The sequence below is a fragment of the Neofelis nebulosa genome, chromosome 13 (genome assembly GCF_028018385.1).
Source record: "Neofelis nebulosa isolate mNeoNeb1 chromosome 13, mNeoNeb1.pri, whole genome shotgun sequence".
In the NCBI taxonomy this organism is placed as follows: Eukaryota; Metazoa; Chordata; class Mammalia; order Carnivora; family Felidae; genus Neofelis; species Neofelis nebulosa.
In genome coordinates this window covers 51985604-52127684 of record NC_080794.1, presented here as the reverse complement: position 1 = coordinate 52127684, position 142081 = coordinate 51985604, and the positions used below count along the sequence as shown (strand labels likewise).

At 46.8% G+C, this 142081-nt stretch overlaps 4 protein-coding genes and 1 pseudogene across 4 annotated transcripts; 1 reads left to right on the top strand and 4 right to left on the bottom strand.

Annotated features, from left to right (window-relative positions):
- Positions 1 to 6219: 6219 nt before the first annotated feature.
- On the top strand, positions 6220 to 34014 carry OGDHL (oxoglutarate dehydrogenase L). Its single transcript, XM_058697007.1, has 24 exons — positions 6220 to 6334; positions 8616 to 8687; positions 9750 to 9954; positions 12259 to 12417; positions 17322 to 17424; positions 17818 to 17933; positions 18081 to 18235; positions 19049 to 19195; positions 21020 to 21110; positions 22174 to 22353; positions 22592 to 22720; positions 24274 to 24453; positions 24755 to 24907; positions 25447 to 25549; positions 26066 to 26194; positions 27164 to 27314; positions 27809 to 27936; positions 28562 to 28740; positions 30497 to 30568; positions 30656 to 30781; positions 30885 to 30957; positions 32317 to 32480; positions 32656 to 32810; positions 33266 to 34014. Exons 3-24 carry the CDS (start codon positions 9751 to 9753, stop codon positions 33387 to 33389), a joined length of 3021 nt encoding a protein of 1006 aa, XP_058552990.1. The 5' UTR covers positions 6220 to 6334; positions 8616 to 8687; position 9750; the 3' UTR covers positions 33390 to 34014.
- Positions 34015 to 66305: 32291 nt separating this feature from the next.
- On the bottom strand, positions 66306 to 76476 carry C13H10orf53 (chromosome 13 C10orf53 homolog). The gene is made up of 3 exons (XM_058696058.1): positions 76364 to 76476; positions 67263 to 67382; positions 66306 to 66573 (listed from the first exon to the last, which is right to left on the bottom strand). Exons 1-3 carry the CDS (start codon positions 76458 to 76460, stop codon positions 66509 to 66511), a joined length of 282 nt encoding a protein of 93 aa, XP_058552041.1. The 5' UTR covers positions 76461 to 76476; the 3' UTR covers positions 66306 to 66508.
- A 12120-nt stretch (positions 76477 to 88596) lies between these two features.
- Positions 88597 to 88953, bottom strand: LOC131492429 (mitochondrial import inner membrane translocase subunit TIM14-like; annotated as a pseudogene).
- A 3240-nt stretch (positions 88954 to 92193) lies between these two features.
- Positions 92194 to 136728, bottom strand: CHAT (choline O-acetyltransferase). The gene is made up of 15 exons (XM_058697006.1): positions 136573 to 136728; positions 134362 to 134464; positions 131289 to 131480; positions 130383 to 130501; positions 128933 to 128986; positions 127253 to 127433; positions 125095 to 125272; positions 109726 to 109895; positions 107585 to 107685; positions 106599 to 106727; positions 103881 to 104003; positions 100788 to 100929; positions 100583 to 100645; positions 97296 to 97433; positions 92194 to 95536 (listed from the first exon to the last, which is right to left on the bottom strand). The coding sequence occupies exons 2-15, from the start codon at positions 134425 to 134427 to the stop codon at positions 95267 to 95269; spliced, it is 1926 nt and encodes a 641-aa protein (XP_058552989.1). The 5' UTR covers positions 134428 to 134464; positions 136573 to 136728; the 3' UTR covers positions 92194 to 95266.
- Positions 136729 to 138285: 1557 nt separating this feature from the next.
- SLC18A3 (solute carrier family 18 member A3) lies at positions 138286 to 140920 on the bottom strand. Its single transcript, XM_058697005.1, has one exon. The coding sequence runs from the start codon at positions 140218 to 140220 to the stop codon at positions 138676 to 138678; it is 1545 nt and encodes a 514-aa protein (XP_058552988.1). The 5' UTR covers positions 140221 to 140920; the 3' UTR covers positions 138286 to 138675.
- Positions 140921 to 142081: the final 1161 nt, after the last annotated feature.

Here is a 142081-nt window from a genome sequence, read left to right as displayed (position 1 = left end):
TCCTGGTTGTGATATCGTATTATAAGTTTGCAAGATGTTACCACTGGGGGAAACTGGGTAAAGAGTACACAGAATCTCTGTATTATTATTCCTTACAACTAAAAGTATCTCAAAAAAAGAAGTTTAAGTTTTAAAATGTCCCCTACCCATATCTCTGATTTTAATAAATTTGCTTTAAGACAACCATATGCATAATTAAGCTTAATTTGAACATATCTTGAAATTGAAGGCTGATCGACTGTTTCTGAGCTATTCGGACCTGAGTTATTGAAGCTTTCTTTTATGCATAGGTCACCACCCCCAAACACTAAAAGGAGAGAGTTTGTTGAAGGGGGAGGTTGGACTCCTTTGGGGCCGAGGCTTGTCCAGGGAAGTCCTTGATAGCCTGGTGCCTCCTGGGTTGTGCCCTCTTTAGGGGAGAGTGTGGAGCTTGTGAAAAGGCAGACTGGCTCGTGAAAAGAGCCAGGATGAAGAAGCAGGAAGCCAGGTTATGGCCAGGCACCTGGCTATGTTCTGTGATCCTGTGCAAATATCAGAACCTCAGTGGGTTCTCAGCTGCCAGGTCCGTTAAATGGGTGTTGGGACTAGAAGTGGAAGTCTCAGAGTTCTACTCTGATATGTCTTCATCGATACACAGAGCATCACTCTGCCTCCACCTATGGGGTTGTTTACAAGTGACCTCTGTATATGGCAGTTTCCTCATCTCTTCAATGTAAAGATTAATTGAGATGACATCTAATCCAACTCTGGTGGGAGCAGTAATCACAGTGGTAACAAAGCAAACAGTGTGAGGTCTGTCCAGAGGCCACAGAGAATGGTTAATGTTGAAATTAAAAGAAAATTGTACTGTATTTTATTAAAATAAAATTTTAAAAAGTATATTATTATATACTTAAAGCCATTAAGATCGCGTTTATAAGTAATTAATAACATGGGAAATGCTAAAGTTATCCTAAGTAAGTGAAGTATTATGTCAATTGTTTTGTATAAAAGATACATTTTTAAAAGTGAGGATAAAATCTGCCCAGGAACACTGGCCTCTTGCTGATGACCTGTCCTTTTGATATGTCTCTTCAAAATAATAATATAGAGAGATGGGAGAGGAAAAGAACAAACTAAATGTACACATAAACTGTAGGCAGACTTTAGTAGGGAGCTAACAGAGAGGGTAAAATGAGCCATCCCTATCCTGCCTGAGGATATAGGAGGAGCCCTGCCCCAGGAGAAGCTGGAATTGAGGGAAAACCCTGGAGTTCTGAGTGGTTCTTAAATCAAGGAGTGGGAGCCTCCAACAACAGCACTGTATTTATTTTTCTCAGGCATCATAACAAAGTACCACAGACTGAGGGTTTAAACGATTTATTTAAAATACATTTATTTAGGGGCACCTGGATGGCTCAGTCTGTTAAGCGTCTGACTTTGGCTCAGGTCATGATCTCATGGTTTGTGAGTTTGAACCCTGCTTTGGGCTCTGTGCTAACAGCTCAGAGCCTGGAGCCTGCTTCACATTCTGTCTCTGTCTCTCTCTCTGCCCCTCCCCTGCTTGCACCCTGTGTCTCTTTCTCTCCCTCAAATATAAATAAACATTAAAATAAAGAAAATAAATTTATTTATTTTCTAACAGTTCTGGAAACCAGAAATTCAAGATCAAGTTGTCACCAGGGTTGGTTTCTTCTGAGGCTTCTCTCCTTGTCTTGCAGATGGCTGGCTGCCTTATTCCTCTGTTTCACATGATGTTAACTGTGTGTGAAGATGTCTGTGTCCAAATGCTCTCTTCTTATATGGACACCAGTCGTATTGGATTAGAGCCCACCCTAAAGACCTCAATTTAACTTGATTACCTCTTTAATGACCTTATCTCCAAATAAGATTATATCCTGAGGTACTGGGGGTTAGGAGATCAGAGTATGAATGAATTTTGGGGGGACAAAATTCACCCCATGACAAGCATAAATTACCATATGGCTAAAGCATCTGTAAACAAAGTTAAAAGACAGAGGACACAGTGACAGAGGAAGAGAAAGAAATATTTGTAACATTTACAACACAAAAAAAATTCTTATTCAGAATATACATACAGAGTTTATGTGAATCAATTAAAAAGTGTAAGCACTCCAATGGAAAAATGGACAAAGAACATGAACAGGAAATTCACAGGAAAGGAATACAAAATCATCAACATACAGGAAGATTTTCAACTTCACTTATCAGTTTTATGCAAACTAAAACAAAGTGAAGTTTTTTTCAACTATCAGATTGGCACAAATTAAATTAAAAACACTGATAATAAGAAGTCTTGGCAACATGTAAGGAAGTAGGAACTCTCAAATGCTAATGGGAAACATAAATAGGCATGGTGTTACAGAAGGCAGTACCTATTAAAATGTAGAACATGCATATCTTTTAGCCCAGTGTTAAACTTCTAGGAATCAATGTTACCAAAAAAGATGCACACACGCTAAGGGATTTATGTAAGAGGGCTTTTATTTCTGTGAGTGTCAAAAACAATGTAAATGTCCATTCAATGGGAGAGAAGTTAAATACAATCATTATACATCCCCTTCAATGAACACAATATACCCATTAAAGTGAATGAGATGGTCTTACACATCCTGAGATTAAAACAAAGATCATCAAGACAAGGGAAAAAAAAGGAGTAAATTGCAGAACTATACTCTCATGTATCCATTTAATGTTTTTGTAAGTGTGTATTTTTAAAGTAAAAGTAGTACACAGGCAATTTTGTAAAAATGTTTACCGAAATGTGGCCATGCATCAAAGCTTCTCAGTCTTCTGAGACTGGCAGCTATCCTCACGGGAGCCTTGATTGCCCCCAAATGTTTGCTTTAATCAGTGTAATTAGCAGAACATCAATTAGGCTGGAAGACCTAGCAGCCCTGACTTCTTCCACAGCAGTGCCTTCTGTTCTGGCTGCCCTGCTCAGCCCCTTTGGTGACTTAGCTTCCCTCCATAGTGCGGTTCTCTCTCCCTCCATTGCTGTCTGTTTTCCTCATGAACTCTCAAGATCACTATGGACAAATGGGAGGCTCTGGAGCCCTTTGATTTGCTAGGGCTTTGCTCCTGACTGTTGTTCCAAGTCACATTCTTCTTTTTTAAATGGCTCATTGGTGGCTCCAGCTTGTAAACTTTTCTGTTATGCTCCCCAAACTGTATCTCTTCCCGTTTCTCAGTTTACTGAGAATTTCCATTCCCCCCACCAACTCATTAAAGCCAGAAACCTGTGAGTTATCATTGTCCCCATCACTCATGCTTCGTTAACCCTTAGATCCTACAGAGCTGATTCCTAAATGTCTCTCAAATCTGTATCCCTTTCTCTATTTCTACTGCCAGTGCTTCTCACCTGGATATATTTTCACTCCGACCTTTTACCACTCTATCCTCCCTCCATTTGGTAGAGAAAGCTCTGTAAAAATCAAATCTGACCATGTCCTTCACAGCTTAAAATGTTGCTTGTGTCCCATGGCCTACTGGATGGAATCCAAACCCCTTGAAATGGTGTTGAAGGTCCAGTCCTATTCGCCTAGACCACCAGTTCCAGCATACATGCAGGCACTTCCCATTCCCCTAGCCCTTCATACAACTCTGCCTTTTAATAGGTACTTTTCTGTTAAAGGTCATCAGTACACATGTGTTGATTTTTCCTCCACAGCACCCACTCCTACTTCTTGTTGTACCAGCATCCCAAGAACTATCTGCTTTGCTTCTCAACCCACGTGTGTTTCAGATGAGTGAGTCCAGGCCTCCATCCCCCACTTCAGGACAAGCCAGATCTTTTAGCTTCCCTGTTCCTGGAATTTGAGTTTTGAACATCATAACAGGCTTGATGAGATAGTCCATTTCTGGCTCAGCCCTACTTCCTGAGACTAATTCCTCAGTTTCCCTTTGAATCTATGAGTTGACAATCTTCCTATCAACTCCTTTTTGACATAAGCCCCCTAAGTAATTTTCTAATGCTTTTAATCAAATAAATTTCAGTGAACCCTGCCTTTCTGCAGCAAACTTACTTATCCTTCAGGATCCAAATTAAGTGTCCATTTACTCATTCATTTATTCACCCAACAAATATTTACTCAAAACATACTATAAGTTGGGCATTATGCTAAATGCTGGGGATATAATCGTAAATTGAACATGTATGGTCTTTGACCATACGGACCTTAAAATATCTCCAAATAAGGGTGCTTGGGTAGCTCAGTCAGTTAAACATCTGACTCTTGGTTTCAGCTCAGGTCATGATCTCACGGATTGTGAGTTCGAGCCGCACATTGGGCTCTGTGCTGACAGCAGGGAGCCTGCTTGGGATTTCTCTCTGTCCCTCCCCAGCTCTCTCTCTCTCTTTCTCCAAAATGAAATAAATAAAAATAATAAAAATATCTCCAAATAAACAACTTTTGGGGGATTTCAGGTATAGACTGTAGAGTTAATCATATTCCTCCATTTATGGCATCTTATCAGGGTTGTCATGGGCAATCAGTTAATTACCTCAGATCTACATCCCACAACAGGAAATTATATTCATTTATTAATAAGTATTTGTGTTCTTGTGAAAAGTATAGCATAGTTTTGTGAGTGTGTGCTTTTAATTAACACAGAGTATTACATCACATATTTTTGTAATTTTCCAATTTTCTTCATTAAGCATGATGGCATGCCTATATGATTGAGGTGACATAATGGGCCTTAGAAGCAAATGTAAGAATTTTTACTTTTCCTTCTAGTAAAATGGGAGGTCATTTGAAGGTTTTGAGCAGAGAGCAACATGATTTTAACTGATGTTTTACAAGAAAATCCTGCTGTGTTGAGACTGAAATTCAGGGATGCAAGTGTGGAAGCAAGGAGGCCAGTTCAGGGGCTTTGGCAATAATCTATGGGAGATTTGATGGTGGTGTGAACCACCTACATGACAAACTCCTGTGTATAAACAAGAACAAAACCCAAGAGAAATACAACAGGAAACCCTCAAAACTAACAGACAATGTGAAATTCAAATCAATGATAATCAGAGAAATGCAGATGAAAACAACTATATGACATTGAATCTGTTATTCCAGAAAAAATTGTAAAGCTGCGTATTGCCAAGTGTTGGCTGGGACAGAAGGACTTAAAAGTCCTCTTGCACTGTTAATGAGAATATAGAATTGAACACCAATGTGACACTGCTGAGTTGTTAAGTATACACATACCCATGACCAAGCAATTCAACTTCTGAGAGAAACTTTCATACAGGTTCAAAAGAGAATATGTAGGAAGATGTTCATTGCAGCATTGTTTGTGGCAACAGGGAGTTGAAGGCCATCTAGGTCTCTATCACTGGGTCAATGAAAGGGTAAAATGTGTATCAGGTTTTGTGATAAGCACTTTATATGCATTATCTCATCTTTTCTTCAAAACAACCCTAAGACAGTGGTACTTTTTATTTTTAAGTTTTATTTATTTATTTTGAGAGAGAGAGAGAGAGAGAGAGAGAGAGAGAGAGAGAGAAAGAGAGAGAGCGCTTGTGAGCACAAGCACGAGTGGGGAGGGGCAGAGAGAGAGGGAGAGAGAATCCCAAGCAGACTTCTCGCTGTCAGCGCAGAGCTCTACTGGGGGCTCCATCTCACAAACCGTGAGGTCATGACCTGAGTGGAAACCAAGAGGTGGAGGCTCAACTGACTGAGCTCCCCAAGCTCCCCAAGACAATGTTATATATTTTTTAATTTTTTAAATGTTTATTTATTTTTGGGAGAGAGAGAGAGAGTGAGCGAGCTGGGAAGGGGCAGAGAGGGAGACATAGAATCCGAAGTAGGCTCCAGGCTCGGAGCTGCCAGTACAGAGCCGGACATGGGGCTCGAACTCAGAAACTGCGAGATCATGACCTGAGCCAAAGTCGGACACTTAACCGAGAGCATGCAGCTTTACAGGAGATAAAAGGGAAACTATCCTCCCATGCACACAAACGGCTGCCTATTTTCTGGTACATTTTCCTTAGTGTTCGTTCAAGGCCACTGGGATTCAGGGACTCAACAGCGTACCAGGTACCCCAGCCATCCGGAGTCGTCTGACCCCCGTGGTCTTCCGGATCTTCGCTTTTCCGGGCCCCGGAGGCTTTGGGTTGGCCTGGGCCGTCAGCACCGCGGACAGCGCCACGGGTGCAGGGGCGGGGCGTACACAGTGACGCCACGACGCGCGGAGTCTCGGGGCGCGCGCTCCCGAGCGGCAGGCGCCACAGCGTCACGTGACCCAGGTAATTGGCTGGGCTAGCAGCTCACCCTCTGCGCGCAGCCCCTGACTTGCAGCTTCCAGGACTGCGCTGCCGCGCGGACCCGACGGCCCGGTGAGCGCGGCTGCCTCGCCACTCCGGGTCCCTGCGCCTCCTCTTCTCCTGCCGTCTTGGGGGGCGGCCCCTCTGCTCCCCTGTCCCGGGGCGCCGCTGCACTGGGTCCTGAGCCAGGCCCCGTCGGGGGTGGTGGGAGAGGGAGTGAGCGTGACCTTGGCTCCGCCCTTATCTGGCCAAGGCCTCTCCAAGGACCCCCAGCCCTTCGCGCACGTTCGACCCTGTGAATGCAGTGTTTTGCGTGAAGGAGCGACTTGCTAACGGTGGGGTTTCAGGCATCAGCGTGGGTTCTTCAGCTCAAAGACTGCATACTGTCCATGCTGCCTTTCGTGGCCTTGTGGGGGGAGGGAGGCGGTGTAAGCTGCTGCTCGTCACCCTCAACAGGCCAGGCTTTGGAGGGCTGCCGAGCTGGGGATGGGGAGGGTCCAGCGTTAGGTGCCTGGCGGGACACACCAGGCAGTTTCCAAGTCTGAGGACCTCGTGGGGGCAGGGCCCTTACAGAAAGCTTTAACCAGGGTCTCTGCTTACAGATGAGGAAACTGAGACCGTGAGAGAGGCCGGGAGGGGAGTGAGGTCGCAGTCAGCCTGGGAAGTGCTTCTCCGTACCCAGAGAGATGTTGGGGGAGACGGGAAGGTTCAGCGGGGTACAATGGGCATAAACCGGACCTTAAGGGCCCTATTCTGAACCCCCTCCACCATGGGCCCAAGCCCGCCCTTGCGTCCCCTTCCCTGCGACTCCTCCCCACACATACCACAGCCTCTTGGAACAGGTCCTGACTACCTTTGTACTTTTATAACCTCTGGGCTTTAGCTCAGGCCCTTTGTCTCTGCCAGTGAAATAAGCACACCCCTCCCTGCCCTGCCTCCTACCTTGGAGTCTGCCTTCTCTCGGGTTCAGCAAACTAGGGAAAAGCCCACCCAGTTCTTAGAATGTGGGGCCAGAGTAGGCCTGCAGCATTGCCAGTCCAGCCTCCATTGCTGCCTGGCTTCAAGGTCTTGGGGAGGGCCCTTCCCCTCTTTGGATCTCTGTTAACTCATCTTAACAATGGACATACTGCAGGAGGAGTCCTCACCAGCACAACCCAGACAGGGCCTTGCATGTGGGAGGCTTCCTGGACAGCATGTGTGCAGTTGTTATGGTTGTGGCGTTGGGGGTGGGGATGGTACTGACCTTGTCCCTAGAGAAGAGACCCCCAAGAGTTGCCCCGAGCAACCTACCTGTTATTAGTCCACTGGGGACTGGGCTGGGCAGAGGGTCCACAGCATGCCTGACTGACTCTTTGCTGTCGCCTTCGCCTGTGTGGACAGGACCTGGTAGGGTTGGCTGGGGCTCTGGCTCCAGATACTGAGGTTGGTTCTGTCTCTAGCCCTCCAGGGTTCCTGGGTCCTCAAGCCCTGCTGGGATGGGGGCAGGGGTAGCCAGCTGGCTGCCTTCCTACCAGGCCAGGTGAAGGTCATAGCAGTGTCCAGCAGCCACTCCAGACCATTCAGTGTTTGTGAAACACGGTATTCCTGTACTAGGCCACGCTGGACACAGCCAGTCTTTGTCACTGCCACCCTGAGCCATCCCATTCCCCTGTGAGGGTGGGGGTGGGTGCTGGCAGAGAGAGCACTTCTGGCTGTTGCTATTGGAAAGGGCATGTCATTCTGAGAAATCTGGGTTTACATCCTGACTCTCTAGTGAGGAGGGTACAAGTTCTGGAACCATACTGAGCCCCATCACTCACCAGTTTCTCTTTTATAATGTGGGGCTAATCTAAGTGCCCACCACATGAGATTGCTGAGAGGGTTAAATAAGCACAGTGCCTACCCCAGAGTCAGTGCTCACAGTCTGTGTGCTTTTATTTTTATTCCCACAATGGATGGTCTTGGTGTCTGGTTTCCTTTGCCTTAGAATGGGGATGATAGAGCTTCTTGGCTTGTTTAGATTCTTCTGATGTTCTAGGCCAGTATGTCCTATGTCTCTCCATCATTGCCCAGAGCCGTATGGGCAGGGTCAGCCCTGTATTTGCCTAGGGACAGTCAGTAGTAGAGCAGGGGTTGGGACCCTGGCACTCTGATCCCAGAGCCCATGCCTTGAACCCCAACCCAGCACCTGGAGAGGTGCTGTTCTAGGGAGATCTAGCCCCTAATGGCCCTTGCTCTGGAACCTGGACTCATCAGCTGGTGGGGGTGGGCATGTGGGAAGCTTGGGGCACTTGGAGCTCAGGTTCCAGCTGGACCCACCCCCTTCCTCCCTTCACTGGACTATATTTTTGCTTTTTAATTTTCCTCTGTTTAGAGTTCCTGCTGGTTGCCCTGAGGAGCCTACTTTCCCTCGCTGGAGAAGACCACCCTCTTCTCTTTACCGCAAGTGAGTTTGGAGGGAGAGAGGGAGGAAGCAGGATGGAAGGGCTTATAGAAGGGCCAGCCAGAAAATTCTGGAGACTTGGTTGAGCTGATGGGTGGGGGTAGGGTGGGGGAATCCTGTCTAGGGGCATTGGCTCAGGACCAGATAGGACCTGGGAGTCAGTTTTGCCCCAGAAGGCATGTTTTCTGGGACTGAGCTGTGCAAGGGGAAGCAGGCTCCTGCTTGTGTGGCCTCTGGTGGGGTGACTCTGGTGTTGTACCCCACTTACAGGCTGGGATTCTCTGGGCAGAAGCGTGTTGATGAGGATTCAGGGGAAGCTGTTCTGTGTCCAGGCAGTACCAGGCTGGAGCAGAGGAGGGGCCTCTGCTCACACTGGTGGAGATGGGGGTAGGGGAACGGAGGTCCTACTTTACAAATCCTGTGTATGGGGAGGTGGCCTTAGTGGACACTGCCAAGCTCCCATATTGCCTGGAGAGGGAGCCCCAGGGCTTGCCACTGTGACCGCTTCTGGTCACAGGGACCAGAGACCCAGCAGTGCCATGGGCCCCCTGAGATGGTGTAGCTCAGTCAGCCCCCCTTTCTTCAGGCTTTTTCCCGAGCAGCCATGGTACACCCAGCCCATAAAGGACTCCCCTGCTCGAGTTCCAGGGTGGCCAACTGCGTGGCTCGCTCCTTCTTGGGTGTACTGCCTGCACATGCCCTGTGACCCACACAGTGGGCTCTAGGACCTTGGCTGAGTGCTCCCTTTGGTAGGACCCTGGTGATAGTTGCTACATCAGGCTTAGGGGGATAGCAGAGAGGGAATGTGGGCTGGGTGGGTGGGCTCAGCAAGACTGGGGCTCAGAATGCTGAATAGCTGGTGAAGTTAATTGAGCTGTGACCTACCACTAGGCAGTGAATCCGGGACTCCTGGCAGACTGTTCCATTTTCTCCTCTGTCTCATCAATGCCTAGCTCAGGGCCCCCTGCCCAGTAGAACCAAAAATACCAGATGAGTGAATGGTGGCTGCCAGAGCCTTTGTTCTGGTCCTGTGGTTTTTCCCTCTCCCTCATTGCCTGTGTCCAGAATGAGTCAGCTGAGGCTGCTGCCGTCCCGGCTTGGGGCACAGGCCTCGAGGCTCCTGGCCCCACATGATATCCAGATGTTCAGCCAGCGCAGCAGGTCGTCTGGGCCACCGGCCCCCTTCCCAAGCAGCAAACGTGGAGGCAGCTCCAGTTACATGGAGGAGATGTACTTCGCCTGGTTGGAAAACCCCCAGAGTGTCCACAAGGTCAGCACCCCCTCTCCGCCCGCTGTGGAGGGGGGAAGCTCCTGGAGCTGGGCTGTGGAGGGCGGTGACGAGAAGCAGCTTGCCTGCTGTCTGATCTTGGACAGGTTTCTTTGCCTCCATCGTCCCGGTTTATAAAAGCCTTGCCCTTGGTGTTGGGTGAGGAGGGTCTGTTGCTTTCCTGTTTCAGAACCAGCCAGTAGGTGGTAGTCTGGCCTGAGAAGCCCTGAGCCTGTCCTGCTCAGCTGCACCTGGTCTGAGATATGCCCCTGCCCCCTGGTCATGCTGTGCTGTTTCCAAGTGGCTCTTTGTTATGTAGTTAGGGGCCCAAGTGTTTATATATGCACTGAGCTGACAAAATAAATACCTGCTGATGGTAAGAAAAAATAAATAAATAAAAAATCAGATGACAGGGCAAAAAGGGAGAAGTGAAGCTGCTCTTCTCTTGACTCATTTTCTTCAGAGGAAAGTGATCACATGATTCAAAAACCAAAAGTGTGAAGTTACGCAGTTAAAAGGCTCCCTCCCCACCCATCCTATGTCTGCTCAGCTCCCATCTGTCTGTCCCCCAGTTTATTCTTAGTTTCTTCTGTATCCTTTCAGAGAGTTTCTTTAGGTAATTTTTTTGCGAGTATAACTCAATTTCCCTCCCTTCACACAAAAGCAACACGTAACATCCGCGGCTTTTCTCCAGCCTTCTTCTCTTAGCACACAACTCCAAGATTTTCCATGTCACTGCATCAAGAGCCTCATTGTTGTTTTTCCCAGCTGTGTAGTATTCCATTGTATGGATGTGCCACGCCTGTCCCCACTGACAGATATCTGGCTCATTTCCAGTCCCTGGCTGTCACGACCAGTGCTCCCACGCATCATTTCATATATTTGTCATCTTGTACATTGCAGCTCTCTGTAGGATAAATTCCCCCAAGTGGAATCATTGGGTCACAGAGGATCTGTGTATATAATTCTGATGGGCCTTGCCAAATTGCTTTCCAGAGGGCTTGTGCCACTTGTTCTTTTGAAGAAGGGTGCGAAGAAAACACTTGTGTTCTAGAACATGGAGGTGCTTAGGCATATGCATATCTGCTTTTGGCTTCTACATGAATAGTACACTTTTTTTTAAATATATACATTTTTTAAGTTTATTTATTTAGAGAGAGTACAAGTGCTAGCAAGAGGGGCAGAGAGAGAGAGCGAGAGAGAATCCCAAGTAGGCTCTGCTCTGTCAACGCAGAGCCCAATATGGGGCTCAAACTCATGAGCCACCATGAGATCATCACCTGAGCCAAAATCAAGAGCCGGATGCTTAACTGACTGAGCCACCCAGGTGGCCTCTGCTTGGTTCACTTTATAGTTACATATCTTGGTGATATTCTACCTGTTCCACAATAATAAATGCACCTTATTTTTTTTAAGACTGCATTATCTTCCATAATCTAAATGTACCATCATCTATCTAACCTGTGTCCTATTGGTCACCACTTAGATTTTTTTAAGGTCTTATTTTTATTTATTTTCATTTTTAAGTAATCTCTGTACCGAACGTGGGGCTCAGATTTACAACCCCAAGATCAAGAGTCACATGCTTCACCGACTGAGCCAGCCAGGTGCCCCTAGATTGTTTTTTACATTGTCATTTTTTAAAAAAATGTTTATTTATTTTTGAGACAATGCAAGAGACAGAGTGCAAGCAGCAGAGGGGCAGACAGAGGGAGACACAGAATCTGAAGCAGGCTTCAGGCTCTGAGCTGTCAGCACAGAGCCTGATGCAGGGCTTGAACCCACAGACCGTGAGATCATGACCTGAGCTGAAGTCAGACGCTTAGCCAACTGAACCACCCAGGCGCCCCTACATTGTCATTTTTATGAACAATCCTGTAGGGAACATCCTTGTATGTATATCTAGGCACTCCTGTATAAATACATTTCTAGCAGTGGAAATGCTGGTTCAAAAGATACATTCATTGAAAATATTGAGAGGGCCTGCCTGCCTAATTGCCCTCCTGCCAACCCACAATGTGTGAAGGCATGTTTCCCCCAGGGCTAGAAGCCCCTTTCACACCTGAAGCCCCTGAGTCACAAGTTAGAGCCTTCCCCCAATAGCCTTCCAAGCTGGGGACTGAAGAGATCCAGGCTTTAGGTTGGAGGGTCCTGGGCTGGTTGCAAGGGGTTTTCTCGGCAGGGTTCTGGGAAGGCCCAAAGAGCTATGGTGGTGAAAGAACACCCAGCACCCACTGGGGACCCCAGCCAGGACCACCCCCCACTCCTCCTGGACCCTGACCTGGCTGTTTTCTTGCCTCTTCCCAGTCCTGGGACAGCTTCTTCCGGAAAGCCAGTGAGGAAGCCACCTGTGACCCAGCTCAGTCACGGTTCCCTGAGAGCAGGCCATCAGTCTCGAGCCGGACCAAGACCAGCAAGCTGGTGGAGGACCACCTAGCTGTGCAGTCCCTGATCCGGGCCTACCAGGTAAGTGACTGGGAGGGCCCAGGTTTCGAGGCTGGATTGGCTTCTGGGATATGGCCAGGTGCTGACGGAAAGGGGACTGGCTCAGCTCCAGAGTCACCTTCCCCAGAGATTCCTTCTCTGAGTCCTCTGTTCGGTGGCTCTCACTCCTCTGGTTACTCGCTGTCCGTTACTGTTTATGTCATTAACCACCCCCTGGTATTTTTTGTGCATACTGGTATTTTGTTTGTTGGTGGTCTTTCTTAATGGAGTGCGGTCTCAGAAACCACTATGCCCCAAGCTTCCAGAGGAGTACTTAGTAAGTAATCAGTTTCAGTAAATGTTGAATGAAAGTTGAGTAGATCGACCCTTGTTAATAATGTCTGTTTTCTCTTCTTTAAAAAAATTTTTTTAAATATTTACTTACATAAATAAACATTATGTATGAGAGAGAGCAAGAGTGCATAAGCAGGGGAGGGACAGAGAGAGAGAGGGAGACACAGAATCTGAAGCAGGCTCTGAGCTGTCAGTGCAAAGCCTGACGTGGGACTCAAACTCAAGAACTGTGAGATCATGACCTGAGCCAAAGTTGGATGCTTAACCGACTGAGCCACCCAGGTGCCCCTTCTGTTTTCTCTTCTTGACTGAGCATTCCAACAGGACTGAGACTGATATACAGCAGGTACCTAATTAGGGTTTACGGAATGAATGGATGGATAGTTCAGTAAGCAGCACTTCCTCTATCAGCTGCTCTGTTCTGGAGACTTAGGCTCTTCCCTGCTGGGTCCCCAGCGCCCCTGCTCTGACAAAGCATCTTGATGACGTTCCATATTCTTGGTCTTGACTGAACAGGACTAATTGGAGGGCTGCTCTGGGTGTTCCTTCCATAACAAGTGTAATCATTTGGGATCTCTCTGGGAATCTGGCAGAAAGTGTTTCATGAGAGAAACATGTCAGGCAGACATGCTGAAGGAAGGGCAAGGGCGTCCCGGGGCCCTTGGCAGAGACTCCGTGGGAAGGAGCAGCAAGCCACCGCAGGAGCCGGGGGAGGAGGAGGCCTTAGCAAATGGAAAAGGTGCCTTGCCTCTGAATGAGGCGCTCTGTGGGGTGGCAGCTGCACTTCCTGTGCACCAGTTATGCTGGGAGGGAAGCGGGAGGTGAGCAGGCCTGAGGACCCATGGATTGTGGGCCACCTGCAAGCAAACAGTAATAATTGTTCTTCTTGACTGGCCGAAAGAGCCAGAAAATGATCTAGCCGTTAACTTTGAAAACCAAGAGGAAAGAATGTGAAACTCCACATAACATACAAGATAACATTGGTGCTGCTCAAGGGCCTTATTCTCCAACCACCGTTCCCAGCTCTTCAGCTGCTCTGTGTTCTTCAGCCGAGACTAAGCACTGGAGTCCTTCCAGCGGAGTAGTGTCTGGATCCAGGCATGTTACTGTGTATTTGTAGGGTAAAAATCTGCCAAAGGTTATGCCTGATGTGAGCAAGTTCCCACTGGGTGGGCTGCAGCTCCTCACAGCCCTGGAGGAGGCAGAGTTCTTGTTTGGCTCATCTACCACCACAGTACTGAAAAATCCTCAGACTTATTATTAAGGACATTTTCGAACATAAAAGAGGTAGAAGAATTGTGTCGCAAACCCCACACCCATAAATACAGGGCCAGTCTTGATTCCTCTGTTAACCACCTCTGGCCCTCACCTGTTGGCCCTTGATGATTTTGAAGCAAATCCTGGACATACCATTTCATTCACCAGACATTTTAGGATGGATTTCTGTAGGTAAGGCTCTTGAAAAACGTACCATGATAGCACTGTCACACCTAAAAATGTTAACAATCACCCTTGATGTCATCAGTTATGCAGTTGGTATTCATGTTTGCCTGTTTGTCTACAGATTCCTCTCTGTTTTTGTGTTTGCCATTTTATTTATTTGTTTATTTATTTATTTATTTATTTATTTATTTATTTATTATGTGGAACAAACCAGGTTGTTTGTGCTGTAGAGTTTTCCTGAGTCTGGATTGTGCTGATTGCATCCCCATGGTGTCACTTCATCTGTCCCTTTGTCCCATGTAATTTCTATAAATTGGTAATTAGATCTAGAAGCTTTATCCAATATAGATTTAATTTTTTTGTTTCAAAATCAGCTTCCTGGTGGTGATGGGTACTTCATCAGTCAGCAGCTTTGGGTGATTATTTCCTGGACACATTAATTCATTAGGAGTGGTAAAAATGGTGATGATATTCTAATTCTGCTTTTGTTTCTTTGTTTATTATCTGAAGTACTTCTATCAGGAGAAACTTACCTTTGTCAGCTCCACTTCTCCTGAGGTGCAAATTGTATGGGAAAGGCAAGATCAATGCTTGATTTCCAAAAGTATGACATGGTTCCTTAGTGTACTCCAAAGGTGGCCAATGAAGGTTTTTCTTATTATTTAGTATGATATGAATGCGTGAATTTAAACCTATTTGATGAATTATTTATTTATTTATTTAATTTTAATGTTCATTTATTTCTGAGAGAGAGACAGCATGAGTGAGGGAAGGGCAGAGAGAGAGGGAGACACAGCATCTGAAGTAGGCTCCAGCCTCTGAGCTGTCAGCACAGAGCCCAATGCAGGGCTTGAACCCATGAACCGTGAGATCATGACCTGAGCAAAGGTTGGATGCTTAACTGACTGAGCCACCCAGGTGCCCCTATTTGATGAGTTTTAATCTGTTATAGATACCATCCTTCTCATTGTCAAAATATGTCCTTATTCCCTGCCCCAGCAGTGTTTGAGGACCCCTTTCTTATCTGATATGACAAGACGCTCTGAGCTTATCTTGTACATTTCTGTCTAGCCCTGGACCAGCCAGTTCTTCACGGAGTGCTGGGAGGGTCACTGCTATGGTCTGGTCATGACTTCTGGGACTTTTCAGCGGTTAGAGCCAGGAAATATGTGTTGTTTTTTTTAAGATTTTTTTTAAAGTTTATTTATTTATTTTGAGAGAGAAAGAGAGGAGAGAGAGAATCCCAAACAGGTTTTGCACTGTCAGCATGGTGCCCAACAAGGCTCAAACCCACAAACTGTGAGATCATGACCTGAGCTGGAGTCAAGAGTCGGATGCTTAACAGATTGAATCACCCAGGTGCCCCTAACAGACAACACATTTATGGGTTTATACTGATGTTTTCAGATACTCCAAATGCAGGACTTAAGGTTTGTTCTTGACCTCATCAATCTTACATCAGTGTCTTCTTTTAAAGATGCCAGAAATAGAGGCGCCTGGGTGGCTCAGTCGGTTAAGCGGCCGACTTCAGCTCAGGTCATGATCTCATGGTCCATGAGTTCGAGCCCCACGTCGGGCTCTGTGCTGACAGCTCAGAGCCTGGAGCCTGTTTCAGATTCTGTGTCTCCCTCTCTCTGACCCTACCCCATTCATGCTCTGTCTCTCTCTGTCTCAAAAATAAATAAACGTGGGGAGCCTGGGTGGCTCAGTCGGTTAAGCGTCTGACTTCGGCTCAGGTCATGATCTCACGGTTCGTGAGTTCAGGCCCCGTGTCGGGCTCTGTGCTGATGGCTGGGAGCCTGGAGCCTGTTTCGGATTCTGTGTCTTCCTCTCTCTCTGACCCTCCCCGTTTATGCTCTGTCTCTCTCTGTCTCAAAAATAAACATTAAAAAAATAAAAATAAATAAACGTTAAAAAAATTAAAAAAAAAAAATAAAGATGCCAGAAATAGAGGTCTGAAAGACATCAATACAACGACTATTTGATTTTCCCATAGCCTGCACACTATGGTTTTAAAATATAATTCTACTGCTGCCACTATTGATTGGTACTAGAAATGAATTTATAACATTTTTTTCCTGGAGTTCTGTTTGTCTGTTGGGGACATTCTGTTAGTCAGTTGTGTAGTTACGCCACCAATGGATGCATGAATCCATTGGTTTTGTTTTACTTTAATTTTTGAAACTTCATTTTGGGGGCGCCTGGGTGGCTCAGTCGGTTAAGCGTCCGACTTCAGCTCAGGTCATGATCTCGCGGTTCGTGAATTCAAGCCCCGCGTCGGGCTCTGTGCTGACAGCTCAGAGCCTGGAGCCTGTTTCAGATTCTGTGTCTCCCTCTCTCTCTCTGACCCTCCCCCATTCATGCTCTGTCTCTCTCTGTCTCAAAAATAAATAAACGTTAAAAAAAAATTTAAAAAAATAAATAAAACTTCATTTTGTTTTATAGCGATATAAACTATTTACAAGATTCCAAAATCAAATTTTCAAAGCCAAATGTATCCTTAAAAGTCTAGTTTCCAGCCCTGGCATTCTACTCTATTCCTTTTACCAGAGATCATGGTTTTTCTTACTTTATGGTTTTCTTGTTTTATGATGCATTTTTCTAATGCCTATGTTCATTTGTATATATACAAATACATGCAAATGCATATATTTACTTGAATCTTCTCTTTCTTAGATAACGGGTAGTTTGCCACACGTACTTTTCTATAATTTTTTTTTTTTGCTTAACAGTATTTTGGGGAGGCTACTTCCTAGTAGCAGATAGGGATTTTTTTTTTATTACTCTTAACAGCTCTGTAGTACTCCCTGTGGGGATTTCCCATATCCACACGCCAGTCTTCTATTGATGGACATTTGGAAGCTTCTAGAATTTTGCGATTACTAATAGTAGTACTGTAGTGAACACTTTTGTGTATGCATGCTGTCTTATTTTTGAAAGTGGCATGATGTACTTTTAAGCCGAGTGGAGCTCCTGCCCACCTTAGTGGTCATGGCGAAGGCAGCGTGCAGTGCCTGGGTGCTGGAGACATGTGGAAAGTTGAAATTCTGAAGTGGGAAATGAGGGGCCAGGGCCCAGAACTTTGCTTTTGGTGAGGGTGTGTCCATCTGGGTCCCAGCCTGGCCCTGACCTTTTTCCCCTTCTCCCAGATTCGAGGCCACCATGTGGCCCAGCTGGACCCCCTGGGCATTCTGGATGCAGACCTGGACTCCTTTGTGCCCTCGGACTTAATCACAACCATCGATAAACTGGGTGAGAGTTCGTATTGCTCTGGCAGTGCTGGGGCCGGCTGGTGGTGCCTGTGGCCCTGTGAGGGGCTCTGAGATAGCTTGCCTCCAGGGCCTGGGGTCCAGCAATCAGCCCCAGAAGCTTTCTTCTGACCTTTGCCTGGCTGCCTCATATGATCTTCCCTCATCCCTAGCCCGTGCACTATGTGCAGCAAGCTTGTGTCCCAGCCTACCTTTGTGGTACAGGCTGGGTTCTTTTACCCCTGTGCACCCTGCAGACAGAGTCCTTGAGCTTTAGGCTGGAACTGGTGGGAGAGTGCTGGGGCACTGTTGGAAGGTCTGGGGATATGGCTGGGCCCCACCTGGCCTGATCCCTCTCTCCTCCCCTCTGCTGCCTGGGCTGTGTGTATCTCCTCAGCGTTCTATGACCTGCGGGAGGCTGACCTAGATAAGGAGTTCCAGCTGCCCACGACCACCTTCATCGGGGGATCTGAGCATACCCTCTCTCTGCGGGAGATCATTCGGCGCCTGGAGGTGAGCACATACAAGTGTGTCAGGCACACCTGCTGGCTGTCTCTGGAGTGTGCTAGAGGGAGGGAGGATGCTGCCTTTTGTATTGCAGGTGCTGGGACCGTTGCCCCTCTTCCTGGCTCCTTGTGGAGTCCCCACCTATTCCCCCAGAGCACCTACTGCCAGCACATTGGCCTGGAATTCATGTTCATCAATGACGTGGAGCAGTGCCAGTGGATCCGGCAGAAGTTTGAGACCCCTGGTGTGATGCAGTTTTCCAGTGAGGAGAAGCGGACCCTGCTGGCCCGGCTGGTGCGCTCCATGAGGTCAGGCCCCCGGCACCACGCAGGGTGGCTGCAGTGGTTGGAGGGTCTGCTGCAGGGCCATATGAGATGTCCCGGCCCCTGGCTGAGAAACTAGGATAACTGGTAGGGGAAGTCAGGACTGGATGGGCCTCACCCCTGGCCCAGGGGAGGTCCACAGAAGCATCAGGGGCCAGGTGGCAGGGATGGGGTCCAGGAGAACATGACAGCAGGGGCAGAAGTGGCAGAAAGTGACTGCGGGAGTTTGGGCAGAAAGGTGTCCCTACATGGAGTGAGTGTAGCAGTGCTTCCTTGCAGGTGGGGCACCACCTGGCTGTGCCCACTGGCTGTCCGAAGCTGGGTCCAGGGCTGGCAGGGGCCTAGAAGAGAGTGGGGCTCAGCTGCTGGGTGCAGAGTGGATCTGTGGTGGTGAGGTACAGGATGGAATTTGAGCTGAGTGCTGAGGAGGTCTTTGTGTCATGGAAAGGGTGGAGTGTGTGTGTGTGTGCGTGTGTGTGTGTGTGTGCGTGTGCATGTGTGCATGCACAGGACTATGGGCTGGGAGCAGGGGGAGATGGGTTATTGGAACAGTCTGACTGGAAGGGGGAGGGAGGTGACGGTTGGGGATGCGTGCAAGCAGAGGTCTTTATTTAGGTTGGGGGGATTCCCAGTCTCCTTCTGGCCTATGCTCCTGGTTGGTGGATTTTGATGGCAGGTCCTGACTGCAGAGGAAGGTGATGTTGCTGCTCCCTCTGCCCCGGGCATCCAGCTGTGGCCCTCATCAACAGCCTCTGTGACCTCCAGCCTCTCCATCCTTTCCCTTCTCTCCCCAAGCAGGTTTGAAGACTTCCTGGCCCGGAAATGGTCCTCGGAGAAGCGATTTGGCCTGGAGGGCTGTGAGGTCATGATTCCTGCCCTCAAGACCATCATAGACAAATCCAGTGAGATGGGGATCGAGAATGTCATCCTGGGGATGCCACACAGGTGGGCCCCCTTCCTGCTCCTCCACAGCCCATCTCTTCTCCAGGCCCAGCAGAATGAGATGGAAGGGAGGGGATGAAAATCAGAGCAGGGGTTTTGGGGGAACCTGAGGCAGGATGGCCTAGAAAGTTCTCAGAGTCGCTGGGCCCCAGGGCCTGCTCAGCACAGAGTCGGGCACTTGGCCAAAGCCACATGGAGGCAGGGACTAACCAGGTTTGCTCAGACTCAGTTTTTCTCTCCCCACGTTGCCGCTGTCCCCCAGAGGGTCAGGATTTCAGAAAAGGGGTGTCATACCTCTGGAGGTTCCTGTGGACAAGGAGATGTGGAGGGTTATGTCCCAGGGAAGTGAGGGCAGGGCCTGGGCAGATGGCCTTGGATTGGCACCCTCTGGAGGGGGATCTCTGGAGGTGAGCTGAGGGCTTTTTCTCCTGGCTGCAAGCTGACTGCATGTTTCCTTGAGACCTTGATAGACTTGGAAGGCTGGCCTGGCAGCTGGGAGGTTACCTCCGAGCCAGAGCCTGTGGACTAGTGAGGAATACAGCCTGGGGACAGAGACCACGGTGACCAGGGGTTCTGTGGAATGTAGCATGAGAGGACATGCAGAACAGTCTCAGGGGCAAAGCCCTAGCATTTCCTGCGACCGTCTCCACCTGCTTGTGGGTGGGCCAGTCCTGGGCCGTACTAGCACGGGGGGTGGCTAGGTGTCCAGATGCAGTGTGAGAGAGTCTCCCTCCTGTGGGCTGGCTGCCAGGAGCCTGGGGTTTGTCTGTGATGGCTCCTTGCTCTGAGGGGCCCAGAAATGCCCAGTGTCTCATCAGAGGGTCAGGAAGAGCTGGCTCAGTGGTCTGAGGTCTCCCACACATGGCTCTAGTGGAACTCTTGGGGAGGATGGCACTGAGCAGCCAAGGGCAGATGTGGGACTGTAGGGTGGTGCTGGGGGAGGCTCCTGGCCTGAGGAGCGCCCTGGGAGCCAAAGGACTGTTCTATGCCAAGCTTCCATAGTGGGAGTTAAGCGGACTCTGAGGCTGCAGGGCTTGTCCAAGAGGGGCTGAGGGTTGTTCATTCAGCTCCTGTGGCCTCACAGCCCTGACCCACAGAACAGGAGAGAGGCCCACCTGGAAGATGGCCCTTCTGTGAGGCCAGAGGTCTGGCCAGGGTGTGTGCAGGCCTGGGGCTGATGTCTGCTGGTGGGCTATGGGGGGTGAGTTCTGAGGCCTCCCCAATGTCCCGATCAACCTGGTGCCCACCCCTGAATTAAACCGCTGCCTGATGGGAAGTCCAGGCTGCACTAAAGAGTCCCTGGTCTCTGGCTGCTTTCCTGTCCCCACCACCCTTAGACCTCAGCTTTCCTGAACAGGTCCCCTGATAACTCCTGCCCTTAGGATCAGTCCAGTCCCCTCATCCCTGTCCTGCATCAAGACACTGCTGGCTGGGCTGCGAGTCATGTACGAGCAGCTGTGGGTAGCAGATTGGGGCTGAGGTGCTGGGTTAGGCTCAGCTTTTGGCTGGAGGACAGTGGGGTGGAGGTGCTGGGGGATGGTGCATGTGCATCCTGCCATGAGGCTGAGTGGCTCCTGCTTGAGGACCTCCAGAGTCTTGAGTCGTACAGGGGTGTCTAGGGGAGCTGGCCCACCAGAGCCACTCATGTGCCCTTGTAGATTGAGACAGGATGAGAGGGCCGGGCCTCCCTTGGGCTGTACTGGGAGGGCTCCCCTGACCACCATGCTGGGCTCTGGTAGGCCCAGGTGGGCAGGAGTGGGGGGATGCTGGGGCCTGTCGCAGGAGGTGGCCTCTGCAAGATGAAAGTCTTACCACTTCTGGCTGCAGGGGCAGGCTGAATGTGCTGGCCAATGTGATCCGCAAGGACCTGGAGCAGATTTTCTGCCAGTTTGACCCCAAGCTGGAGGCAGCAGATGAGGTAGGTGTCAAGCCCTGGTCCCAGATATCTGGGAGGTAGATTCGGGAGGGGCTGGACCAGAAGCATCCAGGCTCAAACAGATCTGTAGATGGATGGATATGCGGAAGAATGGGGAGAGAATGGGTATGTTGTTGTGAGGCCACCAAGGTGAGTGCTATGATCTCTGAAACTTGGGAGAGTCCTCAGGTAATCTGGACCAACCTCCTTGTTTTTCAGCCAGGGAAACTGAGGCCCAGACACAGAGAGTACACATCGGGGGAAAGCATAGGGAGGGAGAGAGATAGGATCCTAAGCAGGCCCCACGTCATCAGTGCAGAGCCTGGACTCGGGGATCAAAGTCATGAACCGTGAGATCATGACCTGAGTCGAAACCAAGAGTTGGATGCTTAACCGACTAAGCCAACCAGGCGCCCCTGCTCATTTTTCTGTGGGATTTTGGGCTTTGTCTTACTGGTTTGTAAAAGTGCTTTATATATTGAGGGTGTTAGCCTTTGCCTGCATTTGTCTTATAGTTACTTTTCTCAGCTTGATTTTTTTCCCCCTAATACTGCATGGATTTGCTTCCTTCATGGCAGATTTATTAAATTTTAGCTGCCTTATTTTTTATGGCTTCTGAGGTTTGTATGTTGTTTTTGAAGGGTCTTGAAACATGTAGGTTTTTCTCTGCTGTACTGTAGGCTCATCTGTCGTGTGTACATTGTTGGTTGCTTTGGTGCAAGGAGTTAGGTAGGGGTCCAGCTCCAGTATTTGCCACCGGTCTCAACACCCCCTTCATTTCTCTGCTTGCACTGTCATTAATGCTGAGGACAGTAGTTGATCATGTGAGGGCTTCTGATGAGGGGCCTTGGCTGGCCTCTGAGGCCTGGGGGAACCTGCCTACCTTTCACAAAGAGGGGCAGTATGTGGGGTGGGAGGGCAGGACGAGGGTGTAGGTCAGGAATAGCAGTCTTCCCAGGGAGCAGAATCCAGGGAGTGTCCCAGCCCCGCTGTGGGCTTGCATGTCCACGTGTCTGCCTGTGCGGCTGAGAGGGGTGGGTTCATCACGGCCCACCTCAACTTTCAGGGCTCCGGAGACGTCAAGTATCACCTCGGCATGTACCATGAGAGAATCAACCGGGTCACCAACAGAAATATCACTTTGTCCCTTGTGGCCAACCCCTCCCACCTGGAAGCTGTGGACCCTGTGGTGCAGGGAAAAACGAAGGCAGAACAGTTCTACCGAGGGGATGCCCAGGGCAAGAAGGTGAACTCGCCTGGGTCCTAAGGAGTAGGCTCTGAGGGGCTGGGCTCTGAGGAATGGGCTCTGAGGGCTGGGCTCAGGAATGGGCTCCGGGGGGCCAGGCTCTGAGGAATGGCCTTTGAGGGCCGGGCTCTGAGTGAGTAATGGTCCCTGAGGAACAGGCCCTGGATCTTTGCAGTATGGTGCACAGAGATGGGCTGCACAGGCTTGGGCTCCTCTTGGCTCACATCCTGCCCTGCAGGTCATGTCCATCCTGGTTCACGGGGACGCTGCCTTCGCTGGCCAAGGCGTGGTGTATGAGACCTTCCACCTGAGTGACCTGCCCTCTTACACCACCAATGGTACTGTGCACATTGTCGTCAACAACCAGGTGAGTGCCTGGGCTGCCTGCCAGACCTCGTCAGTGTCCCCCATTCCTGAAATTCAGGTAGCACTTTGGGGGAAGTGTGCGGTGATCCTGGTTTTAATCCCGCTGCTCTGCCACTCCCCAATGTATGACTTCAGGCAGACCAGCCTGGTCTGTGAAATTGGTGTGTCTGTATGTATACATATACATATACATATACATATACATATACATATACACATACACATACACATACACATACACATACACATATACGTACACATATACATATACACATATACATGTGTGTGCACATATACATATGCACATGTATACACATACACATATAGACACACATATACACACATGTATACATATACATACACATATACATATATACACACATACACATATACATATGTATATGTATACGATACACATATACATATATACATACACATATACACATATACATGTACGTGCACATATACATATGCACATGTATACAATACACACATACACACATATACATACATATATACATATACATACACATATACATACACATATACATATATACACACATACACATACACATATACATATGCACATGTATACGATACACATATACATATATACACACATATACATACACATACACATACACATATACATATACATAAATACACATGCACCATGGAGAACGTTGTAAGGACAGGTGTACAGGTGTAACTGGCACAGAGGCTGGACATGAAACTAGATGCTGCTTTTAGCTCTATGGGAACCAGTCTTAGAACACAGCTGTCACAGGCCTTTGCTCTTCAGGCAGCTGTGCTTACTAATAGCTCTTCTGAGCCTATAAAGCGCTGAGTTAATTGCCTTATTTGCATTAAGTCATTTAATCTTCACAGAATAACCCTGTGAGGTGGTAGTTAATGAACCCTTTTCGTAGATGAGGAGACTGAGGCTTTGGGAATTTAAGTACCTTGCTCAGAATTGCACACATAGCAACTGATGGGACTGGCAGTTACCCACGCCTGCATTCTTACTACCTCTGTGTAAAATGCAGGAAAAAAAAAAGGCATGATTTCCCTGGTGTTGCTGCCATCCCTGTTGGGCCTGCTGCTATGCCTGATTTAGGGGCCATTTACTCTTAAAAAAATTTTTTTTTAATGTTTATTTTTGAGAGAGAGAGAGAGAGACAGAGAGAGAGAGAGACAGAGAGAGACAGCATGAGTGGGGAAGGGGCAGAGAGAGAGGGCGACACAGAATCCGAAGCAGGCTCCAGGCTCTGAACTGTCAGCACAGAGCCCGATGCAGGGCCTGAACCCACCAACCATGATATCATGACCTGAGCTGAAGTCAGACGCTTAACTGATTGAACCACCCAGGTGCCCCAGGGCCATTGACTCTCAGCCCTTCATGTGCCATGTATCTCCTGGTCACACCTAATGGACCTCAAGGCAAAGACAACTCCTGTTTCCTTGACCCACCGGTCTCCCAGGCAGTTTCCTTGACCCACTGCCTGTCTAGCTCTAAGAATACAGAGGTGCTGTCATTTCCTCCTGCTTCTGCAGATCGGCTTCACCACAGACCCCCGCATGGCCCGCTCATCACCATACCCCACCGATGTGGCTCGTGTGGTTAACGCGCCTATCTTCCACGTGAACGCAGATGACCCAGAGGCCGTGATATATGTGTGCAGTGTGGCAGCTGAGTGGAGGAACACCTTCAATAAAGATGTTGTGGTGGACTTGGTGGGTTTGGGGCTGTGAGCATGGTGGGGAGTATATAACCTGTCCCTGCTGTGCCACGTGGGCCACGTCTGCCATATCTTTGGCAGTGAGGGCTGGGAGTGCTTCTCGGGTGGAAGGTTTAGTGCCCCCAAGAACAGTCTGTACAAAGGCCAGGAGGTGGGGCATTCGGTGATAGGTGGTAGTGGGGGGCTTTCAGGGGCCTCGAAGGGTGTACCCTGCCAGCTGTGCCCCAGTTGTGCAGTGACTAGGCCTGCATTGCCTGGGGACACGGACTGAGCCCCTCCCCATGCTGTCCTTGCAGGTCTGTTACCGCCGGCGTGGCCACAATGAGATGGATGAGCCCATGTTCACGCAGCCGCTCATGTACAAGCAGATCCACAGACAGGTGCCTGTGCTGAAGAAGTACGCGGACAAGCTCATTGCTGAGGGCACCGTCACCCTGCAAGAGTTCGAGGTGGGCAGGCTAGCATCATGGACACCTGGGATAAGCCTCCAGTAGAGCCGGGACCCTGGGGTAGTTGGTGATGTTGGCAATGATTTAAAGAAGTAGCCAATATGGCCTTTGTCCCTAACATCCCCTAGCTGTCAAGGACAGAGAACCAAAGACATTTACAGCCTGGTGGGGCATAGGGAATGCTGCCATGTGGGGGAAGCTCAGCCTCAGGCAGGAGTCCAGAAGACTTCCTATAGGAGGCAGGCCTGAACTGTTTGTCCTCACAGTTATCTGTGGATGCATTGGTCCTCGCGCCTTGAGGGAGCTCTGAGAGGAAGCACTGTGACTCTTTTCTGAGCCGCCTCCAAGTCCCTTGCTAAGCAGGAGGGATCCCCCTTAATTCTGAGACTTTGGCCTCTGGCCACAGGGTCCCTGCAGGCCAGCAGACAGACAGTTGTAGAATGTAGTGAGGAGGACCAGGGTTTACGAGTCTGGGTTGATCCAGCCTCTGGCTGTCTGGGCCATCAATACCTCAATCCCCACATTCCCCCTGATTTCAGGAAGAAATTGCCAAATACGACCGGATCTGTGAGGAGGCGTATGGCAGGTCCAAGGATAAAAAGATTCTGCATATAAAGCACTGGCTGGACTCCCCCTGGCCCGGTGAGCGAGTGGTGTGTGGCTGAGAGTGATTCGCCAGGGCCTGGGACCAAGGTTGCAGTGGGCCCTGGTAAGGGCAGTCACTGCCCAGCCCAGAGGCTGCGGGCTCCATCCGTGAGACTTCTGAGGCTGTGGGGGGCTGATTCCTGCAGGTGGGGATGGGCCTGGATACAGGAGAGATGGCATGTGTAACCAGCTATTCTCTGGAAAGGGAGGGCTGAACCAAAGCTGGTGGACGTTAGAGTGGAGAGAGCCTGGGGGAGGGGTGCTCAGAGGGCCTCCGTGGGATAGAGCTGGATGGCTGTGACCCTGGGCCCAGGGAGTGGTCCCCACAGGGGCCCAGGGGAAGATAGGAACTGAGCTGCGGCTGTGAGCTGTTGCAGGTCCCGAGGGTGGGTCAGGGTTTGAGTGCAGGTGGGGTTAAGGAAGATGTGGGCCCCTGCGTCCTGGGGAGGCACGCTGACCAGGGGATCTGAGGCCCGATCACCACCCAGAAGTACTCAGACTCCGCTCTCTCAGGCTTCTTCAATGTGGATGGGGAGCCCAAGAGCATGACGTGCCCGGCCACAGGCATTCCCGAGGACGTGCTGACCCACATTGGTGAAGTGGCCAGCTCCGTGCCCCTGAAGGACTTTAAGATCCACACAGGTGAGGTTGCTGTGCAGGATGGTGCTCAGGGGTCGGGGAGGGGTGGCCGTGTCCCCACTTGGTTGTTGGCACGTCGGCTGAGCTCTTGGAACCTCTTCTGCACTCTTGTGAGGTGTCCATGATAATAGTTGCTCTTAGGGTGGGCAGATGTAGAAGCCACGCTCCCTGCTGGATGCCAGTGACCAAGGCTTACGTCGGGCACCTTGGATTTTCCCAGTACCTTTGCTGGGGGTGTCTGCGGTCAAACAGAAGGAGAGCAGGGGAGCAGGGGCTTCCGTGGAGTGGGTAGTTGGACCTGGAATGTCAGGGGTGGGCAGGGGGGTGGGCAGGAGTGCTGGGCCTGCTGCTGACCTAGATGGATGAGACAGGGCGACCCTGCCACTCCTGGGTGAGCCTAGCTGTACCTCCTGGCTGTGGCCGTCCTGGTTGGGCAGCCTGGAAGGCCCCCAAGATGGTGTGGGGTGCCTGTATACCCTCGGACCAGCCTGTGGGAGTTCCAGGGAGATTCCTCCACAGTGTGCGTGGTAGCCCAGGCGTCTTGGGGTGCCCACTCTGTGCGCATGTCACATGGGTCCCATGTGGGTATGGGACCAACAGGAGCCCCGCTTGGGCTGGGTGCCTGGGCTCAGATCCAGACATCTCTATAGTGCTGTGATCATGCATAAGATAATTCCCTCTTCTGAGCCTCAGTCTCCTCATATGGAGAGCGGCAGGTGACCTGTGGTGAATGTTCCTCAGTGCATGCGGCATCTACATGTGACAGGTGCTCTCCTAGTGATGCCTGCTCCTTCCCGAAGGGAGGGAAGCTGGGGATGGCGCGCTCAGTCCTGCTCATGGAGTGGGTTTCCTGCGGCCTGCCAAGGCCCTGCTCTGTGGGAGGGATGTCCGTGGAGTACATACACACCTGGGCTGTCCCAGGTGGGGTCGCCAAGTCCCTGAATCCCTCAGGCCGGCTGCTTGTTCCCGCAGGCCTCTCTCGAATCCTGCGGGGCCGTGCAGATATGATCAAGAACCGGACAGTGGACTGGGCACTGGCAGAGTACATGGCCTTTGGCTCCCTGCTCAAGGAGGGTATCCACGTGCGGCTTAGTGGGCAGGATGTGGAGAGGGGCACGTTCAGGTGAGGGTGGGGAACATTCTCTGGGTCCTGGGCCCCATGGGCATTAGCCTTGTCCACATTGACCCCACGGGCTTTCTGGGAGCTCATCTGTGCTGCTCGGAGTCTCCCAGAGTCAGCCCAGGAGCTCCGGAGTGGAGTTGGCTCTTCCTTCTCTTCCTGGACCATGTCTGGGGAAGCCTTATCTGGCTGAGGTAGTCACAGGTAACCCCATCAGCATCCCCAGCCCCTGCTCTTGGGTCAAGCCATCAGAAGGTTGCTGGGCCACCTCTCTGACCCTGTGGGATTACCACTGGGAAGGGAGGCTACCTGGAGGAGAGACCAGATTGCTCTGGCTTCCCAGGATCTTCTTGGTGTGGCCATCCTATGGAATTCTGTCTGATTTCCTGGCACAGTGACAGAGGCTTGCCTGCCTCCTGTTACCTGGTCCACCTGCTGTGGGTGAACAGGTGGTAATCCACCTGCCCTCCATCCCTTCCCCATCTGTCTCTCTCTAGTCACCGGCACCACGTTCTCCATGACCAGGAAGTTGACCGGAGGACGTGTGTCCCCATGAACCACCTTTGGCCTGACCAGGCCCCCTACACTGTGTGCAACAGCTCCCTCTCAGAGTATGGAGTCCTGGGTGGGTCAGAACTCTGCCTGCAGGTCAGACGGGCCCTGAGATGCCTGGGGACCGGACAGGGTCTTGCACCCCAAGCTATCCTAGCTTTATTGTTTTGACCATGACCACCCCTGCACTGCACCCAACAGTTCTATCTCTAGAGCCCCTCTCCAGGCTCTGGGCTCCTGGGACTATGTCCCCTGTACTCTCTCTCCCTTGGCTTGACCTTTAGCTGGCCTGCTTCCTCCCTCACTGTCTCCTTCCAGAGGCAGAAACCCTGAAGAGACCAGCCCCCCACTCCCTCCCTTCCCCTCAACATCACTGCAAATATTTTGGGGGGTTCCTCTTGGCAGATGGCTCCTGCTGCCTCCCCAAGGTATCTTTGGACTCGGCTCCTTGTCTAGATAATGCTAAAGCTGGCCATAGGTGAGGTTGGAGCTGAGGGTGGGCATCTCTGGGCGTATTGTCATCTTCCAGGAAGGAAGATTCTGGCCTTTGGGCCCAAGGAGTCCCCTGGCTCTTGCTGGCCTGCTGGGAAGGATGGGTGGGGGCAGGGAGAGTGTATAAAGAAGAGCTGGGTTTGAATGGAGCTACTGCCACTTGATGGCAATGTGTGGCAGGCTCTGTGTCTGTGCCTTCTGTTTAGGCTTTGAGCTGGGCTATGCCATGGCAAGCCCCAATGCCCTGGTCCTCTGGGAGGCTCAGTTTGGTGACTTTCACAACACAGCCCAGTGCATCATCGACCAGTTCATCAGCACCGGCCAGGCCAAGTGGGTGCGGCACAACGGCATCGTACTGCTGCTGCCCCATGGCATGGAGGGCATGGTGAGGGCCATTGTGGTGGCTGGGGGCTGGGTGGGCTGTGGCACTCCTGGGAGAAGGTGGGTGGACCCTTGGCCTCCAGCCAGGTTGGGGGGTGTTTTTCTTCCGGGCCCCTGGAACACACAGGTCTGCTCAGGTTGGGGCCTGCGTAGGTCTGCGTTGCTGTTGTGCTGACATTGCTGTCACTAGCAGTAAAGTCGCTGATATGTCTGAGGGTTTGCTCTGGGCTGGGTGCTGTTTAAAACCCTCTCTGTGAGCTCTTCCAGTGCTTACAACAAATTAACGAACTAGGTACTGCTCCCGGTTTGCAGATGAGGGAAACTGAGGCACAGAGAAGTCGAGTGGCTTGCCCAAGGTCACACAGCTAGAAGCTGAGGTCTGAATGTCATGCTGTGCTGTCCTGCCAGTCCTGTGGTCTTCTCCTGAGTGACCAGTGTGTGTGCCGCCCACAGGGAAGAGGGAGGATGTGCAGGCCCGGGAGGGAGGGAAAGGGAGGAGCAGAGCCCTCAGCCTGACCAGCTGGGGGGATGGGAGGGCTGCACCGGCTCCAGGGAAGCCTCTGTGACCTCTGCCTGGCTCTGTGACCTGGGGCAGGGCCTTCCCCACCCTGGATGATTGGGCTACAGTGGATGTCCCTTGAGGGTCTGTTCAGCTTGGACTGGTCATCTAGTCAGGGACCGATCACTATTATCATCACCGAATGGCTGTTCAGAGCCAGGACTCCCTGTGCTGAGCATCTTTTTTTTTTTTTTTTTTTTTTGAGAGAGCGCACCCGCACACTGCATGAGTGGGGGAGGGGCAGAGAGAGGGAGACAGAGGATCCGAAGTGGGTTTTGCACTGACAGCAGAGAGCCTGCTGTAGGGCTGGAACTCACGTACTGTGAGATCATGACCTGAGCCTAAGTCAACAGTTGGCTGCTTAACCAACCGAGCCACCCAGGCACCCCTGTGCTGAGCATCTTGAGCACCGCGTGTAGTCCTGTGGGATTCTCACTACTGGACTGGGTGGTCAGTCCTGTGGCCCGTTTCACACTTGAAAGAAGTGGACTGGCCCTGCCCAAGGACATTTAGCTGGAGAGGCACAGGGTGGAGCTTGAGCCAGGCTGGGTGGGGAGGGTTGGGTGGCCTGCCTGTTGCCGTGGCGCCGGGTCCTTGGGGCTGTGGGGCAGGTCGCCCTCATCTCATGGGGAGCCACCTCCTGGAGGTCAGTGTGGTGTTGTCTTGCTGCTGCGATGGAGCGGAGCAGCCCATGTGGGCGAGAGCAGGAGCAGGAGTCAGGGTTCGAATGTGCCTCCTGTGGCTGAGTGACTGTGGGGTTGTTCCTTCATCTCTCTGCCACTCACCTTCATCTGCAAAGCGAGGAAACAAATGTCTACACCATGGGGCTGCTTTCAAGATTAGTGAGTGATGTGTATTTGGTCCATAGAGCTGTGCCTAGCACCCAGCAGGTACTCAGTAAATGGTAACTGCTGTAGGTCAGAACATTCAGGAAAAAGCATCTCACCTTGGCCTTTTTGCCTGTCCTTCCTGCCCTACACATTCACGTGTGCTGGCTCTAGCCAGACCCTCCTCTGAGAATGTCCTCTCTACTCTTCTTCCACATTTCTGGTACTTTACTGTGGTTTGGGCTCCAGAGAGAGAGGGCATCTCCTGCAAGAAGCCACCCAGACTTTCCCCTGAGCCCTGGGCCTTTGCAGGGCCAGGGGTCTGTCCTGTGTGACACTTAGGCCAGCCTGTGCCATGTAGCACTTGTTTTCAGGGCCCAGAACACTCCTCAGCAAGGCCTGAGAGGTTCCTGCAGATGAGCAACGATGACTCCGATGCCTACCCCGTGAGTAGTGCCCTCCCTCCTCCGGGGCAAGGCCAGGGCGCGGGGGCCACGGGCCGGCCACCTCCCAGCCATACCCCGGCCCCCCAGGTGTTCACCGAGGACTTCGAGGTGAGCCAGCTCTACGATTGCAACTGGATTGTTGTCAATTGCTCCACACCGGCCAACTACTTTCACGTGCTGCGCCGCCAGGTCCTGCTGCCCTTCCGCAAGCCGGTGAGCTGCCTGCCCTACTCACCGCCATAGCAGTGCCGGGCCCAGCTGTGGGAGCCCTGTCCAGGCAGGGCAGCTGGCAGCTGGGCACGTGTTTCCCTCTTAGCTGATCATCTTCACACCCAAGTCTCTGCTGAGGCACCCGGAGGCCAAGTCCAGCTTTGACCAAATGGTATCCGGTAAGTGTCCAAGTGTGTTGGGAGGTGGCTGATGGGGGGCCTGGTGGCCCATGGCCCTCTGCTCCCGGGACTCTTCCGTCCTCGCCTCCGTCCGTGCCTCTGCAGCAGCTCCTGGCTCATTCCTCACCGGTGGCCGGGTTGGGAGTTTAGCATGGTGGCCACCTGACATGGTCTGGCTTGGGTCACTTGGGCTGAGAAGCAGGGCCAGAGCAGGGCGCTGGGTGCTCCCCCAGCTACAAAGCAGGGCCCACCTGGCTGTGCTGGGGGAGCTGAGATGTGGGAGGCCTGGTGGAGGTCTGACCAGTACAGCAGGGCACGGAGTATCATTCAGTTATTCATTCAGTGTTCTTTCACTCATGAACCAAATAGATACTACTGGCCCTGGGGACCCAGTGCTCCTTCCAGGAGCTTTCAGGCTCCTTTACCCAGTAGTTGAGGGCCAGATAAAGCATCTGAAGGACCAGATGTTGGAATTGAGATGTGACCCAGGGGAGGATCAGGGAGGGGCAGATGTGGGGCCCTGACGCTTCGGAGAGCAGAGCCATCTTGGAACACAGTCCTGGGTAGTAGGGAGAATGGCAGGTGCTGGCCAGGAAGGGACTTGGCGGTGTGGACAGGTGTTTGTTTGTCACCTGTGTGTGTTGGGGCATCCCCTCTGGTGTGGGCAGGTGACTGAACCGGCAGTTCAGAGCTCTGGCCTTGGCACTGCGGACCTCCCAGGCTGAACACCCGGTGCTGGCTTTTCTCTGCTGAGGCCTGGCAGCCAGGTACCCTCTGGGCTTCAGTGTCCTCACTTGAGATTTGGGGACACTATAGTGTCTTCCTCAGAGGTTTTTGTAGCATTCTTGGCTTGGTGCCTGGCACGTGTGAGCCCAGGGAGGAAAAATGTACAGAACTTGGGAGATGGTGGCCTGGCTGCAGGCCTGAGGGAGGAAGGGAGAAATGTGCGCAGCCTCCCAGACAGCTCACCTTCTAGCTTGGTGAGCAGGTGGCTGGAGTGCATGCAGAAGGTAAGCGTGACTGGATGGGGAGCAGGTTGGGGGCAGATGTTGATGCTATCAGATGAGGACTTGATGTCACCTTCTCTGTCCTCTCCAAGGGCTCTCCCTGTCATACCTGCCCCTCCTTCTTGACTCCAGCCCATTTCTGTCCCTTTCCTGTGACATCTCAGGGTGTCATCTGTCCCCTGCTCTGTGGTTTGGCTCAAGAGGCCACAGATCCAAACCTGGGGGGTTAGTCTCAGTGGCCAGGGAGAGCATGGGGGTGGCTAGGGATGCGGGTCCTATTCTCGAGCTGTTCTGGCCAAGCTGATGCACCTGTGGGAGGTGATGTCCCTGCCATGCCCTGTTGGACCTCCAGGGGCCAGCTTCCAGCGGGTGATTCCTGAGGATGGGGCTGCGGCGCAGGCTCCTGAGCAGGTGCGGCGGCTCATCTTCTGCACTGGAAAGGTGTACTACGATCTGGTGAAGGAGCGGAGCAGCCAGGGCCTGGAGGAACAAGTGGCCATCACCCGCCTGGAGCAGGTGCACCCCATGCCCTCACCCAGTCGGAGTGGTAGACAAGGTCAAAGCACTGGCCCCCGGGCTTTGGGCAGCATGCCAGGCGGGGCCGGGACTAGGCCCCACGAGGGGAGCTGGGGCTGTGGGCACACCCCCCCCTTCTCCCGGCTGTACTCTGCTTTCTCCCTGCCTGCCCCAGATCTCTCCATTCCCCTTCGACCTGATCAAGCAAGAGGCAGAGAAGTACCCGGGCGCAGAGCTGGTGTGGTGCCAGGAGGAGCACAAGAACATGGGCTACTATGACTACATCAGCCCGCGCTTCATGACCATCCTGAGTCGGGCACGACCCATATGGTAACGAGGCTGGGGGTACGGGTGCCTGCCACCTACCCCTTGCCTCTGCTGAGCCCAAGGGACTCTGAGGGCCTGAGGCTTCGTCCTGGCTCTGCTCAGCCCATTTACTGTGTGAGCCAGAACTGGCCACTGCCCTTCTCTGGACCACATTGGAAATCAAGGGGAAGGTTCATAGTCCCTGCTGGCTTTATGGCTGTTGGGGACAGACCAGGGGCCCCATCAGTTCCACCTTACGGAGACTAAACCTTTGTCTTCGTTCTGCAGCCAGAACTGAACTAGAAGACTTGCTGCATATCTCAGAGCTCCTTTGATAATAGGCCAGTCACTTAGCCTCTTGGGACCTCAGGCTCTTCACCTCTATGGCAGGATGATGATCAGGATTAGACCCGATGCAGTCCTGGGGTAGTGGCCAGGCCAGTCCCAGACCTCCTTTTAACTTGTCTCTTCTCCCCCAGGTACGTTGGCCGTGACCCAGCGGCTGCACCAGCCACAGGGAACAGGAACACTCACCTGGTTTCTCTGAAGAAGTTTCTGGATACTGCCTTTAATCTCCAGGCCTTTGAGGGCAAGACATTTTAGAGCTGGCAAGGCCTGGCTGGGTATTGCTGTGGGACTGGCTAGTGAGGGGAGGGACGGGTGTGCTCCTGCCCAGGAGAGGGGCCGCCCAGAGCCCCAGGATAAAACAATACTCACATAAGTGATTAAGGCCAAAGGTAGGTGCTGCTGGCTTCAGTATTATGCTACCTTGGACCTTGGTGTTTGTTTATGTCAGAATCTGTTAGGACTGAGCAAGCCAGAGGGCTCTGATAGATGGGCTGTAGTTCGGGAGTGTTTCCCTGCTTGCCCTGGTCTTCCTGAAATTTTTGTGTGACTTCTCCGTCTCTGCTGTTCGTGTCTCTGCAGACAGCCACCCAGGAGCCCATGTCTTTGGCCCCTATCTCCCATCCTGGTAGATCTGGTTGCTGCTTACCCTGTCCTTGTTCATTTGTAGATTCAAGGAATGTTCTGTTTCGTGCTCTTAGAAATAAAGATTTCAGCAATAACAACCAGGTGAAGCAAAACCATGCCAGGTGATTTAAATGTGCTCTGTTTTATGGAGCGTGTCATAATGAGGTATGTCAGCTCCTGTGTGAAATACAGCCGCAGCTCAAGTGTACCAAAGCAGAAAACCAAATAACAGAGAAATAAAAAAGTGCTTAAGAGAGTTTTTCTGTTTTCATTTCATGTAAAACTGGGGAAGAGGCATATGGTTTAGAGAAGGTAGGGAATGGGGAGGGAGAACAAACTAAACATGTAGACGATGAAATATCTGCCTCCATTGGACAGATTTTCTTTGGAGCACTAGGCGATGTTTGCAAATCTGTTGGCATGTCCACTCTAGCTTTTGTTGGTTTTGCTTCCCCGCAGAGATGCTGGGAAAGGTGCAGGACGGGAGGGATGTTTTGCTTTCTGCAAAGCATTTATTCATTTATCCCTTCTTAGAGTACTTTCTCTGTGCTACACTCTGGGGCCTGGGTGAAAGTTATGTTGGAGGTAACTGTGGAGGGTTGTGGGAGTCAAGGAGGCCTCCCTGGAGGAGGTGGTATTTGAAGGAAGAAGAGTCCTAAAGGAGAACCAGGAGAGATGAACCTCTCATGGAGCAGACCTAGAAATACCACAGGGTTGGGGTGGGGTAGCCTAAAGGAACAATCAGCCTGAAGCTGGAGAACAGTCTGTTAAGTTCCATCAGCCTCAAATAGAGCTTATTGGGATATGCTTTGAACCACACCGCAGGAGCAGGAGCATTCTTTTCTTAATGTTTATTTTTGAGAAAGAGAGACAGAGCATGAGCAGGGGACAGGCAGAGAGAGAGGGAAACACAGAATCCGAAGCAGGCTCCAGGCTCTGAGCTGTCAGCACAGAGCCCGACACAGGGCTCGAACTCACAAACTGTGAGATCATGACCTGAGTCGAAGTCGGACGCTTAACCAACTGAGCCACCCAGGCATTCCCATACCACAGGAGCATTCTAAGTGACATAAAGTAAAAATAATTACAGCTGCCTGTATCATGTGTCTGTTGTGTCCTGGACCCGCTGCCGGGGTTTTGCATATGTTACTAAATACTGTTTAACCTTCATCTTGGCTTTGCATGCTGGGAATATGCCCATTTTATAGACGAAGAAATTGAGGTTCGCATGAAATTATTTGCCCAGGGTCACTTGCCAAGTGGACTTGGCCTCTGCCCATAAGACCGCATTGCTGCCCTTGGGAAATCAGCTCTTCCCATATCATGTGTTCCTGGCTCCGTGGAGACCCAGTGGTCTGGGCTCTCCCTGCAGTCGGGCTGTGGCCAGCAGGGATGCACCTGGGCTAGGCAGAGTGCCTTCATACTCAGGAGGCGGATGGTTGGGCTGTCCTGCCTAAAGCACACATTGCCCCTTCACTCTCAAGTGTAGAAAGGCTACACACAGGCTGGTGAAGACCAGCTGGTGAGATCACTGACCTGAGGAAAACCAACCTCATGAAACGGGTCTAAACTCCACAAACAAGAACTAATGCTGGGAAGTGAAATTGAGCTTACAAAACAAAGGCTTCAAATGAACTGAAATAACTTCCGGGGGGCAAGGAGGATATTGCTACTATGAAACAATAACAGACAATGACTATATAGATATTGAGAAAATACCAAATATTGCCCAAATAACCTCAATGGATGGCCTGAATAGCAGAACGGACACAGCTGCAATGCGAAATAATACATTTGGAGATGAGGCCAAGGAACGCTCCAAAAAATGCAAAACAGTGAACAAAGATGTATTTAAAAGAATGCTTTAAAGAGTAAGTATAGATCCTGCAGTTCTGACATACATGTAACAGGAGTCCCAGGAGGAGAAAGCATGAGGGGATCTTGTGGTGATGGAAATCTTCTTTTGACTGTACAATGTCAGAGTTGCGGTTGTGACATTTTACTGTAGTTTTTCAAGATGTTATCATTGGAGAAATTTGATCAAGGCTACACGGGATATATTTCTTACAACTGCATGCAGCTGGAGAATTATAAGAAATAAAGGGGTTTCGTTTAAAAATGAATTATTTGCTTCCAGTTATCAAGTTGGGAAAACTTGTATAATTTGGATACAGATCCTTTATCAGATATATGTTTTACGGATATCATCAGTCTATGGCTGGTAGTTTAATATTTTCTAATAGTTAAAGATTTTTATTTTCATGGAGTCCAATTTATCATTTTTAATGGTTTATAATATTTTTGTATTCTAGGTAAAAAATTGTTCCTTAACCTGATGTCACAAAGATTTTCTCCTAGACAGTTCATAGTTTTATGTATGTATGTACGTATGTATGTTTATTTGTTTTTGAGAGAGACAGAGAGTGTGAGGGGCTGAAAGAGAGGGAGACACAGAATCCAAAGCTGTCAGCACAGAGCCTGACACAGGGCTTGAACTCACAAACTGCAAGATCATGGCGTGCGCCAAAGTCAGACACTTAACCAACTAAGCCACTGAGGCGCCCCAAGTTCATAGTTTTAAATTTAAGTCTATAAACATACATTCTGAGTTGCTTTGCAGGTGGTATGAGGTAAGGGTCAAACTTTAGTATTTTCTATATAATACCCAACTGATCCTCAAACACCTTTAAAAAGACTATCCTTTATTCATTGAATTAACTTCACACCTTTGTGAAAGTATAGTTAATTATATAGCATCAAGAATATGAAAACGTAAAAAGACACACTATCAATGTATAAAAAATTACTGAGATAATTTAAAAAGATCTAACAAATGGAGAGTTATGCCATGTTCAGAGATGAAAAAAATTTAATATTGTTAAACACCAGTTCTCCCCAAATTGATCTATATTCATACAATCCCCATCTAAATTACATTAAGCTGTTTTGTAGAAATTGACAAGTTGATTCTAAAATTTATATGTAAATATTTAAGAACATAGAAGAACACTATATAGTTTCAAGATTTGTTATAAACTATAACAGAAGTCTGCTGGGATATTGAATGGAATTGTGTTGAATGTATATCTCAACTTTAGGAAAAAACCTTCCAATCAATGAATATGTTCTATATTTATGAATATATTCTGTATCTATGTTCCATTTATTTATATCTTTAAATTTTACTCAGCAGTGTTTTGTAGTTTTTCAGTGTACAGGTATATCACATATGTAATTAAGTTTATCTGTGAAATATTTTTAGCCATCATAAATGGTAGTAAAATTTTAAGTTTATACTCTTTCATTGTTTATATTTGAATGAAATTAATTTTTATATGATGTAATCATGCTTATTAGTTCTAATGGCTTTAAAAAAATTTTTTTTAACATTTATTTATTATTGAAAGACAGAGAGAGTCAGAGCGTGAGCAGGGGAGGGGTAGAGGGAGAGGGAGACACAGAATATGAAGCAGACTCCAGGCTCCGAGCTGTCAGCACAGAGCCTGACATGGGGCTTGCACTCACAAACTGCAAGATCATGACCTGAGCCGAAGTCGGACGCTTAATCGACTGAGCCACCCAGGCGCCCCTTTTAAAAAAATTTTTTTAACGTCTAATGGCTTTTTAAAAATAGATCTTGGATTTTCTACAAAAACAATCATATTATCTGCAAAGAAAGTCTTATGTCTTCCTTTGCAATCTTTATATATTTTATTTTTCTAGCCTTCCTGCACTGTCTAGGGCTTCCTGTAATATGTTGAATACAAGGTGTAAGAAGTTACCTTATTCCTGTTCTTAGAAGGAAAGCATTTAGTCTTTCATCATACAGCATGATGTTAACCAAAGTATTTTCTTGGGTCCCTTTAACAGGTTAGTAAAATTTCTTCTATTCTGGTTTGCTGAGAGTTTTTCTAAGGGATGGATGTAGGATTTTAGCAATTCTTCCCTCCATTTATTGACATCATATTTTTCTTTCTTAGTCTGTTAATATGGTAGATTGGCTTAAAATTTTTTTTTAATGTTTATTTATTTTTGAGAGAGACACACACAGTGAAAGTGGGGGAGGCACAGAGAGAGGGAGACACAGAATCTGAAGCAGGCTCCAGGCTCCAAACTGTCAGCACAGAGCCTGATGCGGGGCTCAAACCCACGAGATGTGAGATCGTGACCTGAGCCGAAGTTGGCCCCTTAACCAACTGAGCCACCCAGGCACCCCACATTGGCTTTTGAATATTAAGTCAACTTTGTATTCCTGGAATAAACTCATTGGTTTATGATGTGTTATCAATTTGCTTATTGATAGGCTTGATTTATTAAATTTTGGTTTAGGATTTTTGTTTCTGTGTTTTTGAGGGATATTGTTCTATAGTTTTCTTTCTTGTAGTGTCTTTGTCAGATTTTTATATCAGTGTTCCATCATCTATTTTCTGGAAGAGATTGTGTAGATATGGCATTTAATTCTTCTTTAAATGTTTTAGAATTAACCAGTGAAGCCACTTGGCTTGAACTTTCTTTTTGTGGAAAGGTTTTAAACTAGGAATTCAATTTCTTTAATAAATTTGGGGCTATTCACATTATCTGTTTTCTCTTGAGTGACTTTTGATAGTTTGTTATGGGCCGAATTGTGTTGCCCCAAAATTAAAATGTTTAAGTCCTAACCCTCAGTACTCTAGAATGTGACTGTATTTAGAGATCTGGCCCTTGATGTGGCAATTAAGTTAAAATGAGACATTAGGGTGGGCCCTACTCAAATATATGACAGGTGTCCTTATAAGAAGAGATTGTGACACATACAGAAGAAGAACATGTGAAGATACAGGCGGAAGATGGCCATCTACAGACCAAGGAGAGGCTTCAGAAGATACCAACCCTGTTGATGCTTTGAATTGGACTTCTAGCTTCCAGAATTTTAAGAAAATAAATTTATATTGTTTAAGGCATCCAGTCTTGGTACTTTGTTATGGCAATCCTAGCAAGTAATACAAGATCTTTCAAGGAATTTTGTCCACTTCACCAAGTTGTTGAATTTATTAGCATAGAATTGTTTATCAAAATGCAAAGAGATACCACCTCACATTCATTATAATGGGTACTATTTTTTTTAATTTTGTTTTTTATTTTTAAAAATTTATATCCAAATTAGTTAGCATAGAGTGAAACAATGATTTCAGGAGTAGATTCCTTAATGCCCCTTACCCATTTAGCCCATCCCCCCTCCCACAACCCCTCCAGTAACCCTCAGTTTGTTCTCCATATTTATGAATCTCTTCTGTTTTGTCCCCCTCCCTGTTTTTATATTATTTTTGTTTCCCTTCCTTTATGTTCATCTATTTTGTCTCTTAAAGTCCTCATATGAGTGAAGTCATATGATTTTTGTCATTCTCTGACTGACTAATTTCACTTAACATAATACCCTCCAGTACCATCCACGTAGTTGGAAATGGCAAGATTTCATTCTTTTTGATTGCCGAGTAATACTCCATTGTATAGATACACCACATCCTCTTCATCCATTCATCCATGATGGACATTTGGGCTCTTTCCATACTTTGGCTATTGTGCATAGTGCTGCTATAAACATGGGGGTGCACGTGTCCCTTCAAAACAGCACACCTGTATCCTGTGGATAAATACCTAGTAGTGCAATTGCTGGGTCACAGGGTAGTTCTATTTTTAGTTTTATGAGGAACCTCCATACTGTTTTCCAGAGTGACTGCACCAGCTTGCATTCCCACCAACAGTGCAAAAGAGATCCTCTTTCTCCTCATCCTCGCCAACATCTGTTGTTGCCTGAGTTGTTAATATTAGCCATTCTGACAGGTGTGAGGTGGTATCTCTTTGTGGTTTTGATCTGTATTTCCCTGATGATGAGTGATGTTGAGCATTCTTTCATGTGTCGGTTGGCCATCTGGATGTCTTCCTTGGAGAAGTGTCTATTCATGTCTTTTGCCCATTTCTTCACTGGATTATTTGTTTTTTGGGTGTTGAGTTTGATAAGTTCTTTATAGATTTTGGATACTAACCCTTTATCTGATATGTCATTTGAAAATATCTTTTCCCATTCTGTCGGTTGCCTTTTAGTTTTGCTGATTGTTTCCTTCGCTGTTCAGAAGGTTTTTATTTTGATGAGGTCCCAGTAGTTTATTTTTGCTTTTGTTTCCCTTGCCTCCAGAGACATGTTGAGTAAGAAGTTGCTGTGGCCATGATCAAAGAGGTTTTTCCCTGCTTTCTCCGTGAGGATTTTGATGGCTTCCTGTCTTACATTGAAGTCTTTCATCCATTTTGAGTTTATTTTTGTGTATGGTGTAAGAGAGTGGTCCAGGTTCATTCTTCTGCATGTTGCTGTCCAGATTTTCAAGCACCACTTGCTGAAGAGACTGTCTTTATTCCATTGGATATTCTTTCCTGCTTTGTCAAAGATTAGTTGGCCATATGTTTGTGGATCCATTGCTGGGTTCTCTATTCTGTTCCATTAATCTGAGTGTCTGTTGTTGTGCCAGTATCATACTGTCTTGATGATTACAGCTTTGTAGTATAGCTTGAAGTCTGGGATTGTGATGTTTCCTGCTTTGGTTTTCTTTTTCAAGATTTCTTTGGCTATTTGGGGTATTTTCTGGTTCCATACAAATTTTAGGATTTGTTGTAGCTCTGTGAAGAATGCTGGTATTACTTTGATAGGGATTGCATTGAATATGTAGATTGCTTTGGGTAATATTGACATTTTAACAGTATTTGTTCTTTCTATCCAGGAGCATGGAATCTTTTTCCATTTTTTTGTGTCTTCTTCAATTTTCTTTCATAAGCTTTCTATAGTTTTCAGTGTATAGATTTTTCACCTCTTTGGTTAGATTTATTCCTAGGTATTTTATGTTTTTTTGTGCCACTGTAAATGGGATCGATTCCTTGATTTCTCTTTCTGTCACTTCATTGTTGGGTGTATAGGAATGCAACCAATTACTGTGTATTGATTTTATATCCTGCAACTTTCCTGATTCATAAATCAGTTCTAGCAGTTTTTTGGTGGAATCTTTTGGGTTTTCTATATAGAGTATCATGTCATTTGCGAAGAGTGAAAATTTGACCTCCTCCTGGCCGATTTGGATGCCTTTTATTTCTTTGTATTGTCTGATTGCAGAGGCTAAGACTTTCAATACTATGTTGAATAACAGTGGTGAGAGTGGACATCTCTGTCTTGTTCCTGAGCTTAGGGGGAAAGCTCTCAGTTTTTCCCCATTGAGGATGATATTAGCGTTGGATCGTTCATATATGGCTTTTATGATCTTGAGGTATGCTCCTTGTATCCTTACTTTGAGGGTTTTCATCAAGAAAGGATGCTGTATTTTGTCAAATGCTTTCTCTGCATCTGTTGAGAGGACCCTATGGTTCTTCTCCTTTCTTTTATTGATATGATGAATCACGTTAATTGTTTTGCGGATATTGAACCAGCCCTGCATCCCAGGCATAAATCTCGCTTGGTCGTGGTGAATAATTTTTTTAATGTATTGTTGGATCTGGTTGGCTAATATCTTGTTAAGGATTTTTGCATCCATGTTTATCAGGGAACTTGGCCTATAGTTTTCCTTTTTAGTGTGGTCTTTGTCTGGTTTTGGAATCAAGGTAATGCTGGCTTCATAGAAAGAATTTGGAAGTTTTCCTTCCATTTCTATTTTTTGGAACAGTGTCAAGAGAACAGGTGTTAACTCTTCCTTAAATGTTTGGTATAATTCCCCTGGAAAGCCGTCTGGCCCTGGACTCTTGTGTTTTGGCAGATTTTTGATTACTAATTCGATTTCCTTACTGGTGATGGGTCTGTTCAAATTTTCTATTTCTTCCTGTTTCAGTTTTGGTAGTGTAGTGTTTCTAGGAATTTGTCCATTTCTTCCAGATTACCCATTTTATTGGCATATAATTGTTCATAATATTCTCTTATTATTGTTTTTGTTTCTGTTGCGTTGTGTTGGTGATCTCTCCTCTTTCATTCTTGATTTTATTTATTTGGGTCCTTTCCTTTTTCTTTTTGATCAAACTGGCTACTGGTTTATCAATTTTGTTAATTCTTTCAAAGAACCAGCTTCTGGTTTCACTGGTCTGTTCTACTGTTTTTTTGGTTTCGATAGCATTAATTTCTGCTCTAATCTTTATTATTTCTTGTCTTCTGCTGTTTTTGGGTTTTATTTGCTGTTCTTTTTCCAGCTCCTTAAGGCATAAGGTTAGGTTGTGTATCTGAGATCTTTCTTCCTTCTTTAGGAAGGCCTGGGTTGCTGTATACTTTCCTCTTATGACTGTCTTTGCTGCGTCCCAGAGGTTTTGGGCTGTGGTGTTATCGTTCTCATTGACTTCCATATACTTTTTCATTTCCTCTTTAACTATTTGGTTAGCCCATTCATTCTTTAGTAAGATGTTCTTCAGTCTCCAAGTATTTGTTACCTTTCCAAAATTTTTCTTCTGGTTGATTTTGAGTTTTATAGCGTTGTGGTCTGAAAATATGCACAGTATGATCTCGATTTTTTTGTACTTACTTAGGGCTGATTTGTGTCCCAGTATATGGTCTATTCTGGAGAATGTTCCATGTGCACTGGAGAATATGTATATTCTTCTGCTGTAGGATGAAATGTTCTGAATATATCTGTGAAGTCCATCTGGTTCAGTGTGTCATTCAAAGCCAATGTTTCCTTGTTGATTTTTTGATCAGATGATCTGTCCATTGCTGTGAGTGGGGTGTTGAAGTCTCCGACTATTATGGTATTATTATCGATGAGTTTCTTTATGTTTGTGAATAATTGATTTATATATTTGGGTGCTCTCACATTTGGAGCATAAATGTTTACAATTGTTAGGTCTTCTTGGTGGATAGACCCCTTAATCATGATATAATGCCCTTCTTCATCTCTTGTTACAGTCTTTATTTTAAAGTCTAGATTGTCTGATATAAGTATGGCTACTCAGGCTTTCTTTTGTCAACAATTAGCATGATAGGTGGTTCTTCATCCCCTTACTTACCATCTGAAGGTGTCTGTAGGTCTAAAGTGGGTCGCTTGTAAACAGCAAATAGATGGATCTTATTTTCTTATCCATTCTGTTACCCTGTGTCCTTTTATTGGAGCATTGAGTCCATTGACGTTTAGAGTGGGTACTGAAAGATATGAATTTATTGCCATTATGTTGCTTGTAGAGTTGGAGTTTCTGGTGGAGTTTTCTGGTCCTTATATATATACATATATATATATATTTTTTTCATCTTTTCTCCCCTCAGAAAGTCCCCCTTAAAATTTCTTGCAGGGCTGGTTTAGCGGTCACAAACTCCTTTAATTTTTGTTTGTCTGGGAAACTTTTTATCCATCCTTCTATTTTGAATAAATACAGCCTTGCTTGATAAAGAATTCTTGGCTGCATATTTTTCTGATTCAGCACACTGAACATATCCTGCCACTCCTTTCTGGCCTGCCAAGTTTCTGTGGATAGGTCTGCTGCAAACCTGATCTGTCTTCCCTTGTATGTTAGGGACTTTTTCCCCTTGCTGCTTTCATGATTCTCTCCTTGCCTGACTATTTTGTGAATTTGACTATGATATGCCTTGTTGATGGTCGGTTTTTGTTGAATCTAATAGGGGTCCACTATGCTTCCTGGATTTTGATGTCTGTGTCTTTCCCCAGGTTAGGAAAGTTTTCCGCTATGATTTGCTCACATAACCTTTCTACCCCTATTTCTCTTTCTTCCTCTTCTGGGACCCCTATGGTTCTGATGTTGTTCCTTTTTAATGAGTCACTGATTTCTCTAATTCTTAAATTGTGCTCTTTTGCCTTAATCTCCCTCTTTTTTTTTTTTTTTGCTTCATTATTCTCCATAAGTTTGTCCTCTATATCGCTGATTCTCTGTTCTGCCTCATCCATCCTTGCTGTTGCTGCATCCATCTGTGATTGCAGCTCAGTTATAGCATTTTTAATTTCATTCTGGATATTTTTGACTTCTTTTATCTCTGCAGAAAGGGATTCTAATCTATTTTCGACTCCAGCTAGTGTTCTTATTATCGTGATTCTAAATTCTGGTTCAGACCATTGCTTGTATCTATGTTTGTTAAATCCCTGGCTATCATTTCTTCCTGCTCTTTCTTTTGGGGTGAATTCTTTCATTTTGTCATTTTGAAGGGAAAAAAGGAATTAATGAGGTAGAAAAGTTAAAATTAAAAAAATTAAAATTAAAAAAATTAAAACTAAAAAATGTTAAAATTAAAAAATTAAAAACACAAACACACACAAAAATCGAATAAATGATGCTAGATTCTAGGTGTGTTTTGTCTGGGTGTTGAAAGTGGTTTGACAGATTAGAGAAAAAAGTGGGGGGGAGAAAAAAATAAAATCGTTTGAGAATTTGAAAAAATGAATACACTGAAGTAGACTAAAATGAGAAGATGGGGGTAAGATAGAATTTGATAAAATATACACAAAAGTAAAGAATAGAGTAGAAAAAAATTAAAAATAAAGATGAATTTTTCTTTTTCTGTATTTAAGAAAAAGAAAAGAAATGAAAAAGAAAAAAGATGAAAAAAGAAAAAAGAAATCATTTGAAAATTTGAAAAAGTGAACACACTGTAGTAGACTAAAATAAAATGATGGAGGTAAAATAGAACTTGAAAAAATTTACATAAAAGCAAAAAACATAGTAATAAAAATTAAATAAAAATACTTTTAATAGAAATTGAAAGTAAAAATGAAGTTTTTCTCTTCCTGCATCCAAGAAAAAGGAAAGAAAAAGAGAAAAAAAGAAAAAGAAGGAAAAAAAAGAAATTGTTTGAAAATTTGAAAAGGTGAATACCTTGAAGTAGACTAAAATAAAATGATGGAAGTAAAGTAGAACTTGAAAAAATTTACACAAAAGTAAGAAACATAGTAATAAAAATTAAAGAAAAATATATTTAATAAAAATTGAAAATAAAAATTAATTTTTCCTCTTTATGTATTCAAGAAAAAGAATTATAAAAGAGAAAAAGAAAAAAGAAAAAAAAGAAAGAAAATTGAATAGATGAACCTGCTAACAGATTGAAGTAGGACTGAAATTGCTTCGTTTTCCCCTAGAAGTCAGTCTACGTAGCTCGTTAGAGTCCATAAATTAAGCTGGCGGTGAGACATGTGTTCTTCAAGAGTGAAGTTGGCCCAGTTGGGCGGGGCTCAGTGTAACAGCTCCACTCCCCAGTAGGTGGCGCTGCTAGCCTACTGGGGTGGATTGTTGCGGGGCTCGTAGGTGTGTATGCACATGCGCGGGAGTGGCAAAAATGGCACCACCCAGCTACCCAGTCCATTCTTCCCATCAGCAATTGCGCACCCGTCCTCTGTCTTCAGCTCTCATCCACTCCCCGCTTTTTTACTCTTCATGACCAAGCCCCAGGCAGTACCTCTCTCCCGAGTTTTGTCTCAGATGCGGCTGTTTTCCCCGGCCCCTTACTTCCGAAGGACTGCGGCTTTGACCAGTTCTGCCCCTCTGCGGGAGGGTCTCACCGTGCAATGGCTGAATGAGCAATGGCCGAATATCGGCTGCACCGAGGAACGCCTGTGGGACCCTGCTGCTGCCGGTGCCCGGAGACTGCGGCCAGGTGCCAGCCCGTCCCAGAAAAAGTTCGCGAGACAGTGTAGCAGCAGCGTTTCAGGGATTATGGAAGATCACAACACACATCTGGCCCCAGGCTTCACCCTTAATGACCTTGCCCCAGCACCAGCAAATGTGGCTGCCTTCCGGGGTCTGCTGGGACCAGGTGGCTTCAACAGTCTCTACCACATGTCTTCCAGCAGTGGAACCGCTTTTCCCTGTGTGGCCCGAGAAGCTCCCGGACCCCACTCTGTTCCTGGGGATTCGCTCTTCCCACCAGAGCACCGCCAGGTATTGAGCCACGGAGTTGCTGCCTTTGCTCTCCCCTTGTTTACAGTCTTAATGGAATTTAAACCCTCTCCTTTCTCCTTTTTCCCTTTTTAGTTTAGTCCCTGCGGCTGTTTGCAGTTTTCCACTTTCTCTCCAGCTGCTTTTGGGGAGGGGTGCTTTTCCTGTATTCTCCTCTCCTCCCTAGTCTCCGTCCTCTCTCTGCCCACTTTCCCTACCTTTTGCAGCTTCTTGCTCCCCAAATTCACCTTTCTGCGCCGCGTACCTGCTGAATTCTGTGGTTCAGGTTGTGCAGATTGTTGTGTTAATCCTCCAATCAGGTTTTTAGGTGCGTAGAATGGTTTAGTGTTGGTCTGGCTGTATTTCATGGACACGAGACATATAAAAAACTTCCATGCTGTTCCGCCATCTTGGCTCCTTCCTCGTTATAATGGGTACTACTAAGAAAAGAAACAGGGTGCCTGGGTGACTCAGTGGGTGAAGCGTCTGACTTCGGCCCATGTCATGACCCTGCACTTTGTGGGTTCGAGCCCTGTGTTGGGCTGACAGCTCAGAGCGTGGAGCCTACTTTAGATTCTGTGTCTTCCTCTCTCTCTGCCCCTCCCCTGCTCACAGTCTGTCTCTCTGTCTCTCTCTTTCTCTCAGAAATAAACATAAAAAAAAGAAAGTAGCAAGTGTTGGCAGGGATGCGGGGAAATTAGAACATTGTGCACTTTGGTAGGAATGTGACAGGACCCCGAGTGTTCATTGGTGGATGGATGAATAAGAAAAATGTGGTATGTTGGAAGGATGGATTAAATAGGTGATGGGGATGAAGGAATGCACTTATGATGAGCACTGGGTGATGTGTAGAATTGTTGAATCACTATATTGTACACCTGAAACTAATATAGCACTATATGTTAACTAACTGGAATTAAAAAAGAAACTTGGAGCTCCTGAGTGGCTCAGTTGGGTAAGTGTCCAACCCGTGCTGTCAGAGTGGAGCCTGCTCTCTCCCTGTCTCTGCCCCTCCCCCCCCAAAATAAATAAACTTTAATTTTTTTTTTAACGTTTATTTATTTTTGAGACAGAGAGAGACAGAGCATGAACAGGGGAGGGGCAGAGAGAGAGGGAGACACAGAATCTGAAACAGGCTCTGGGCTCTGAGCCATCAGCCCAGAGTGTGACGTGGGGCTCGAACTCACGGACCGCGAGATCGTGACCTGAGCCGAAGTCGGCCACTTAACCGACTGAGCCACCCAGGCGCCCCCAAATAAATAAACTTTAAAAAGAGTCAAATTATTTTTAAAAATGTATATATATGTAATGGCATATTCAGCGTTAAAAAGGAAGGAAACTCTAACATACACAACAACATGGATGAACCTTGAGGACATCATGCTAAATGAAATAAGCAAGTCACCAAAAGGCAAGTACTGTATAATTTCACTTATATGAGATGCTTAGAGTAGCCCAAATCATAGAGACAGAGGTAAAATGGTGTTTACTAGGAGCTAGAGGGATGGGAAGTGGGAAGTTATTGTTTAATACATATAGAGGTTTTTCAAAAATATTTTTTCTTAAAAAATGTCTATTTTGAGAGACAGCATGAGCAGGGGAAGGACAGAGAGAGGAGAGAATTTTTTTTTAATGTTTATTTATTAGAGAGAGAGAGAGAGAGAGAGAGAGAGAGAGCACAAATGGGGGAGGGGCAGAGAAGAAGACACAAAATCCGAAGCAGGCTCCAGCCTCTGAGCTGTCAGCATAGAGCCTGATGGGGGCCTCGAACCCACAAACCATGAGATCATGACCCAAGCTGAAGTCAGACGCCCAGCCAACTGAGCCACTCAGGTGCTCTGAGGAGAGAGAGAACCTTAAGCAGGCTCCCCGCTCAGTGTAGAGATGGACACAGGGCTCTATCCCATGACCATGAGATCATGGCCTGAGCTGAAATCAAGAGTCGGATGCTTAACCAACTGACCCACACAGGCACCCCCAGTTTCAGTTTTATAAGATGAAAAGAGGGGCACCTGGCTGGCTTAGTTGGAGAATGTAACTCTTGTTCTTGGGATTGTGAGTTTCAGCCCATGTTGAGTATAGAGATTACTTTTTAGACAATCGTTAAATTTTTTTTAATGTTCATTTATTTTTGAGACACAGAGAGACAGAACATGAATGGGGGAGGGGCAGAGAGAGAAGGAGACACAGAACCTGAAGCAGGGTCCAGGCTCTGAGCTGTCACCACAGAGCCCGATGAGGGGCTCAAACTCATGGACTGTGAGATCATGACCTGAGCCGAAGTCGGATGCTCAACTGACTGAGCCACCCAGGCGCCCCTTTAAATAATCTTTTAAAAAGTAAGATGAAAAGAATTCTGATGATAGTGATGATAGGATGATAACGATTGTACAATATTATAAATGTATTCAAGTATGACTTAGCTGTAGACTTACAAATGATTAAGGTATATAGCTTTTATGTATTTTACCACAATTTAAAAAGTTGGAAGAAATGTTCACAGTATTCTTTTAATATTCTTTCTAGGTCTATAGACTCTGTTGTGTTTCTTCTTTCATTCCTGATTTTGGGAATATGTGTCTTTTTTCTTTTTTTTCTGGAAAGTCTGACTAGAATTGTCCAATTGAAAAAGTACTTTTCAAAAAACCTACTTAGAGTTTTATTGATTTTATTTTTTTTCATTTTCTGTCATTGATTTCTGCTTTTATTTTTTTTTAATTTTCTTTTTTTACATTTTATTTATTTTTGAGAGAGAGAGAGAGACAGAGCACAAGTGGAGGAGAGACAGAAAGAGGGAGACACAGAATCCGAAGCAGGCTCCAGGCTCTGAGCTGTCAGCACAGAGCCCAATGCAGGGCTTGAACCCATGAACCGTGAGATCATGACCTGAGCCGAAGTCAGTTGCTTAACCGACGGAGCCACCCAGGCGCCCCTCTGCTCTCATTTTTTATTTTCTTATTATTTTAATATTAATTTGCTCCTTTTTAAAAAGTTCCTTTAGGTACATGTTTAGATCACTGATTTTAGACCTTTATTGTTTCCTAATATAAATAACTAATGTTATGCATTTTCCTCTAAGCAATGCTTTAGTTGCATCCCACAAATTTTAATATATTATATTTTCATTTTGATTCAGTGAAAAATATTTTCTAATTCCTTTGTGTTTTTTTTATTTGACCATTGGTTAATTGGGAATTTATGGTTTAATTTCCAAATGTTGGGTTGTTTTTTTTTTATAATTTTCTGTTCTTGATATCTAGATTAGTTCTGTTTTGGTCAGAGAATATATCTGTATTATTTCAGTCCTTTTCAGATTTATTGAGGCTTGTTTCATGCCCAGAATATAGTTTATTTTGGTCATATTCCATAAAATTTGAAAAGAATGTTTATTCTGTTGTTGGGTAGACTCTTTCAGAAATACCAATTAGGACATGTTCGTTAATAATGTTAAGAGGTTTTTTTGTTTGTTTTGTTTTGTTTTTTTGTCAGTTAATGAATGAGTGTCAAAATATCCAAATACAATTGAGATTTAGTTTATTTTTCCTTTTAGCTCTATCAATTTATCCTTTATGTTTTAGAACTCTGTTATTAGATGCTTTCATATTTGGATTTCTTTTTTAATGAACTTATTCCTTTATCATCATAATATCTTTCCTTATTCTTGCTAATATTCCTTCTTATGAATTCTATTTTGGGTATTATTCATATAACTACTCTAGTTTTTTTCTCTGTGTTTGAATGTTATCTGTTTTCTCCATGTCCTATTCTTTGGTAATGCTAGAGGAATCCTAGGTCCAGACAAAAGTCAGTAATTAATTCTGTGTTCTTTGTCCAGCGTCCTCTTGAGATCCAGAACCTCAAACAAATCAATGCTCCAGGGAGTAGGCCAGAGTTTGTTTCAGGCTTATTTCCCAACCAGGGGATCCATATCTCAACACCTGACTTTAAGCACAGGGATTGGAGCCAGTCCCCCATGTCACATGGAATATTGTTAGTTGTCTTACTTGTAAAAAAAAAAAAAAAAAGCCAAGCTCCCCGATACCTAGCCTACTTTGGGCTCCAGTGCTCAGCAGACTTGTACCTTCTGTACTATCTATAGTGTTGCATTCCCATCTTGTTTTTGGACCCAAACATATATATCTTTTTTTGAGCTGACTATATCTTAGAGTGCTTCTCTTTTAAAGTTTTATCTGTCATTGTTATATATTAGAGTGCTGAAGTTGGAAGAATCTTGAAGGATGTCTTAGAGTTCTTTCCTTGTAAGCTACAGAACTTACCTCTGGAATTTGCACATAGGAAGACTTAAGATGGAGCTCGTGGGGTAGAAAGACATGGCCGGAATAGATATGCAGACTTGGGCAGCAGGAACTAATGGAGACCCGGGTCCACGTTGTTCCTAAGATGAATTCCTAGATTTCTAATCATGTGCAGTCATTTTTTCACTATCCTTGAGTCAATTCCAGAAAAGAATATCTGATTGGCATTTCTTGGACCATCCATATCTTTCTTGGAGTAATTTGTTTCACAGCCTATCCAAGACCATGTGCGATGAATAGAGAAGGAACTTCAAAAAAAACTGGACTGCGGTTTCCAGAAGGCAGGAATATAGATGTTGGGCAGCACAAACTAGAGATGCCCATTTTACTTACTCTGCCATGACGTAGGTGTGAGAACAATAACATCTGGTATTTATCAAGTACTTTCACGTACTTCCTGTGTGCCAGTCATTGTTGTTGGTCTTTTCCACCTAATAGCACCTCTAAATCGTCACTATACCCCATGAGGCATGTATAACTTTCATGCTACTGATGAAGATGTTGAGGGTCAGAGAGGTTGAGTAACTTTCCTAAGGTCACATAGCTCGGATTTGTATCCAGTTGGTTGGGTCTAGTGTTCTTATCCTGAGCACTGAGCCACACTGCCTCTGGACTCAACTGCCTCTTCGTATGGTTGACTGAGAATTAAGACAACGCAGGGTGGGGCGCCTGGGTGGCGCAGTCGGTTAAGCGTCCGACTTCAGCCAGGTCACGATCTCGCGGTCCGTGAGTTCGAGCCCCGCGTCAGGCTCTGGGCTGATGGCTCGGAGCCTGGAGCCTGTTTCCGACTCTGTGTCTCCCTCTCTCTCTGCCCCTCCCCCGTTCATGCTCTGTCTCTCTCTCTGTCCCAAAAATAAATAAAAAATGTTGAAAAAAAAAAATTAAAAAAAAAAAAAAAAAAAAAAAGACAACGCAGGGAGAATACCTAGTAGTGCTTGCTCAGTCTAGGGTGACTGTTCAGTGTCCAACCAAGTTGGTCAGTGTGGGTCCAATGGGGCTCACTGGGTTTCCTCCATATGTGAGGAGAGAGAGGATATGTGAGCTGCTTTTATTTTGAATCCCCAGGGCAAGTTTTGTAATAAGAGGGAATTCTCAAAATCAGAGGCTAGAGTTGAACTGTGTTACAAATTATCTGCCTCCCATGCTGTTTGTCACCTTTATTTCCAGCTGAGGTGCAAAATGAAAATACCCTGCAGTCACTTCCTTCTTAGAACCACTGGACCCAAAGGAAAGGCCAAGGAGTACAGATGCTGCTGCTTTATTGCAGAGGATATTCAAAATCAAACGTCATCTTTTCCTCATGGGAAAAGAATATGACCTTTGAATAAAAAGGACACTCAGGATAATAATAAGGAATAATAATTCCTAACATTTATTGATGGCTTAACAGTGTGCCAGGATCTAGGCTCAGCTCCTTATATTCTTTCATTTTTATCCTCATAATAGTCGCATCAGGGAGGTGTTATTACCACTCCCATTTTATTGATGAGAAAACTGAGGCTTGTGAGGTTGAGTAGATTTTTGTCTATATAAACCCTAAGAGGGGGCTTCACACCATCTCTGACTCTCCACCCCAAACTGTGCATATGGTATTGCGGACAAAGAAAAGAGCAATCTTTTCTTTTTTCTATGCCTCCAGTCCATAAAATGATACACATGCTTTTCTTTTCTTTTCTTTTCTTTTCTTTTCTTTTCTTTTCTTTTCTTTTCTTTTCTTTTCTTTTCTTTTCTTTTCTTTTCTTATTTTCTCTTCTTTCTTTCTTCTTTCTTTCTTTCTTTCTTTCTTTCTTTCTTTCTTTCTTTCTTTTTCTTTCTTTTCCTTCCTTCCTTCCTTCCTTCCTTCCTTCCTTCCTTCCTTCCTTCCTTCCTCCCTCTCTCTTCCTTCCTTCCTTCCTTCCTTCCTTCCTTCCTTCCTTCCTTCCTTCCTTCCTTCCTTCCTTCTTTCCTTCCTTCCTTCCTTCCTTCCTTCCTTCCTTCCTTCCCATGCTTCTATTTGACAAACCTTCAAAGCATTTTCTTAAACACGTGTGCCCAAGGTTGTCTTGTTCAGGAAAGGGATTGGGGCATGTTTTGTTTTGTTTTTTTGCCAAGGGAGATTTAATTTACACAGCAGCCACCTGGGGCCCAGTCAGAGCTGGGGAGATCTATAACCAAAGACCCCACTACCTCTTCCCTTGAAGACCAGTCCCCATAGACACTTAGATGGGGCTCCTTGGGTTGTGCAGAGAATGCTCCAGTCAAAAGGAGATTTGGAAATAATACTGTCCCCAAAGTTGGGGGAACTCTGTGGCCTGGAGATGGTTGGCAATAGGGGGTTTTGGGGGGCACCTTTTGCTGGGATCTTACAGCCTGTTGAAATGTACACTTTAAACAACAAATGCTCCATCCACGCTGTAAGTCTGCATGCCAGGGCAGGCATAACTCATGTTATGAGTCAACCTGTTTGGAAAATAGCAACAATTGCTGTGACAAACAGAATAACAAATTGAGAAATATGCAATTTTCCTAAACATATCAACGTTACAATCATTTTTCTCAGAAAAAACTCCACAACATATATTTCTCATATATGAGACATATATTTCATATATTACCTTTGCAAAACCCTAACGTGTTTGGACACCTTCACATCCAATGAAGCGGATCCTAATGCTCTCAGCCTCCTCCGTTGCCTATCTCCCTTATCCATCAGCACATGGCTTGTCCATGCCAGTTACTTAGCTTAATCTGGATTGCAAAGGCAGACTAGGTTTGAGTGCTGACTCTACCCCCAGCCAGCTTTGTGGCCAGGAACAAGTTGCCTCACTCCATGAAACGCTGTTTTAAAAGTCTGGATAGCATGGCTCGTTAGCTCACAGGTTGCTGAGAGCTCATTAACATACATGATGAGCATGGCATGGTTTCCTAACTCAAAACAGGTACCACAGTGAAGCCTCACAGCCTGTGGTCCACTTTTGCCTGGAACGGAGACAAGGAAGGAGTTTGCTGCCTGACAAAATAAGAAAATGTTTGCTTCTGTCAGGGCGGGGTGGGGGTGGGGCAGCTGGTAAGAATGCAGAGCTCCTCTTGGGGAGGGAGAGGAAGAGGAGGATATGCAGGCCAGGGGAGACAGAGAAGAGCTGTGGGGAGTACAGACAAGTGATGAAGACTTCTAAAGTCATTGGTGTTGGGTATGTGATAGAAGCCCTCCCCTCTCTCCTAGAGAAGCTTCTATAAATTCTACTTTGTACATGGTCACCTCTGGGTGAGTGAGTTTGTTTGGGGGTGCCCTAAGAGGAAGATAAGGTGAGTGACAAGTCGGCTATTGCATGGGTGGGAAGGTCAAGCCCCACGCTGGAATGGTGTGTGCCTGGAGCTGCAGGGAGCTGCCCCGGTTCATGTACGAGAGGTGTCCCAGGCCCCTCCCCAACCCCCCAGTTTCCATTAGCTGCTGTAGAAGTGGCTATTTAATTTTTCTGAGCATGCACTGTTGTGTTTGGTGGCTGATCGAGTGAAAACCATTTTGGTTCCAAGTGACAGGAAACCAAACTCACACTAGCCTAAGAAAAGCCAATCATTGTGGCCTTGGATGTGCTGTGCTCTGACTAGCTGGGCATAACATTTCAGCTGCCACAGGGCAAAGGGTGGCATCCCAGTTGGGCCGGATAGACCAAGAGTAGGGGATAGGTGGGTCCCTAAAACAACAGGGCTGTTACTACAGGAAGCTGGAAGGGAGGCAGCAGAAGTGAAAAGCCACTGTTCACCAAGGTCGCCAAACGAGAGAAGTTAAGTCTTCTCTGCTCCACAGTTTCAGAGATTTTCCAGCTCCCAAAAAACCTAGGGAGGCAGTTTTCTCCAGCAGGTCAACTGATCCCCAAAGGGAGATGATAAGTTGTCAGCAACAATTTGTACTAAGCACTTTTCTCCAAGGCAAGTGTTTGTTTTTTTAAATTTCTACAGAAAACCACTGAGATACTATTAGGTGCTTTGGAAACATTTTTCAAAAGAAGGAAAAATAGAGGTCTCTCCAAGGATGCCTTCCAAGAAGGCACACACTGTTTAAATGCCAGTGCGCTGCTTGGCTTTAGTGCCACTCCACTGCTTGCTTCAGAAAGGACAGGGATCAACAAGCAGTTTCGGATATTTTTCCATTGTGAATTGTGGTGTTTATCTCGTTGAATCCATTTCCCCAGTGATGCTGAATTCCTAATGAATATTTAAATGACTGGAACATTTTAAGGACAAGAATCAGTCAAGCCTTGGAGCCTGATCACCGGCTGCTCTGAGCCTCTTGGTGTTACTTAGGCTCTTGCTTAATTTCGGTGAACTTTGTAATTTGTTCCATAAACGTGGTTGATTTCATATGTGCACTTTGACTGGGTTATTGTTGTCATCCACTGTTGTTGAAGTAGACTCCCAAGAGGTCAGTTTTGGGAATATAACAAAAAAAGCTTGAGTTTCATTCCAGCAAATGGTGGGTGGAGGTGGAATGCTTGGGCCTGGGGTCCTATCTGTGAGTGCTCTGCTCCCAGGTGTGGCCACCACTCTCCTGTGTAAGAGAGCCTGGCCGAGTCCCTCACCTCAGTGCTGGGACTCAGTCTTCCCACCCAGGAAGAGAGAATGCTTACTGTGTAGGGCTGTGGAAGGGTCTTTTGAGGATTAGATGGGATCAGGTAGACAAGGGGGTCAGAGCCATATATAGCATGTAGCAGGGGCTCAATAATTAACAGTTGTCTGTAAAGGAGCTCACTTTTTGCCTTTCCTTATTTTTATTGTTTCCTAACAAAATAGCAAGTGCTTATTGTAAAAAATTCAAATAACACAGGAGTGTATAGAGTATGCCTTTCTCAGGTAAACCTGGTCAAGAGTCCTGACATATTTTTACTTGTGCAAATGTATGTACACACACTATACACACATGGCACAATTGTTCACGTGTATATGATGTGAACATCTTTACAAAACCAGCTCCTATAGGTGGATGTAGATAGAATCTCCTTCTTTCTAAAATTGTTCAAATAGTTTGGAGGGATGGGGCAACTGACTTTTTTTTTTAATTAAAAAAAATTTTTTTTAACATTTATTTATTTTTGAGACAGAGAGAGACAGAGCATGAACAGGGGAGGGTCAGAGAGAGGGAGACACAGAATCTGAAACAGGCTCCAGGCTCTGAGCTGTCAGCACAGAGCCCGACGCGGGGCTCGAACTCATGAATTGAGAGATCATGACCTGAGCTGAAGCTGGATGCTTAACCAACTGAACCACCCAGGCACCCCACTTTTGATAACAGTTTTATAGATGTATAATTCACATGTCATACAGTTCACCCATTTAAAGCATACAATTCAGTGGTTTTCAGTGTATACACCGACTTGTGTATAGCCATTACCACAGTCAATTACAGAATATTTTCATTATGTCAAAAAGAAACCCCACGCTCTATCACACCCTCAATCCTCCAGCCTGCAGCCCTATGTAACCACTAATATACTTTCTTTCTATTTCTCTATATTTGCCTACTTGGACATTTCATACGAATGGAATCATATAATATATGGTGTTTTATAATTGGCTTATTTCACTTAGCATAATGTTTTCAAAGTCCATCCATGTTGTAGCATGTATCAGCACTTCATTCCTTTTTATGGCTGAACAATATTCCATTATACAGATATACAAGATTTTTTTTTATCCACTTATCAGTTGATGGACATTTGAGTTATTTCCAGCTTCTGGCCATCATGCATAAATATGCTATGAACATTCACGTACCACTTTTTGTGTCAACATAGGTTTTCATTTCTCTTGGATATATATCTAGTAGTAATATTGCTGGGAAGTCTATGTTTTACTTTTTCAGGAACTGTCAGGTTTTTTTCCAAAGTGGCTGCACCACTTTACATTCCCACCAACGGTGTCTGAGAATTCTGATTTCTCTGTAGCCTCACCAACACTTGTTGACTTTTTGATAATAGCCGTCCTAATGGGTGAGAAGTGGTATCTCGCCGTGGTTTTGATTTGCATTTCCCTGATGACTAATGATGTTGAACATCTTTTCATGGGCTGTCAGCCGTTTGTAATATCTTCTTTGAAAAACCCTCTGCTCAGATTCTCTGCCCATTTAAAAATTGGAGTTTTTTTTTATTATTGAGTTGTAAGAATTCTTTATGTATTCTGGGTACAAATCCTTTAACAGATTTATGATTTAAAAATATGTTCTCCCATTCTGTAGGTCGTCTTTTCACTTTCTCGATGGTGTCCTTTGAAAGACAAAAGTATTTAATTTTGATGATGTCCAATTTATTTTTTTTCTTCAGTTGCTTGAGCTTTTGATGTCATGTCTAAGAAACCATTGCCATATCCAGAGTAGTGAAGATTTACCCTATGTTTTCTTCCAGGAGTTTTATAGCTTTGGCTCTAACATACAGACCTTTCATCTATTTTGAGTTAATTTTTGTATATGGTTTGAAGTTAGGATCAAATTTCATTCTTTTGCATGTGGTTATCCAGTGTCCCAGCACCATTTCTTAAGGGAACAGAATTTTGGATCTTTCTCCCTATACCGAATTCTGTCTTTAGTCCAAACACTCTTTCAGTTGTTTTTTTTTCCTTCCGGTTATTTCTTGGTTTTCATGCCTCCAATGACCCTCTGCTATGTTAGAATCTGGTTTCTCTGTTGATCTAAACCCAACTGCTTTATTTTTTTAAATGTTTTTTGAATAGGTAATATAATATATGCAAATTTAAATTTAAATACAAAGTTAATAGATAAAAACGCTGTATAGTGGAAAGGTCTCCCTTTCACTGCTGTCCCTCTGTTACCCCAGGCCTCCCAATGTAAAGGTAGTTACTTCCTTGTTCTTGCTATTTTATGCACACACACACACACACACACACACACACACACACACATATGCTTATACAAACTTTCTCTTTTCTTCACAAGTTGTAGTATAGCACATATACTCTTCTGAGTCATGTTTTTCATGATTTTTTTACTTAAACAGTCTGTGTTGGAGATTCTTCCATTACTGTACTCCAAAGATCTTTTCTAGGACACACAGGGCTCCATTGTATGAATGAACCATGGTTTATTGAATCAGTCCCTTGTTAGTGGACATGGGTCAGCTTGTTATTATAAGCCATCCTGCAAAGAATTTTTGTACATGTAGAAATTTGTATGTGGGAATGTATGTCTTTGGGATATGAGGAATCTATTAAATGAGGTGAAACATCTTTTCCTATGTTCAAGGACCCTTCATATTTCCTTTTCTGTGAATTGTCTCTTCATGTCCTTTGCCTCTTTACTGCTGGGTTTCTGGCCTTTTTCTCATGGATTTGTGGAAGCTCTCTGTAGATAAAAGATACAAGTTGAAAAGGCTTTTCCCTATATGCATTTTAACTTCAGTGTTATTTGCATTTTTAAAAAAAACACAAAATCATTTTTATTCTTATGGAGTTGAATTTATCCATTTGTTCTTCTACATCTTTGGGTTTTGAGTCATACTTAAGAAGTCCTTCTTGATTCCAAGCTTAAAAAATATTTCAAGTTTGTGATTTTATTTACTACATTTAAATATTTGATCCATCTGGAATTTATTCTAGGATAAGGCTAGATAGGAATCCAGCTTTCCTCCAGATGGCTACCCAATTGTCTGCAATAACAATTTTAGAAGAAACACTCTTCTCCACTGATTGGAAAAGCCCTTTATCATACCCTACATTGCTCTGTTTGTCAATTTCAGATTTCTATTTTTGACTACAGCTTTTTTATATTTCAATATAAACTTTATAATCAGTTTTTCTTGTTTCTAAAAAGGCCTGTTGGCATTTTAATTTAATTTAACATGACATTTATAGATTAACTTAGGGAGAGTTGATGTTTTATGATGAGCCTGCCTGTAGTGTCTAGGACAAGGAGGGAGGTATGAGGAGAGGGGCTTTTGAACTGCCTAGAAATGTTCCTGGATTTACAGCACAGCTTGTCACAAGGCCAGGCATGATAACCCTTCAGTGATGACTGAGCCCCCTTTAATGTGTTTAGCAGACATCCTGTGAATGTCTGCTTTGTGCCCATGTGCGGCTGAGGCCTCGAATTAGCTGTTCTTCCCATCTTAGTATTAAGATGTTTTAGTGCCCGCTACTGCTTGGCTAAACATCTCCATTTTCCTGTCCGTTTTGCAGCAAGGTTTGTCCATGTGAATGGAGGATCATGTGAGGCTTCTGAGAATTCTTAAAAGGAAGGGGAAAACCCTTTTTCTTGTCCCTTCCTCTGTCTGGCTGCCTGGAACACAAACCTGATGGCTGTGACTCAGAAGCCATTGTGGACCAGGAGACCCAATGCTAAGATGGTGGAGGTAGATGGAGTCAGGGTCTCTGGTGACTGAGGAGCGCCCACAGCCTGGACTACTATATTAGGGTTCTCCGGAGACACAGGACCAAGAGGAGATATATATGCATTTGTGTACATATATGGGAGAGAGAAATGTATTATCAGGAATTGGCTCATGTGATTATGGAGGCTGGGAAGTTCCACAATCTGCCACCTGCAAGCTGGAAACCCGGGAGAGCCAGTGGTGTAAGTTCTAGTTGAAGCGCAGCGGAAGACTGATGACCCATGTCAGAAAGAGTCAGGCAGAGAGTGTGAATTCTCCTTCACCCCTGCCTTTTGTCCTATTCAGGCCTTTACCAGGTTGGATGAGGTCCACCTATGTTGGGGAGAGCAGTCCAGTGTACTCAGTCAACAGATTCAAATGTTAATCTCAGCTAGAAACACCCTCCCAGGCACGCCCAAAATGACACGTAAGCAAATATCTGGGCACCTTGTATCCCAGCCAAGTTGACGCCTAAAATTAACCACCACAGCTTCCTGCTTCTAACTCCTTTCAACTGCTGTTACTTTGGGGTTTTCTCCAATGTGCCGCTGAACTTGATTCCATTCATCTTGAGCACACAGGCAAGAAAAGAGAGTCTTCATTGGGGGGCTCTTCTTGCAGAGGAGTGGGGAGACCAGCAGGCATCCTCAGGATAGAGCGCCACATGACAGGAAACACCCATGAGGTTGTACTGCTGCTATAGGGGGCAGGGAAGGCTCAGAGCAGGGCTTGATGGCTAAGTGGGACCTGAAGGCTAGGCAAGATTTTGTCAGCCGGAGAACACAGCCTGGGCATTCCAGAAGGAGAAAGAAGCACGAAAAAGGCAAAAACAAGAAAGGCGCGGTCTACGTTCAGGAACTGTGAGAAATTTGGGGTAACCAGATTGGGTGTGTATAGGCAAGGTCTAGGTCGGTGGTAGGGCTGAAAAAGCGTGAAAGACCATAATGAATCTGGGGCACAACTTGGGGTACAGTAATTACTGTAGTTCAGAAATACACTTTTAGGTTTAACATAAATGTTAATGGAGAGAGAAGCACTTTATAAAACATTTCTGGCTGGGGATACGCTCACATCAATGCGAGAGGTTCACTTGGCTGCAATTTCCCCGCCCCGCTGGGGACACAGCATACTACGTCGGTCTCCACAGAAGGTGTCTGCAGATTGAACAAGGCGCGAAGCCTGCTACAGCCTTTGGGAAGTGTGGCCTCTCCCTCACATCCTCCTCTGCCCTCAGAACCTCCTTGACTACCATGCTGGGCTGGAGCCTGCGTACTCCACCAAGTGAGGAGAACCTGGATTGATTTTTATCCAGAGTAAAAGACCTACTAACGTGAGTGTGGGGTTTTAATAAACAGATATACATAGAGAAGGGCAAGTAATTTTTATTTTTTATTTTATTTTTGTATTCATAACCCAAATGCTGCCTGCCTTTTTTTTGGTTCAAGGGTGCAATTAAACTATTAGCAACAAAAGGCCAAGTTTGCTCCAAAGTGTCTTTCTGTGTGGCTGAAGGACAAGTGCCCTTCAATGTGCCCTCTTCTCTAGACAGGAGTGATGGGGGATGCACCCCAGTGTTCTCCCCCACTGCTCTGGGCCTTTAATAGGCTTTTCTCCATATTCAGTCACCTCCAGAAGGTTCCAGGGCCACTGTCTTCTAAGGCCTCTGTTGCTGCTGTACACACCTTGGGGTTATATGCCCTTCCCCCTTAACCCTCCCCACAGCCCAAGAGTAGACACAGACTGAGAAGAAGAATGGATTCCTCTCCCTATACCACAGCTCAGATGTCAAGGGCTTGCTGATGGCTCTGGGGTAATTGGTCACACTTACAGAGTACTGGCCACAGGATGCTTCCCAGCCTAACCCCCAACCTGCTTCCATGCCCTGGAGACCAGCTTCTCTCACACCCCAGGAGTGTGAGACTAGCCCTGCTAGTCTCTTTGGACTCTGTGAGGCTGAGAAGGAAGGAAAATTCCACCTCACCTGCCTTCCTATTCTTGCCCAGCATGACTGAGGGAGGGAAGTTCCATTCCCCTCATGGGGGAGTCCTCACCTCTCCTTACAGGGATGTGGTCTCTCCCTAACACTCCAGTACCGCCTTTCTCAGAGTGCAGTTGGCTTATGTGCACTGGAATCAATGGACGCTTATGTTAAAATGCAGATCCTGGGTCCCATCGCAAACTCATTAATCAGAGCACAGGAGAGGATCAGAGACTACAACATCAGTGGATTCCTTGAAGGAGACAGAAAGTTTTGGTTCAAAATATTATATACTGGGGGCATGACTAACACAGGCTGGAGTGAGCTTCCCCTAACTTGATACTCCCATGCAAAGCAAAGGTTGGGGCTTACCATTCTTCTTTAGTCTTCTGGGTCTCCGTTCTTGACCTCTTTGGAACAGCCGCTCAAACAGGAACACTTACTTTCAAAGAGGTCCATCGTGATGCTGGCAAAAGTAGTCCAATACCTCACTTAGAGGAGTATTTCCCACGGTAAATGTGATCGGGGGCGTGCAGCTCTACCCACAACTGGGCCCCTTGTATGTGACCACAGAGTAAGAGGCCCAGCTTCTCAAATGTCTTCGTGTCACAGTCTTTGCTTTTCATTTGCGTAATCAAATAGTAGGGTCAAGTGGTTTCACTAGGACGGGAGGGCCGTGGGCCTCATCGTTTTTGGGGACAATTACAGCCAGACTGAAGGTGTAAATGGGAGAGTTTCAGGCAACCAGGAACAGATAGATGATCATCCTATTAATGGGCCAGATGTGGTAGTTTCTGTTTACTTTTTGGTTTTTGGTTGAGACTGTGTTTTTCAAAGAATTAAGCCCACACTTAAAAAACTTTTTTAAGTTAATTTATTTATTTTGAGAGAGCCAGAAACAGTGCAATTGGGGGAGGAGCAGAGAGAGAGAGGGAGAGAGAGATAGAGAGAGAGAGAGAGAGAGAGAGAGAATCCCAAGCAGGCTCCATGCTGCCAGGGCAGAGCCTGAGGTGGGGCTTGAACTCACAAACTGCGAGATCATGACCTGAGCCCAAATCAAAAGTCAGATGCTTAACCAACTGAGCCACCCAGGAGCCCTGAGTTCACACTTTAAAACCAAAAATTTTAAATAAAAATCTAGATTTCGACTCTTCTGGGCAAATTCAGAGCATTGATACCATGGGGCTTGCCTCCGCTGGCTTCATAGCAGCATGGCCCTGTAAGGCCATTCCAGCCCTTACTCCCCACGGTGTCCCTCACAAGGCCAGTGTCCAAGGTTGTCATTATGCTGTTAGCTGTCTTGTTTCTTTTTACCTGCCTAGTGCCACTTAGCCTGTGCTGTCCTCACTCTGTGGCCTCCAGGATGGCAGTGGGGGCTGGGGGGATGTGACCTCTGGCCCACATGGAGGTTAATTCAGGTCTCCCTTCCTTTCAGAACATCCACTTACAGCCAGGACGGGAGCATCTGGTCACACTGCTATCCAAATAACCACAAATAGGTCATGACCTCATAAGCCGTGAGTTCGAGCCCAGGCTCTGTGCTGACAGCGTAGAAGCTGTTTGGGATTTTCTCTCTCCCTTTCTCTGCCTTTTCCCCACTCACATGCTTGCTCTCTCTCTCTCTCTCTCTCTCTCTCTCTCTCCCTCTTTCTCTCTCAACATAAATAAACATTTTTTAAAAAACCCAACCAGCAAAGGAAACAACCAACAAAACTAAAAGGGAACCAACAGAATGGGAAAAGATATTTGCAAATGACATATCAGACAAAGGGCTAGTATCCAAAATCTATAAAGAGCTCACCAAACTCCACACCCGAAAAACAAATAACCCAGTAAATAAATGGGCAGAAAACATGAATAGACACTTCTCTAAAGAAGACATCCGGATGGCCAACAGGCACATGAAAAGATGTTCAACGTCGCTCCTCATCAGGGAAATACAAATCAAAACCACAATCAGATATCACCTCACACCAGTCAGAGTGGCCAAAATGAACAAATCAGGAGACTATAGATGCTGGAGAGGATGTGGAGAAATGGGAACCCTCTTGCACTGTTGGTGGGAATGCAAATTGGTGCACCCACTCTGGAAAACAATGTGGAGGTTCCTCAAAAAATTAAAAATAGACCTACCCTATGACCCAGCAATAGCACTGCTAGGAATTTACCCAAGGGATACAGGAGTACTGATGCATAGGGGCACTTGTACCCCAATGTTTATAGCAGCATTCTCAACAATAGCCAAATTATGGAAAGAGCCTAAATGTCCATCACCTGATGAATGGATAAAGAAATTGTCGTTTATATACACAATAGAGTACTACATGGCAATGAGAAAGAATGAAATATGGCCCTTTGTAGCAACATGGATGGAACTGGAGAGTGTGATGCTAAGTGAAATAAGCCATACAGAGAAAGACAGATACCATATGGTTTCACTCTTATGTGGATCCTGAGAAACTTAACAGAAACCCATGGGGGAGGGGAAGGAGAAAAAAAAAAGAGGTTAGAGTGGGAGAGAGCCAAAGCATAAGAGACTCTTAAAAACTGAGAACAAACTGAGGGTTGATGGGGGGTGGGAGGGAGGGGAGGGTGGGTAATGGGTATTGAGGAGGGCACCTTTTGGGATGAGCACTGGGTGTTGTATGGAAACCAATTTGACAATAAACTTCATATATTGAAAACAAAAACAAAAACAAAACAAAACAAACAAAAAACCCAACCAAATAACTACAAATAGACTCTTTCCCACAAAATGTTCAAACAATCTGGGAAGAAAATTTCTCTATGCTTCATGCCAGCCACCTGGGCTAGCATCTTCTTGTCTTTTACCTGGATTTGGCCAATGGTGTATTTCTCCTAAAAGCACAGCACCCACAGGTGAACATGTGAAACCTGAAATTTTCTCCCCTGTGGTGTCTGCAAAGCGCAGGGGGATTTGTGCATCAAGTCTCAGTATTACTTTGCCTGGGATATGTGTCCACACTAGCCTTTGCTAGCGAGGAAATACAGAGGCCTTTGGGGTCCCCCCTGCATATACCGACTGCTCAAATGTCCTAGCAGCTTACTTTGGAAACTAATTTTTAACACAGTTCTCTTATATATGGACTTTTCACATATTGTCTGTCGATGTTTTTAAGGGTGAAATTACCAAGAGGGCAAATATAGCCAGTGAGGCCCCCAGCAGCAAGCCCAGAGAGGCTCCTAAAAAACCTATTCTTTTTAAATTTTAAAACTAGAAGAAATAAACTTAGAGATTCCAAATTTCACTTAAAAACTAATAAGGTGGAGCTATGCTTCTAATTTTATTAAAAGATAGTAAAGATGTCTTTTACTAAAGAGAATTTCTTTACACATTTTCATGTTATACAATGAAATTGATTTGGCATCTTAATAAAGTTAAAATGTGAGTTAACTAAGTGGCATTTTAAAAGCATTAAAAGGCACCCGAATGTCTAGCTTGTTGAAGCACAGAGGGCTTTTGCCTTCAATCAGGAGCAAGCCATGTTTCCTGTTTCTTTGCAGGGAGACAGATGTTCAAGAAGACATAAGACAGAGGAAGATGGACACAGATCCTAGCACATTTCTTTAGACTGAAAAATGAACACATTTCCAAAGAGGAAGCTCTTCTTAATGACAGAGAAGGGCTAGGATATATGGGCAGATGACTTTTATATCAAATTCTTGATTTTATTTTTATTAAAAAATTTTAAAGTATATTTATTTATTTATTTATTTATTTATTTATTTATTTATTTATTTATTGAGAGAGAGAGAGAGAGAGAAAAGCATGGAGGGACAGGGAGAGAGGGAGAGAGAATCCCAATCAGGCTCCGCACTTTCAGTGCAGAGCCTGATGTGGGGCTCAATCTCATGAAATGTGAGATCATGACCCAAGCTGAAATCAGGAGTTGGATACTCAACTGACTGAGCCACCCAGGCACCCCAAACTCTTGATTTTATTTTAAATGTTTGTTTTAAAAGCACCCTCAACCCCAACACACACACACACACACACACACACACACACACACACACACACACACACACAAAGTAAAAATTCTACCACTGAAAAATATTTCTTCCATACTGGGAAGAAATGAAAGTCTTGCAGTCCCACCCCACCAAGCCTACCACACAGAGGTAACCTTGTGATTTGTTCTGGCGATGCTGATTCATATGTCATTTAACTCTGAAACTGGAACACAGCACCTGGGGCATAGGCATCTCCCAGCAGTTTTGCATGCTCGAGTTTGTCTTAGAATCATGTGCAATCTTGCCTTACTTGCCCTTCTGCTCTGGTCAGGGAGAGAAGGAGAGCAGGTGTAGGTGCTGGTGGGGGGGCTCCTCTGAGGGCACAAATACAGGCTGGGGGGGCGTCTCAGAGGAGGGCAAGGCAGCTACCTGGTGGGGCCCTTGCTCAACACGGGGTGGGGGGTGGGCTGCAGAGCCTGAAGAGGGGCCAGAGTCCTTAGAGCTGAAGTTACTGCACTGAATGCTGATGGGAAAGCTTGCCATTTTATTTCTTAGCAGAAAAAGTTATGGTAGTGAAAGTGGGAATCACTATTCAAGGAGGAAGAAATTTCCTGATTCATGATAGAATTCCTGGACAAATGTCTTAGTCACTTGGGAAGAGGGTCAACACAAAAAACCAAGTTAAAAAATAGATACATAATTGGGTACATACAACGTGGTCTCAACTTAGTGAAATCAATTTCTCTATATATCTATCTCTTAATGAATATTCAGACATAAATGCAAGAAACTCAAATTGAAATATACCAAAATGCTATCAAATGTATACCTTATTCCCACTTGTATTTTTCCATTTGACTGTAATGAAAATGTATTTCTCTTATAGTAAAATGTTTATATGAAACCAGAATTCTACATCTTAAACTGGTCTTTAAGACAGAGAAACTGAATCTAGGGTTACTGAAGACATGTGAGAACTGGCACCAGACGCCAGGGGGAAACTTTTTTAACCTCAGGTTCTCAGTGAGGATGATTAAGTATTTCCAGAATCCTAAAGCGATCGTAATCTCTGAGTGAAATCTGGTAAGTGAAGCTTGGGCTGAAAATGAAAATTATATCCCCATATCCTCACATGCGAGAAAGAACTTGTACAGGTGGTTTCATCGTGTCCCAGATGCCTTTGAAGTTCTGGGGTGCAGGAGGTTTGAGGCCACCTGGAGTTATGGGAAGGGTGGCCTCCCCAGGTGCAGTGAAGCCGCGGGGAGCAGGGTGGTTGCCTCCCCAAAGGGGCTGCGCTGGGAGCCAGCCGGTGGCCTTGCGGAGGCCCTGAAAGCCCTTCTCTTTCACCAGGGTGCCCAGAGTCTTCTGTGAAGGAACTCATCTTTCCCCTACAAGGTGTGATGCATTTTTACCATGACTTCACATTTAACGTCATTAGATTGATATCTGCATGTCTCTATGGCTAAGAAGGGATGCTACAGTTGGTGCACAGGACCTGAAAGTACAAAGAGCATCACTTTGACACAGCTGATTTTACACTGCCCATGACTAACCTTCTTTAACCCTGCAGGGCTGTGTGTTCCTCCAGAAGGACAAGCAGCCACTTTACCCGTCTGCCCTGGGCTCTTTCTGGCCCTCTGCAGAACAGCTTGTTGGGCTGGCTCATGCAAAAGAGGGCAGATACTTTTCTTGTTATGAAGAATAACTGGCGATTTGACTTTAGGGAATTGTATTTGAACACTTAAAATATTATTGCATTGGGAGCAAGAAATCAACCTGTAGAAATAGCCGGTTTTCCAAATACCGACATTAACTCTGGGTTCAGATTTTCAAGGGCCACTCTTCTCCCTTCTGCTCCCCTTTCCCCACAATCTTTAATTTTACCTGCTCCTAGCTCTTTCCTTACTAGAGAATGGAATCTCAGATGCTCCTGGCAAACTCTTGTGTTATTAGTACAGGATGGCTTTCTGTTATTAGATTGCATTTTATTATTTCCTTCAGCTCAGCACATACCTGATATTGGAGGACTCTCCCTGTGGGTTGAGATTGAAAGATGCTGCAAATGATGATGTGCTTTTATTATTTTGGGGGGGGGGCTTGTTCCCTCGCAGCCAGGTGAGAGACCTTATGGTGGGCAGGCTGAAGGATAGGCCTGCATTACCTTAGACTGTCAGAGCCCAGCATCCTGGAATGACTGCTTTTGTTTGCCAGAGGCAGCTGCTGTGTTGTTGACTTGAGGTGCCTGTCTGGGTGAGGAGATCAGTAGGCGTTTAGGACGGCTATCCTGGCCTCTTCGCACAGTGGGTCTAGTTTACCATCACCTCCTAGGGAAATAGATACATTTTCCTTTGACCAGCTTTCTGTACAATTTCATGTCATGTGAGACACGTACGATTTCCACTAGAAGACAAGTCTCAAAGTACACAGTCACTTAAATTGTTAACTAGCCTTAGACAGAGTATAATAACAGCAAAAACTTTTACTTCTGAGCAGAGTGTGGTATGTGCGATGCCAGCCTGCCAGGCAGGAAGCTCTCCAGGGCAATGAAATCCCTAGAATGTCACTGATAATGCCATGCACTGAGGGCGTGTCGACTCTAATTGTCTTAGCAAGCCTAGGTAGAACAATCAAATGGAACAAACCTGTTTTGAAGGCAAATGATAATAAAATACACATTGTTAAAATGTGAAAATAAAAAGAAAGAATAAAAGAAAACCCCCAAACCTATTACCCCTAAGTGCCTGTTATATCATTTGAAATCTTGGGCTAAAACTTCATTTTTCTTTCTGTCCCTCTTTTGTGTCCAGTGTTCTGGGTAGGAACCCAGAGCATCAAGCACTTTGTGTGGTTTAGGATGTGCTTACTCATGTACACAGGGCTTTGAGTAAGAATTTAAGACTCAGAAAAAAGTCCAATTTGAATCTGGTCCTAACCCACTGGCCACTTCAACTAGAAATCGAGCCCACTTCAGAGAAGGCAAAATGCTGCTTGGGAGCAGTGCTGAAGGACTTACCAAATTCCAGGTCTTTGATGTTGCAGTAAAAGACGACTTCTTCATTCACCATGAGTTCTACCACATTCCAGTCTTCTATCTTTTCTAGGATGACATTGTGTCCATCTCTGGCCAATACAGCTGGAAAAGATGGAGAGGAGTGTGGGTGGCATGAGGACAGGCTCTAGATTAACCTGCCATGTGGATGTTCTCATGGATGCCAGCAGCTGGCTTGCTTTCCAGTTGCCCATGGCTATAACTCCAGTTGCCCTGTTGGGTACCTACCTGGTGCTGGCCCGGTGTGCCCTCACCTTTTCTGGAAAGCACAGCCAGAGACCTGAGCAATTCAGGTTTTGGTTGCAATTTGCCCCAGACCCATAGGATATGTGGAAATAGGAGATGTCTCTAGGAAGAGTTTTTGAACTTTTTTTTATAGGGATGATACTCAGTGCTGGAGGGGATGGGGGGAATTAGGTAACTTCTTATCCTGCTGATGGAAATATAAATTGGCCACCTTTCTGGAATTAATTTGACAATACAAGCCTCAAAAGCCTCAAAAATTTTTAGAATTACAGAATAAACTCTGGCCAGGGGATATGCGCTTATAAGAAAGCTTCCTCAGGAAAACAAAACAAAACAAAACAAAACAGAAATACAGGCAGACTTTTGTAATGAGAGGTTCCTTTCTGCAGTTTTATAATAGAAAATACTTTGTATAACCTATTGTTCAAATCATAAGAAGATGATAGGTCCACATGATGAGTTTTTTTCTGATCATTTCAGAAAATGTTTATTCATTTTTTTAATACCAAGAAAAATATTTGTAATATGTGCAAACAATCAGGGTACATGTATAGCATATATGAAAACACATCTTCACTACTAATTAGAGTATGTATATGTAATAGGAAAAGAAAAGAAATACTCAGTGGTTATCTCTCTGGTAAGAGTGTGTGAAACTTCTTTGTCTTTATTCTTCCAGCATTTTCCAGATTTTCTATACTAAGGAGAAATAAAATGCTTTCTATTTTTTGTTTTGTTTTAAAGCTAATGAACTGAACGTTTTTTATTCACACCTTTGGAAGTTGCTTTTTGGTTATCACTTCCCTAGAGATGAGCCATGGAAAAGTTGTTAGATCTATTCTCTAACGTGGAAACGCAAAAGTATAGGAGTTTAGGAGAAATGATGTACATGAACAGCATGGGATTCTGTTTTCTCTAACATGTCTGTCCTCCGTTTTCCTGACATGTCCACCTTGTAACATTGGTGATAGAGTCGCTGTGCTCAGTCACCATCTTTGGTAGTCTTCATGCATCAGTGAGAATTTTGGTTAGGTTGGGATGAGGAATCCGATGAAGGGCGTGGTTTTTTTTTTTTTTTTTTTTGAGTCTTAGCATTGCAATCAGTCTTATGTGCAGAAAAGCAGACAATTATGTCAGTTAATTGCACTTAATTACAGAGACAATTGCTGCTTCAAAATGTTGGCGTGTCCACTTCTTCATCTTTCAATCAGCTCAAGAACATCCAGCCCCAACTGTGAACATTTTAATTGCGTGATTTTAATTTCACTTCCGGAAAGGAACTTCAGAGAGTAACTCAGTGAGGATCTCCATCAACGAGATAGGGCTCCTTGGGCACCCAGCGGGAGCCCTAATTGACCCTGCATCGGCTAACGCCTCTCTCTCTACGAACACCCGCATCTTTTCCTCTCGCATATTTATGTTATTGTATCCTATTAAAGTGTCTTGTATTAAACATCTTTGGAGGAAGGCACTGAGCTTGGACTAATGCCTTGTTGAAATGAAGCAGTCCATGCAGTTTGGGATGGCCAGGGGACAGTCTAGGAAGCAGAAAGGCAGTCTATAGGCAGAGGTTTCTGGGAAGCAGACACTCTCCCAGCAGCACCCCATCAGGAGAGGGGATGTGTAGCCTGAGAGGGAAAAGTTGCAAGTGAGTGGGTAGGGGGCAATTTGGCCTCCAGAACCTTGGCTTTGCCTTGTCAGAAGATGTTCCTGGGAAATGTACTTCAATTTGATAGGAAGAAATCAGGAACAAAACAGCTTCTCTGTTCCAACCCCATCTCTGGAGGCAAGGTGTTACCTCTATACTACTAACACACAACAGCGACTCTCTAAGGCCTGGGGGTTCTGGAGAGAAGGAAGCACAGACTGTGTCTGGAGTTGCTCACTGTAATGCAGTGCAAGTGAGGAAGGGCTCTGCACGAGACCTGGGAAGGCGCACACCCTTCGGCAGTCCACAGACCTTTCCTTTCTCAGAGGGCAGAGCCCTGTCTGACTGAGTCTCACATAGCATCTGGGTCTGGGGTTACTTTTATGAGAAAGGCAGCACTCTTTCATGGCAAAGCGAATCTAAGAAACAGGATTTGATGTACCAAATAATCCACCCTGTGGAAGTGGGGGTGCCAAATAATGAGAGTCCGCCTCCTACTTGAGCAGATCAAGCCCTACAGGGAGAGACCCTCTTAAGACAGCATACCACTTCTCACTTCACTTTCTACATGGTTCGCAAAGCATGGGCTCTCGGGGTCTTTAAGGGAGCACATCTCCCTCACTGACCCTAATCCCCCCACCCCAACCCCACCAGATGCTTGGTGTTAATATAGCTTGTTAAATAAACAAACTCAATTCAATTGTGCTGGGAATCTCCAATGACTCTCTTGGATCCTGAGTGACCTAAGTCTGATTCTTATTAAAGCGATGAGCCACCCCAGACCCCACATCATATATTCCCCCACAGGACGCCTGCCCCCTTGTCATCAGTCTGGGGTGTGTTGAGCCCAGCTGTAGGGTGGTCAGTGCGGGCTTAAGGGATCAAACCTGGAGAAGCACCAGAATTCCTGCAGCTCATCCAAATGCCGCCTCTCTACATGGAGGACCCATTCTTTCCTACGAGCTGCTGTGGGGTTGTCTATTCAAAGAAAGGTCAGATAAATACACTCCATGCAACAAAGTCTTTCCAAAGGCGGTAGCTAAACTCCAGCATAAATCAACCAGAAGCTGTAAGGCCACCCGCAGAATGCCTGCCTCTTTGAAGTGGCACCTCATCCTTCAAGGGGGATCTGGGTAAGCTGAAGGGAAACAGAAAAGCCTCCCTTTTCTCAGTGCTGGCGGAATTGGGCACCATCTGGGAGGGATTTAAACACTGCTAGTTAGGAAGTCAAGGCAAACAGACAGACAGACATCTCCCCCTTCTCTGCTGGGCACAGATGAAATGCCTATGACCATTGATGTGAGCAGCTAATGCATAGCTAGGGACAGGAGAATGGCACACAGGGTGTTGTCGCTAAATAAGCATAGATCCCATTTTTATGGGTTGGTTTCAATTCCTTTTAGTTCCTTTTAGCAGCTCATTTGGCAGACTTAAGGACAGTAGACAAGGAGCAACCATGGTCAGGAGATTACTTAGGACTTTGGTTAAGCATTACATAGTTTAGTTTCATTAATATTGAGTCCATAATAGAGACATTTTTGCTGAACCATTATAACTTGTGGGTAATAAAAAAAGAACAAAAATTTTCAGATTCCTTAAGGCACAGTAAGTTCAGGAAATATCAGGCATATTTCCAAAGCCAGCAGGACTTCAGGAAATGATAAAGGGCTATGATTTTTAAAGAAACATACAGAATTCAGATGCAGATTTTACAGATGGGGACCTGTGAATGCACCACTCTGCTTGATGTGATGTTAGTATTGACTCTAAATTGGTGGGGGGGAGTGTGGAGCAGAATGGGGTCGCGGGGGTGGGGGGGGACCAGATACTCCCTGCTTCGCTTTTGTTAACACCCTGGCATTTGTCACCAGTCCTCAGTGAATGTTGGCTGCTGGTACGATATGAATCATCATTCAGGGATACATAAACTAACTTTAAACATCAGCCACCTGCTGATAGCTTGCAATGCACTTCTTCAACCATAAAAATTCTCCCCTTGATCTTCTCAAGATACTCCTTCCCCTCCCCTACTGCGGGAAGAACTGCTTGTGCCCTTGGCTCCCTCATCTCTCCCTGCATCTTAACCTCCTGCCAATGAAGGCTTCAGCCCACCTTCTCTTGATCCTGTGCTCTCAGAGGTGGAGAACCATCAGCACATTCAGTGGCTCACACAGTTCTCCCGCCCCTCTTAGTAAACTGATAGTCTGACTCATCTCCTTTCTTACTTCTTTTTTTAAAAGTGTTTTTATTTATTTTTGAGGCAGAGAGAGACAGAGCATGAGCAGGGGAGGGGCAGAGAGAGAGGGAGACACAGAATCCAAAGCAGGCTCCAGGCTCTGAGCTGTCAGCACAGAGGGGCTCAAACTCATGGACTGTGAGATCATGACCTGAGCTAAAATCAGACGCTTAACCGACTGAGCCACCCAGGCGCCCCTCTTACTTCTTTAAAATACTTCTGCTGGAAAAAAATAAACTACCCCAAACTATTTTAAACTCTAAAATTTTATCAGATTTTTTTTTAATGTTTACTTTTGAGAGAGAGACACACACAGAGCACAAGCGGGGGAGAGGCAGAGAGACAGGGAGACACAGAATCCGAAGCAGGCTCCAGGCTCCACACTGTCAGCACAGAGCCTGATTCAGAGCTCGAACTCATTCATGAACCATGAGATCATGACCTGAGCCAAAGTTGGAGACTTAACTGACTGAGCCACTGAGGCACCCCATGAATTTTTATCAGATCATAAATGTGATGCAGACCCACGATTTTTATAAAACCTTACAATTATAGGACAGAACATTTTAAATCACCCATAATTCTTCCTCCTCCCCCCCCCCCTTTGTCCTTTTCAGTGGAAGTTGGATCACAGTGTACATGGAATTCAGGAACACACCTCACTCACTTAACGTCATGTCGTGGTGATCCAGCTCTGTCAATATATACATGGACCAGCTGCACTGCATTTCATGTGACAGCTGTACTGCAATATATTCAAGCTGGTCCTTTCTCTGGTTGTTTTCAGTTTTCCACTATCAGCAAGAACATTGCAGGAAACATTCCTGGGCATCCCTCTGTGTACATGTACGAGTTTATGTATACATGGGAGAGACTGAGAAATGGAATAGCTGGGTTCCACAGTATATGGTTAAATTTTAAGACATGGCCAAGTTGGCCTCTAAAGTTCTGTACCATTTTGCCTTCCTATCCCAAGTCTCTGAGAATATTTTTTTCTATGTCCTTCATTAACCATGAATTCACCTTTACTAGAAATGGCTCCTATTTAACAGTTTGGTGCCCAGTAGCCATTTTCGTCTTGAAATCATCTCACTTGCCTCTGTCTCTGGGGTCTCTCTTGCCTCTGCGCCCCTCAGAGGGGCCACTGCCAAGGTCCCGCTGTTCGCCGGTTCTGTCTTTCCTTGATTTCTCTCCAAGTCTCACCTCCTGTGGATCCAGTGTTCAGCTCCATTCAGGTTAATTTTATTTATTTATTTAATGCTTATTGACCCTTAAGATATACCTGGCACAGTTCTGGACACTGGGACACAGCAGAGAACAGGGCAGACCAGAACCCCTGCTATCCTGAAGCAAACCTCCCGGCAAATAGGTGAAATGTACGTTTCACCTAGAAAAAGATGAAGTCTTGATCAATGAGGGCCTAGAAAAAGAGTGTGCTCAAACTTATGAGCACTAGGAAGAAGTAAAGAAGGAAGGAAGGGAGATAGGGAAGAGGCAGGCAGAGGGAGGTGTTGACATTTTTGATAGGGATGCTCAAGGAACGGCTGTTGATGAAGGTGACTTTTAAGAAACACCCAGAGGCTGCGAGAGAATGAAGAGTGAGGACAATGCAGGAATCTGGAGGAAGAGCATTCCAGGTGGAGCAGCTGCCACACCTGGAGGTCAAAGTGCACCAGGGGTGTTCAAGGGCCAATGAGGAGGTCGGCGTGGCTGCAGCTGAGTGACTGAGGGTACAGAGTGTGTAGTGACAGAGGAAACGAGGTCAGGGAGGACACCTATAGGCCACTGCAAGCCTTTGACTTCTCCCTTGAGTGAGCTGGGAGCCACCAGGATGTTCTTGGAGGCACAGGCCATGCTATGACTCAAGTTTAAAGGCATCACCCAGCTTTGGTGCTGAGGACAGACTGCAGGGGACAAGGGTGGTCACAGGGAACTCAGCAGAGAGATAGGGGCACTTATCCAGGCAGGAGATGATGGTGTTTGTGATGAATGTGAAGCAAAGAGAGGACAGAAAGTTGCCTGCAAAGTTTTTGGCCTGAGTAACTAAAAGAACAGAGCTGTGTGAACTGAGAGGGAGAGAATGCAGAGGGGCTGGTTTGGGGTGGGTATTAGGTTTAGAAACTTCAGACATATTAGTCTGAGATGCCTACTAAACACCCCAGTGACAATGAGAAATCCTGATCGGAGAGAGAAATTTGGGAGCCATCAGCACACAGATGTTATTTAAACTCATAACTGCTTCTGACTCAAATCTGCCTTTGTCTTTCCCCTGAACTTCAGAACGTAATTTCTAACCTCTTAATATCTCTTAATAATTAATCTTTTCTCACTTCTCCTCCCTAAATCTCTTCCTTGAGAATTGGCCTCTTAAGGCACATCCTTAATCTCATGATTCTTTAGCTCAAGAAACTTTGCTGGCTCCCTGTTGCCAAGGGTAAAACAGTCGTGACTCTCTTGTTACATACCATCCTCCAGCCAGACCCAGCGGCTTGCTGCTCCCCAGCTTGCCCCACGTGGCTCCCTCCTTCCCTTCCTAGTAACCCTGTGCCCTGAAATAATAAGAACGAAGGCTTGTTGAACATTTACTATGTGTAGGTATGGTATTCATGACTCTGCATTTTCCCACTGGAATCTCACATCAGCGAGGTAGGGATCTGTTCCCATTTTACCAATAAGTAAACTGAGGCTTGCAAAAGTGAAATAACTTAATCTTGGCTTTGGCCACAGAGCTACTAAATGGTGGAGACCCATTCAAAATTGGATTGGTTGGACTTCACAGTCCTTGCACTTGACCTCTGCTCATGCCATTTTCTCTGCCAACTGTGCCAAGAGCACAAGTAGGAGACAGGTGACCAGGTGATCCATGGGATTTGTGTACAAACTAGATGGGAAGTATCCCCCACTTCAATACCTGTAATTTGTAGGTTATAACGAAATGTTTATGCGTTCTCCTTTAATATAATTCTTGGTAGGGAAATGATCTAGTTGGACTCTATACAGTCATGCTGGCTATGGCAGCAGCAAGAAACATAATTAAAAAGGGTCTGCAGGCATCAGCACAATGGCGGAGTAGGCACTCCAAACTCCCATTCCTCCATAGAGACATTAACGTTCTGTTGTCAAAAAAACAGCAGAAACTGTCAGAACAAACTTTGTCAGAACTCTGGAAAACAAAGTTGGCAAAAGAGTAAACACTGGGTCAAGACAAAGCCAACTTTAAGATGCTAAGAAAGCTTTGTGGCATCTTTACTTGTCCTTGCCTCACCTCCTCCCTCACTTGCTGGCAGCCTTGAAGATAATAGCCCTTGTCCCCAGTGTGGGTCCTCGTCCCCATGTCTAGAGGGAGCAAAGCAAACCATGTTTTGCAAATTCCTGTTTGTCTGTTCCTCCCTGTCTGGGGGCTCCCTAGGGACTGGCACAAGGCCCTCGTCTATGTTTCACCTAATGTGGAACTCACACAAGGTGGAAAAGCTGTGGGCGGCGTGCGGGGAAATGAAAAACGCATAGCTGTCTGGGCAAAAGACTGTTGAGACATACAATAAACCTCATGAAGCCAGGGAGGGAAAGCTGGTGAGAAGTTTCTGATGGGAAATTAGAGCATTTAAAAGCACTGAAGACTGACGACCCAGGCCTGGGCTCTCTTCTCGTTCTATATGTGATCCCCAAGTCCATGACTCAGACCATTCTATCTCTAGTTCAGACTTTTTCTCTGAGCTCTAGAACTGCAGAGCTAACTCAGTACCTCCATCTACACAGCTGAAAACACATGAAGTTTAATATGGTCGAAGTGGAGCATGTTCCTCCAAATCACAGTCCATCTGTGTTGTCATCTTCAGTGTAGAGCACTTCCATCCATCAGCACTTAGATCAAGCCAGACACTGACTGGATCCAGAGGATATCCTCCTGACCCTCACCACCCCCCACCCCCCACCTCTTTCCTGTTACTTTTTTTTTTTTTCCTTCCTCTTACTTTAATCCACTGCCCCTCTATGGCTGTCCTGGTCCAAGCTACTCTCATCTCTCCCTTGTACCACCCGAAGTCTCTTGACTTGTGTCTTCACTTCCATTCTTGGCCCCCTCTGCTCTGTTCTCCTCAGACAGCCACAGTTTGACCCCCCACCCCCCCGCCCCGCCTGAAACTTGCATAGGGCCGTGCAGGATCTGCCCCTGTCTACCTCTCCAACCTCATCCTTCTTGCAGTTCAACAAATACCTCATTTGTTCATGCTTCCAGCCTCTGTAGTTTCTCTGTCTGGCATGCTCTTTCTTCTCTTTACCTGGTTTTCTCTCCCTACTTTTTAAAGCTCAACTCAAGTATAATTCCAGTAAACAAACCTTTCCAGATCTTCCCCTCTCCCCTCCAATTATAGCCAGTGGCAGGCCCCACTCTGATCACATTCCTCTGTTGGAGGCTCAGCACAACTGTTAACTAGTAGTCAACAATGAGAAGGTCATTTTAAGGACATGTACCTTTGTTTGCAAGTATGTCCTCAGTACCTGGAAGAGTGTCCAACACATATTAGATGCTCAGTAAAGGTTTGTTGCATGATTGAATGCTGAAAATGTAGACTCTCCACCATTTTCCGGCCACATGACTTTGGAAAAGTCACTTAATATTCTTGATCTTCTGTTCAAGCAGGGTTATGTGATCCTTCCCATTCAAATAATTTGTATAAACTGCCTGGTACCCAGTGGGCTCCCAGTACATGTTTGTTTCCACTCCTATTTTGAAGCAGTAGAAGCCAGAGGAAGATGCTAAATCATCCTGGGGAAGTAGAGGCTCAGGGAAGACTCTCCAGAGGTTATGGTGCTTGGTTTAGGTCAGCGGAAGGAAGGAGGTATATAGGCAGAGGGTACCGCCTGCACAGGTGCTCAGAGGTTGGGGTACACCTGGGCACACGCAGTTGGGTGGCCCTCTGGCGCTCGGCTGCCCACCTTGCAGGCCCTCTAGGTGGAAGGTGCGGTACTCCACAGACAGGCCGACTGCACTGTATGGCCCATAGCGCAAGATGACTAACGCGTTCTTCGGCATGGCTGCCGAGCACCCAGCCTGCGCGAAGGCGCAATACAGACTGCTAGGCAACTGCTCTGCAGGCCCTTGGGAAAGGGTGTGGCCACAGGGCAGTGGGCGGGGCCAGGGCGGGTAGGGGTGGAACTTGAGGATCCTCCCCACAAGTCCCTTCCTGAGAGTCTGTGTCAGGGGTGGGGATGAGGGTTCTTCCTTTCTGGGTGTCTGCCCCACCATCACTGGGGTGCAAGAAAGGTGCGGTGGTAGTTTGAGGCGACAGCCAGGTAAATGCGGGATTTCTACTTGGTATGGCAAGTGTTAGTGATAAATAACAAGAGCCAACATTTATAGCTAGTTACAGAAAGTATTGTCAAGTGACATGCTAAGCACTTTCCATATATTATCTCATTTAACCTTTTTACCATCCTTCTGAAGTAGGTTGTATTTTGTATTTTGTATTTACAAAACTAAGGCTCAGAGGGACCAGGTAGCCTTCCAAGGCAAGTCAGTGGTATAGGATGGATTGGAACCCCTTGTAAGGTGCCTATATATAGAGAGGTGGTTTTTGTTTTGTTTCGTTTTGTTTTGTTGTTGTTTTTTATCAATTCTTGAAACTGAATTTAAGTCCTTCATCTGTTTTCTGAAAAATGTGAGTCATTATCTCTTCACATATTGCTTCTGGTCCCATTTTCTCACTTTTTAGGGACTTCAGTTAAATTTATGTTAGACCTTCCAACCGTATTCTTCATGTCTCTTCTCTGCTGTGTTTTTCTCTTTTCAATCTTCTTTTGGACTGTATATTATGTATGTGTGCATTCATTCATTCATTCATTCATTTTTACCTGTAATCCAGTTTACTAATTTTCTCTGTAGCTGTGTCTTAACTGCTATTAAAGCCATCAATATGGTTGGGGTTTTTTTTCTTCAGTTATTTGTGTTTTAATTCTGGAATTTTACTTTGGTCCTTTTTCAAATCTGCTGTGACACTTTCTATACTTTTCAGTTTCTTGCCAAGTGTTTTAGGTTTGAGGTTATCTTCTTGATCCTAGTAAAGATACTTATTTTATAGTCTGCATTTGAAAATTCCACTATCTGGAGACCCCATGTTTCTGTTTCTGTTTTTATTTCTACTAGTGTCTGCTTATTTTGTCTAGAGCTCTTGGTTTACTTTCAATGTGTACTGGACATTGTATTTGAAAAATTATTTGTAGGAACAATTTGAGGTCAAGGGTGATGTTATCTTCCTCTATAGAAGACTTTTTTTTTTTCTTCACTGCTTGCCAATTCCCAGTAACACCAGTAACCCAGGATCATCTTAATATGACTTCAGGGCTTATGGTTATCTGAGTCATCCAGATGGCTTGAAACTGGGAGCAGGCCAGGTGGAGATTTGTTCACTTATATTTTATCCTCATTTCTGCCCTAATGAGGGTGGTCGCTTGCCAGGATTCACCCGTGGTGGTGCTGGGCTCCAGTTTTTATATGCCTAGTGCTGCAAAGACAAAAATTGCATCTTGCCTTCTAGGTTGCCTATTCAAGATCACTAGACAGCTCCAGAGTAAAAACATCTCCAGTGCTATGCTTACTTACTCTCATCCTCTCCCTGATCTTGATCTAGGTTAGGTCTTTTATGATTTCAAGAAGATTTGTAAAAACATATATGCCAGATTTTTAAAAATGTCTTCTGTAGGAAGCTTTGTCTGAATTAGCTAGTCTACCATTATTAGAGGCAGAAGATGCCCCTGTTGAAGTTTTGTTGGAGTTGAATTGAATCTAGAGATCAATTTGGGGAAAACCAACATCTTTCTGAGGCTTTCATATTCATGATCTTGAAATACCTCTCCTTTATTTAGATCTTCTTCAATGTATTTTAGTGCCGTTTATAATTATCTGTGTATAGGTCTTCATGTCTTTTGTTAGATTTATTGCTAGGTTCTACTGTAAATCATGTATTCTGTATTGTGATTTTATTGTTTGTTGCTGGTATGTAAAACAAAATTGACTTCTATATGTTGATTTTATGTAAGCAGCCTTGATCTTTTTAGTTGATTTCTGTTTATTTATATATAGATTCTTTTGGATTTTCTTATTGGCAATCACTTTGCAGAAAATGGTCGGTTTTTTTTTCTTTTATTAAGCTTTTGTTTCTTTTTCTTCTTATCTTGTTGCACAGTCTAGAACCTCTAGTTAAATGATGAACAGAAGTGGAATAGTACATATCCTGTTTTTATTTTGTTTTATATTATTTTATTTTTTAAATTTACATCCAAGTTAGCATATAGTACAACAGTGATTTCAGGCGTAGATTCCTTAATGCCCCTTACCTATTTATCCCATCCCTCCTCCCACAATCCCTCCAGTAACCCTCTGTTCTCCATATTTAAGAGTCTCTTATGTTTTGTCCCCTCCCTGTTTTTATATTATTTTTGCTTCCCTTCCCTTGTGTTCATCTGTTCTGTGTCTTAAAGTCCTCATATGAGCGAAGTCCTGTCATATTTGTCTTTCTCTGACTAATTTCGCTCAGCATAATACCCTCTAGTTCCATCCACGTAGTTGCAAATGGCAAGATTTCATTCTTTTTGATGGCCGAGTAATACTCCATTGTATAGATATATACCACATCTTCTTTATCCATTCATCCATCGATGGATATTTGGGCTTTTTCCATACTTTGGCTATTGTTGACAGTGCTGCTATAAACATTGGGGTGCATGTGTCCCTTTGAAACAGCACACCTGTATCCCTTGGATAAATGCCTAGTAGTGCAATTGCTGGGTCACAGGGTAGTTCTATTTTTAATTTTTTGAGGAACCTCCATAGTGTTTTCCAGAGTGGCTGCACCAGCTTGCATTCCCACCAACAGTGCAAAAGAGATCCTCTTTCTCCACATCCTCACCAACATCTGCTGTTGCCTGAGTTGTTAATGTTGGCCATTCTGACAGGTGTGAGGTGGTATCTCTTTGTGGTTTTGATTTGTATTTCCCTGATGATGAGTGATGTTGAGCCTTTTTTCAAGTGTTGGTTGGCCATCTGGATGTCTTCTTTGGAGAAGTGTCTATTCATGTCTTTTGCCCATTTCTTCACTGGACTATTTGTTTTTTGGGTGTTGAGTTTGATAAGTTCTTTATAGATTTTGGATACTAACCCTTTATCTGGTATGTCATTTGCAAATATCTTCTCCCATTCCGTCGGTTGCCTTTTAGTTTTTAAAAAAAAATTTTTTTTTCAACGTTTTTAATTTATTTTTGGGGCAGAGAGAAACAGAGCATGAACGGGGGAGGGGCAGAGAGAGAGAGGGAGACACAGAATCGGAAACAGGCTCCAGGCTCCGAGCCATCAGCCCAGAGCCCGACGCGGGGCTCGAACTCACGGACCGCGAGATCGTGACCTGGCTGAAGTCGGACGCTCAACCAACTGCGCCACCCAGGCGCCCCAATTTGCCTTTTAGTTTTACTGATTGTTTCCTTCGCTGTGCAGAAGCTTTTTATTTTGATGAGGCTCAAGATTGCTTTGGCTATTCGGGGTCTTTTCTGGTTCCATACATATTTTAGGATTGTTTGTTCTAGCTCTGTGAAGAATGCTGGTGTTATCTTGATAGGGATTGCATTGAATATGTAGATTGCTTTGGGTAGTACTGACATGTTAACAATATTTGTTCTTCCTACCCAGGAGCATGGAATATTTTTCCATTTTTTTGTGTCTTTTTCAATTTATTTCATAAGATTTCTATAGTTTTCAGTGTATAGATTTTCCACCTCTTTGGTTAGGTTTATTCCTAGGTATTTTATGGGTTTTGGTGCAATTGTAAATGGGATCGATTCCTTGATTTTTCTTTCTGTTGCTTCATTGTTGGTGTATAGGAATGCAACCAATTTCTGTGCATTGACTTTATATCCTGCCACTTTGCTGAATTCATGAATCAGTTCTAGCAGTTTTTTGGTGGAATCTTTTGAGGTTTCTGTGTAGAGTATCATGTCATCTGTGAAGAGTGCAAGTTTGACCTCCTCCTGGCCAATTTGGATGCCTTTTATTTCTTTGTGTTGTCTGATTGCTGAGGCTAAGACTTCCAATACTATGTTGAATAACACTGGTGAGAGTGGACATCCCTGTCTTGTTCCTGACCTTAGGGGGAAAGCTCTCAGTTTTTCCCCGTTGAGGATGATATTAGCGTTGGGCCTTCATATATGGCTTTTATGATCTCGAGGTATGATCTTTCTATCCCTACTTTCTTGAGAGTTTTTATCAAGAAAGGATGCTGTGTTTTGTCAAATGCTTGCTTTGCATCTATTGAGAGGATCATGCGGCTCTTGTCCTTTCTTTTATTGATATGATGAATCACATTGATTGTTTTGAGGATATTGAACCAGCCCTGCATCCCAGGTATAAATCCTGCCTGGTCATGGTGAATAATTATTTTAATGTATTGTTGGATTCAGTTGGCTAATATCTTGTTGAGGATTTTTGCATCCATGTTCGTCAGGGAACTTGGTTTATAATTCTCCTTTTTAGTGGGGTCTTTGTCTGGTTTTGGAATCAAGGTAATGCTGGCTTCATAGAAAGACTTTGGAAGTTTTCCTTCCATTTCTATTTTTTGGAACAGTTTCAAGAGAATAGGTGTTAACTCTTCTTAAATGTTTGGTAGAATTCCCCTGGAAAGCCATCTGGCCCTGGACTCTTGTTTTTTGGGAGATTTTCGACTACTAATTGAACTTCTTTACTGATTATGGGTCTGTTCAAATTTTCTATTTCTTCCTGTTTCAGTTTTGGTAGTTTATATGTTTCGAGGAATGTGTCCTTTTCTTCCAGATTGCCCATTTTATTGGCGTATAATTGCTCATAATATTCTCTTATTATTGTTTTTATTTCTGCTGTGTTGGCTGTGATCTCTCCTCTTTCATTCTTGATTTTATTTATTTGGGTCCTTTCCTCTTTCTTTTTGATCAAACTGTCTAGTGGTTTATCAATTTTGTTAATTCTTTCAAAGAATCAGCTTCTGGTTTCACTGATCTGTTCTACTGTTTTTGTTGTTGTTGTTTGCTTGTTTGTTTCAATAGCATTGATTTCTGCTCTAATCTTTATTATTTCCTGTCTTCTGCTGTTTGGGGTTTTATTTGCTCTTCTTTTTCAAGCTCTTTAAGGTGTAAGCTTAGGTTGTGTATCTGAGACCTTTCTTCCTTTTTTTTTTTTTTAATTTTTTTTTCAACGTTTTTTATTTATTTTTGGGACAGAGAGAGTCAGAGCATGAACGGGGGAGGGGCAGAGAGAGAGGGAGACACAGAATCAGAAACAGGCTCCAGGCTCTGAGCCATCAGCCCAGAGCCTGATGCGGGGCTCGAACTCACGGAACGCGAGATCGTGACCTGGCTGAAGTCGGACGCTTAACCGACTGCGCCACCCAGGCGCCCCTTTCTTCCTTTTTTAAGAAGGCCTGGATTGCCATATACTTTTCTTTTATAACTGCCTTTGCTGCGTCCCAGAGGTTTTGGGTTGTGGTGTTATCATTTTCATTGGCTTCTATGGACTTTTTAATTTCCTCTTTAACTGCTTGGTTAGACCATTCATTCTTTAGTAGAGTGTTCTTTAGTCTTCAAGTATTTGTTACCTTTCCAAAATTTTTCTTCTGGTTGATTTCGAGTTACATAGCATTGTGGTCTGAAAACATGCACAGTATGATCTCAATCTTTTTGTACTTACTTAGGGCTGATTTGTGTCCCAGTATGTGGTCTATTCTGGAGGACATTCCATGTGCACTGGAGAAGAATGTATATTCTTCTGCTGTAGGATGAAATGTTCTGAATATATCTGTTAAGTCCATCTGGTCCAGTGTGTCATTCAAAGCCATTGTTTCCTTGTTGATTTTTTGATCAGATGATCTGTCCATTGCTGTGAGTGGGGTGTTGAAGTCCCCTAGTATTATGGCATTATTATCGATGAGTTTCTTTATGTTTGTGAATAATTGATTTATATATTTGGGTGCTCTCACATTTGGAGCATAAATGTTTACAATTGTTAGGTCTTCTTGGTGGATAGACCCCTTAATCATGATATAATACCCTTCTTCATCTCTTGTTACGGTCTTTATTTTAAAGTCTAGATTGTCTGATATAAGTATGGCTACTCAGGCTTTCTTTTGTCAACAATTAGCATGATAGATGGTTCTTCATCCCCTTACTTACCATCTGAAGGTGTCTGTAGATCTAAAGTGGGTCGCTTATAAACAGCAAATAGATGGATCTTATTTTCTTATCCATTCTGTTACCCTATGTCTTTTTATTGGAGCATTGAGTCCATTGACATTTAGAGTGGGTACTGAAAGATATGAATTTATTGCCATTATGTTGCTTGTAGAGTTGGAGTTTCTGGTGGAGTTTTCTGGTCCTTTCTAATCTTTGTTGCTTCATATATATACATATATATATATATATATTTTTTTTTTTTTTCATCTTTTCTCCCCTCAGAAAGTCCCCCTTAAAATTTCTTGCAGGGCTGGTTTAGTGGTCACAAACTCCTTTAATTTTTGTTTGTCTGGGAAACTGTTTATCCATCCTTCTATTTTGAATAAATACAGCCTTGCTTGATAAAGAATTCTTGGCTGCATATTTTTCTGATTCAGCACACTGAACATATCCTGCCACTCCTTTCTGGCCTGCCAAGTTTCTGTGGATAGGTCTGCTGCAAACCTGATCTGTCTTCCCTTGTATGTTAGGGACTTTTTCCCTTGCTGCTTTCATGATTCTCTCCTTGCCTGACTATTTTGTGAATTTGACTATGATATGCCTTGTTGATGGTCGGTTTTTGTTGAATCTAATAGGGGTCCACTATGCTTCCTGGATTTTGATGTCTGTGTCTTTCCCCAGGTTAGGAAAGTTTTCCGCTATGATTTGCTCACATAACCCTTCTACCCCTATTTCTCTTTCTTCCTCTTCTGGGACCCCTATGGTTCTGATGTTGTTCCTTTTTAATGAGTCACTGATTTCTTTAATTCTTAAATTGTGCTCTTTTGCCTTAATCTCCCTCTTTTTTTTTTTTTTTTGCTTCATTATTCTCCATAAGTTTGTCCTCTATATCGCTGATTCTCTGTTCTGCCTCATCCATCCTTGCTGTTGCTGCATCCATCTGTGATTGCAGCTCAGTTATAGCATTTTTAATTTCATTCTGGCTATTTTTGACTTCTTTTATCTCTGCAGAAAGGGATTCTAATCTATTTTCGACTCCAGCTAGTGTTCTTATTATCGTGATTCTAAATTCTGGTTCAGACCATTGCTTGTATCTATGTTTGTTAAATCCCTGGCTATCATTTCTTCCTGCTCTTTCTTTTGGGGTGAATTCTTTCATTTTGTCATTTTGAAGGGAAAAAAGGAATTAATGAGGTAGAAAAGTTAAAATTAAAAAAATTAAAATTAAAAAAATTAAAACTAAAAAATGTTAAAATTAAAAAATTAAAAACACAAACACACACAAAAATCGAATAAATGATGCTAGATTCTAGGTGTGTTTTGTCTGGGTGTTGAAAGTGGTTTGACAGATTAGAGAAAAAAGTCGGGGGGGGAGAAAAAAAATAAAATCGTTTGAGAATTGAAAAAATGAATACACTGAAGTAGACTAAAATGAGATGATGGGGATAAGATAGAATTTGATAAAATATACACAAAAGTAAAGAATAGAGTAGAAAAAAATTAAAAATATTTTTAATAAAAATTAAAAATAAAGATGAATTTTTCTTTTTCTGTATTTAAGAAAAAGAAAAGAAATGAAAAAGAAAAAAGATGAAAAAAGAAAAAAGAAATCATTTGAAAATTTGAAAAAGTGAATACACTGTAGTAGACTAAAATAAAATGATGGAGGTAAAATAGAACTTGAAAAAATTTTACTTCTTTTATCTCTGCAGAAAGGATTCTAATCTATTTTTGACTCCAGCTAGTATTCTTATTATTGTGATTCTAAATTCTGGTTCAGACATCTGGCTTGTATCTGTGTTGGTTAAGTCCCTGGGTGTCGTTTCTTCCTGCTCTTTCTTTGGGGTGAATTCCTTTGTTTGGTCATTTTGAAGGGAGAAAAGGAATTAATGAGGTAGAAAAGTTAAAATTAAAAAAAAATTAAAATTAAAAAATTACAAACACATACACACACACAAAATCGAATAAATGATGCTAGACCCTAGGTGTGTTTTGGTCTGGGTGGTGAAAGGGTCTTGATAGAATAGAGAAAAAATGGGGTAAAAAAAGGATATCAGTTGAAAATTTGAAAAAATGAATATACTCAAATATAATAAAATGAAATGATGGAAGTAAAATTGAATTTGAAAAATTTACAAAAAAGTAAAAAATAATTGAAATATTTAAAAAATATATATTTAAAAAAATAATTGAAAATAAAAAGATTTTTTCTCTTTCTGTATTCGAGAAAAGAAAAGAAAAAGAAAGAGGAAAAAAAAAAAGAAAATTGAATAGATGGACCAGCAAACAGACTGAAATACGATTGAAATTACTTTGTTTTCTCCTAGAAGTCAAACTATGAAGTGCTTTATAGTCCATAAACTAAGCAGGCAGAGAGATTTGTGTTTCTGAAGAACAAGGTTGGCCCAGTTGGGCGGGGCTTCGTGTAATGGTCCGTTCTCCACTAGATGGCGCTGCTTAGCCTACGCTTTGGAGGGAGTGTTGTGGTGCTTGTAAGTGTGTATGCTCATGCGCGGGAGTGGTGAAAATGGCGTCACCCAGCTACCAGTCTCTAGTATTGGAACTCTGTTCTCCTCGATCAGCAATCACACACCCATCTTTTGTTGTCCTTTCTGTCTAGCTTCCATCCACTTTCTGCTTTTACACTGTCCATGACCAAGCCCCTGGCAGCACTTCCCTCCTGAGTTTTATCTCAGATGTGGCTATTTTTCCCAACCCCTTACTTCTGAAGCATTGCGGCTTTGACCCATTCTGCCCCTCTGTGGGAGGGTCTTACCAAGCAATGGCCGGGTGTCAGCTGCACCCAGGAACGTTCACAGGACCATGCTGCTGCAGATGCCTGGAGACTGCAGCTGGGCACCAGCCTGCCCCAGAAAAAGTTCGCATGATGGTGGCAGCAGCAGTGTTTCAGGGATTATGGAAAATCACGGCACACATCTGGCACATGGCTTCACCCCCAACGACCTTGTTCCAGCCCCAGCAAATGTGGTTGTTCTCCCAGGTCTGCTGGGGCCTTTGGGGGAGCCACACAGCCTCTACCAGGTGTCCTCCCAGCAGGGGAACCACCTTTCCCCATGTGGCCCCGAAGACCTCTGGACTTCATTCTTTTCCTGGGGATTCACCCTTCCCACCAGAGCACCACCAGGTATCAAGCTGCAGGGTTTCATACTCTGCACTCCCCTGTTTATAGAGTCTTAATGGAAGTTAAACCCTCTCCTTTCTCCTTTCTCCCTTTTTAGTTCAGTCCCTGTGGCTGTTTCCACTTTTCCACTTTCTCTCCAGCTACTTTTGGTGGGGGGTGCTTTTCCCGTATTCCCCCCACCCATCTCTGTCCTCTCTCCACAAGCAAAAACAGCTCCCTGTCCTCTGTGGCTTCTCTCTCCCCCAGTTCACTCTCGGGGATGCGTACCTCCTGAGTGCTGTGGTTCAGGTTGTGCAGCTTGTTGTGTTAATCCTCAAGTCAGTTTTCTAGGTGTGCAGGATGGTTTAGTGTTGGTCTGGCTGTATTTCATGGAGGCGAGATGCACAAAAAACTTCCATGCTGTTCCTCCATCTTGGCTCCTCCAGTGCATATCCACCTTTATCCTACATTTCCCTACTTAGGATGATGTATATTGTATGTTTTATGCAGATGTTCTATGTTGCTAAGTTATTTTCTAATTCCTTTTACTATGAGTTTTTAAAAATTATGAATGACTGTTAAATTTTACTGAATGCATTTCAATGATCTATTAGAGTGGTTCTGTAGTTTTATCCTTTAAGCTATTCATGGGTAAATGACATTTAGCTATCTTCTTTTTTTTAAGTTTTAATTTTAATTCTAGTTAGTTAACAGCATCATATTAGTTTCAGGTGTACTATACAGTGATTCAACACGTTTATACATCGCCTGGTGCTCATCATCTTCTAATATTAAACTGCCTTTCCGCGTCAGGCTCTGGGCTGATGGCTCGGAGCCTGGAGCCTGTTTCCGATTCTGTGTCTCCCTCTCTCTCTGTCCCTCCCCCGTTCATGCTCTGTCTCTCTCTGTCCCAAAAATAAATAAACGTTGAAAAAAAAATTAAAAAAAAAAACAAAACAAAAAACTGCCTTGCATTCTCAGATAAACCTGACTTGGCCGTGGGTGCAGTACTGTTAGAATTTGTTTGCTATAGTTTCATTTAGATTTCTGGATATTTATGCATGAGGTAAATGGGCCTTTAGTTTTTCTTTATTGGATATCCAAGTCTGGTTTGGATACTAAAGTTATACTAGCTTCAGAGAATAAATAAGGGCGTTTATACAAAGAGGGAATATTCCCTTATTGGTTTTATATATGATTGAAATGATCATTTCTTTGAATGTTTGGTAGGAAATGTCTACAAAATTTTACATTCCTCTTCCCCCACCATACTTATTTTTCTGAGTGGGAATATTTTATTTTATTTATTTTATTTTATTTTTCTAAGTGGGAAGATTTTAAACTACTGCTTCAGTTAATTTAAGATTTATAAGGCTATCCAGAAATCTTATTTCTTCTTTTATTAGTTGTAGTAAGTTATACTTTTCTAAGAATTTTTATCTAAGTTTTCAAATTTATTGGAATAAAGTAGTTGATATATTCTCTGGTTACCTTTATAATGTCTACTATAGTTGTATCTACCTATTATTAATTATATATTTCTGAATTTCTCATTTTTTCATTGTTTTTACCAGAGCCTTGTCTATTTTGTTATTGTTTTCAAAGAACCAAGTTAAAAAATATATATTTATCACACTGTATTTTAGTTACCAGTTTATCAGTATCCCATTTGACTGGGGGCTCCTTGAAAGCTAGAGAGTGTCACATTCATTTTGCCTTGAAGTAGGCAACAGATTATTTGCTAAATGAATAACAAACAATATTTCTATTCAAATTGTGTATATTTATCCATGATTATTGAGTGTTAAATCTCCAAATATGTATGTAGGTAGGTATGTATGTATTTATCTATTTATTTATTGTCAACTTAGCTAACATACAGTGTAGTCTTGGCTTCAAGAGTAGATTCCAGTGATTTATCACTTACATACAACATCCTGTACTCAATCCAACAAGTGCCCTCCTCAATGCCTTCCACCCATTTTCCACACCCTCCCAACCCTTCATGCCCATCAACCCTCAGTTTTCTGTTTTTAAGAATCTCTATGGTTTGCCCCTCTCTCTTCTTGTATCTTATTTTTCATTTCCTTCCCCTATGGTCATCTATTAAGTTTCTAAAATTCCACATATGAATGAAATCATATGGTATCTGACTGACTTATTTTTCTTAGTATAATACCCTCCAGTTTCATCCACACTGTTGCAAAGATTTCATTCTTTTTCATTTCCAAGTAGTATTCCATTGTGTATATATACATACCACACCTTCTTCTTCTTCTTTTTTTACACTTATTTATTTTTGAGAGACAGAGCACTAGTGGGAGAGGGGCAGAGAGAGAGAGACAGACAGACAGAATCCAAAGCAGGCCCCAGGCTCTGAGTTGTCAGCACAGAGTCTGACGTGGGGCTCGAACTCACAAACTGTGAGATCATGACCTGAGCCAAAGTTGGACGCTCAACCAACTGAGCCCCGACATCTTCTTTACCCATTCATCAGTTGATGAATATTTGGACTCTTTCCATACTTTGGCTATTGTTGATAGTGCTGCTATAAACATTGGGGTGCATGTGCCCCCTTTGAATCAGCACTCCTGTATTCTTTGGATAAATTCCTAGTAGTGCAATTGCTAGGTCTTGGGTAATTCTATTTTTAATTTTTTGAGGAACCTCCACACTGTTTTTCAGAATCCACAAGTATTCTATAATCTGATTTAAAATCCTCAAATTCAAAGAAGAAACTTATACCAAAGCTTTGGCTCAGCTTGTACTAAATCATTTAAAAAATTTGTAACTTTGAGGCATTTTATTATAAGAAGCTGGCACTCATACATAAACTAACAAGAACTTAAAATTCATTACACATTTACTTCATTTTTTTAGCTTGACTGTGTAGTAAATCTTTAGCTTCCTTGATTTTGGCTGCTATATAAGGAGATTCTCCCTTGTCTGGGTGATTTAAAAGGATACTTCATCAACAAGCATCTCTTATTTTTCCTTTATTGGCAGTAGGGCTTGTGCCTAATATTAATGCTGCTTCTCATTTTGTCATTTTGGGTTCAAATGCACCTCTATAATAGCCACCACTGAAAGCAGATTTTTGTAGACTTTGAAAAATTTGTTATGCTTGAGGTTCCATATATTTCATGGCTTGAAGAACATAGCAGCCTGCAAATCCTGCAGCAGCCATGGTCAGTCCAACTGCTGCCCCTATACTGGCCATGATTCTGGCTCAGCTCCCTGACCTCCACTGAGCACAAGCATGTGGTCAAAGAACCAACTTTTGCTTTTTTTTTTAGCTTCTCTGTTATTTTTTGTTTTCTCCTTCCTTGATAGTTGTCTTATCTTGGTTACTTTCTTTGAGTTTACTCTTCAGCTCTTTTTCCTACCTTTTTTTTTTTAAGTTTTTTTTTTTATTTTTGAGAGAGAGAGGGAGAGAGGGTGTGTGCATGCATGTGCATGGGGGAGGGGCAGAGAAAGAGAGAGAGAATTCCAGAAGGTTCCACACTGTCAGCACAGAGCTCGACGTGGGGTTCGATCTCACAAACCACAAGTTCATAACCTGAGCCAAAACCAAGAGCCAGATGCTTAACCAACTGAGCCACCCAGGTGCCCCACTTTTTCTTACTTTTTAAGAAAACAGTACACTTAAGTGTACACTTAGCTCATCAATTTTCAGTCTTTCTTCTTTTCTGATGTATTTTAAGGTATAAATTTTCCTCAAAGTATCACTTTTACTGTATCCCAGAGATTTGGTATGAAGTGTCTTTATTATCATTCTGATCTAAGTATTTCTAAATTTTCATTTTTGTTTTTTCTTTGACCCAAGAATTTTAGAATAATGTAATTCTTTGATTCTGGAATATTCCTAATTATTTTCTCTTTGAAGAGTACTTTCCTCCATTGTCTCTAACCTCTTCTTCCTGAACTTCTACATGTATCTTCCTTGTATTTTTATTTCTTTCTTTATAATATTAAACATATCTATTTTACAGCTTCTGTCTGAGTCATCTTTTCTTTCCAGTCTTTGTGATATTCACTCTGATGTTTGCTTTATCTGCTGCTTTCCCTCTTGTGAACTATTTCTTATGCTGTTTGTATTTTTTGACTGTGAGCTCATCTTTAATAGAGTGTTTTCCCTCTGTTTCCCCTTTGTGGAAGGTGGTTTTGTATTGGACTGCTGAGTCCCTTTGGATCTTACTGACCCAGGAAATTAAAAAAAAATTATTGGCTTAGAATTCTTGCTTTGCAAATAAGTTGTATAAACTCAGGCTCCACATCTACACATGACACACATTTATAGTTTAGTTTCTCATGGATGTCTTTTTTCCATCATCTATAGCCCTGAGTGAATGGCATGGTTCCTCAATGCTCCCCTAGGATGATGGGAAGAGTTTTTCTAGTCTTTTTATTGTTGTTGTTAGAGTTGGGACACTTCTATGAGGTTCGTATTTTGTGCAGGGAGTTTAGCTGCATCTTCTATCTTGCATGAGCTGAGGTCATGTTCTCTCAACTTGCAGCGGTGGTAAACCCTGCTGTTAGCCACTGGAATTTGTGTCTTGTCTGACACATCTTTAACTCCTGCTCACTGTTCTGTTTTAGGCCTTCTTCTCCTTCTCCCTCTCCTTCTCCTTCTCCATCTCCTTCTCCTTCTCCTTCTCCTTCTCCTTCTCCTTCTCCTTCTCCTTCTGCTTCTGCTTCTCCTTCTCCTACTCCTCCCCCTCCCCCTCCCCCTCCCCCTCCCTCTCCTCCTTCTTGTAATGTGAGGATTTCTTTTCTTTCTTTTGAATTTGACTATATATTTCAAAGAATTTTCTCCGTGCATATGTTTTTATAGGTAGAAGGGCCCTTCTGGATCAGTTCAATCTCCCGTTTTGTTGCTCTTTAATATAAGAAATAGAGACAGGGGCACCTGGGTGGCTCAGTCAGTTTAACATCTGACTTTGGCTCAGGTCTTGATCTCACGGTTTGTGGGTTTGAGCCCCACATCAGGCTCTGTGCTGACAACTCAGAGCCTGGAACCTGCTTCAGATTCTGTGTCTCCCTCTCTCTCTGTCCCTCCCCTATTCATGCTCTGTCTCTCAAAAATGAATAAACATTAAAAAAAAAAGAAATAGAGATCAAGGACAGAACCCTGGGGTCCAATATCATGTAAAGGACAGAAATAGGAAGTGAAACCCCCAAGGAGATGGAAGAAACAGAAGGAATCGAACAAGGAGAGACCTGGCCCTTAGAAGAAGGAGAGCAGTTTTTAGAAAGGTTCTCTTATTTGATATGAGGCCAGCTTTCCCAGAGATGGCATATTGTTTATCCTGCAGACTCAAAAGGCCTCCTTGGAAGGAAAACTCAGAGAACTATAAAAGGAAGGAGATCAGCTGAATTTATAAAGGGAATGAAGGGCACTAGTTCCTGCCCCCCCACTATCAGGGATTAAGTTGGAAAATTCTGGTTCTTCTTGTGAACCTGGGAGGGATTCTTCTCTGCCTTTTTAAGTAAATGTACCAACATCCACCCCACGGAGACTCCAGAGACAACAAGGAGGGAGTTGCATTAGTTTGTATGTTGGGGGCTGGCTTGCCTGTTTGTATTCTTCTCTCTCTATTTTCTTCATCTTGTTATTTTAGGGCCACGTGTGATCTGTGTGCTAAATAAGAGCAAGCTGACATTACTCTGACCCTGTTCGTTCCTAACCCCACCATTCCTCCTGGAATATTCTTAGCCGTTGTCTTTTTGAATAATGCCTTTTCTGCTTCCCAAGTATACAAATTCAGACATGTTAAAGTTCCTTTTAGGCTCTGATTGGAAAGCATTTGGAAACCCAGTTCTGGTTCTGTGGATTTTTGTGGCTGCAGAGGGGATCTTGCAGCTTGGAATGTATCTTTGGGCTGTGCAGGGTGAAGGAACCTGTGTGCAAGTATCTGTGAGCCTGCAGTGAGCGATTTTTACGTCACTTTCTAAGTTTTCAAACAAGGACCATCTGTGTCATCTCACCACGGTCCTGGAAATGGGTGGTGCTGGTGTCAACATCTGCCCTTCACAGATGAAGAAACAGGGCTAGAGAGGTGAAGCAACATCCCCAGAGTCCATGGCAAGTTAGAGATAGAATTGGATTTACAGTCTAGGTATCCCATCTCTGAGTCTGGCATTTTCCCCTCCATTCCATTCCACTACGCATGTTTGTGGAGGCTTAAGTGTAGACACTGATCTCTACACCCAGGTTTCTGCCAATGTGATCACAAACAGCCCGTGAAGCCCCTCTGCCCCTCACCCTTTCCCCATGCCACATGGTAGGGGAGACTCAAGTTCCTTCCTCCCTTTCTCTCCTGGTCCCTGTACCTTTCAGACATCCACTGCTGCTGCTGACGGACCTCAGACAATGCCAAATGAATTGTTAACCCAGCTCACAGAATTTACAACAAAATTTTTATAGCATTTCTGGGTAGAAACAATGGCTAACACCATCTTTCTTGGCATTACTTTTTATTGAACACAGGCTTACAGTCTTTAAATATTTTGAATATAGTACTTTCAATATACAGTCCTTTAGTCATACATATATTTCTTTAAAGCACAAAACTATAACTTAAAATTGAAAGACTATAAATACACATGTATATATTGCCATAAATCTAGAACAATTTTATAAAAATAGAACTCAAATGTCAACTTTATATATTTTGGCAACTTAGCAGTATTGTAAAGTGGCCACAAGCATTTTTATTATGCATCACTGCCCTGAAATGACTGTCTTCAGATTTCATTCTCCATCTCTCTGGGGACACTTGAAACAGTCTCCATTACCAGGGTCCCCCAGAGATGCCCATGGCCATGGCTCAGCATTGCCTTTGCATAAAGACTCAGGGCATCCACCTGTTCTTGGAGGGGGAAGACCAGCTTCCAGATTCTTCCTCAGAAAGAGGAGGTATTCCCTCCTGCCAAATGTCCACAATCCTACACTTCTTAAAGCCCTCACAGTGTATGGTTGATATTTGAATATACAGAGTCAGTTTCCTTTCCCTATGCTTAGAGAATGACAGACGTGAACTTGGTTCTTTCAAATCAGTGTAAAAGTTTGAAATAACTTCACCTGAACAATGCCTGCTGGGGTAACATCATACTGACAGTGGACACCAGAGCCCAACTGCTTGTGCAAGGCCCTTTACAGACATGATCTGCAATCCTCAAAGCATTGCAAAGTTGGGACATTCTTGTCCCCATTTGATGATGGAGGGAATTGAGTCTCTGGATATTTAGGTCTCTTGGTCAGGTCAGTGGGGTTGCCAGACCCCAAAATCAAATGTCCAGAAATCCGTGGAGGGAAATCAGAAGAGAAATCAGATCTGTACTGTGGTCATTTGGTGAGAACAGACAAGTGGTTTTGGGTCAACTTACATCAGGTGGACAGAAATTCCCCAGACATTCTCAGGACTCTTAGAATGCTACTTCCCAAGGGGAGCAGGAAGGTGGAGGTCTGTAGGAGTATGCACCTACAGACCAGTTACTTTGAAGGGCAGTGCAGAATCTCCTAGATTATCCAATAGAAATCCTCAATCTAAAACCAGGGCTCAAGGAATTTACTGTTCTGGGCAGTTTGTGTTTTCAGAGCTGAACAAAGGTCCCCCATCTCAGCCCTGCCTACTTCAATACTTGTCAAAGTGCAGAAAGCTTGCATGGTTGTCCAAAGGGACATGTGCAGGGTCCCTGGGCTAGAGTGCAGAGCTCAGAATGCCTCAGAGCACAGTGGGAATGGGGCGAGGGGTATTTGCAGGAATCTCCCGCTGGTTGCACAGCAGAAGTTAGTGGTGAGAGCCAAGCTCTGTGCCTCCTCTGGACAGAGACAGGCTGCCTCATCTGTTTGCAGTGTGGCCTTTCTACTCCCTTGCCTTTTAGATTTACTATAAAAATAGTCCCCAACAGGAAGTGATTCTCATATCTTCTTGGTGATCACAATCTCTCGGGACCACCTTAACTTTGGCTTTGTGCACTCTCTGCCCCTCCATCAGGGTTGTCTCTGGATACAGCCATTCCCTCCTCCTGGCCCCACTCCCCACCAGCTGTCTCCTCTCCCCACCCTCCCCTGCTGGGGGCAAGGAGAGTCCTGTTCTGCACTCCTCCTCATGGGGTTTAGTTGGAATCCCTGGGTAACATCCTCCACATAAAGGGGCCCAGCTGTCTGCAGGTGTCCTGCTTGGGTCACTGAGATAATTTTCTGAAATTAATTATACGGTAGTTTTCTTAAAATCCTCTCTTAAAAAATGAATAAAACAAGGGGTGCCTGAGTGGTTCAGTCGGTTAAGCATCTGATTTAGATTCAGGTCATGATCTTGGGGCTCATGAGTTCAAGCCCCATGTCGGGCTCTGTGCTGACAGCTCAGAGCATGGAGCCTGCTTCAGATTCTGTGTCTCCCTCTCTATCTGCCCCTCCCCTGCTCACTCTATCTCTCTCTCTCTCTTCTTTCTCTCTCTCTCTCAAAAATGAATAAACATTAAAAAAATTTTAAAGATGAATAAAACAAAACAAATGAACAATAACAACAGAAAACCCCCAAAGTAACCCTCTCCTCTGTAGAAGGCAGATCACCTATAAGGGCATGATTCCTGTGAAGGGGAGTGGGGAAGGAACGAGAAAAAAAAATGTGAGTGGCAGGATCCTTGGGGACGTAGACTGGTCCTCCCTCCATCCCTGCTGCTTGGTGGGCACTGTGCTGCTTACTCTGCTGGACTGTCCTTAATGCCCCCCCACCCCAGGGAAGCAGAGAGCAATACCACTCTAGAGCAATGGCAGATGGTTCTTTTTCCCCTTTCAAAATAGCAGGACCAGATTTTCCAAACTCAATGGAAGGCTGCCCCTAGGAGATGAGATGAAAACCAGGAGACATGTGGTTTTGGGCCTGGGTCACTACATTTTAAAATAACTTGGGCTGTGTGTGTGTGTGTGTGTGTGTGTGTGTGTGTGTGTGTGTGTGTGTGTAGGGGAGGGGGTGTTTACAGCACTGTCTGGCTCAGTGCAGGCCACCCTGAATGCCATGATCAGACTGCTGTGAATCTGAAAACAAAGGCCCCTACTCTTCCCCCCCAAAAAGAGGTAATGACCTGTAGTTAGCCTCTTTCTTCATGATTCATGTAGGGATACTGCATGTAATAGGTTGACTCATTCTTTTTTGGGGTCAAAAATCTCACCTGGACATACTAGGTCCTGCTAGGGTAGCAAACACCAACATTAAGCTTCTGATACCACACAGGGAAGGCAGTGTAGACTTCCCCATCTCACCAAGGCTGCCTCAGAGCCAGGCCAGTCTTATTTCCCAGTACACAGGCTAGAGGTAACCTTGGTAAATAAAGACAATTCCCATGAGTAATGAGGGACACTTTCCTCCTAACACTCCTGCTTTGTGTGATGCCTCAGTGTGGTCTCTGTGTTGGGCCCTGAGGATGGGAGCTACTGAAAGCTGGGGAGAGGGTGGGAAGCAGGGGTTTGGCAGGGTCTAGCAGCGGCAGAATGCTGGGTTTGGGGAGGTGAAATCTAGTGGCAGGAGTCAAGGTTGGTGCCCTTGAATGGGCCTTGTTGCTTTTTCTTGTGTTGCCAATGGCTTGCCCACCATAGACTGTGACAGACTACACAGGTCCCGCATTTCAATGAGGCTTTCTTCTACTGCTTTTGCAAACTTGGTAGAAGATGTCTCTTTGCAGCCATGAAAGCTGGAGATGCAGAAAAGGATGCTCTCTGGCTGGGGGTTGTAGCAGGCCCCGTACCCGTCGGGTACCACGGGACCATAGCAGCAAAACATCTCCATGGTTGTGGGCACCTAGAGGAGAGGACAGGTCAGAAGTTGCTTGTCCTGAAATGTAACCTGCGAACTTGCTAGAATGCAGGGCGTTTCAACAACCCAGAGGCCTCAACGGGATATTTGCTTCTCTTTTCCACCTGGGCGTTTGACTGAATTAACCAAATGAACCAATTGCTTCAGCATGGTTGGCCACAGGCAGAGTCATAAAAACAAACCTATCTAACCACACGATGTCAGAAGAAGAGGGTCCATAAGCCACTCCCTGGTAGGAAATGTGCTGTACTTGTAGAGTCAAAATCTCCCAGAGTGACCTGTGCTGGGTCTCAGGCTGAGACTCTCCTTCACCGGGAAGGCTGTTTGAGGCACTGACGCAATCAGGGTAATTAACTCAATGGGACCCTGGTGGTACCCAACAGTTAGATGGCTTCCCAGAGGGAGTAATTTATGAACAGAAGGAAATCTGGCCTGTCTTCTTTGTCGATTTTCCCCACATCCTTAATTACTGTCAGTATTGCCTGGCTGGTCTGATTTTCTCCCCATAGCCCCGCCATGCACAATTACCCAGCATTGGGCATTTCAAAGAGTGCCATCAACTGGAGTTTTAGTTATGCACCTAATACATTTTGAATTCAGAGTGCTGAGATTTTGTAATCGGGATCACAAATCTGGAAAATGTGTCTCTGAAGGCCTGCAAGCCATAAATGTTCATTTCTAGTTGGGAGGGAAAAAACACCAAACCACCACACCCCAAATTAATTTTATTAGCTGGTCTTACGGGGAAAATAAAACACATTCTTGAGTACTTGCAGGATGGGGTTTGTTTTAAACCTAAGGTTTCTGGTGCTCTGTAGTTGGGCCTTCAGAAATGACAGCGGCCATTTTAATGGGGCAGAACAAACCATTAGTCTTGCTAATAGAGTCACCTCATTGTGAGATAAATTTGCCGTGCAACAGCTGAAGGCCGTAAAACCATTCCAAAGCACTTTTTGCCCACGGATGGTTTCCTGAAGAATTTATGTTGTTGCGTCCTGCCCTCGTTTATTCACGTCTGCGAGCTCACTGCCGTAATGACAAAATCAAATTACTGAGTGGGCTTTTATCCTCAAACACAACTTTGTCAGCCCCTTTTATTGCCCATGTCCAGCCTTTAGCAGATGAGGTAGAGTTTTAGTAAGCTGACTTTTGGGGGTTTATTTTCTTTCCTAAACTGCTGCCTTCTCTAGTGGATTTCATTCTTCCAACAGTGGTCCTCCAACAGAGGGAGGATGTAGCACTAGTGAGGAGATGCTGGGATGGCAGCCAATCACCTGCTGTTGGCCACACAGACCTTTATAATAATGTCTGTGACCTGATTAGAGGATCCTGTCCATGCCAGGCACTGGGCTAGGCTTTCTACCCACATCGTCACCTCTTGTTGAGTCAGGACTTCACTCTAGTCCTATTGGGCTTCAGAACCTGTGGCCAGCATGGTGGAACACTACCCCTCTAGTAACAGATTAAAGGTAATAAGCAGTAATGATTAGGGCACCAGTACCCATCCAATCCACCTCTGCCAAGGTGGCGCCCATGATTACACCCATTTAGGCAGTGGGGAAACCAGCACTCTGAGCATTTAAGTCATTTTGCAAAAGGTCATGCAGCTTGTAAGAAGCAGATCTGGGACTTGCCTGACTCCAACCAGTGGGCTGTAGTCACTTGGTTACACCAAGTGGCTTTTTAGAAAGCACACTGGTTACACTAAATGGCCCCTTGGGTGACAGCTGCACTAGGCCTGTACCTGGCTGGTTGAGAGGATGAACCGGTTACTCATCAGGTATGTTTCATCCGTGAACATCTCGGGCAACTCCTTGCACATGTCCCGGGCCAGCTCCCGCAGCCCCAGCAAATGATTGTCGATGGCCATCCCTGTTATGGCCTGGGTAGTTAGGGACAAAGAACAGGACATAAGAATGGGCTCCCCTGCCCTCCCCCTTCTCTCTAGTCCACAATGCTAATGGTGACTGCAAGGGTCAAGGCTTGCACTTACCCAGTGCTTGCTGCAGACGGTGGGTGTCGGTGGCCACCCAGGACTGACCACTTTACTACTCAGCCTCTGCTTCTTGGACCCTTCCTATGTGCACAGGGCGAGTCCAGAGCAGGCTGGGTTCTAACATGAGCATGTCTGAGTTAAAGGTCTATGAGTCTGAGTATCCCTCACCTCTCAATCCCAGCATGGTCACCGCTCTAAGTGGAAGAGGTGGGCCAGGCCATCCCCAGTAACTTCATAGGTAGGAGAAGAGTTTGGGGAGAAGGATGGGTTCTGTGCCCTGTGGACGGATGGGGAGGGGTGCCCTGGGATATCACTGGACAGACTCTCACCACAACTAATACTTTATCCTCCAGCAGAAGTCCAATGAGTGAGTGATAGAGGACATTAAGGTCTGTTTCTAAACCTTGGTTGCTATTTCATGGGCCCAGAATCAGCTCAACTAAACTGGATTATAATCTAAGAAATCATTTTGAGACAGAAACTAGACATCTTAGCAGAGTCTCAGCTGATGTTTGCAAGAGGAAAGCTTGTTGAATGTAAAAAGATTTTTTTCTTTTTATCATAAGACACTTGAATTCTTATCAAAGGATAAAATATAGCAGTGGGGACTCCAGGATTTCTATGGAAGAGGAACTCAGAAGTGGTGGTATGGCCGGTAGTGGGGCCGGGGCACTCATTTCATATCCTTCCCACTTGAGGTGGCATGTGTAGCATGCACACTCGTTTCACTTGGATTACATGTTTATTTGGGGCAATTATGGAAAGTGATGGAGACTTGGGGGCCACCTCTGGCCTATAGTAGTGACCTCTGGGTCCACATCAGGGTAACTGTAAATCATAGGGGGTTCACAGTTGCATAAGATGCCCACTTAGTTGTTAGAGCCCCAGCGAGGAGGAAACCTCCATCACAATGAACTCTGTTCAAGTTTACAAGGCACGCTTTGGGATTTGACAACTGTTCTTTCTCAGTACAGAATGAACACATAAAGATGACTCAGAGGCCCCAGTCTCTTCCAGTGCACCTAATTATAGGTTAAAAGACATGTCACACAACCTCAGCTCACTTTAGACGTGCCCTGTTAGAACAGAGGGGAAGAACTATGAGCCTATCTTTGAAGTGGGCGTACTTCTAATTTCTCTGGTTACCTCTGTGTCATCGCTGATTGGTGGCAGATCTGGAGAAGCAGCCACTCTCTGCAGCAGCCACCCACCCATCTTCACCACCTCAAGCTCACTGTGGCAACTGGGGTTGATTTAACAGATTGTTTGGATTAAGGCCACAAGCAGTAATGAGTAGAATGATTCATCACTCAGTCTTTCATTCATTCAGGGAATCTTACTTGAGCACCCACTGTGTGCCCAAGCTACTGGGTGCTGGGAGTGTGCGTGCTACGAAGGAAAAGCATAAGGTGCTGTGAGAGTCTGTGATGGGGCATCTGGAGCACACCTGCTCCTTCACTGGGATGTCCTTTCTCCACAACCATTCCCAAATACACCTGCCAGGGAGCTGGAGCTGCCTTTGCTTCTTTCCCCCATCCCTTACCCCATGTCACCAACCAGGCACCAGATTAACCTTCAAAGCATCCTTATAGCTCTTTCCTTCCCACCCCATCTCTTTTATTTAGCTGTTCCCACAACTTAAAATAGTTAACACAGCAGAAACCTAGGGCAATGCTCTAGAGGATTTTTTTAACGTTTTTTTTAATGTTTATTTATTTATTTTGAGAGAGAGAGAGAGAGAGAGAGAGAGAGAGAAGAGAGAGAGAGAGAGAGAGAGAGAGAGAGAGAGAAAGCGAACAGGAGAGGTAGAGAGAGAAGGAAAGAGAGAATCCCAAGAAGGCTCTACACTGTCAATGCAGAGCCAGACGCGGGGCTCGAACTCACGAACTGTGAGACCATTCCTTGAGCCAAAATCAAGAATCAGAGGTGAGGCACCTGGGTGGCTCAGTTCGTTAAACATCTGACTTCAGCTCGGTTCGTGATCTCATGGTACATGAGTTCTAGCCGTGCATTGGGCTTTCTACTGTCAGTGCAGAGCCAGCTTCAGATCCTCTGTGCCTGCCTCTCTCTGCCCCATGTCTGCTCGACTTTATCAAAAACAAATACACATTAAAAAATAAATTAATTAATTAAAAAGGAGTCAGATGCTTAATTAACTGAGCCACCCAGGCACCCCAGAATGATTGTCAGTTAATATACTGATCACCAGTGCAAGTAGTAGTTTATCCTCTGTTGTTTGTATGCAAATGATGGCTCTGCCATGCTAGAAAATAAACTATTTCTCTAATTTTAGTATATGTGCTGCCGAAGCGAGCACAAACTATTTCTCTAAATAAGGGAACATTTTCCTTAAAATTTTGATTTCACTATTAATTTTCAGCAAAGCCTTTTTATTCATAGGCAATATGAATAAATAGAAAATAAGAAGGCAAAATCAGCCCTTGGTGGGAATAAATACTGCCTCACCTGCGATCATGCAAGGTGTGCAAGCCACCCCAGTTTGCCAGGCTTGGCCACTATCTCTCACATTTGACTTGTCTTGTATAAACTCTAAAGTGCTATAACATATTTGCTATTATTATCATTTTTTTTTTCAAAGACCATTCGTCGTATTCTTGTAAAATCCATGTAAAAACAAGTGCTCTGTTGGGGCGCCTGGGTGGCTCAGTTGGTTAAGCATCCAACTTCAGCTCAGGTTATGATCTCACAGTTTCTGAGTTTGAGCCCTGCATTGGGCTCTCTGCTGTCAGCACAGAGCCCACTTCAGATCCTCTGTCTCCATCTCTCTCTCCCCCTCCCCCACTTGTGCTCCATCCCTCTAAAAAATAAATAAACATTAAAAAAAAAAAAAAGAGTGCCATGTTATCTAGTATCTAAAAATAAGAAAAAGGAGGCTCTGAGAGGCATGGCCTTGGCCAAGCCACTGGGCCCAGCTCTCACCCAGGTCCTGTGCCACGGCCCTACTCTTGAAGGCCCCGCTCTGGGCACAGCCCACAGTCATGAGTTCACCTGAGAGGGGGCGCCACATCACTCACCATGACTGTGTACTCAGTCTGGGCTCGGATGGCATCCTTCAGGAGCAGCAGCTTCTCCGAAGCCTGTCGACAAACCAGAGATGGGGCTTTAAAGGGCTACTCAGTGGCAAGCTAAAGGAGCTGGTTGTCACGGAGCCCAGCCAACAGGCAGCCCACCGCTGCCCCTCTGGCCTCCTGGAGACTCTTTAGACAGAGCAGGACTCACCGGCACAGCAGCCTTGTGGTCAGTGATGGCTCTCACAAAACTCAGCGCCTCTGGAGTTGCCGATCGAATGTTGTCCACGCGGCCCTCCTGGAATCGGCGAATGGACGCGCTCTCATAGGTGGGGACGAGTCTCCTGTGGAGCCTGCATAAGATGCAAGATGAATGGCAAATGGTGATGCAGTCTCAGGAAACCATAAACGTTGAAAGAAAAATAGCCTCGGCAGGCTTTATTTTTACAGTCCTGACTCTACTTGGCATAGTATTTCATTTTAATGTTAATAGAATTCTGGAGGAGATTTCCCAAAGAGGAGTGTCGGGGAGTCGCTAATATGACTTTCATACATTTGGTGACACTGTGTGGATATAAAATAAAGAAGTGACTGGTAACTTTTCAAAAAACCCAGTCTGGTGGGGAACCTAGAATTTTCTTCAAGATCTGATGAGTGATTAATAGCACAGAATGGAATAATTGTGCAATTAATCATTCACACCCTTGAGGGAATCCTGTTTTATTTAGAACAATTCAAGCGTGACCTATGGATGGAGGCAGGGAGGGGGCTTCAGTGGTCATGAGTGGAAACTGCAGCACAGGCCCGCCTGTCCAGGGGCAGCACCCGTGGGCACCATGGCTGTGCCTCTCCTCCCTGACGTCTGGGACAGGAGCCACTCCCCACACCAGCCAGGGAAAGTCCTTTCATTAGGCATGGGAGCCGTGAGCACTCCTAGGCTTGCATACCTGGCTGGCACACATCTTTCTCACCAGTCAGTAAAGTCTTTGGTGTTGGGGGTGGGGAGGAGAAAGACACAGAATCACAGAGGGGCAGTGACAGCCCAAAGTCACATACAAGTCATGGTCCTGCATCTTGGCCTTGTCAGGGCATGTACCTCCCATGCTGGGTAAACTCTAGGAGGAGAAAGGCCAAGTCTGATTCAGCACAGTGCTTTGTCCTGTAACTTGGTGAGAAGGTCAATCAACTTCCTGTACACTTATGCCTCATTTCCCCAAGGAGAAAGGACTCTGGCAGGGAGCTCATTTCTTCTATCTCTATGGCCCCAGGAGGCAAATGCCATGCTGAGCACAAAAGTAGATGCCATCACTGGCTAATCACTGATCACCTCCAATTTAGGCAGCTTCCAGGCTTCTGCAGACTCTAGGGGCAGATTAAAAAAATTTTTTTTGTTATGGCTTAGACTCTTGAAGAATGTTCTCCATGAGAAGCAGATCCTATTTGGGCTACTCACAGGAGGCTTTGGCCACATCCACTGCTGGCCACATCCAGTGCAACAAAGATCATTAAGGGTGGAGGAGGTGGAGCTTTGTACAGGGTCCACTAGCCCCCTCCTAGATTTGGGTCCGAAGTGCTCTCTGAACTAACACCTGCCGGCATCTCTGGTTGTGGTTCCAGCAGAACCTTGACCTCATGGCCCATTTCAGCCATGTTCCAGTATCAGAATGGCGACCGTGGTTCCAGACACCAGGACCTGCCACAGCTCAATGCCAGCGAGGCCTTTGTGTCCCCACGATGAGTACAGACCTCGTGTGGGGTGACATCAGCCTTCCCCAAGGAGTCTCAATGCTCTGAATGGCCGTAGCCACTTTCCTTCCCTGTGAGTTACCACCCCTCCAGGGGAAACTGGGATCTGGGTTGCTGTGTCCACACGAGTGCTGTCAACCCTTGCCCCAGCCTTATCGCAAGGTCACTTTATTCCGCCCCCCCCTCCCGTATATGGCAAAATGCAGGCAGGTCCTGGTGGGGTAGTGCTATTTATCACCTATGCTAGCTGATGAGTGCTGCTCCAGGAGCACTGGAGCCTGCAGGAGCCGGCCTTGTCTTTAGGATGATCCACTTTGCATTTTAGTTTCAGCCTCCTATCAAAGACTGCTTGGGCTCCCTGCCTTCAACCCTTACTCCCTACTTTGCTGCCAACACAGGGCTACCACCACAGGGACTTCTCTAAGCTGCAGACCTGACTGTGCCGCCCCCCAGATAAAACTCCTGTCGTGTATTCTCACATCTGTGACTCAGCCCCTGATGCCTACTCTGTGCCGGGTGTGTGAGAGATACCCAGAGTGTCAGGCTTGGGAGACACAGGCTAGAAAACAAAAATCAACAAATCAACAAACAAGGTAGCTCACACAAACAACTGCTATGAAAGAAAAAGAGGACACAATGGGATAGGCTAGAGAGCTGGATGGCGAGGGCCTGAGGTGGCTGCTTTAGATAAGGGGGTCAGAGCAGGCCTCTGAGAGCTGACACCAGAGCAGACCCCGGGAGAGGGGAGGAGGTGGCATGTGAAGAGTGGTGATGGCAACGGGTGGGTGGGCGGAGGCACAGCCAGAGCAAAGGGCTTGGGAGGAGGGCCCCAGTAGAGGCCAGTTCACAGGGAGACTTTCTAAGCCTGGACTTTGTTCTAAACATGGTGGAAAACCATTGGGAGGGTTCAAGGTGGTGAGTGATAGGATTTGATTTGCATATTTCAACGTTTTGCAAAGATGGGAGTGGAGGCAGAGACCCTGGGGGAGCATGCTGCAGTTAAGCAGCACCAGATGATGGGGGCTGGGGAGGGGCCGATGGTGATGGAGAGGGAAAATGGGGGGTGGGGGGGAGAGGTTCTGAGAGACATCTGGAGGATGACATGGTGGTGTCACGGGTGGGGAATGAGAGACAGGGACAAATCAAAGATGAGTTCAGATTCTTTGACTTGACCCACAGTGGGCAGGGGTGGGGGGTATGCTGGTTCCATGTCCTTATAAAGAAACAGGGCACAGCCAGAGGCTGGGTGAGGGCAAGAGTAGGAGCGGCCTCCATCACCCGCGTTGTTAGCTCAGTGTTCTGGCGCTTTGAGCTCTGTGCACCTGTGCCATCACTCGGGCAAATTCCTGACTTGATGTCTTTCCTTCTCTTTTCTGAGACTAGATTCACACTTTGATGAAGTGGCACCTTGTTTCATGCAGCCTGCTCTGGTCCTCCCATCTCCTAGGCCCGCAGGAAGTCATTCCTCCCTCTAGGATGCTTCTAGACCCTAGAGTCTAGGGCAGCTTGTCAGTTAGCCCGCCTGTGCAGCGTCATTCCGCCAGCAGGCTTTGCTCACCTGTAGAAGGCCAGCTGGAGGGCCACCTGAATGAAGGCATCAGGACTGCATTTCTGCTTCTTAATGAATGTTTTCCCAAAGATGTCAAACTTATAAACAGTAAAGTCGAGATTCTTTACTATTCTGTGGCAGAAGAAGAAGAGGTGCTATTACATGCAAAATGGAATACACACACCACAAAGTCTAACCAAGTTGCTCAAGCTTGGTGTACAACCTAGTGCTCTGGAAGTTGAGGACACAGTCCTTGCCCACCAGGAACATATCGGGTGTCAGAGACAGGCCTTGACATACAGAAGTGGCAGAGGGCATGCCAGACCAGGGATCCCTGAGCTGAAGGTGAGGCTTGGCCAGGCAGGGCAGTGGCCCTGTTCTGGTGGTAGGGGAGGGGCCTGGGAGCACAGGGGCCTGAGAGGCATTTGCATGGGCAGGGAGAGCAGTGTCCTCAAACAAAATCCTAGAAGCCTCTTGCCCACAGAAGCAGGCCTGAAGGAGGCCATTCATTTGACCTGTTTGGGAAGGTGTGTCCCACATCGTCAGACTCTTTTGGCATCCTGGCTATTCTGCCAGACTGGGCATGCCACCTTTGCCCAGGGAAAAGCCTATTTCTGAGATGGCTGTAAGCCATGTCTCTTCACAGAGACTCTTCCCTGTTGTGCTATGAGAGGAAGACCTGGGGCCTCCCTGTTGGTCATGGCCACCCCAGCAAGGGCTGCTCTTCTGGGCTTGGCCGCTGACTATAAACCCCAGGAACTATTACTGAGCCTCTCATGGCATGCCCAGGTCCTTACTGCCCATGAGTCACTGTCAGAGTAACAGGTAGATTCCCTGAGTCTACACTGAGACCCTTGAGTACCTGTCATCCCCTATTGACCAGTCTCTTCCTTCATGAGTTTGGGGTCTGGGCTGATTGTCCGTTGCAACATGGTCCGGCAGGGTCCACACCATCTGTCCACTGGCCATAAGTGAACACAGAGCCTTGGGCAGGCAACCCCAAGCCTCCACGCACATACTTCCTCAGGTCACAGATGCTGCCTGCCTGCCCTTCCTTGAGCTATTCCCCCTTCCTCATGGGAGCTCAGCTCTCAGTGGGGCCATGTCAGGTTCTGGGGACCCATGGAGGCCCACCCCTCAGTCCAACCTGTTAGTCAACTGTCTCTAGACAGGCTGAGTTCATGGTCACACAGCCACCTGGAAACCTCTTGCCCAGGCCTTGCCCACACAGACACTGCTCCCTTCCACAGGTGGCCCAGGACCCCCAAGGCTCCTCCTGCTTTCTCAGCTTCAGGCCTCTCCTGGTTCCCCACTTCTGAAAAGAAAACTTCAGGGGCCCCATTCAGATCTCTGAAAATGAGTGGGGGTTTTCTCCACCCAGGACTTGCCAGTCTACCAACTCACTCTCCTAGAGGCCTGCTCACCCCAAGAACAGCCCCGTAAGGTTGTGATATCAGCACCATTTGTACATGAACACCTGGGGCTTCTCCCACTTTCCTGCCACAGCCAGTCATCCTCCACAGCAGCCTGCAGTGGCCTTGCCCTTTCTACCCTTCAAGCCTGGCCATGATCTGTCCCACTCACCCATGCGCTTCCCATAATCTCCTCACTGGCCCCCTGAACCCCCCTGCTCAAAACCCTCCAGGGGCTCTTCACCACTGAAGGACAGCTTCCAGGTCCCATAACACAAGAACAGCAATGTATTCACAATGTGGCCTCAACATCCCTTTAGTGCCTCAGTTCTGCCAATTCTCTCAGTTGCTGGTTTCCAGGCCAGCCTGGATCTTCTATGAACCTGTACAAGCTTGAACAAGCTGCCTTTCTGCCTCTTCTCCCCTGCCTGCACCATGAACTCCTATCCATTCTTCAAGGCCCATCGTTGCAAAGCCCTCCCACCATGTCCTGGTAGAATTTCACTCCTGTAGCCTCTGTGAGTTCGGGTCTGTATGCCTTTCCCTGGTTTTGGCACTTTATTGTGTCACACGTTTTGGTCTGAGGGTCTACTTCCTCCACTGAAGCATGGACGGCAGGCTCCGTGGTGTATTCATTTTGGTGTCCTCAGCCTTTCGACAGTCCTGGCACACTTAAAATTCTGTACATGTTTAATGAATGAGTGAGTGAGTGAGTGAATGAATGAATCATGCTCACTTACCAAATGAGGGAATGAACAACCAAGGTCCGGACCTAGTTGCCAGCCTACAGCTCACTCCACAACTTGCCACCGTTCTAGTGCTGGCCCACCCAGAGATGCCCAGACCCATCCTGGGCCCTCCTGCACGGTCCCGTTAGGACCTTGACTGCCTCCCTCCTCTTGGGAAAAAAGGCCCCCTTGTCAAATTGCAGTGTAAATTCAAGCAAATCAAAATAGCTTGGATTCAAATGACCTATGCAAACCAGTTGTTTACTACTCCCCCCGAAAGCAGGGGGATGATTTCCCCATCTTGGCTCTGCTCAGTCAGGTGAAACCCACGAAAAAATAGCTCCATGTTTGCATTTTATGGAAATGATGGATACTCCAGCAAGGTTATTTCCCAGAGAGTTGTAACTCCCCTTTAGTTTGAATACATTTCCATGATGGGGGTGGGAGGGAGTAGTGCAGGTGGGCAAGGGGAGGCAAAGAGCTGGGGTCTTTAGAAACTTCTAGGCTGCCTTTGGATATCCAGCCTGGATAGAAGGGGTTGTGGTGAGGTGGTAGCAATCACCCTAAAAGAGACTTGGACTTTGTACCGTTGAAGTTTTTCTGCTGAGGAGGCTAAGAGGCCTTGAATTTCCGGGGAGCATTTCCAACGCAGCCTCCTGGGGGCCGGGAGCTCACTGACGGAGTCGGCTCGTACCAGCTTCTGGCTGCTCTTCACCCTGCAGACAGAGAGAGGTGACCTCGTGTGGCCCTGCGGCATGCTGCGGGCTGCCGGCAGCATGCGTCTTAGCTGTTGGAGTTTCAGTGGGTATGAGCTGTCCCTGGAAACACAGACTGAGGGTCAGCAGAGCCACTCAAATGAGAACGTGGCAGAGCCAGGATTCCAGCCAGTTCTGCCTGACTCCAGAGCCCCGTATTTCTTTTCACGCTTTCCCACTCCACCGCTTTCCACCACTAACATTTATGAAACACTGGGAAGGAAATTGAAGAAGCAAATTGTGTTGTTTTGTCCATGAGGGCTTTTAGGGATCCTAAAGAGTTCTTAAATCATGGTAGAGATTTAGAACTTAGATTCAGAGAGAAGATTCTGGAAGGAGAGAATGGGTAAACCACAAATAGAGGAAAGGGGTCGGTGTGTTTAAGGGATAGAGAAGCACTCAGTCTGGCCGGCTTGGAAGCTAGGGAGAGAGATGCAGCCCAAGGGGATGAAAGGAGGTGGGACCTGCCCTCCTCTGTGCTGGGTCAAGCCAGCCCAGCCCTGACTCTGAACAGCACTAGAAGTTGCTCTGGGCTTCACTGGGCCAAAGCAGGTGTTCCTTTTTGGCTGAGAATCCTTTGCCAAGCTTTTTTCTAACCGCCCAAAATCTGCTGTGCAGTCTGCCCCCCTCTGTCCATGGCAGATAAAGTGTATGATGTCAAGCTGGTTTTCAAACCCATCTTTTGCTACGACACTTTCCGGACAAATGTGGCCCCCCCGACGGACACCCAAATTTTTCTTGGCCTAGCTTGGCAGCCCCTTGGCAGTCTGGCTTTGACTTCTATGGCTGTTGCAAAGGGGCCCCGCCCCCAGACTCACATGTGCTTGAGCAGATGCTCTGTGCACTGCACCAGGACGATGCCGTCGAAAGGGGAGTGTTCGCACACCACACCACAGGTGCCGTCTCGGCTCACCACAAACTGCAAGAAGAAGAGGTGAGGCACGTCTGGTAGCGTCTGCATTTCAAACTGGCCCCTTGGCTCCAGGCCAGGCATCCTCAACCTCTCAGGGACCTCTCCTCCAGGGACACCAAAGCACATGATCTCCCCAAAAAGAATGCTTCTGGAAATTGCCAAGACCTGAGAATATGGGGGCCTCAAGGCAGCTCTGTCGTGTGACCTCCTTCCCAGAAATGCTCTGGGCAGTGAAGATGGAGCCCAAGGTTCCCTGGCTGAGGTAGCCCAGTGATTCCTGAGACCTCACACGGAAGCTGTACATACTTTGCTCAGGTCATGGGCAAGTTCCTTCAGCTTCTGTTAAGCCCTGTTTCCCCATCACAGTGGGCACTGGGGCCACAAGCCTGTACAGCTTTGTGTGGTTATGTGTCTGAGTCCACCCTGTGTGTCTGGTACCTTGGATTTTATTCCCAGGATCTAAACCAGTGTCTACCCCATAGTAGGTGCTCAGTGATTTTGTTGAATGAGTGACTGAAAGATAATGATCCAATTTGGATGGTGTGCAGATTCCTAGGGAGAAACAAATTGTCTCTTGGTGGGAGTGAAGGAAGGGTGTTCTGAGGATGCTCTGCTCCCTGCTGCCTGGGCTTCGAGTCAGGGACCCGGATTCCAGGTCTGCCATTGCCACCTGCCAGCTGGGAGACCTTTAACCAGACATTTCAGCTCTCTGGCTTCAGTTTGCTCCCCTTTAAAATGGATGCAATAAGGCCCAGTTCACAGGATTGCTATGAGGATTAGAAAGAAGGTATAGGAAAGGTCCACAGGCACTGTAAAGATTTTACCAAGGCTGTACTTAGCCGACTTAGAAAAGGAACATACTCAGCATGTACAGAAGTGCTGGCAGAAAATAATGAGATTGAGATTTGATTGTTAAAGCGTACCCCAGATAAAGTGGGGCTGCCTATAGCGGCTCAGCACAGCATCACACTCAAGAGAGTCTGGCCCACCGTCCATAAACAAACAAGCAAACAAACAAGCTATTGACATTTTTACTGATACTCTTCCAGGATGCTGTAACAATCACACGTGAGCTGACTCTCCTCAGGTCTTGCCCAGTCTCTCACATCACGTGCCGGTGACCCGAAGCTTTCCTCCCATTCTTCAATCTTCCCACGTCATCTTTCTCAAAACTCAACCCTTGCAGATCCTTTTCTCTTTTCCCCAACATCCCCTGCTTTCCTGTCCTGAGACTAGCTCTTGATCCTTTCAATTCACGTCCCTGGGAGCCTGTTTGGCTCCTCCAGCTCACCTGATCATCTGTCCTGCCCGTGGAAAGAGCCCAGAGGTGGGCACAGTCACCCATGTAAGGCAGGAGGGGAAGGCTGTGCCCACTCATGCATTAGTGATTTTCTGTCCCTGTCACTAAAAGAAAGGAAGGAAAACGGTGCCTTTTAAAAACCACTCCCAAGGCTTGCTATGTTTCCGGTCCTGTACATCCATTATATCATTTCTCTCCCACAGCTGCTCCATGAAAGATTACAAGCCATTAGCACCACTGGTGGAGGCTGAGACAGCCAGCACAGCAGCAAGAGAACTCATCAGGAATAGCAGAACCAATATGCAAACCAATAAAAAAGGATAACCAGAACGTAGGGGCCAGAGAAAGCGGAAAATGAGATGTTGCCTAGAAATGCTTCTCAGTGTGAGCAATGTTAGCCCAAAGCATAGAGATTGCTGGCTATTTAATATGGTCATTATGAAAGTGATGTCCCTCACCTTATAGTATGTGAAGGGAGATGGGGAGTGAGCCCCAGGTCTGACCCAGAGGTCCCACATGCCTGGCACAGGCTGCAGGAAGGTTAGGGGTTTGAGTTGGGTTCGGGCACTCGCTCCAGAGAAGCATCCTGGCCAGTCCAGGGACTGACACCAGCAGCACATTTCCAGTGCCTTCAGCTCCCTTGGCCCCCGATGCAGCATCCTGGGTAGCACAGGCCAGCGAGCCAGCCTGCTGGATGTGAGCATGTGCTGGCTCGGGCCCCTGGCCACGCCACTGGGGAGGCTTACCTGCAGGGACTTGTCATACCAGCGGTTCGCCCCATTCTTGCTACAGCCTCCACCGTGAAGGAGCTGAAGTGCCCTGTTGGTGTCGCTGAGCTCCATGCCTCCCGGGGCATCCAGGCATACCAGGCAGATGCAGCGTTCAATCATGTCCAGTGCGTCCCGGTTGGTGGAGTCTGCGGGCCAGGCAAACAAGGCCTTATCACCTACCCCCAAACCCTAGGCTTGAGGTCCCCTCCACGGAGTGTCACATATCACAGGCAGACACCCAGCCCTTGAGCCAGTCCTGACCCCTCTTTGAACCCCAGCAGGTGGGCGGTGAAGTCAGCCAGACTGTCCTGAGCTTCTGTGCGAATCCCAGCAGCTGGCTCACTCTCAGGGTCTCTGCGAGAGTCCCACTCACTCTTCATCTGTGGCCAGTTCTGCCCCTGGATGGGTGGTCACTGGCCCTGCCTTCTAGGATGAGGGGGTTCATGCAGGGCCTTCTCCACGGATGTTAGACCCACTGGCCAGATTTTGCCAGGGGAGGAGCTCTAATTCCCCCATCCAGCCGCACCCCCACCCGCCCCACTGTGGCACTGAAGAGCCACATCTGGCACATAGGCATGTTTATTTGTCCTGAACTACAGTTTTTGAACATTAGTTGCTGAAATTTAAAAATCAGTCAGTTTCACATGAAAAGCTGAAGGGAGGGATTCAAGGTGTTGCCCTGCCCCCTGCCACCTCGGCAGTTATTTCAATGCAGAGGGCAGATGGAAGGGACAGGCTGCCCCAAAGCCATATGCAGGTGAGCCCATTGGGGCCATTTCAGGCATGTCACTAAAAGCCACTGAGTTGTGCAGGAGACATGTCACCAAGGCAGCTCAGCTTCTCCATGGGGGACATTGGGCATGGGGTTTCTCTTGGAGTAGAGCTGGCCCGGCCAGATGGGCTGCCCTAGGCAGCCTCCTCCGCCTCCACCACCTCCTCTATCCAGCCTTTTGGGCTGGATGCTGTAACAGGATGAAGTGCAGAGTTACCCCTCCCTCCAAGCCCCAGAGTATTCTATGCATGGAAGATGGGGTGCAAGGTATTTGGAGGCAAAGGGGCACTATGTGGCAGAGATTGATAGCTGCAGATGGCAATATCCATTCTCCCTTTAGTCACAGAGTGCCTGGTTTTTGGTTGGCACAGGGAGAACCAGAACTCAAGCTACATTGCCCACTGCCAACAGCATTTAGAAACACAACATGACAGCTTCTAAGAGAGCTCCTTAAAGATAACTAGCACATGCTCTTTGCCCCTCTTCCCACCTTCCTCTATCCACTGCTTGGAACACTGGTGTGATGGCTGGACCTCTAGCCTCCATTTGGACCATATGGATGCAGGGCCACATCCTTGCAGTGAGATGGAAGAACCCTAGACGCCATGTATTAGCTTTGGATGGCTTACTTCTGGTGTACACGAGAGAGAGAGAGAGAAAAACCTGTTTTCTTTAAGCCACTATTATTTTGGGCTTTCTGTCACACATGGCCAAATCTAATCCTAACTTATACCATCTGGTGATGTTGGGTTCAGATTCTCACACTGCAAGAATTGGCTGAGGCTTAGAAGCTGCACCCTTGGTTTATCATAGTCCTTTCTCATTCATTCAACCCCCTTGATCCCTGTGGGTATTGAAATTTGAGGTCCCTGTCCAGGAAGGTATTTGTCAGAGAGAAACATTCTGGGGGCCAAGGAGCCCTCCAAGATGACAATCAGGATGCTGGGGAGTAGGCCTAACACATCTGCTCAGGAGAGTGGAGGCTTTGCACACTCCTTCCCAGATGGACAACTTGAAGCAACAGACAAGGACATCTCCCCAGGCATCAGTGCCGTAGCCACCTCTAGGCAGGAGAGATGGGCCCCTGAGGAGGGGCTGAGCATGCGGGTTGTGCAGGGCCCCAGAGCTCAGCGCCAACCAACAGTAACCAGGTCCTGGCTCATTAAACAGGGTGAAATGGGAGCAGGACAGCAGAGCTGGGATGCGGGTGGCCTTGCAAATGAACTCCTGCATACAAGTAGCTGATCGGTCAAAGGCTGACAAGTTTATCGTGTAAGGCAGAAAATGAACTACACCCAAACTCATCCACCATGACTCTGGCCCAAATGTAATGGAAACGGGGGGCTGTGGGCTGGAGGCATGCGGCAGGAGCCGTTTGTCTTGTGACATTCTCATCGAGCACATGGAGGCTCGTTTAATGTGGTAAATCAATCTTCCTCAAGGAGCTCCTGCTTAATAGTGAGAAGTCGGAGTTGAGTAATAGGAGGAGCTTGCTCTGCCACCCACGCCTGGGGAGTTGAGAGCTTCGGTGACACGGAAATTCCAGAGGCCACAGGGCCTTGGAGGGCCCTGGAGCTTCTGTTAGAGACTGAAAGCTTACAGACTGTGACTAATGTGAGCAAAAATGAAAGGAACACAGCACCCCTGTTGTGGAGGGCTGCAGAACTCAGGTGCTGCTCCCCAACACCTCCACCTGTGCACATGTGTGCACATATACACAGCTCTATCTCAGACACTTGCCTTCTCTGTTCTACACCCTGGGAAGGTGGCTTAAGTCAGATCCCTACTGTCTTGCCTCACATGGTCCAGGGAGATGGAGACACTGGCTCCTTTTCCGAGGCTTAGAGCTTCTAAACCTTTGTCAGTTCCATCTGAGCAGATTTTCTGCCTAGATAAAGGGATTGTCTCTCCTTTTGGGATGGAAATTTGCCATCACACATCCCATATTCTTCTCTACTCTATGACTTATGGAATAATATTTATGCTCCCAGTTCCCAAAGGCTATGAAAATTCCAACAAAAGTATTTCTTGCCCAATAAGACCTGGCTCTTGCACAGCAGACTTGCTTTGACTTGAGTTCCAAAATCCTCTTGAAAGAGCTCAAAAGGAAGGACTTCTGCTTCCAGGAACATCAAGTTGACTTTTCCCAGTTCCTTCTACTAAAAACCCTGGATATTATATTTAAAACAAACATCAGAAGACTCTGAAAGATGGAGAGAGATGGACAGGCTGAGGCTCTCAGGACCCAAGGAACAATATGATGGTGAATTCCCTGCCTGTTCTGGACTAAATTGTGTTCCATCAGCCCTGAAATTCATATACGGAAGCTTTAACCTTCAATGTGACTGTATTTAAAGATGAGGCTTTATTTAATGAGGTAATTAAGGTTAAATGAAATCATAAGGGTGGGGCCTTAAACGTATATGACCATGTCCTCGCGAGAAGAGGAAGAGACACCAGAGATGTGTGTGCACAGATAAAAGACCATTTGAGGATGCAGTGAGATGGTGGTCATCTGCAAGCCACAGAGAAAGGCTTCCGGAGAAACTAATGCTGCCAACACCTTGACCTTGGACTTCTAGCCACCATAATGGTGAGAAATAAATTTATGTTGTTTAAGCCACTCAGACAAATACACTGGGTTTTCTGTTTTACCTAAAATATGCCAGGCTTGGAGTTCAAATAGCCAATAACATAAAACACAAACAAATGTAGACCAAAAAGAAAAAAAAAAGCCCAATAAAAACCTACTTTCTTTAGCCAAAGGACCAGGAAAGAGGCATACTAGCAAGACAGGAAAGCTTTTAGATAATAACCTTCCCCCATGCCAACAAAAGCAGAGTGGGGAGCCTAGACTTCTACCATCAGCAGTCTGTACTGAAGCATGTCAGCTTCTGAGGGTATCGGAGAAGGCATGGTCTCAGATAGAAGCTGGGACATCCATTTCCACTGGGCAATATCCACCACCTCAGTTGCTCCACACACAGCATTAGTCAAGAATATGCGGGATCTTGAATTCCTACTCCCACCATGAGTAACAAGGAACACCCTCCCCTGGGGTGTTAATATAGGTCTCATGAGAAACTTGGACTTCTGTCTCCACCTGCTTGCATCAAGGCAGAACCCATTCCCTGCTTCTGCTGGAGTGGTGTCAGAGAAAGCCAGCTAAAACAGAAGGTTTAAATAACATCCAGAGTCTTACAATATAACACATCCAGGTTTCAATAGAAAATCACTTATACCAAGAACCAGGGAAATCTTAGCTTGAATGAAAAAAGACAATCAGTATATGCCCACTACTGATATGACCAGAATGTTAGAACTATGTGACAAATATTTTAAAATTAATCATCATAATACTGAAAATCCGTGAGACAAAAGACCTTAACAATTATGTTATTGGAGTCTCAGAAGGAGAGGAAAAAGAGCAGAGCAAGAAAGTACTCAGAGAAATAATGGCCCAAAACTTCCTAAATTTGGCAAAAGACATAAACTTAATCTCACACAGGATAAATTCAGGGATTCAGTTAATCCCACACAGGATAAATTCAAAAAAATCCACATCAAGACATTATCATAGTCAAAGTTCTGAAAACTAAAGACAAAGAAAAAATCTTGAAAGCAGAGAGAAATGATGCTTTATCTGTAGGGGAAAAACAATTTAAATTACTGTCTATTTCTCATCAGAAACCATGGAGGCTGGTATGAAGTGACACAAACTTTTTCAAGTACTGAGAGAAAACCATTAATCCAGAATTCTATATATAGCAAAAATATCCTTCAGGAAGGAAGGGGAAATCAAGACATTCTTAGATGAGGAAAAACTAAGAGAATTTATCCCCAGAAGACCTGCCCTAAAAGGAAAGCTAAAGGAATTTCCCCCCAAAGAAAGGAAATTATATAAAGAAAGGAACATGGAAACATTAAGAAGGAAGAAAGAATAACAGAAAGAGTAAATATTATAGTAAATAAATTTTCATTCTCTTTTTGAGTTTTTAAAATTATATTTCCCTACTGAAACAAAATTATAATGCTGCCTTATGTGGTTCTAAATTTGTATTAGAGGAAATGTTTAAGACAATTATATTATAAATGGGGGAGAGTAAAGGGTAATAAATTTTTACATTTCACTAGAACTCACAAAATTTCAGCACCAGTAGATAGTGATAAATTATATATATATACATATATATGATATACTATAATATATGTATAATTTATCAATATAATATATAAATACCTATAGAAACCACTAGAGAAAACTATACAGATACACTAAAAACATTACAATAAATCAAAGTGGAATTCTAAAAAATGTTCAAGTAACCCATAGGAAGGAAAAAGAAAGCAAGAATTGAAAAACAGAGGTGATTGGGAATGCAAGCTGGTGCAGCCACTCTGGAAAACAGTATGGAGGTTCCTCAAAAAACTAAAAGTAGAATTACCCTACGACCTAGCAGTTGCACTACTAGGCATTTACCCACGAGATACAGGTGTGCCATTTCAAAGGGACACATGCATCCCCATGTTTATAGCAGCACTATCAACAATAGCCAAAGTATGGAAAGAGCCCAAATGTCCATCAATAGATGAATGGATAAAGATGTGGTGTATATATATATATATATATATATATATATATACACACACACACACACACACACACACACACACACATACACACAATGGAGTATTACTTGGCGATCAAAAGGAATGAAATCTTGCCATTTGCAACTACGTGGATGGAACTGGAGGGTATTATGTTAAGTGAAATGAGTCAGAGAAAGACAAAAATCATATGACTTCACTCATATGAGGACTTTAAGAGACAAAACAGATGAACGTAAGGGAAGGGAAACAAAAATAGTATAAAAACAGGGAGGGGGACAAAACAGAAGAAACTCATAAATATGGAGAACAAACTGAGGGTTATTGGAGGGGTTGTGGGAGGGGGGATGGGCTAAATGGGTAAGGGGCATTAAGGAATCTACTCCTGAAATCATTGTTTCACTCTATGCTAACTAATTTGAATGTAAATTTAAAAAAATAAAAAATAAAATTAAAAAAATAAATAAAAATTTAAAAAAAGAACAACAGAGGTGACGAAAAATAAAATGGCAACATGAAATTCCAGCATATCAATAATTACAGTGATAGAAATTGACAAAATAGATTTAAAAAGACATCCTGGTTATATTCTATCTATAAGAAACTCACATCAAATATAATGATATAGACTGGCTGAAAGTAAAAGAAAGGAAAAAGATATATCAAGCAAACATTAATCAAAAGAAAGCAGGAGTTGCTGCATTGATATCAGATTAAGTAAGCTTCAGAGCAAAAAAAATTACCAGAGACATTGAGGGGCATTACATAAAACAAAATGGTCAATCTACCAGAGCACCATGGTGGCTCAGTATGTTAAACATCCAACTCCTGATTTCAGCTCAGGTCGTGATCTCACGGTTCATGAGTTTGAGCCCCACATATGGCTCCACACTGATAGTGCAGAGTCTGCCTGGGACTCTCTCCCTCTCTGCCTCTCCCCTGCTAGTGCTGTCTCTCTCAAAACAAACAAACAAACAAACAAACATTTTAGAAAAACCTAAACATGCAGATATCAATTTTATTCCTGGACATTTTTCCTAAAATGAAAATTTATGATTGCACAAAAACCTTTATATATAATATAAATATATATAATTTATATATAATATAAATATAATTATATATCAATTATATATTAATTATAATATATATATAATTTTTGGCTATTCAAATAAAGCTACTATAGTAATAGCTACTATACATTTTATAGCTATTATATATGATAGTAGCTTTATTTGAATAGCCAAAAAGTAGGAACAACTCAGATGTCCTCTAATGGGTGAATGATATCAACTACATACCAAGGAATAAATAAAAAGGAATGAACTATTGAGACATGGGACAGTGTGAATGAATCTCCAGAGAATTATGCCAAGTGAAAACAAGCCAGTCTCAGAAGGTTACATACTGTACGATTCCATTTGTATAACGTTCTGAAAACAATTACATTATAGAAATGAAGACAGATTCTGGTTGCCAGAGGTTAAGGAGGGATGGAGTTGGAAGGGAAATGGGCTGTGATATCCTGGTTGTGATATCATACTAGAATTTTACAGGATATTAGCACTGGGGGGAAAGGGTACAAGTGAGATTATTTTTAGTTTTCTAGTTTTTTTTTTCTTTTTTTTTGAGAGAGCAAGCCAGGGAGGGGCAGCGAGAGAGGGAGAGAAAAATCCCAAGCAGGCTCCAAGCTGTCAGTGCAGAGCCCGATGTGGGGCTTTAGCTCACAAACTGTGAGATCATGACCTCACCAGCTGAAACCAAGAGTCAGACGCTTAACTGACTAAGCCACCCAGGTGCCCCCCTGGGGGAGATCATTTTTTACAAGCGTGTGTGCATCTATAATTATTCCCAAATAAGTTTAATTTAATTAAAAAAAAAACCCTCAAGAACCAAGAGCTGCTCTTTCTTCTGGGTTTGAAATACCCTTCCCACAGAGGCCGATTTAAAGAGCTATCACACTTCCAGAATTAGGGGAGAGGTGGTGAGTTGAGAAGGGCAGGAGATTAAAAAAAAAAAAAAACCACTTCCCACCTGCTTTGTACCCAAAATATCATAAAATGGAAAGTGAGAGCCAGAGAGACAGCATCTGAGAAGAAAGGAAATAACAGAGGTGTCTGAGTGTGAGCACACAGAGTATGTGCCATGTGGGGAGCCCAGGGGAAGCACCTCCAAGGGTATCTTGGAGTTAATAAGGGTTAGAGTCCCGAGGCAAGGAGTACAGGCCATTCAGTCTAAGGCCATGGGTCACTGTCACTGACCAAATGGACGTTCAACAGGTATCCATTTGCAGTTCACCAGATTTTTCCATAAAGTGTGTGGGCCTTGGATAAATATCCCCAGAGTGTTTTCCCAAATCTAATAAGAGTTATCATTTAGCAAACAGCCTCTATGCGCCAGGCACAAGACCACCTGCTTTGTAGTCCCTCTGCAAACCCTCGGTCCTGTCTGCAGGGCAGGGTGGCCGTCCCCATGTCCTGGCCTAGGACACCAGGCTTCAGGGCACAGCAAGGAGAACCAGGTCAAGCCCAGGCCTCTTGCCCCTGACCCTGTGCCTCTCCCTGTCTGGATACCCTCATCCACAGGAGCCTTCATGCTTCCACTGTGGGAGGACAATGGCCCCTGCAACACCACCCTCCTACCCCCAAGGAAGGAAAACAGCATTCAGCCTTGGGAGCCCAGGAGGTATTTCTGGGCCAATTAAATCAGAAAGGCTGTTATTGCTAATGTGTAATTGGTTTTAAAATCAGCAGACTTGTCTATCCCTGGATGACAATATTTAAATAGCAAAATGCCCATCCCGAGTGGTTCTTGTAAACCATGACTGAGGCCTTCTCCAGACGCAGCCGCCTTCTGTCAGTTCCCTCCTTGAAAGCAATGGCTCAGCTCTAATTGGCTGCTGGGGATAAATATTTACGGCGCTGTGTAAACAGAAGCATCTGCCCAAAGTCTGTTCACAGGATCTCCACGCAGCACCCAGGAAAGCCAGCGGGCTCCAGGGTGGGGGTGTGGGCTCTCTGAGTTGGCTATCCTTTTCCTGCAAATTGACAAGTGCTGTAGTCTTCCAGACTCAGGGCAGAATGTCTAATTGAATTTCCAGACCAGGATAACAGTGTTGGACCTCCTGGGTTCAGGAAGGCCAAAGCTTCAAGGCTGTGCAGGGAGGGAGGTCCTGAGAGGTTATGCATGACCTTCCTGAGGCCCCAAATCCCACCCTGCCTGCCGGGCCCTGAGGATCTCAGTCTTGGGGGACAGATGCCCTGATCCACCACTGACCACCTGTAAGGGTGAACACTACCTCAACCTGTTGGAGACACAGCCTCCTATGTTCTGTGGGGATGAAATCCCACCTCACAGGCTATACTGAAGACTGAAAGCAAGGGACAGAAAGGGCCCAAGATAAGGTCAGCATCAAGGTGGACCTCCATACATAGTAGCTGCTAATATCTGCAGAAGTTGGTCCCAACCTGAATTGCATTCAAAGGTATTTTAAAAATATAGATTCCCAGGACACCTGGGTGGCTCAGCTGGTTAAGCATCTGACTCTTTGTTTTGGCTTAGGTCATGATCTCACGGTTCATGAGTTGTAACCCCGTGTCGTGCTCTGCGTGGACAGTGTGGAAACTGCTTGGCATTCTGTCTCTCCCTCTTTTTCTGCCCCTCCCTAGCTTATATGCACTTTCTCTCTCTCTCTCAAAATAAATAAATACACTTAAAAAAACAAAAGAAAGAAAGTTGTGGTCCAAGGCCATTTGAAAAATATATATTCAGATTCCTAGGGCACCTGGGTGGCTCAGTTGGTTAAGCATCTGACTCGGTTTCCGATCAGATCATGATCTCACAGTTTTGTGAGTTCAAGCCCCACATCAGGCTCTGCCAGGCTTGGGCTCTGTGCTGGCATTGCAGAACTTGCTTGGGATTCAATCTCTCTCCCTCTCTCTGCCCCTCCTCTGCTTGCACTGTCTCTGTCTCTCTCAAAATAAATAAATAAACTTAAAAACAACAATAACAAATTCCTTGGCCTCACTCCTATCTCCTTGCAAAATCCCTGAGACCCCAGAATCTTTTTTAAGGGTCTCCCTAGATGATCCTGATGTTGTTGGCCAGCCCCAGTCACACACACCTCAACCCACCTGGGCTTAGCCTCATGTCCCACTTGGCAAAGGAAGCCCTCCTGAGCTATGACAGGCAGATGGGTAAGGTCCCCAAATTCCCTCTGGACACCTGTTGGAGGCACTCCTTTGGTTTTATCCTGTCCACTTTTGTTCTAACCATTCTGCTTATTCCAGTCTCCCAAAAAGACCTCAGGCTTCTGTGGGGCAGTGATGGTCCTGCTGGGTTTCTTAGCTCTTGGACCCCCAGGAGGGCATTCTGTGTTGGCTGTTGATGATTAGGCTGAAGATAGAGATGACAATACACACACTTGTCTTGTAACATATTCTCAGAGATTTCATGTAAGAAGTGCTGGGGGAGTGTCAAGGGGGTGTGGAGACATGGGGTATAGAGAGAGAGCATGGGCTTTATGGCAGACAGCTGGCTCCACTGCTCTGTGAGCTCCACCTTCTCAATGTCATAGCAGAGGATTGGGTGGGGGAAACTGTGGGCTGGCAGTGGGAGCTGTCTTGGTTGGGAGACAGGGTGAAGGATCAGGGTCCCGTTTTCTTAAATTTTTTTTTTTTTCCAACGTTTTTTATTTATTTTTGGGACAGAGAGAGACAGAGCATGAACGGGGGAGGGGCAGAGAGAGAGGGAGACACAGAATCGGAAACAGGCTCCAGGCTCCGAGCCATCGGCCCAGAGCCCGATGCGGGGCTCGAACTCACGGACCGCGAGATCGTGACCTGGCTGAAGTCGGACGCTCAACCGACTGCGCCACCCAGGCGCCCCCAGGGTCCCGTTTTCTAAGGAGAGAGTTGATAAAATCAATTGCCCCACTGTGCCTCAGTTGACCCTATGACAATTCAGGGGCCGATTTTGTCTGAGCTCAGGTGCCTCCATCCAGGCCTCCACCATGACAAGAGGAGCTCAGGTTGGCTGAAGCCTTTTGTTAGACAGCACCTGCCTGGGCCCAGTGCCCATGGGCATTGGTCTCTGCCCAGGTCCGAGGAAGGGAGGTGGAGACCTTGGGACTTGGGCTTTCCATTGTGCTAGTTGTGATACTGCTGTGGGCCAGTCAGATGCCCACCCCAGCTCCCACAACCACACTGGAACCAGGAGAGTACCTCCACAGAAGTTGAGGATTTGAGAGTGTTGTTTGCAATGATCACCACCATCCCCGGGACTCTCAGTAGCACTCCCATGCCATGAGTCCCCTCCATGGGCTCATTTTTCACCCTCCACCTCTCCCCCTTCCTGAACCTCTTATGACATCTGAGTAGTGATGGCTAGTCCCCTTGCATTCCCAATCTTTTCTGAAAGTGTTCTGTTCACCTTCTGCCTCAACAGGAGGGGGCACCCTCTGAGGGAAACACTTCCCTATGTCCTCTCACGGGAGACTATTTTCCTTCACATTCATGCACCCCAGTGCCAGGTGGGGTAGGTGGCTTTCTTCTCCCTGTTCCTGCTCCTGAACACGTCTTCACTGCTTTTCATTTGGAGCCATAGCTATTAGAATTCTACCTTCCAACCCCCATCATTATCACCCCTCTGTTGCTGTGTTCCCCTGACTCCCTCACAACACCCCCTCATGCAGATCTGGGCTCCTGGTTCACCTTCTTCCTCCCCATAACCACTCCAGTCCTCTTTCCTACAGCCTGAACACCTGTGCAGAGGATCCGGCCCACAGGGACCCTCCTTTCTCAGTCCCTCAATCTTCCACGTTTGACAGTCCAACCTTGGCATCCACTCCCACAATCACACCTGGGAGCTCATCACTACCGGAACTGACGCCTTTGAAGTCTCAGTCTCAAGCATCCCACACTCAGACCACACTCTTGACTTTCTGATTCACAAGGTCTGTTATTCCACACTCTGCAACATGTCTTATCTCACTGACCCCTAAAAATCATCAACCCCACCACCTATTTCCACTATCAATCATCCATCTTTGTTTTTTACTTCCCTCCTGTCATGGGCTGAACTGTGTCCTCTTGAAGTCCCCAAGTTAAAGTCCTAACACACCCCCAATATCTCAGAATAGGACTGTATTGGGAGATGGGGTCTTTATTGAGGTAGTAAAAGTAAAATGAGGTCCTAATCCAATATATCTGGTGTCCTCCTAAGAAGATATTAGGACTCAGACACATACAGAGGGAAGACCATGGGAAGACACAGGGAGAAGATGGCCATTGACAAGCCAGGGAGAGAGGCCTCAGAAGAAACCAACCATGTCCACACCTTGATCTCAGACTTCTAGCCTTCAGAACTGTAAGAAAATACATTTCTGCTGTTTAAGCTACTCAGGCTGCGGTACTTTGCTAAGGTGGCCCAAGCAGACTACTACACCTCCTTACTCATTTCAGATTCCAATACTGTAACTATTCCCTTGCCCTATCTTCCACCTCTCTCCCTTGGTTATATTCTCCTACCTTAGCTGAATCTGATGACCCACTTCTCTTTGCCTGAACCTGAGGAGCTGAACATTGTAAGGAAAAAAAAATGCGAAACAATACTAATTAGTTTCTCTTAAAATGTATGGCCCCCAAGCCCTCAAATATGAGCTCAACACAGTCCACAAATCTCATCAAGTTTTCCAAGAGGCTATTTCTTGCATTCTCTTTTGCCTTCAGAACCCACCCTGCCTCTCTCAGCTCATGGCCATAGCTCTGCTGATCTGAGACTAGAAGCCACCAGTCAGGTACCTCCTCGTATTCCTACCACCACAGCTACAGACCCATGGACCACGGGCCCAGCTTTTGGTTTTCCCGGTACCAACCAAAGCCTCTTATTCTCTGGGTTCCATCTCATTTTGCCTTTGCAAGAATCCCATGCCTCTGTTCATCTCTTCTGTCCTCATTAATGATTTCTCTTACCAAAGTACTTCCATACATGTGTGTACATACAATGATGCATTTGCCTCTCCTACTAAAGACATTTTCCTTGACCCCCATAAACCCCCAGGAACAGCCCCATTTTTCTGCCTTTTTAATACCAAAATGTCTGAAAAGGGTCATCCACACTTAACTGATTCTACTCATTGACAGTGTCATCAACAATTTCTTCCTGCTGTTGGATTGCATTCATCAGCATGCAACCATTTGTTCTTCCTGCTCCCCAGCCTGACTTTGGTGAAGGTCACCGATGACTTAGGGTTGCCAAACTCTGACTGCCCTCTTGTCCAGCTCTGCCTGGAGCCATCAGAAGCATTCCAAGTAGTTGGCCACTGCCTCCTTCCATTTGAATCTTCGTGACTCATTTCCTGGTTTTGCTCTTGACTTCATGGGCTGCTCTTTCTCAATCCTCTTTGTATCTTTCCCTACCTGACCTCCGAGGACCCATTCTGCTGTTTCTAGATGATCTCACCCAGGTCCATGACTTTAAATATCACTTATGTGCTGATGGCTCTCAAATTTATGTCTCTGTACTGACCTCTGTCTTGAGCTCCAGACACATAGATCTAATTTGACATCTTCACTTAGATGACTCAAGGCATCTCAAACCTGACACACTTAGAAAGGACTTCATTCTGCAGCCACTTCCCCAAACTGGTTCCCATGTCGGTGAATGGTACCACCATCTACTCAGTTGCTTGAATCAAAAACCTCGGAACCATTCTCTTTTCTTTTCCTCCTTGTTACTTCCACTTTGCAATATATCTGGACCTCACCCATGTCTTTCCATCTTTACTCTCAACCTTAGTCCAAGCTGCCATGATCTTTCACATCTATACTGAAATCATTTCCTAAATGGCTTCCCTCCTGTGGGTATGGGATGCTCCAGGGAGGGGGTCTCTGTGAAGGACTGGTTTCCTGCTGTGCAGATGACACAGTCAGTGCTAACCAGATTAATTGGATTTCCGAAGGGAAAGCTGTGGGCCCCTCTTTTCTGTCACACTTCCCTCAGAAACAGCACTTCCATTCAGAAAGCCAGATCAAGTGCCATTAACAAATTAATTCCGATTAGCACAGCCCAAGCACTTAAACCTCAAGGCAATCCCGGTCAGTACTGCAGGGAGATAGCTTGGCCTGCTAATAAAGTAGAAACTGTATTGGAAGCAAAGGCGATTGTTTGATGCCTGTCTCTGTCCCTGGAGGGGAGGAGAGTGGGATCTGATTACACTATGGTCTCCTGAGAGAATTAACTCACTTCCCAATGACAAGTTATTAATTCCCCCATTTGGTGGTCAGGTCCGTGAGAATGGGGTCAGCTCTCACACCCTCCTGTGTCCCATGCATCCCCTGATTTAGGACTGAGCATTCCTTGGGTACCCAATAATTGAATGAAAAAGAATTAACTGGTAGGTAGGCAATAGGGTCTAGGGCCTAGTATCATTAGTAACCCTTCATTCTTTTATTTAACAAATATCATTGGGGCCCAACTGTGTTTGGCACAGCAGATTGAAAAGTTAATCCAAACAGATGAGGCCCCTGTTCCCCTAGAACTCATAGACTAGGGGAGGGAGGCAGATAATCAGCATGCATCAAACAGATGAGATGCTGGTTTCAGAGAGTTACAAATGCAAACAAGGTAAGAAAATAGGACAAGGTGACAGAGTGTGCTGAGTTGGGGATGCACTAGGAGGGTCTGAGCCAGTGACACCTGAGCTGAGCTCTGGATGGTGCAAGGAGCCAGTTAACCCTGGCAAAAGAACTTTCTAGGGAGAGGGATCAGAAAATGTAAGTGCCTACTGCCCGAGACCCAGGCCCTACCACCTTTTCATTCTCTCAACACGTCCAGCATGGCCATCTCTGCTGGCTGTTTGGTCTCCATGTGGAACCAGGCAGGGCAGACATGTCTCTGCTGGGCAGTCGGCTTTGCCCACAGCCAGCCTGCTATCCCTCCCTCCTGCTCTTCTCACTCATGTCTAAGAGCTTTGCAAAATTCGCACCTCTTCCAATGAAATCTTTCAAAAGCTTCCCAAGTGGAAGGGCTCCCTCTCCTCGCTGAAGTCCCGGAGCACTTATTTGGTACCTGCTGTCTCTATTGCTTTACATGGGTAGTGCTGCCTTACTGTGTACCTGAATCTGCTCCCCCATGCCTTCCCTTACCCTGTCCAGTGAGCTGCTTGGGGGCAGTAGCTTCATCCTCTCTGCCTCTTAGACTTTCTAGGCCTAGCCCAGACCCTCAGCTGACAGACACTCAGGGAGTCTGAATGGACATCTGGCCAAATGAGAGCCCAAGGGGCAGATGGAGGTCCACAGAAGCCTCCCTTTTATTCCCCAGTCTCTAATAGAGGCAAAAAAGGAAAGCACTCCATCCAATTCCTGGGAATAAGGCTGGCTTTAGCTTTGAAAATTAGTTTCCGGAGGATGATTTAAAATTATTATCACTATTACCAGCTTTCTTGTGGGAATGCTTGGAAACTTTCATAAAAGCAGCAAGCCAGCCACAAGGATAGGTCAGCTTGAAGATGAAAAGTTCTAGGACTGAGAAATCACATGAAGGAGGCAGCCAACCATGCTCCCAGAGCTGCGCTCCATCCCAGATCTCCAGGTGACAGCTCTCCCAGTGACTCAGACCCCTAAAATGGGTACCATTGCTGCCCACCAGTAAAACACAACTGCTTAATTGTAGCCAGCCTTCCTCCAGCTCAACACTTCCGTCCCTCAATATTCCCAGACATTCAAGGATTCCAGTGCTCATCAGCCTCACCCAGGAAGCTAGAATATTGTCAGATGAAAAACGAGGTGCCTGTAACTTCCAGGTGCCTCAGCTGACTTTCCGTAGGGTCCTGAGTTGGAGGGAGGCCTGAGCTCCCCATGCTATGGCAAATGGGGATGAGGCATGGTGCCCAACCCTGGAGGAAGGAAAGCCAATGGGCATGAGGATGAGATGAGCGTGGAGACGCGCTGGGCACTGCTGCTAACCTTTCACGAGGACCGTCCTGGCCTCAGCCCACTCGCTCCTCCCTTCTGACGTCAGCAGGCCGATTGGAGGCAAGCGTTCATCCTCGTTGGAAGCCATTTTGACTATCTTTCTCAACTGAGTGAACAGATCCCCCTCACTGAGACGGCGGAAATTAATGACAACATCCAAGACAAAGAACTGTGGGGGAAACAGGTCAAACACGTCACTCATGGCAGCCGGCCCAAGGTGAAGGGCCTTCACTGAGCCTTCACACGTGTGTATAGATAGGGGATACTCAGGCTCAAGGTATGTGATGGTTCCCTGAAAAGTCACATGTTGGGGACCTATCCAAATGCTGTTGACTGGGCTGGACTCTAAGCTCCCCCAAATCAAAGAGGGCCAGATTAACCTTAGCTAAAATAAAACCTGTTTCTATGGTTCCTACTTCATGTAAAACTATTATGTTTGTGGGGAATTAAGTATAAATTGGTACAATTGCTATTGGAGGGCAGTGCCTATCAAAACTGAAAATGTGCATACCTTATGATTCAGCAGTCACTCTTATAAATGCATACTTTAGCCTTAGGCTTGGAGAAACATACACTCTTGTGCCCAGATATGTGAAGCAGTGGCATATAAGCCTTATTTGCAATAGCAAAATGGTAGAGACAGCCTACGTGTTCTTCAGAAGGGGAACAGCTAAATTAAATGAGTTTATTTATCTAATGCATGTCTACTCATTGGTAAATAGGAATGAACTAGCTCTAGATACAGCTACAGAGATAGATCTCAAACACACTGGTGAGTGGAGAAAAAAAAGCAAGTCAGCAAATGATAAGCAGAGGAAGATTAAAATGGAAAAATAACACACAAAATGCTCTATCCCTTTGTGTGCACATATACAGGTGTACATGCATGTGCTTTGTATGTGAGACCTGTGAGCTATCATTAGTAGCTTTGAAGCCAGAGTCTTGGGCTTTGTGAAAGGTCTTATCTAGCCCCAAGTCAAGATCCCTTTTCTGCTGGTTGACATAAGTACCTGGTCCCATGTCCTGAGAAGCATACATGTGGCCGTTCTGAGCAGGAGCCCCAGGAGCATTTCTGAAATGGATGGATACTGCAGCACGTAGGGGCTGGGAAATGAGTTTGACTTTTGAATGAAGACGGAGAAAGTTTCTCGTTTGTGGCTAAACTGTCATGTGGGCTCCCAGTGGGAACACTAACCTAGGATGGCAGACTTTCACTGAGCTCCTATCCTAGAAAATGTCAGATGAACCCAAGAAGAAAACATTGTAGCACAAATAGCAGGGGAATCCTGGGGGGTAGGTTTTTAGCAAAACCAACCACACAAACAAAAAAACAAAAAACCCCACCAAAACTCAAAAACCAAAGCAAACCCAAACAAAACAAAACAAAACAAAACCAGAAAAAAACCAAATCCAAAACAAAACCGCTTTTTGTCAGATGAAATCATGAGGTGGAGGCTCAATATACAGACCAAATCACCTAGTGGGCACTGGTAAGGGGTCAGGAGCCCTCATGCTAAGACTATCCTCTGGGGCCCCATGGGTCCTTGTTGGTTCCTGGAACCCAGTATGAAGACCTGAGCTGCAGGAGATGGGGCATTGGCCAGGCCTGGGAGTCCTTCTCAGCCTTGGACAGGCCACTCAACTTGTCTAAGTCCCATTTCCTCTTTTTTCAGATGGAGATTTCAAGGCCCCTCTGCAAGGTTACTATAGAACCAGGTGGGGTGCATACGTGTAAGTGCCAAGCCTAAGGCCTGGACACGGAGGTCCCGATGGGCAGTCTGTTAAGCTGTCCATATGTCTGCATGTGGTCTCCAGGAAGGCCACAGCCTGGGTGATTCATGAGGAGTTGCTAAGGCCATGCAGGGTCTCAGTCCATCCAGGAAGTTCTTTTGAGTTGACCTGGCTGGTCAGGGCCCATATAAGAGCCCACATAAGTCATTCTCAATTGATGACTCTCCTTGTTCTTAAAATCTAACTCGTGGAGAGAAATGGGACTGAGTAGGAATCAAGAAACCCCACTTTGGGGTCATGCTGTCCCAGCTCACTGTCTGCCTCTGAGAGCGGGCTGAGCATGCCTGGTGAAATAGGAGTGGGTAAGTACTCATGCACCTTCCCCAAGCCTGAGATGCAGCAGAGAGGGGCGACTGACCTGGTTGCAGCAGGCCACAATGACATGCTCTGGCTCGGGCATGACACTGCTCTTCTGGGCCACCAGTGTGTCCTGGATGTGGCCAGGGAGGCGGTAGGAGGAGAAGAGCCCGTAGTATTGCTTCATACAGAGCGGCTGCCCTGACAGCTGGCCCTTGGCACAGTCGGTGGGGATGGAGTGACTGGAGAGGGAGAGCAGGGAGGGAGGCAGGGAATCAGAATTGCTTCTACTTGACTTGATCAGGCAAAGCAGGGCACAAAAACCAGAACTGCGTTAGGATTGTAGTAAGAGAGCTGGATTTCTCACTTTTTAAAGTAGTGGAGTGCCCCATTTCCAAGGTCCATGGACACCCTCAGGGTTTGCTCAAGACTCTGATAGTTTCCCTCACCCCTGCCTCAGGGAGCCCTGTGCCTTGGCTTCTGCTGATCTTTGCCTGGCATGCCTTCACCCCACCTCTGCACTCAACTAATTTGTTTAGGAAGACTTCCACTCCTTTAAGAGCCTACTCTTCCATCGCCTCTTCCAGAAGCCTTCTCTAAATTCAAGGTAGAAAGTTCTCTTTCTCCTGTGGTCTCAGCATATCTTGTGTCCTTCTTTACTTCCTCCCTGACCTTTTACTCCTCCTCCTCCTCCTCCTCTTCCTTTCCCTACTCCTCCTCCTTCCTCCATCCCTCTCCCCCTCCTTCACCTTTCTCTGTCTCCCCTTCCCTCCTTCCTTCTTTCTCTTCCCTCTTTCCTTCCTCCCTCCACTTCCTCCCCCTCCTCCTCTCCCTTCTCTCTGCTTCTATCTCTTTCCTCTGTCCTTCCTTCTTCCGTCCCTCTTCCTCTTCCTCTTCCTCATCCTTCTTCTCTCCTCCCTCCCTCCATCTCTACTTCTCCTCCCTCCCTTTCAGGCAACAAATGTTATTTAGCATTCCTCTGTGCCAGGCACAGGGGTAATAGTGGCTGGGATTATATCATTATATATATGATCTGGGATCTGGGATTATAGTGGCAAGCAAAACACGAGTCTCCTGTTCTAATGGGGCACAGGTCCTGGGATGTGTAGGTGGAGCACAGGCAATAAGCAGCAAGCTGATAGATGGGAAGGTTTTGGGTAATGAGACAGGGTAATAAGGACCAGATATGTAAGCTGAGCCTTGAGGGGAAGAGGCAGCCCTAAGAGTAGCTGGGGCAGAGTGAGGGTAGGGTGTTCCACGGCCCTGCTGCTCAACATGCAGGTGCCACACTGAACCATAGGAATCAGTGGGAGCTCTCAGAAACTTCTACAGCAATTTGATGGAGGAATTTTATGTCTATTGAATCTAGAGTAAACATAAGATATGTGGTTGTGTATTTTGTACCTCTGTACCATTTTTCTGCAAATTCATTTTGGTAGAGTGTGTGAGTGGGGGTGCATTTTAAAGAGATCAAGGAAGGAAAGTGCTTACCCTAGGAAGAGGAACCACTAATGGTTGGGTCAGCTGGGATAAAGGTTATCCTGATGCTGCAGGAGTTGGGGCGGGGGCGGGGGGGGGGGTTGGTCCACCTGCTCTATGACATGAGCCAGGAACACAGAGCTGAAAAAGACAAGGTCTCTGCCCTCTGGTTGCTCCTTGACTAATGTAGCAGGGAGACAGATGACTCAACAGGCTGTGCCAAAACAGGGCTCTGCCCTTCCCAGCCTGGGCCCCATCCTACCTGTCCAGCAGGGTCTTGTAGCTGAGCACGCCAGAGATGAGGTTGGCTGCGAACCTGCAGAGACACATGAAGCCTTAAGTTCTCCTCTCAGGGGCTCAGGCCCCTTCCCTTTCTCCAACATTCCTCTCCCTCCCCTCCACCTCCTTTCTCCCAAACTCAAGGACCACCCTCCAGATGCCAGGCCTCAGTGGTACACTAATCTGATGGGATTCCTGCTGCCTGCCCACCCCCCTCCCCCGCATCATGCTGCCAGTCCTTCACAAGCCTTGGATTAAAAATGGTCCTGTGGAGATAACTGGGAGGAGGAGAGGAAAGCAGAAGGTGAATGAGAAGGAGGAGGAGGAGGGAGAGAAAACGAGCAGAGGCCACAGAGCAGACAGGAGAAGGCTGGATGGTCAGGGGTGGGTTTCGCCCTAGGAAAGGCCAGTGCTGGGGCTGAACTGGACCAGGAACCTGGGTTTGGGGAAATCCAGTCTCCCAGGAAAAGTCAATTTCATTCGGTGCTAATGAAAATGAAAGTAAGTGCCAGGGGGAAAAGAGTCACCAGAGAACTGTGCCACAGGGCCATGTCATCTTAACTGCCCATGGGTGATGGCCCTGGCTTAAGGAGGAAAAATGTCCCCTTGTAAGCAGTTGGAGAACTGTTTTCAGCAGCTGCTCATCCATTTATCTGCATACTTCCTGCTGGCATGGGAGGTCCAGGCTTGCAGGCTGCCTGACCAGCAGTCAGTTGGGCTAGTCTCAGTGAAGAAGGAGGGGATGGAGGTCTAAGTAGCATAGCTGAGCCCTACCCACAGGCCAAGGTGGGCCCTGCCTCTTTTGTTTGGTTGGTTTTTCCTCTCTGAACTGTCCCGATGCTGTGCCACATTGGATTTGGCTCTAAGAGACTCCTGTAGGGAGACCTTTCCTCCCTGCCACATCCCTGTGTAAATCCCCCCCCCCGCCATCAACATCAGTGGGCCCAGAGGCCATTCCCGTGGCTCAGTGAGCCCTGAAATTGCAGCAGATGGAAAAGGCTCTGGCGGCGGCAGCTGGCAGGAAGGAACCATTTCCACCCCCTTGGAGCCTCTGTTTAGATAGCCTGGTGCAGTGCATCCCAGTGACAAGCCCAAGACTCAAGTACTGCTAGGGCAGAGATGCATACCTCCTTCCAGGGCCTCAGCCAGGTCAAGAATGCCATGGGGACACCTGGGGGCCCATGACCTCCATTTACTGCCCACTCCACCTCAAATAAATATATTCCGAGGAAGACCCTGTGTTTGTCACTCATATTGTAGCCTCATCTAACCAATTTCCCAAACCCATGGCCTGGACTGCCTCTGTCTCAGAGGCATTTGGTCTCAGAAATCTCAGCCAAGGCACAAGCGTTGACCTTTCCTTCCTGCTACTGGAGCCAGGACCCCAGGCAGGCTCTCAAGCTGTGGATTCAGGAGCATGGTGGCCTCCTCACCTTAGCTGGTCATTTGTATCTTGAAAGTGCTGGCGGGCAAAGATCACAGCTGGACTGGAGTTTACAGGCAGGGCCAGGCGGTTATTGAGATACATGTCATTCAGCCAGTACTCAGACACCTGTTGGGGAAAACGGGAGGGGTGCCATTACCCCGCAAGGTCACACACGCCCCTCTGAACAAAGGCACCTTACCTCGAGAGCACCCAGTCCCATCCTGGCAGGCCCAAGGGACAACCGAGACACTTTCTTGGACCATGGACTTTGTTCATTCATTCCACAAATGCACATGGAGCCCTAGTGATGCGCTAGGGCCTGTGTGCTCTCCAGCCCACCATGACTATCCTTCATTTTTGCCCCATGCCATCCTTCTCTTCCATCCCAGTTTCCCATTCTGGGTGTTTGATACTTCATCCCTGTTCCCTGCCCATCTTTATGTGTGTCTTGTTCACGCTTTTCACCCTTCTTTGTTTCCCTGAACTTACCTCTATCTTCTGCCACCCCATCACTATCTGCCATCCCTGTCCCCCATCTGTCTCCATCTCTGTACCCTGTCTTTCCCTATTGCCCCATTTCTATCTCCTGCTGCCCCCATCCCTGTTCCCCTTCCTTATCGCCCATCTGTCCTCCATCCTTGTCCCTGTCTGTCCCCCATCCGCAACCCCTAATGTCTTCTACCTGTATATCCTGTCTCTCCCCAGCACTCTATCTCTATCCCCATCTGTCCCTTTTTGGTCCCCATCCCTATCTCCCATCCCACATCCTGTCTGTCACTTGCTGTCCCCCTGTTTCTCCTCTCATCCCTATCCCTTCATCTGTCCATCTTTGTTACCTACCTGCCCCTCATCCAAATCCCTGTCTCCGTGTCTGCCCCCATGCCCTAGTCTGCTCCCTCTCAGCAACTCTTACCCAATTGGCTGTCTTCTCCTGTCGTTCCAGGAGCTTCTGCTGCAGGGTCTCACCAAGGCCACCAGGGGCCCCAAACCGCTGCACAATGGCCTGGCTCCTCTTGAACTGTTCTTCAGGTACTAGGTGCTGCATGCACCGCAGGTAAGTGGCCAGGGTCTGCTGCAGTGGGGGCACTGGAAGTTTGGGCAACTCCTGGAAGAGAGAGTTCACCAGCACTTGCTATGCCTGTTCTTGTGTGGGGTCCATGCCTGTCCGCGAGATGATCCCCACTGTGTGTCTCCATCTGGCCTTATCCTTGTTCTACACTCTGGGTCTTGCCTATTTCCAGGGCTCAGCTTAGCAGAATTATGAACTTAGGAAACTTCTATTTGTTTTTTTCTGGTACCCCAGTCCTGCCCCCACGAGGGGATAAAGTGTAGAGGAAAATACCTTGATGTTGGCACCAGACAGACCTGGGTTCATGTACTGACCCTGCTGCTGACCAGCTGTGTAATCTTAAGCAAACCACCTCACCTTTGTGCCTCAGTTTCCGCTCCTGTAAAATGGGGATAATAACCTCCACCTCTCATAGGATCAAACAGATCCTATGTGAAAAGTGCTTTTAAATCACAAAGAATGGGTCTAAGATGAAACAGATCTGTTACTGATATTGGATACTTATCACTCTTAATTTAGGGATTGTTTCCAGCTGGGGTTTCAGAAGTCAGTTGATCTCTGGACCCAAAGGGTATAATACTAATGGAGAGATTTGGACAGGTGAAAGATGGCGGGAGGCATAGTTCAGAATCCTGCAAGTTGTTTCCTAAGAAGGTGACTCATGTCCTGGCTCCTTACTAAGCCCTTCCCAGTTATGAAAGCCGGGGAGCCCCATTCTGCTCCATGTAGGTACAGGGCGGGGAGGGAGAACAGAGAGTGCTGTGGATGTTCTTCCTATCTTAGCCTTTCTGAGCCCCAGCTTCCTAATCCATAGGACATAAATAACAATTCCTACCTGAGTGGAGCACAGACAGAATTAAATGAGAGAAACCACTGGCCCCAGACAAGCACATCATAAAATGTTATGATGTTACTGTCCCCCTCTAAAAGGGATTCCTAAAAGGAAAACCATAACTTCTGGGGACTCCCAAAGTGTGGAGAGAGTCTGAATAGAACTCTCCACCAATGTCTCCCCTTTCTGGATGCCATGCTTCCTAATTTACCAGCTGTGTTCACCCAGGGATCTCATGCTTGTGTTCAACCATGTTACGGCTGACCTGGGCAGGGATTTTCCTTCCATTTTCAGATGAAACTGAAGCCCAAAGAGTGGAGAAACTAGTCCATGGTCACCCAGCAATATGATAGCAGAGTTGGGACCTGAAATCAGTGTTCATCCAACATCCACTCTGCTCCTTCCTCCTAAATTGTTCTCTCCCTTCCTCCTTGGTCCTTTTTCCATTCCCTCCTTTTCCTTCTTCCTCACTAAGCTGGTTACGGTCAGAAACCAGGACTTTTCATATTACTGATAAAGTTTACAAAGTTGGCAGTAGGTAGTCACCTTCTTTCAGGGTTTTTTTTCCCCTTGGGGTGGGGGTGACAGTGAATTTCCACCCCTGGCAGGCTGGGAGTAAAGGGGCCCATTCAAAGCTTGCCTCTGCTTTGCTCCTGCCGCTGCATGGGCTGAGGCCCTCCCCAAGTGGCCCTTGGCAGACAAGGACCAACCACGGGAGCCTGTGCTGATGAATGAATGAGAATCTTGCCTGCCTCATCCTGTCTTTAGAGCTCACTACTCTAGGGGGAGGGAGGAGGGCGTCAGAGCCAACTATGGGCTATCCTGCCCCAGGGAACTCTCAAGGACCAGGGTGGTCTGGGTAGCATTCCAGGTTCCTCAGCCCACTTCAAGAGAGCCAGGTCCAGACCCCCATCCAGCTGCTCTGGTTCCCCCTCCCCTGCCTTGGGGTCTGGAGGCCTGTCTGGTGGGTGAGTGGGCAAGTACCTGCAGAAAGCCAAGCCCAGCTGGCGGCCTTTCCAAGAGTGCCAGCAGGCCTGGCTGGGGCCCCAGCTAGAAACAGGTCACTCTTCCTCAGGGCTCTGACAGGGTGCTGGGACTCAGAGTTATGGGGAATCAGCGATGGGTAAAATGGAATGAGGCAGAAAATCTCTGCTCACATGTCGTAGCCCCATGGGGCTCCTCCCCAGACTCTCCTAGGCTTCTGGCCCACACCTGGGGCTAGTTAGAGGCAGGGAGGTGTACTAATGAGGGTCTTTGGACACTAGGGTCCCAGGTCAGTACACATTTCCTGGGAAGTTCATGTTAACCAGGCCCTAGACTGGACTTAGGGACAATGGAAAGAAAAGGCCTGCTCCCAGGGAAGCCACATTTCAATGGGAGGCACATGCCATGGCAAGACTCAACAACAGAGATGTTTGTGGGCTGCAAAAGTCAGGACAGACAACATGGTGAGCAACTTCATGGGTAGAAGCCTAAAAGTTCTGATTAGGATTTCAAATGAAGCCCTGGGTAAAGAAGTGGCAAGAAGACCAACTTAGCAGAGGGGCCAGCACTGCAACAACTCACAGACTAGATAAGCTGCTCCATCACTTAAGAAGGTAAGGAAGGAGGATGCCTGCCTAAGGAGGGGTGGCATTGTCTTAAACCAGTGGGGAAGATAGAGCCTAAGGCTCCAGGGCTGAACCAGTAACAGTAGCCAGGACTGGGAGGTGACCTGGCTTAAAGTAGAGAATTCAGCCTCACCCTAAGGCAATTCCACTAGGCTCAAAGCCATTGGAAGTGGAACCTGGGGAGGGGAAAAAGCCCTGGGAGAAGAGAGAGTACCTGGCCCAGGTCAAGGGCTCTTCCTGGCTTTGGGGTTAGGAAGTGTGGCTGTCAGAATTCCATCAGCATCCCCTGAAACCACTCCCAGCCCTTCGAGGCGTTCCCAGGCTCCTCAGTGGGCTCAGAGCAGGACTGCAGCCTGGACTTCATGCCCTGGAGAGTGCAGGGTTGGGGGCTAGTGCCACACAGGACTGTTCTGGAAGCAAGAGTGTGTGAGTAGGGAGAACAGGGATGAAGGAGAGAGCTCCAAAAGTCACTCACAGAGTCCTCCTCACTGCTGGGTGGTTTTGCTGCCATCTTATGGGGAGCTTTTTCCAGTATGGGCATCTTGGTGACTCCTGGCTGGGGAAGCAGAGGTGCAGACCTGGGGACCAGGAAGCAGAAGGGCATCAGCACAATAGCCACATAAAGCTACATGGACCCTTCACCCCCACCCTGTGAAGAGGCTAGAGCTGGACATGGGCCCCAAATACACAGGGCCTCATTGTAGACCTGGTCCCAATCTCCCAATCTCTGGACCAGCCCCCCCTGACCACAGTGTCCTTTCTGAGTCCCCAGATGGGATAGAGTGGGGTCTAGAGTGAGCCTTTAGGTGGTCCCTACTCCATAAGACTGTCACCCAGGCTCAACCTACCACCCCAGAGCAGAGTGGGAGGGAGCGAGGCTGGACTCGCTCACTCCAAATCCATAAGGGGGTGTTGGCAGAGCACTTGCTTTGTTCCTGCCTTGGACCCAACAGATACCTGTTTTGCTGATTAAAATCTCTCTTTCCCACTAGTCTGTGAGCTTCTCCTGTTGTGTTCAGTGCTTCCTCTCTGGGACCTAGCTGCGTGACTAGCATGGAGTAGGATCAGTGCTGGGTAGCTGAGTAAAAGGAATGTACGCATGCATCAATGCATGTGTAAATGAACACAGGTCCTCTAAGGCTGTGGGTTCCAGGAGCACTCTGGGCTGACTGGGAGCCTGGCCTCTGGCCAAGGCAGGGGTGGGAGTGGAGGACCCTGGGGCCTGCTGGACAGACTTGGACTTAGGCAATCTTTGGTTCCCAGGCTCCTATAGCAGGTGGCATGGGAATGCTGAGGGAGATGGGACAGGGCAGCTGCACAGTCCAGGCCCCTAGGGACCACCTGACTCAACCTGGAGAGAAGAGGATTAACTTTTTATTCACAGTACAAGTGAACAGGCCAAGAGGGGGCAAAGGCCTATTTTTAAGGCTACCTTCTACCTTCAGAGAATGCGCTAAGCATAAGCCTCAGAGCCATGCACCCATGATTTCCACTCACCCATTGCCTATTCTCTCCCAAGAGCAGAAAGCTGATGCTTAGCCCATTTTATCCCCCGCGCCCTCCCCCACCCCCCAGGCAAGCATGGCCTAGGTGGGAGCCAGGGTCCAGGCCCAGTTGACCCAAGGGCAGAGCATCCAGAAAGATGGATGAATCAGGCTCCAGAATGGAGGAACCTAGCCTTCCTGGCAGTGCTAGGCAGAGACTATAGAACTGATGTGAACACTTTGCCAGGATGCTACAGACTAGGTGGTCCCTGGACCTTCCCTGGAGGGTAGTAGCTGCTCCCACTCCCAGTAACATAAAAGCAGCAGCATCCAAGTTAGGGTCCATCACAGCACCGCGGAGATTGGAAAGGTTGTTGAGGGCAAGGGCAAGTTGGTAAAGGCCCTAGTGCTCTTGGAGACTCCATATCTTGGAAAGGTGTAAGACTGGAGCAGGGACAGCTTCCTGGGGACCAAATGGGAGGGCCTGGTCCTTGTGAGGCAGCGGCTGCTTTCCCTCCTTGGGCCATGGGCCCACAACAAGGAGGTGTATGTGTGTGTGTCTTTCTGTCTCTGGTGCTCTCCACTCTCTGCTGCCACCAGCATGGCTTCCGAGGACTGCCAGGAGGGGTCTCTGCTCTGCCCAGGAGGCCCAACCCCAGCTCCACCCGGGGCAACACAGGCAGTCCGTGCTCTCTAGAGACTCCTTGGGACCCAGCTCATACTTGCCACCTGCGGCGGCTCCCCCGGCTCCCCCACCTCCGCCTTCGCGAGAGTTGGGTGCTCACCCGCGATTCAGAGGGGTCTGGCTGGGTGAGATCCGCCAACGCCTTGACTGGGCACAGAAAGTGCAGACCTTGGCATTTAGCAGATGGGGATCTAGGAGAAGAGAGAAGTGAGGATACGCACGTGGAACCTCGGAGCCTGATGGTCAAGTTCTCTCCAAGCCCTTTCCCCCTAACTTCTCAGCGTTCAGCTCCCTGTCCCCCTGCCCCCACTCCTGGTGGGGAAGAGCCAGAGCCGCGGAAGCCCAGTCTCCTGGCAGTTCCCCGACGGCCGCTTCAGTTCAGGGCTCAGAAATCCCGAGGATCTTGGGGTCTCTCGCCCCCGGCGCGGTCCTTGGACGGAGCCTTCCTCCGCGGCCCTCCGGTCCCTGAGCTTTGCTTGCTCCCCGCGCTGCGGTCCTCCAGCCCAGCCCTTCTCACCTGCCCTCCTCGGATCTTCCGCCTCTGCCGCCGCTCCACGGCACCAAGCAAGACTGGGGGCGCGAGTGTGAGCCAGAAGGGATCCAGGGGCGCGTCAGCAGTACGGAGGTGGGGGCCTCTGTCCACCTTAGAGCCTCCGACGTCGCCGGGTCCCTGCGGCCTCCCTACTGGCTGCCGGCGAACCGGCCGCTCCTGTCTTCTCCTTCCTCCTGTTCCTCCTCCCTCCCCTCTCTCCTCTTTCCTCCCTCCCTCAGCCCCACCCCGTCTCTCCCGTTCTTCCTCATTGCCCCCGCCCCCGCGGCTCCCTACCGCGATCCCATCTCCCGGCCCCTAGCCCCGGCTCGGACGGCTTCCCGGATGAGTTTGTGTAAGGGCAGCGGAATCCGGGCCGGGGATAGGTGTGCAGAACATTGCCCCCCTCCCTTGCCCTTTGCACCCCGCCCAGCCTTCCCCAGTCGCCGCGCTCTCCCAACTCCATTATCCAAGCCCCGGTTGCGTCCGCACCACCCTGGGAAGGGTTGGGTCTGGAGAAATCTGCCCTCCCCGCCGTCTAGGCCAGGCTCAAACCCTACCGCAACTTCTTTCAAAATCATCATCATCATCATCATCATCATCATCATCCTGTTTGTTGATCACTGCAAGGTCCTCCTTCCTTTTCTATTCCCACCCCATCCTTGCTGGCACTATGGGGTGAGGGAGTGGAGATACAGACCTGGGGATGCTTATAGACACACAGCCAGAGGCAGACACTCCTCCCAGACAAAGCACTCCTTCCCCCACCCCAGATACAGATCCTTACACACCAACACGTACAGACAGACCCTGCCCAAACGCATGCAACACAGCCCAACACACAGACGAGGACAGACGTGCACACACCAGCAGTGAAGACTCTCGCAGGCATTGTTTAATACACAGGCGTACCCCAACTCTGCTGCCTCTCCTTGCCAGAATTGGAGGGCTCTTTGGCCTTCATCAGGCCGCAGGCTCCAGGACTGGGAGTGGCTTGCAAACGGGGGCCTGCGGCTCCGGAGACCTGCGATCGATGTGGGGAGAATTCTGACAGCCTTGGCCAGCTGCTTCCACCAAGGCCAGGGTAAGGGTGGGGGTAAGGGTGGGGGGTTGGCACCAGCTCCCACACTGGCACCCTCTTCAGACACGACTCAGACCCGCACAGCCAGGACACAGCAGACACATCAACAGTTCCCCCACTCCTCGAAGGATAGAGCCTAACTCTCTAACGAGCACACACGACACAAGCGCTTTTCCAGAGAGCGGATCTCTGCCCGGAACAGCTCGGCCCCTACTCCTCACCGGAGCCTGGACAGGGCAGGATGCGGGGCTCTGGCATTTCAGAGCTCAGTGGCTGACACTGGGAGTGTCCTCAAGGGGCGGGGACTAGCGTACCAGGAGGGAGCGGATCCTCAGGCTCCCTCGGGCGGCGCCCTGGGGCGCTGCGTTGGGACTGGGCGGGAGGGGCTGTCTCGAGGGAAGAGAGCCGTGTACAACACGGTGTCTGAGGGTGGGATCCCTGGTTGGTTTTGCTTCTTTCGTATCTCCTTTACCAGGTAGCAAGAGCCACAGGCTTCCCGAGTGCTTGCCAGGCTCAGACCTGGATCGGGGCTAGACTCAGCTCACCCTCCCCTCTGCCCTCCCCTCTGCCCTGGCCCTGTGCCGGGCCGCCCACCCTCATCAGTAAAGAGACTCGGTCTCGAACAGATATAGTTTATTGATTCGGGCCAGAAGCACCGCGGTGCTGGGGGCTAAGTTGGCACTGAGAGGAACGGAAGGAAAGACAGACAGACAGACGGACGGTTCTACACAGGAGAGCCCCCAGGTGGCGGCTTGCGCACCTCTTTATCTCTGCCAGGAGTGTATCGTTTTGTATGCTTCCGTGCTCCACGTCCCACCGGACTAGAGGGAGGGAAACACAGAAAGGGTCAAAGTGGGGGGATCCCGGCAGGCAAGTCAAGATGGGCAAGAGTGTAGGATACTCGTTGGAGGGGTGGGCCTTGAGTCTAAGCTGGCCAGTACTCTCACAGAGTAGCCACCTTGACCCGGGGGTGGGCGGTGAGGGGATGGCTCGGGAGAGTAGCTGGGCTGCTAGCTGTGGGTGTAGTAATTGTTGTAGACGTCCTCGCACTCGTCAAAGGGGCCCGAAGGGCTTCGAGGGGCGCCGTCTGGGTCGGCCACAGGGCGCTCACGCAGGCGCACAGCATCATACAGACCCTGCGGTGGCTCATCCAGCAGCACATCGCGCTCAGAGCGGGAGCGCCTCAGGAGGCCCACGTTGCGCAGCAGCAGCAGGACCGGTGCGTAGAGCAGGTTGGCCAGGCCCATGCCAAGGCTAAGTTGCACAAAACCAAGCGAGTGCACTATGTGCCCCGCCACTATGGGCCCGAGAGCATAGGCCACGGAATAGGAGATGTCGGCGATGGCATAGACGCTGCCGTAGACCGAGACGTGGCGCACGTCCACGAGAAAGGCGAGCGTGGGCAGCAGTGCCGTGTCAACTAGCGCAATGCCGAAGCAGAGGCCGCAGAGTGAGATCACCAGTGGTGCGAAGGAGCGGCAGGCAGGCACCACGCAAGAGCTGGCGCCGATCACTACCAGCCCTAGTGCTCCGTACAACCACTGCAGGTGTGGATAGCGCGCCGCCAGGCGCACGGTGAGGTAGACACCTAGCACATGCGGCACGAAAGCTGGCAGCCAGGCCATGCCCGTCTGCCATTCAGACGCCGACATCGTGTGCTCCATCCACGTGGCGATGGTGGGCTCGAGGAAGGCGAGGGGGATGTTGCAGGTGGTGAGCGCCCCGGCCACCACGGCGATGTAAGGGTCCAGCATGAGGCGGTGGATGGGTGTGCCCACCGGCAGGTTGGCCCGCGCCCGCGTCACGGCCGAGAAGGGCTTGGCCACCACCAGCAGCAACAGCGCGTCGAGCAGCGAAACAGCGGCGAGCACCAGAAAGGGCACAGGCTTGCCCGCGAACCAGTAGAGGAAGCCCCCGAAGGGTGGCGCCACCAGACTCCCGAAGCTGATGAAGGCCAGCGCCACGCCCAACGCACGACTGCGCTCCGGCTCTTCAGGATACTTGTCGGCGATCATGGCAATGCCTGACGTATCCGCAAAGGCTGAGCCCAGGCCCTGCAGGCTGCGTGCAGCGAAGAGCATAGCATAGTCCTCCGCGAACGCGAACAGCACGGTGGAGGCGAACAAGACGCCCAGGCCGATAAGCAGCGGCACGTCGTAGCTCATACGGTCAATGAAGGGCCCACTCAGGGGGTTCACCAGCAGCTGCAGGATGGCCTTGGAGGCAAACAGCACCCCGATCTTCACGTCCTCACTCTCCGTCGGGGACTCTGAGGTGTTGCCCATGTTGTCACTGCCACTGGCTGGAGTGGGCGCCTGCAGGGTGTACACTTTGGGGCTCGTGGTGGGCCTGCCGGCCTTATGCATGTGGGCAATGTAGTCGGGCACGATGGGCACGATGACCATGTACAGCATGTTGTCCAGGAAGAGAGCCACGCACACGATGACCAGCACCAGGCGCCGCTGCCGCCGAGGATCCTGCAGCACTGCGCCCATCGCCTCCGACAGCTTGCTGGCTGCCGCCCGGGCCTGGCCCGAGGGCGCCGCGGGTTCCATTGCCTCTACTCCGCCGCTCTTCCGAGGACGCCTCCGCTGGGGCCGCCTGGGCGCGGGCGCCCTGCAGTGCAGAGCCGAGGGCACGGAACTTCGCGGGCGCGGTCCGCGCGGCGCAGCGCCCCCTGTGTCTCAGGTGGCTGCAGGGCTCATGGCCCGTTGTCCCGGGAAAGGCAAAGACCCTGTCCGGCGAGACGCCTCCGGACGTTCGCAGTCAAGCCCGGACCCGCCGCTGCTGGGCTCGGGGGCTGTCAGGGAAGGTGGGCGCGCCGAGTGGCTGGGGCCAGAGACTGAGCGCGCGGCGCCTTGGGCTCGTCAGGCGCGGTCCCCGAAGCGTTGAAAGGCCGCCCGCGCGGGCCGAAGGGCATGCTGCTGCCGCCCGCCCGCTGGCTCACTCGCCCCGCCGCCGCTCTCCCCTCCCTTCGCGTCGGCTCTTGCCTCCTCCTCCTCCGCCTCCTCTTTTTTTCCTTTCCACTCGGGGCTGTGACGCGGCGAGTCTCGGCCCCCGAGTGGTGCCCGGGCCACTTGCGTCGCTCATGCTAATGCGACGTCGGCGGGGCGGGGGCCGGGGGCGGGGCGCGGCCGGGCAGGGGTCTTCTTCCCAGAGGCGCCAGGACTGGAAACCCTAGAAAGGGGTCTTGGTGTGAAGAGAGTACTGGTCAAGCCCTGGAGGATGGATGCGCCGCGCGAGGAGCGGGCTGTCTGTTCCTCCGCCCCCTCTCAGTTCTAGGACCCGAGGGGTTTGCACCAGTTCTTTTCCCCCCTCCCCAGAGGGTCGCTCAGCGGCCGTCCCCCAACCCTCCAGTCCTGCTGGAGAGGAAGGCGCCGGGGACTCCAGATCTCCGCCTCAGCCTGGATCTCCGCGCACAGCCGGCAAAGAGCCCCCGAGGTGAGCCGCCGCTGCGTCCATCTGTTCTCGCAGCTGGAATGTGGGGCTGCTATTGGTGGGGGGCCCGGTATAGATCCCCCCAACCCTTTCTCCGGCCCCACCCCCTTGGCCCCTTCCACCTTCGGGAAGGGAGGGGGAGACGCAGAGACTGCTGGGCCGGGTTCCGACAGACCGGCCCTTCGGGAGAATGTCATAGCAGAGAATTCCTGACTATTAGCTTCTGGGGATCGAGGGGAGAAGTCACCCTCCTCCCACCCGGGGCCCCGAATATCATCCTTGCCCCTCCCATCCTCCCGTACAGCTTCGCCACCCTCTCCCAGCCCGTACTCCCCCTTTCAGCTTTAACTGTCCGGGTTTCCCAGCTCCGCCTCTTCTCCTTTCCCTCCTCCTGACCCCTCCCCATTCTAACTCCTCCCAGCCCCTCTTAGCACTGGAACAAGTCCTCCCTCAGTTTCAGGGAGGTCCCGCCCCGCGTCTCCAGAGCTGCCTCCACGTCCCAGGTGGGCTCTGGGAGTTACGTGGCCGGGGTCCTCTCTTGGCAGCTGTAAGAAAGCCCGTGGGAGTGGGTGCGGCGCCCACTCCCATGGCAGGACCCAGCAGCTTTGCTCTCATCAGAGGATGGAGGGAGGCTCACCTGCCGAGAGGGCTGCAACGCCCAGACACCTCATTCTCTGCAGACTGGCTGAGCCTCCCTGGCTGTGCGCTGAGCCTAATGTGTTCCCCCAAAGAGCGTGGACCCTAGATGGCACACGGAGTCCGTGTTCCAGTCTGCGGGCTGGCAAGGGAAAGGCTCTGAGGCAGCTGGGACTGGGGGACTTGTGTTGCTGAGATTACAGTGTGTCCTTTCCAGAGTCAGAGAGGAATTTTCCCGTTCTTCTGGTCTCAAAAGTAAACTAGCATTAGATCCATCTTCTTTCTCTACCGTGCTCCCCACCCTGAGGGAGGCACTGGTGATGCAGTGCAAAGAACTTGGGC

Bases quoted from the DNA above. Each gene is read 5' to 3' on its own strand.
- OGDHL (XM_058697007.1), top strand. From the start codon at position 9,751: ATGAGTCAGCTGAGGCTGCTGCCGTCCCGGCTTGGGGCACAGGCCTCG. The intron at 17,934-18,080 runs GTGAGCACATAC...CTATTCCCCCAG, and splicing joins AGATCATTCGGCGCCTGGAG to AGCACCTACTGCCAGCACAT. The intron at 30,569-30,655 runs GTGAGTAGTGCC...CCGGCCCCCCAG, and splicing joins ATGACTCCGATGCCTACCCC to GTGTTCACCGAGGACTTCGA.
- SLC18A3 (XM_058697005.1), bottom strand. From the start codon at position 140,220: ATGGAACCCGCGGCGCCCTCGGGCCAGGCCCGGGCGGCAGCCAGCAAG.
- C13H10orf53 (XM_058696058.1), bottom strand. From the start codon at position 76,460: ATGCCGAAGAACGCGTTAGTCATCTTGCGCTATGGGCCATACAGTGCA. The intron at 67,383-76,363 runs GTGGGCAGCCGA...CATCTTTTCCAG, and splicing joins CCACCTAGAGGGCCTGCAAG to CTGTATTGGCCAGAGATGGA. The intron at 66,574-67,262 runs GTAAGTCCTTCA...CTATTTCCCTAG, and splicing joins CATCAAAGACCTGGAATTTG to GAGGTGATGGTAAACTAGAC.
- CHAT (XM_058697006.1), bottom strand. From the start codon at position 134,427: ATGCCCATACTGGAAAAAGCTCCCCATAAGATGGCAGCAAAACCACCC. The intron at 106,728-107,584 runs GTGAGTCTGGGG...CTCTGTCTGCAG, and splicing joins GAGCATCTGCTCAAGCACAT to GGTGAAGAGCAGCCAGAAGC. The intron at 104,004-106,598 runs GTACAAAGTCCA...CTTCTGCCACAG, and splicing joins TCAGCAGAAAAACTTCAACG to AATAGTAAAGAATCTCGACT.